The 121,896-nt window shown below is 47.2% G+C and overlaps 6 protein-coding genes and 1 long non-coding RNA gene across 14 annotated transcripts; 2 read left to right on the top strand and 5 right to left on the bottom strand.

Annotated features, from left to right (window-relative positions):
- Nucleotides 1–6,391: 6,391 nt before the first annotated feature.
- On the bottom strand, nt 6,392–12,726 carry tmem154 (transmembrane protein 154). Its single transcript, XM_056281108.1, has 9 exons — nt 12,621–12,726; nt 11,384–11,473; nt 11,180–11,233; nt 10,826–10,882; nt 10,394–10,558; nt 10,156–10,210; nt 7,029–7,105; nt 6,671–6,713; nt 6,392–6,561 (listed from the first exon to the last, which is right to left on the bottom strand). The coding sequence occupies exons 1-8, from the start codon at nt 12,712–12,714 to the stop codon at nt 6,682–6,684; spliced, it is 624 nt and encodes a 207-aa protein (XP_056137083.1). The 5' UTR covers nt 12,715–12,726; the 3' UTR covers nt 6,392–6,561; nt 6,671–6,681.
- Nucleotides 12,727–15,331: 2,605 nt separating this feature from the next.
- Nucleotides 15,332–22,613, top strand: tma16 (translation machinery associated 16 homolog). The gene is made up of 7 exons (XM_056280334.1): nt 15,332–15,401; nt 15,502–15,605; nt 16,399–16,436; nt 16,559–16,643; nt 17,761–17,909; nt 17,989–18,031; nt 21,877–22,613. Exons 1-7 carry the CDS (start codon nt 15,399–15,401, stop codon nt 22,034–22,036), a joined length of 582 nt encoding a protein of 193 aa, XP_056136309.1. The 5' UTR covers nt 15,332–15,398; the 3' UTR covers nt 22,037–22,613.
- A 598-nt stretch (nt 22,614–23,211) lies between these two features.
- Nucleotides 23,212–43,106, bottom strand: marchf1 (membrane-associated ring finger (C3HC4) 1). Its single transcript, XM_056279762.1, has 6 exons — nt 43,020–43,106; nt 29,115–29,165; nt 28,239–28,291; nt 24,992–25,172; nt 24,696–24,840; nt 23,212–23,725 (listed from the first exon to the last, which is right to left on the bottom strand). Exons 1-6 carry the CDS (start codon nt 43,104–43,106, stop codon nt 23,400–23,402), a joined length of 843 nt encoding a protein of 280 aa, XP_056135737.1. The 3' UTR covers nt 23,212–23,399.
- A 7,151-nt stretch (nt 43,107–50,257) lies between these two features.
- Nucleotides 50,258–58,991, top strand: LOC130113407 (uncharacterized). The gene is made up of 4 exons (XR_008810282.1): nt 50,258–50,276; nt 53,113–53,233; nt 54,786–54,877; nt 58,452–58,991. It is a non-coding gene; the product is annotated as an uncharacterized LOC130113407 (long non-coding RNA).
- A 6,656-nt stretch (nt 58,992–65,647) lies between these two features.
- Nucleotides 65,648–75,311, bottom strand: tmem192 (transmembrane protein 192). Its single transcript, XM_056280901.1, has 6 exons — nt 75,192–75,311; nt 74,644–74,796; nt 74,252–74,513; nt 73,942–74,064; nt 66,808–66,913; nt 65,648–66,699 (listed from the first exon to the last, which is right to left on the bottom strand). Exons 1-6 carry the CDS (start codon nt 75,213–75,215, stop codon nt 66,585–66,587), a joined length of 783 nt encoding a protein of 260 aa, XP_056136876.1. The 5' UTR covers nt 75,216–75,311; the 3' UTR covers nt 65,648–66,584.
- Nucleotides 75,312–77,301: 1,990 nt separating this feature from the next.
- On the bottom strand, nt 77,302–108,828 carry limch1a (LIM and calponin homology domains 1a). 8 transcript variants are annotated; one of them, XM_056279550.1, is made up of 27 exons: nt 108,327–108,828; nt 98,836–98,906; nt 98,645–98,714; nt 98,429–98,535; nt 97,956–97,986; nt 97,689–97,799; nt 97,103–97,230; nt 96,081–96,148; nt 95,314–95,515; nt 87,776–88,141; nt 87,309–87,635; nt 86,411–86,833; nt 86,047–86,085; nt 85,437–85,566; nt 85,093–85,250; nt 83,757–84,390; nt 83,355–83,654; nt 81,406–81,511; nt 81,282–81,307; nt 80,944–81,057; nt 80,609–80,701; nt 80,243–80,444; nt 79,983–80,082; nt 79,760–79,834; nt 79,456–79,564; nt 78,093–78,195; nt 77,302–77,991 (listed from the first exon to the last, which is right to left on the bottom strand). In XM_056279550.1, the coding sequence occupies exons 1-27, from the start codon at nt 108,438–108,440 to the stop codon at nt 77,966–77,968; spliced, it is 4,233 nt and encodes a 1,410-aa protein (XP_056135525.1). In that variant the 5' UTR covers nt 108,441–108,828; the 3' UTR covers nt 77,302–77,965. The 8 variants fall into 8 exon arrangements, with proteins under 8 accessions (XP_056135525.1, XP_056135526.1, XP_056135528.1 ...); XM_056279551.1 differs by having other exon boundaries at nt 86,411–86,830; XM_056279553.1 differs by lacking the exon at nt 80,944–81,057.
- A 3,054-nt stretch (nt 108,829–111,882) lies between these two features.
- Nucleotides 111,883–118,392, bottom strand: LOC130112861 (ubiquitin carboxyl-terminal hydrolase isozyme L1-like). The gene is made up of 7 exons (XM_056280376.1): nt 118,221–118,392; nt 117,715–117,856; nt 117,037–117,122; nt 115,076–115,123; nt 114,863–114,932; nt 114,717–114,775; nt 111,883–113,903 (listed from the first exon to the last, which is right to left on the bottom strand). Exons 1-7 carry the CDS (start codon nt 118,347–118,349, stop codon nt 113,820–113,822), a joined length of 618 nt encoding a protein of 205 aa, XP_056136351.1. The 5' UTR covers nt 118,350–118,392; the 3' UTR covers nt 111,883–113,819.
- Nucleotides 118,393–121,896: the final 3,504 nt, after the last annotated feature.

The following is a 121,896-nucleotide window of genomic DNA, read 5'->3' as shown; positions in this document are numbered from 1 at the left end:
TTCCACACTCCCCGTTAATTTGAACAGTTGACTCTAAGTATTTAAACTCATCCACCTTCGTCACCTTTACTCCTTGTATCCTCAATGTTCCGCTGTCCTCCCTCTCACTCACACATATGTATTCTGTCTTCCTCCTACTGACTTTCATTCCTCTTCTCTCCAGTGTATACTTCCACCTCTCCAGGCTCTCCTCAACCTGCCCCCCTACTCTCACTACAGATCACAATGTCATCCGCGAACATCATAGTCCATGGAGACTCCTGCCTGATCTCAGCTGTCAACCTGACCATCACCATTGCAAACAAGAAAGGGCTCAGAGCCGGTCCTTGATATAATGCCACCTCCACCTTGAACCCATCTGTCATTCCTACCACACACCTCACCACTGTCACACTTCCCTCATACACATCCTGCACCACTCCTACATACTTCTCTGCCACTCCCAACTTCCTCATACAATACCACACCTTCTCTCCCGGCATCCTGTCATATGCTTTCTCTAAATCCACAAAGACAATGCAACTCCGTCTGGCCTTCTCTATGCTTCTCCATCAACATTCTCAAAGCAAACATCCCATCTGTGGAGCTCTTTCTTGGAATGAAACCATACTGCTGCTCGCTGATCGTCACCTCTCCTCTTAACCTAGCTTCTGCTACTCTTTCCCATAACTGCATGCTGTGGCTGATCAACTTTATACCTCTATAGTTACCACAGCTCTGCACATCACCCTTATTACAGCACGGTGGCCCAGCAGTTAGCACTGTTGTCAAACAGCAAGAAGGTTCTGGGTTCGAATTCCAGACCATCCCAAAATAAAGTGGCTTTCTTTTCTTCTTCTATTCTTGAAAATCGGTACAAGTATACTTCTTCGCCACTCCTCAGGCATCGAAACTTTTCAGTGTGTTACTTAAATGCTAATCACATTGTTTATCCATGCTGGTAAAACATCATTATGACTGAGTAGGTAGCCTAGTTGACAGAGTGTCACTTTGTGCCTTTGAGATTGCTGAAAAGAAATGGACACCTAGGGCCACAAAGATAAGTGCTGCTAATTTTTACTATTATAAACTACCAAAGAAGGATTTCACAATTGCAATAATCTTCTTTTAAATTATGGTCTCCAGAAATGCAGTTGATAAAATGACAGGACTCTCAAGGGGGCTGAGGTGTGACATGAATATTCTGAGACGAGACAATAGGCCACTAGTAGGTGCTGGTGGATGCACTTTGCTTATAAACCAGGTTGGTTCAAAGCATTAACTACCACTGCAACATAGCTGCCATTTATCCAGGCTTGCTCTGGGTAACCGAGTCATCGGAGAAGTAAACCATATTTACTGAAATAAGCCTGGTGTGTGAGCTAAGTTTGGTTCATGAAATATCCCTTAGGAGTGAAAAACAAAACATTCACAAATCAGAAATCATATTGACTAAACGGCATGTTTCTGAGCATTCGCCAAAAGCCTTTTGGACTTGCACTCATCTGAAGATATACGGCAGCTGTGCACATTCATGCATAACAAGTGCACTGCTCTTGAATTTCGATCTTTCACTATTCACTATTCACTGTCTTGCACGGGACCAAGTGTGTCTATTTGGCTCCAGGGCATCAGAAAATATACAGAGTCACATTAAAGACCTAATGTCTGCAGCATACTCAGGGCCACGTATTCAGAAAAGGCAAGCAAGCATCTGCGGATCAGTCTGGATTGCTTTGCACAAGTAAAAAGCACTGTCAGCCATGATCTAGGTTTGTTTAATGATATTTCCGTGCCCTATATCCTTAGCTTTCAGGTTCGTTTGATATGCTAAATCTTCTAAAACGGGGACATTAGTATCATTGTGTGCAAGTGGATCACATTGTCCATTAGTATGATCTGCTACACTTAGCTGATGAGAAGCAGTACAAGGGCTCTTAGGTCAGGCTTAATAGTATTGTGTATTGTATCCCTCCCGTCCCCACAAACAAATTTATATAGACATGCACACATACATAATATATACACACACACACATGTACAGTTATACTCCTTTTCTCTGTCTCCTGCTGTTTGTGGTGCCCAAAGAATGCTGCAGCATGATATTTAGTAATGATAGCAGCAAATATATGAGACCATTTTGGAGTAAGGGATTGTCCATAACATCTCATCTCTTGGCAGCAAACAACCATGGCTTATTGTGGGGCTGTACAATTGAATAGATGTGGTGTGACAGCAGCAATGCCTGCAAAATAGCCGATGACACAGTCATCCCCTGAGCCACAAATGTAGAGAGGGGAAAACTGAAATAATGTCACGGTGAAAGCCGTGTCCAGAGAGAGGGACAGGGTTTGGGGAACTATTGCACCAGGATCCCTGAGTTCAACCCTGCTTTTAGTCAAAATTAAATTTGCTTTGTCAGTATGCATATAAAAATAAACATATCTGCTTTAAAAAATAAATAAATTGATTGAATTGAATGAACTTCCTTTGTTTGCAAACTGACGAGTCTACACTTTATGCATTGTATATCATTTCATACAGCATATGAATGCCATTACCTTACCTCAAGTGTCAAGCAGCCATACATAATACAGGACTCAAAGAGAAAAGAGGGTTTACACTACCAATGTGCAGACCTTCGGCTCTAGGATTGTGCATGCACAGACACATTTTGTTATTTTATGTACTTTTAAATATTTCAACTATAGTTAAGCCAGAATTAAACCTGTACGCAAATGCTGCTTCATTCACACATTAGGTCATGGCTATAAATAAATGCAACCACATGTCACAAAAATGTTGACAACTAGATGAATTCAACAGAACACGTGAATCAAAGGAGCAATCCAATGAAAAATGTTTCATGCGTTTATTGCAAAACTATATACAACATCAAATTAACAACAAATGCAACATTTCGCACACATTCGGTATGTTTTGCTAGAAATGGCAGCTTCAGCTGATAGAGGCTCATTTTATCAACTGTGCCCAGGTTCAAGACACGTGACCTTAGGTAAATGTCTTTAGTTACGTTTAAATAGAGTTTAGTTTAAAAATATAGAAATGCTTTTCTTAGAAATGGGATTTGGTTTTTTTTTTAAATGTGTTCACACATCTACAGTGCAACATTCTGTAAAATACTGACTGTCATTCTCAGAAGAGCTAAATTAAGTTCACCTCTCTAACAACTCGTTACACTCAAACCCCTTCCTGGTTGTTACCATTACATCCGACCACAGCAAACGATATTTATTAACCAATCACAGGATAGTTTGAGGTATGAAATGATAGATCCAGCCCGTTGCACTGATAAACATTACTTTTAGTGCTGTTTTAGAAACAGTGTGTAACGCATGATCCGAAGACGTACACATTCAAAATGCATGCACTGATTTGGTATCCCGGATAGCATCCGGATGTGGGCCACTTCAGGCAGTGATGCGGCACTGATGGCCTTCTTCTGGCCCTAGCAAAATGGATGTGAGCCTGAAGTGGCCCACATGTGTAATAGCAAATATGGCCCAAATATGCCAAATCAAATGTGGGCCTTTTTTGGCAAAGATGCAGTGCTCTGGGCAACATGTAATCTGGATGTGACCCTGAAGTGGCCCGTGTGGTAAATGGTGAACATGGCCCAAATATTACAAAACAAATATGGGCCACTTTTGGCAGATATGTGGCACATGCGGCATTGCTATGGCTTGGTTCTGGCCCTGATCTGGCAAACAGGAGCGGACCGCCCACGTGCCATCATTCCATGCAGTATGTGGGCCGGATGAAGCGTCGGGTGTGGGACGGGTCCGGGCCACAGCAATTTTGCTATCTGGGATGATCACTCTGACATGTCGATGGCATCTCGGTTAATTGCCAAGTAAAAATAACATTCTCCATGAAATGCTAAACCTATCACGGATCCACTTTTTTTTTTTTTTTGGCTTTTTCCCCCTTTTTCTCCCCAGTTGCACCCGGCCAATTGCCCCACTTTTCTGAGCGGTCCCAGTCGCTGCTCCACCTCCTCTGCCGATCCGGGGAGGGCTGCAGACTACATGTCTCCTCCGATACATGTGGAGTTGCCAGCCACTTCTTTTCACCTGACAGTGAGGAGTTTCACCAGGGGGACGTAGCGCGTGGGAGGATCACGCTATTCCCCCCAGTTCCCCACCCCCCCAAACAGGTGCCCCGACCGACCAGAGGAGGCACTAGTGTAGCGACTAGGACACATACTCGGATCCGGCTTCCCACTCGCAGGCACGGCCAATTGTGTCTGTAGGGATGCCTGACCAAACCAGAGGTAACACGGGGATTCGAACTGCCGATCCCTATATTGGTAGGCAACGGAATAGACCGCTACACTACCCAGACGCCCCTCACGGATCCATATTTACCTGCACAAGAGCACAGTGAGTGCTCCTCCCTGTCTACTGATGTATACCTATTCACATGATGCTGGCCAAATAACAAACTCACGGCCTAGCAGAGGTGTAAGGCTGATGAAAGACAAGAAACCAGCTTAATGAGAGTTGTTATCACAACAATTTGATGTGCAGTCAGATTCATGAAGTTACTGAGTGCTCAAAGGGTATGTGCCACGACTACGAATCTGAGGATTTGAAAATCTAAGGAAAGTCAGTGGCGGCATGTCTGTAAATCTATATATACGCTTGTGTTGTTGTTTTTGCTGTTGACTGCTTTCTGTGTTTGGTTTGGCTTTTCAGGCATTATCCATTTTTTATCTCAAACTAATTCCAAGAGACAAAACACATTCACACAGCATCATTGAATTACTGTATGACAGTTAATACAAACAGGGAATAAAAAAAAAAAAACAGGCAAAGCACAAATGAGATAATTAAGAGAAGGCACAACACTGAGTTGATGGTAATACAAAAGCTATCCATTATCTTTGCTCTTTAGGAGGAAGCAGTGGCACCCATTAAGCAATTCATTCGAGTCTAATTATAACACCACTTTCCAGAAAAGTCTTGAGGGTGAAATGAATGCCTGGGTTTATGATGCTGCAAGTATTTAACACTATCAGGAATTTGCCCTGCCACTGTATTAATCATTGGAAAAAAAAGATAATAACGTCATTTTCTCTCCTAAAGAAGTCTCTTTGTGACGTTGTCTCTCAGCAACCAAATTCGTCCGCCTTGTCCATAGTAGCATTGCTCAAATGTGAACATTTTTAAATTCAGAGTTTGGTACTATGTACCCCAGCGTCTTTGGGTAACAGTGAGTCAGTGCTCATATGGAAAATGCCCTTTGTTACCTGTAGTAAAAAGAATAACGAGAGGAGAAAGGGTAACGGTGTCCATAGTTTTCCATCGCCATGCTGCAGAACTTGCATCAGGGGGCGAGAGGAGGTCAGATACCTTCGGCGGTGCTCTCTGCAAATACAGCGCCAGTGATGATTGTCTCTGGATTATGACAGTCGAGCCGCAGTTTGTGCTGGAATTTACAATCATGCTGTTCGTTAAATCAGGTAGCCTAATATTTCTGTGTGGGGCTAATATATCTCGGCCAAGTAGCATACGGAGGAAATATACAGTGCATGATTTCACATTGTAAAGCTAAAGCAATAGTATCACTTATGCCACTGTTTTTGGTATTCTTTTTTGTCACTGAAATACCTACATATGACCCCCCCCCCCACTACCACCCTCCAACCAGTTCAGAGAGAAGCATCCCACCCTAGCTTTGCCGTGCTGTGCACAGCAATACAAATACAAGCCTGGGAAAAGGCAATGTGTGTATGACGTTATCCCACGGTTTGGGGAATGGACCTTGACCTACCCTCAAGTGAAAGGGGCCAATCTCATACCAAGTTGCGCCACACTTCCACGTCTGTCATAATTGCCAACAGATGTCTGGATGCTTTGTGCTGTAAAATATTTACCGCGGGTACCGACTAGCAGGTCAGAGTTCATCTCTCACGGTTATTCTGAGCCGCACTGCTGCAGCTCGACAGTAAACTTGTTGGGAGAGATTTAAGATTTACCAAAAGTAAATGGTCGACCTGAGGTGTGTTGGCTTCATTGTGTATGAAAGCTGGATGAAATGTGTAATTCATCAATGCCTGGATCCGAGCATGAACTAAATCCGGTGATATTTATGTCACAGGAATTTGATCGTCACGATGGTAACAGCTATTATAGTGAGTTTTTTCACTGGAAAAAAAAGTTGCTTTAAGAACTGCAGGTTCACCATGTCACTGGAACGTCTGTCTTGCTCGCTAAACATTTTCTGATGCTACGCTAGCTAGCGGCCGTGACACTGACGACACCTTGACTCATCTTGCAACGCTGTCACGCAAACTGTAAAAGCCCACAGAAGGAGGAGGGACATTGTTCACCTCTTGACCTGATGGGCCTGAGGAAAAGTGGACATATTGACTCCTCCCACATTCATTTTTCTAATGAAAAGTATGTAATTTAAAGGTATCAAATGGTGGGAGTACATCATAATAATAATAATTTTAAAAAAACTCTCCAAAAAAAAAAAGAAAAAAGAAGTACAGCTTCATCAGCCAGAAACACTGCTACATAGTATGAAGTAAATCTCCAACGGTTCCATTTGGGCCTATGAGAGATGAAATATAGTTGTGAGATCAGTGATGATGAAATGGACATGATCTGTATGTAATCATGCGCTGCACAAAAATGGAAGAGCAAGTAAAAAGAGTGCTCACCATAAATATTTTCATGTATGTTTTAAGTCCATTGAAATTCCACCTACAACAAACGAACCCAGAGAACAGTTGGGAATGATGCACCGTTTCAGAGTACATATGAAGAAGCATCCTTCAGATTGTACGCCATGTGAAATGGGCTTTTGTCACTCAAACAATAAGGTATTAAGAAACATTTTGCCCCCCCAAAGCGATCCTCTGTGTATTTAAGGATTTCCATCACATCCCATGCACGAGGTGAGTCTTTAGTAGCCTTTAACAATTACTCCATTGGTGACATCCGCAGAAACAGACGTGTCAACGTCTCACATCAATGCAATAAATCACCTGTGACGTAGTTAAACTTTTACAAACCCACCATCTCTGTTCATCCATTGATCCAGCTCATCCATCTCTAGCTCCAGGACCGAGGGGACATCTTCCTCAAACATCGGCCTTGAGGAAACAAAGTGACGTTACTATTCGGGTAAGGGAAAGCAGCAGGGCGCAGATACAGAAGGCGGACAAACAAGGGCCAAAATATGACAAATACTGTAAATCCCCTGTACAGGGAGCATGCGACGACTATTTATGTGCACGTGGGCTAACAAAGGAAAGAAAGAAAGAACAAAAAAGGACAGTAGGGTTTTTTTTGCTAACGTTACGTAGGCTGTACAGATTCTGAAAAGCTGACAAGGTCAGAGGAAACGTTATTGTGCTGATTTTGATCCCCGTGGCCTGGTGACGGGTTGTAAAACTTCAGCTGTATTATTGTGAACAGGCTGCAGATGGTACTGTGGTGCCTTTTGTCTGCTTCACAGGGACCATCTGGCTGTCAGGTAGTCAGTCACAGCCATCATTAACTAACTGCAAGTACTGACTGTCCAAAATAACAACAATAAACAAACAAACAGGCCATGAAGTTAGTCAGTGGGTATAAGCCCTTTCTGTCGTTTGCAGTAGTTTTCTGTTTTCACAGCAGTTTGCAATAAAGCACAGTGTGCGACGTCTCAGAGAAACAGGTCTCTGGGTGGCTTTTTACAGTAGACACACAGATGACTTGGGGAGTTCGGTCTACATGTAAAGCAGCCGACGTCATCACAGAATTTACTTCAGGCTCGCATCCATGTTGTCAGGGCCAGAGGAAGGCCACCAGGGCCGCATCGCTGCCTGAAGTGGCCCACATCCGGATGCTATCTGGGGCCCGTCTGAGACCAACTACATGAACAAACTCTAATTCAGCATTTACGCCAGGCAGTCTACTGCTGCACGACTAATCTAACCGCGATCGCGATGTCAAGTCTGCGCAATCACGTAACCGCAAAAGGCTGCGGTTTAATTAAGTAATGAATTGCGGGCCGCTCTGATGGCCGAGCGGAATAAACCGCCGTTCTTGCAACCCGCTCGTCACGTGGCTGGGGGGGGGGGTCGTATCCCAGACTCGCCGTAACCGGTCGCGGCCAGAGCGTCCACGGGGTAAGGCATTCATTAGGCCACCCTTACCCGAGGGATAGTGGGTGTAGATCGGTGTAGTGTTCGGGAATTCGTCGTTCTCCAGCGACCCCTCTGGCCCACCCGGGCGCCTGCAGCCAAGCAACGGAAAGCATACTCCCTACGCCTCCTTCGCGGCCTGAGAGTAACGCAACCCATGCGAGGCTTCGGCGTGTAAAATGGCGAGAGCAGCCGACATGAGTCTGAAGGAAGCTGGTGTTACGGCTATCTCCTTCCTGTGGAAACGCGAGCCAGGGGAGTTATTCGACAAAAGTTCCGGCCGTATGCCATTGGGTTAATTGGGTGGGATAAGGGGGAAAACTAGTGTAAACTACTAATAAGACACGTTAGCCTATAGTTAACGGGTCTGACCCTTTAGCCGAGCGGTTAGTGACGTCGCCTTGTGGTGCAGTACACCTCGTATCGAATCCCGCACCGGGCAAGAAAATAACCGGTTTCATTGGTGGCAGCGGTGGGATCCGGAAGTGTGCAGATCCTCAAAAGTCTCTTCGGAGCGCGGAAAGACAAAGTCTGCATATCTACGCCCATAATTAAGAACTGACCAATCAGTCTCTGCTTCGGCAGTGACGTAGGTGCGGTCTACGGTCACATGACTGTCCGGCCTGCCGTGTGCAGGGCGGAGCGAAGGAAAAAATGGATACCGATGACGACGAGAGGTAAACGCCGACGAACTGGTGGCAAAAAAAAAACAAAAACGCGACTTCTGTTACATGGCGATATTTTAGATTCAAGCTCAGCGTAAAACATAATCGCGATATTGTCCACAATAATCGCAATGGGCCCTTTTCACCAACTCGCGCAGCACTACCAGGTGCTATATTGTAACGTGCATGGATAAGAAGACACGCTGGCCGCTAGCCGGCGGGTCTGAGCCATTAGTCTAGCGGTTAACGATGTCTCCTGCGGCGCGGGCGATACGGGTTCGCGCCGCGGCAGTTACCGTGGTTGCGTTGTCCCCCGAATTTCCTACAACATTTTGTTATTCGGTTGTAGTTATCTTACGCCACTGTTGTGTGGCCAGTCAGCAGACAGATATGTGTGCGATTGTGATATTCACTTGGGAAGCAAAGCCGGAGGATGATGTATGGCATGGTTTTTCAGCCTGAAAAACGCCCATTTGGGGCTGGAGGGCGAGATGGGAGGAGGAGGAGGAGGCGCGCCTCTAAAACTGGAAGCGTCGCTCCCTTTAGGGTTTAATTACTCTTAAAGTGTGATTTGGAGCTAAGGTCATCTTTTTTTTTTGACCCCCCCCTTTTTTTCCTCCCCAATTGTATCCGGCCAATTACCCCACTCTTCCGAGCCGCCCCGGTCTCTGCTCTACCCCCTCTTCCGCTGCAGACTACCTACTCCAATACATGAGGAGGTGTCATGTCAGGTCCAATACATGAGGAGGTGTCATGTCACTTCGTGAAAAGAAGCCAGACGCACCTGACTGAGGAGTTTCGCCAGGGGGACGTGGTGCGTGGGAGGCTTACACTGCCCCCCCCCCGAAACAGGCGCCGCGACCGACCAGAGGAGGCGCTAGTGAAGCGACCAGGATACATACGCACATCCGGCTTCCCACCTGCAGACGCCTTGTTTTTTTTCCGAACCGCATTCCGGGAACTCTGCCTCTGATTGGCTAGCACTCGTTGCCTCCGTTGATTAGGCTGGTTAAGGATAGGGTTAGGGTGGGGTTAGGGTGGGGTTAGGGATAGGGTTAGCCAATCAGAGATAGAGTAGGGGGCGGGTCTTCCCGGGATCCAGGTGGGAAAAATAATAACGCCCCGCAGAGACGACCCATTGGGTTTGTAGGGACGCCGACCAAGCCGGAGGTAACTCGGGGATTTGAACCGCCGATCTCCGTGTTGGTAGGCAAAGCAATAGACCGCTACGCTACCCGGACGTCCACTCCACCCCCCCCCCACAAGTCATTATTCAATTAGCTGATTCAGCATCAGCCAGCATGCCCTTAAATCAGCAACAGAGTCCAAGTTAACTGATCTAGTGCTTACATTGGTACCCTTTCAGTGCTGCCGTCATCCAAATATGGGTCTTTTTGTCTTGCATCTACAAAGGGGGGGAAAATGGTATACGTTCATTCATTCTTTCCAACACCTTACATAATCACACATATCAGTTATCAAACATTTGCCCAAGCCATAAAAAAACCATATCGTAGGGATTTTAAAGTCAGGCTTTCATCAGTTTTGCCCATTGTGATGAGAGGCCTTCCCGTCATGACGGACGTACCAGCATCGCTCAGCTTTCGGTTCCACCTACGGCTGATTATGATACCGCCTACGACCATTGCGATGATCACAACCACCAGCACAACAGGGACCAGAACGATGATGGGGTTCAAACTCTCCTCCTCTGGTGTGGAGTCTGGGTCTTCGGGAAATGTCATTGTTGGATCTGCAAGATAACCAACCAGAGCGAAGCAGCCAGTTACTCTCGGTCCAGTCGTTGACAAGGCAGAAGTCCTTTTCGTTGTGCCCCTGTCTTCGGGGTGTCTGTACTATATCGTGCAAATATGGATTCAAAAATGATTTGCAGCAAAAACAATCTGCTTTTATCTTTTCGGCTAGCCAGATTATTACTACTGCGTTAAAGTAGAAAACAATAGCGTTATTCAAACATAAGATGAACACCGTGGAGTTACATTAGGCCACCGTGACATACCCGGCCCTTCGACGACAAGTGGAGTCTCCTCTGCGGAGCCATGATCTTCAGTATTATCTTCAAATGAAATTAATAGATTAGACTCATTAGATGCTTTAAGGAAAAACTAATTAACTTGATTTAAAAAAAAACTTATTTTGTGGCAAGGTTATAAAAAGTGAACAAGGCCACGGGTACTTTCACGCTACACGTCGTGTGGCCTGTACCTCAGTGCCCCCACCACAAAAGCTGAGTAATGTGACAAAATGTGGAGATATTAAACATGCATCCTCTCAACGTGGAATTGGCTGACTCCAAAAACAGCATTGTGCAGTATATCTGCCAGTGTGAGCTCAGCAGGACATACAGCGGTACCTTGTGTGGTGAAAGCGTAAGGTGTCGAAGTGGCATCACTAGTAGTAGGACGTGCTACGGGTACAGAAAGAAATATTGTTAGGCCAGATCGTGAGCACAAGACTCATCACTGGGTCCCACAGTAACAAATCATGCACCAGTCGCTTCTCATCATACTGGCTGGGGGTGGGAAAAAAAGAGGTTTACTAAGATAGTAAATCTTACCTGAGAAAAACGGTTCACCATCAGTTAGCGATTCCCAATCGGTTGGCTCCTCATCCACCGCTTCAGCGTAATCCTCAGACTGGCACAACACTGCAATTCAACAATCTTTTCAATTTAATGTCAAGCAACAGGTCTCTCTCTCTCTCTCTCTCTCTCTCTCTCTCTCTCTCTCTCTCTCTCTCTCTCTCTCTCTCTCTCTCTCTCTCTCTCTCTCTCTCTCTCTCTCTCTCTCTCTCTCTCTCTCTCTCTCTGTCTGTCTGTCTGTCTGTCTCTTGCTCTCTCTCTCTCTTTCTCCAAGAAGTGACTTATAAACTCGTTAAATGTTATACAAATGAAGGAAAAGTGCCGCTCGTCCGGGCCTATAGGATGCCAGCTTCTCAACGAAGCGTCCAAGTGGGGAAAAAGCAAACACGAATACTGTCTCAACGACGAAGAGCAAACGGCTCAGTGTCAGGCCAAACACGAGGTTTGATTTGCGTACATATCATTTTAATTATCCTTGCTAAAACCAAGTTTTGTCAAATCAAATAAATAAATGAATAAATAGCCTTTTTATATTGGCTAGTACATTGTGCATTGAGATTCTTAGCAAATCGTCCAATGTTTTCACTGCTACTGCTGTGTCATATGAGAATAAAATGAATTGCAAATGAAAGTAAATGCATCCAATTCATTATTTTGCTAACTAATAAGGGACTATCAAGTTCAGGTAACCTATGAGTTGTTGCTACTTTTATAACTGGGCAACTATTTCCACCACTCAGTCTCAACAGCATTGTAAAATGGCCAGAAGCAGTTGTAGTACAAGTGTAACCTTAACAAAACTCTATTCAAAAAGAAAGATTCGTTTACATGTGTCAAAGGAAATTTAGTTTCAAAACTTAACTCAGCTTCGGCAAACCCTCAGCTGAAGAGAGCCATAAGCATACAGGAAAACGTTTCTCAAGAGTGTTTAGGTTTTGTAAGCTACACAAAGCCCCGCTACAAACACAACATCAGCAGCAATGTAGGTTGTCGTAAAGTCACCGGTCATCGCTCGCGACTTATTAGCCATCGTTACTCCAAATACTCAAACAAAAGCTCAGATTTCAAGTCATCAAGTCAAAGGAACAGAGTGAAACCCATGAGGTACACGTCAAGAAGAGACACGAGGAAGTTCAGAGTCAGCTCAGATTTTTTTTTTTTGAATCGGTGGGTAGAAAAAAAACACAAAAAAAACCAGTCCCTCCATCCTTACCTGTCCTGGAAACACTGGCCAATAGCACCACAAACAGCAGAGGGGTCATTTCCCAGAGATATCCCTTCATATTACAGGGCATGAAGGCAGACATACTGCCATTGTGTGCCTGCTTCCTTTTTTACTGTCACGGCATCATACTTCCTGATTTGCCTTTGACTCACCTACACACACACACACACTCAAGAAAAAAGAAGAAAAAAAAGAAGAAAAAAAAAAACACCACACGACGCATGCACACACACACACACACACACACACACCCAAAGATTCCACTAAATGACTCTCTCAGATGTGATGCAATCAATGTGTGCTTGTAGCCACAAGCCTGACAGCCTCCCAGCCTCTTCAGAATCACATTCCTCCTGGTCAGGTATGCAGTCCAACAGAGTGTGAGAAAACCTGAGCAAACTTAGCGAATGGGAAAGCATTTGCCAGAGCTCAGTCCCAGCGAGAACACTATCTGTTTAGAAATCTTTTTTTTTCTTTTTTTTTTTTTTAATGAGAATCTGGTGACCTTACCATAGCTGTAACTAACAGTACTCCGAGACTGTGTGGTGCCCTGACATGGATTTATTCCACATATAACAAGTTAGCCTTTCTGCTAATATAATGAAGGAAGGAAGCATCTTTAGTTATATTCTCACTATTGCCGCCTTCTGTAGTCTGTGGCTGCAGGCCCTCTGCAAAAAGGTTCTGCAACACCCAACAGTCATAATTCCTGCCAAGTACAGCCATTGCGGCAGGTTTCAACATGTTGTCAGTCATGAATCATGTTTCCCTGACCTGTAGTTCCATGTAAAATCATCTCACAGCCTTTAAACGTATCCAAGTGTGATATGGTGAGGGCTAGGCCAAATTAGTGTGGTTTACCTACAGGTGAAAAGTTACACCCCCAATGTACCAGTTAATTTGAATGACAAATACCAGAAAAGTCTTCAGAAAGGAAGTTGGTGATCACAACTTTTAAGCAAGGTTCTGAAAGTAAGAGCGACCAAAAACACTGTAGTTTTTCAACTTTTTGCCTAGTTTTTTCCTCATCTCCGCTCAGCAAATCAATGCTGCCATGCTATCCTTATATCTCATCGTCACTGTCGTTTTAACATCCAGATTACAAGAGCCTACATAGGACCTTAACAACAAAGTCACTTTCTATCCAAATAATTCTTAGATTATAGAGCTAAATCTGTGAGCTGTCTGCCCTTTTCTGTTCCAGCTGGAGTATTGAACAATATTTCTGGAAAAAACATGTCTTTAACTAAACAACCTAACTCAGTAGGCTAGATAGACTGTAGCCTCCCCAATAGCCAAAAGCCATATTTCACAAAAATCAGTTTGAATGTTAATGCGACCATTGTTTTGTTTTTTTTTTACTTATGTTTAACTCAGTTATCAATAGAATATATGATTCTATGTATAGTGGAGAAAATCTTATTTTGGAATTAAACTCCTTCGTTCATATTGGTTCAAGATATATTATAATTGCACTAATGATGTAGATTAAATAATTAGATAAGATCAGTCTATTTCTGTCTAAAGTTAAACAGGATCTGTAGTGTTTTGTACACTTCTTCACTTCTTATATGATTGATTTTATATATATATTTTTTTTTTTTAAACAATAGTTCTGGCACAGCTGTGTGCCAGAATTATTGTGGGAGGAAACCCACGCAGAGAACATGCAAACCACACAGAGGACGACCCGGGATGACCCCCAAAGTTGGACTACCCCGGGGCTCGAACCCAGGACCTTCTTGCTGTGAGGCGACCGCGCTAACCACTGCATCACCCAATACTATAGATAGATAGATAGATAGATAGATAGATAGATAGATAGATAGATAGATAGATAGATAGATAGATAGATAGATAGATAGATAGATAGATAGATAGATAGATAGATAGATAGATAGATAGATAGATAGATAGATAGATAGATAGATAGATAGAATTACAGGCCTATGCATGCAAAAGTTGGTTTTCCTGACTGAACTTTCACTAAAGCTCCATTCCCTGCAGGACTGCCTCGGAGTCCCGCCTCTTTCCTTTCAATGTGCACCATAAAAACAACCAGGATAGACTGTACAAACACAATTGTTTCGTTTGCCGGATCGGTTTTCACACAGGAATTTGAACTAACATCTTATTTACAGTGAAACAACAAACACAAAATCTAAGAAACGTTTGGGCGCTACAGTGGTTAGCGCTGTCGCCTCACAGCAAGAAGGTCATGGTTTCGAACCCTGGGGTTGTCCAACCCTCGGGGTCATCCCAGGTCGTCCTCTGTGTGGAGTTTGCATGTTCTCCCCATGTCTGCGTGGGTTTTCCCCGGCTGCTCCGGTTTCCCCCACCATCAAAAAGACATGCATGTCAGGGTTAATACTGCTGTCTGTGCCCCTGACCGAGGCATGGCAAGACGAGCTGGAGTTGGTCCCCGGGCGCTGCACGGCGGCTGCCCGCTGCTCCTAGCTGCACGGCTAGCACGGGCTAAATGCAGAGCCTAATTTCCCCACAGGGATCACTCAAGTATCTCAGAGATGCGCTTGCCAGCACGCAAACTTTTCACCTTAGTCCCACACAAGTACAGAGAATCACACATATCAGTTATCATACAGCGATAAAGCAAGGACACTGCAGAACCTAGGCGCACGGCGGAAGCCGGAACTACTCACAACACCCTCAACGGTGTCGGACGTAGTTGGACGACGGACCGGCGTAGTTCCGCTGAAATTAACAACAACGGAGTACACGTGCGTTCAGAGCGCTATCAGTGTTGAAATGGTAAAGTAAAAAATATGACAGCTTATTATTGTTATTATTATTAGTAGTATTCGTTGCAAAAGTGCAGTAGACGAACATAACACATCTTCATATATTTCAGCCAAAGGCACAGAAAAGAAAGGCTCCGGAGAAGGTCGTCCATCCGTACAGTCGGAAAGCGGCCTACCTCGCCCGAGAGGAGATCCGACTGGGGAAAAAAGCCAGGTGAGGGGCCATCTCCAGCTAATCTGCTCATATAGGCCCGATGGTCGTCGCAACATGCTCAGTTATTATCAGTGTTGCGTCAAATAAATTTACTGCACATTGCGAAACGTAACTATTCTGTAATAAAGCGAACTTAAGTACCGAAAGGCAGCAGGAGTTGGTAGGGGGACAAATCTGATGGTAAACCATGTAACTAGTACACAAGTTACGTTCAGTCGCATTAAACGTGTAGAGAGATACACATATTTGAAACTGATTCTAAGAGCTGGCTTCTCGGGAAATTTGAATTGTTTATTTTATAACTCAAATGAAACCCATCCCCTGACACGTCTGTCCCGAAATGAGCAAATGTAGTCGCTATCTCAACTTCCCGTCGACACTTGTACACTCAACCAGATAACGTATCGATCATTATTGTTAGGCGACTGACACGGACTGAATTCACAACACGGTTAATGCACAAATCCAAAAACCGAATCTGCTTCACACCATTACACAGAGGATTTACTGTCATACATGTTTCGTGTGTAGAAGAGCAATGGTCAGAAAAGTAATAGAAAAAAGAAATGCAGTGCTGACCATGTTTTATGGGGACGACATTGCATTGTATTACCCATACAAGATGGCTTAAAGGAATTCTCTACTAAAAACATACCTTTTTTTTAATTTACCACAATGCACTGCCAACTATCCACCAAGCTATCTTCTGATGCTTACCGTTTCAGTCCACAGTGGTAGCACTACAGGCTCAGGCCGGTTGTTATGCAAACCAATAATTTGTCTGATGTTGCAGGCAAAAGAATGAGAAAGCTTCACGTCTTAACATCATTGGTGAGTTGGTTTTATCTCTTGTTTCCCAAATTTGCCTTACATCTTTGACATTAACTGGCTTGTTGATATGAGGGTACTTCCCATTAAAGTCTCTCTTGCCCTTTGTGTATGTTTGCGTGTAGGTGAGAAGCTGTTATGGTTCCAGGGGCAGTTGGATCCAACAAAGACAGCATACACTCAAAAAGATGCATGTGACATCATTGAAAGGTGATGAACAAATTCTTAGTTTTGTGATGCTCTTTTTTTTTCTTTTTTTTTACATTATCATTACTTGTGTAGTTTTACTTCATTTTAAGACATACAATTTCAAGTTTCAATTTTCTTAACAGTTTCTTTTCACGTTAAATTTGTGGCCAATGCAAATAAATCTTATTTTGACAGCATTCTAAATGTCTGGTCCATTTATCTAAAGTTTTGGCTCATGTTCGGAGTAGGAAAGAATGGCAGCCAACAGATAGCCACATGTTTGCATTTTCACCTCATAAAGTGATACAGGGAATGTTAATTGAACATTGGTTTAAAAGAAGACAACTGTCTTCATCTGCCCAGGTAGGAAAATCACAGAAAGTTGAGTCGGTTCATTTGGACACATCATTTATTGAGAGAAACATTTCATCACTCATCTGGTGTGATGAGTGATGAAATGTCTTGATCGTTTTCCCACATTAGTGAATAATCATGCTTAAGAATTAAAATGCTAATTGAAGCTCAAAAATATATCCGTGTTCCTTACTTTCCATTGCTTGCCTGTTTAAGACAATAGCTAAATTACAATTATCCCAGTTACGAATGATTTTGCAATTACCCACACTAGTTGGTATTATTTGACAGAACTTCCCCAGTAGAAGAATGTTACACAAGATTTTACATCTTCAGCATAACAGCCAAATGCAAAAAAAGCAGAGTAGTTCAAAGAGAAAGTAGGAAGTTGTAGTCACTGTAGCAAATTGATTATGCCAACTATCATGTAAAAGACCTTTTCGAACAGATACTACATTATTAGTAATTTAACTCCAGGTTTGTGGTTTATAATATGGTAGTGAAGAATTTACTGACATAATAGCACTTGAATCTGTTTCATTTTGAATGGATTTCTGGGACTTGCTTAAACACTGTTGCAAACACCGTTCCACATATCAAGAAAAATGGATTTCATGCCCTTTCTGAAATGTTCCCGATTGATTTTATTCTGCTGACAATTTTCAGTGTTTTGGATTTCCTAAATAGCAAACATTGAAAATTTCCCCTAAATTTAAGAATCACATTGTGTAACACATTGAAATATTGTAAAATGTTTAGAACTTTCATGTGTGTGTGTGTCCAGGTACCTTAAAAGATTTGATTGTGAGCTGGAGCAAATTGAGTTGGTGAATGGAATCAAGGGTCGGCAAGGTCGTCTCCATGCTGCGAGAGAGACTGTCATACAACAGACCATAGAGCGAGAGCGGGCACAGTATGAAGGCAGTGGGATTGGTGAGTTTCTCGCTCACTCAACATACCAGTGTAAAATTAAGCCATGATACTCTGTTTGATTTTTATTTCCTCTTTACAGAGATCCCAGATATCATCAATTCAAAGAATCTCAAGACGTTCAGGTTAGTTGACAGGATCTATATGTCCCAGGTTCAGCCAGAATCTTGATATCACAATGCGTCAATGCACAATGTAGTGAACATTCAGTGATTATCTAGCTTGAAAGTATTGAGCTAGAATGTGACTGTTTAAAGAAGGAAACAAAGAATAAGAAGCTGATATGGTTTTTGACAGTATTTTCCTCTGATTTCTGGTGTCCTCATGATAGTTCCTCCAAAAATTAATTTAGAAAGATCGAAAAGTATAATTTTTAAATAAAAAATGTAAGACGGAGTGACAAGAAGAGAGAGAGAAAAAGTTTCCTTTAAAATGCCTGGACATATTGGAACTTAATCACAGAAAGTTGAATCAGTTCATCTGGACACAGTGTTTATTGAGAGAAACATTTCATCACTCATCTTAGTGACCTCTTCAGTCTTAACTGACTGCAGGTATGCCCACCCTTATAAACAATACAGTGGCATAACGACTGAAAACGACGATCGGTTTCATATGCAATTACCGTGACCATTAACTAGAGTTTCAATGGCAATGTGTACTATTCACAGTGGATTGGGGAATGGTTGCAATCACAGCATTGTAAGATGGCGACTGATGTACCCTTAGTCCCCCCTCGGTTCAGAGATGGTCATTCCCTCTTCACATAGATGGCCTCTTTGAATCGCCATTCAAACCAAGGATGTGCACATCCTCATCCTTGAAAGAGTGGCCACTGGCCTGTAGATAGGTGTAGACTGTGGTGTCCTGGCCTGATGCGTTAGCTCCTCTGTGTTGTGCCATCCTCTTGGCCAGTCTCTGTTTAGTTTCCCTGATGTACAAGTCATGGCAGTCCTCCTGGCCCTTACCAGCGTACACTTTATTCGGGGGTACACGTAACTTTTTTGGTCTGGTTCTCAAGGGAGCACCTGCAGATGTTGCTTGTTGCTCGGTCTATGGTTATCCTACAAGCTGTCATCATCACTACCCTCCTGACTGCTCTCATCACTGTCTTCCTCTCTTTCAAACATGGCAGATGAAGATATAGGCCTACTTCTTTCTCCCTAGTTGAGTCTGCGATTAGCTGTCTGCATCCATAAGTCAACAGCTGGCTTCGGATCACAAGTCTCTGTTGTCATCTTAGACAAGTGGATGTGCATCAGGGATGAGAGGCGAGAGTCTGATAGGCGGGGTCCGTACTTGTTTTTTATTATGTTGAGACATGAAAATCCCCTCTCACATGCAGCACTGCTCAAGGGCAGTGTAAGGGACAACAGAAGGACTTTATGAATGTTGGAGTAACTATCTGGATTACTTATCTTCACTGTGTTGACCAAGTCATACACAGAGGAGGCTGCCAAACGTTTTCCTGCTTGCTTTAAACGCATCCATTCTCTTACAGTGGAGTCTCTGTCAACAGACAAGCTGGCCTCATATTTCTGGAGGAAGTTAGTAAGTGTTATGTTGCCAAAACTGTGGCGGTCTTGCATTTCTTGAGGCCAAGTTGAATGATCAAAAATTAAAAATGGATCACATGATTAAGGGATTCATATCTGCTTTCAAACTCTTGAATTAGATCTCGCAATACATCAGCCTTGTCCCTGTCAGCATCAGCATTAAAACAGTCTCTTTCCTGTACTTTCCTTCACTGCCAACCAATAGTGTCAGCTGTCCAGCAGCTACCATGAGCTCATCTTTGCATTCACCAATAGCCAATTTACCTTGCTGGAACCTGAGGGAGGTGAACTATAAAACGTTTCCAGTGTCAAGCATGTTGGCCAGGAAACACTGAAAACGCTCTGTGCAGATATGTTTTAGGTCACTCGCATCACTTGTAGCCACTTGAATTTGAATGGCAGGTAATAGCCTCCATATTTTCAACAGTCTCTTGCCTCCATGCAGACCATCTGATGTTGTGAAACTTTCCTAGTTTCACAAAGGCAATGCCATTCTCAGCACATACATTCTTTAGTTGTTCTGTTCTTTTGCGCCCCCTCTCTAAATAAAAGCTCAGCAACTTAAATTAAATGTCTCACAGTATGGTACCACGCGATCAGCTGACTTTGTGCAGTTCTCGAGGGTGTGGGCAGTACACAGACTATGCACAAGGGAATCCCTGATCGCCACTATCTGACACAATTTGGGAACGACCCCATTGTAAACTCCCAACGTTGACTGCTGCTCCGTCTTTACACACCGAGACCAACTTCGTCTTCTACTGATCCCCTAAACCACAAGTATGGAAGAGCTGCTGTGGTCCGTTCACTGTGTCCTGTGCCGCTCGGTTCACACCCAAACTAATTAATCCAAGGAAATCTGAGGTAAACTGTCCGTAGCTAGACACTGCTCCACTTGTGTTGTGTCATTGATCCATCAAAGAGCACGCCCCAAAATTCAGCTGCCTTCAGTTTTCCACTCAGTTCTAAACTGACTTCTCGTGAATGATGTGCACTCCCGAGTCCCGACATGAACTCCAAGCCTCTTGAAAAGCGCAACATCCTCCTCATAGGAACGTATCGGGCGTGCATGTTTCGCTTTGTGAAAGGCCAGCAGAAAAGTATTACACATGGTTGACACTGTTCTTCATTCAGTTTGTCCTGCAACGTGGCAAGAGGGAGGGCGAGTGGATTTCGGATCCTGGATCTGATCCTGGCTGCACCCGTTATCAATAGTTTGCACTATGTTCATGTGCTCTTTGCTCTTCTCGTGCTTTTCAAAAGCTGGACTTGAATTTTTTGTCCCAGTGTAAAAGGCGCTGCTTTTATCCGCGAGATTGGGATTTTCATGGCATATTTTGCACCACATCTCTGTGCGGTCCTCATCTGTTTGGAGCCAGGCTACTCCCTGCAGCCACTTTTCAGCGAATACACGTTTTTTTATGTACAAGTTCAGTCTGGCATTTCTTTGGAGGTGGTGCAACACCAAAGTAATTACTTAATGTAGCTTGCTTCTGGGACATTTTGATGAATGGACGAAAATCCTAAAACCAGAGAAAAATGTAACGTTAAGCTAGTTGTAATGTACGCTAACTATTTGCTGGAGCTCAAGGTTTAACAGTTAACCTTGCCAACTTGGAAAAAACTACACCCACTTAATCAAGAACGAAGGCTAAAAGTTGCTTGATTAACAACTGATTATTCAATTTGACACATTTGTCATAATAACTTTCTTACCAGTGATATATGGAGAAAATCCTGTTGTTTCAGTAAGTAACTGTGTCCCAAAAATGTTGGTACGCGAAAGCGCCTCTTTTCGTATCATCTGCTGCGCATCATTCATTTTGACCGCGCATGTGCACCAGTGTTGTGCACCTCTGACTAGATCACTCTGTTTATGCCAGGGGACCCGATCCTTGGGGTGGACCGCTTTCTGGCACAGCGTGTTTCGGGATTTGAAAGCAACTGAGACACGGTGTTTGGAAAATAAAGCGTTTCAGCTGTTCCGAAACTCCCGCCACATACGGAGTCACCACTGGTTCACGCTTAGGCGGCTGTCGTCCTTCTCCTGTCTTCGATTGGCTGGTGCAGCGTTCGGGCGTCTTCCTGGCTTTGACAAACGCCCCGTTAGGATAACCACACTTAACCAGGGCCTGTTTAATGTGATCGGTCGTTGTGCCACTGTGTTAAGGGTGGGGATGCCTGCAGTCAGCTGAGACGGAAGAGGTCACTTAGATGATGATGAAACGTTTCTCTCAATAAACGTTGTGTCCAGATTCACCTTTCTGTGATTTCCTTACCTGGATTATTGAGCACGCATAAAGACACTGGAACTTAGTCATTGTTAATGGTTGACCCGGTGGATATAAATTGTATTGCCTTGCTTCATGACGACATATGTGTCTAACATGGACACCATTTGATTTGTTCGACAGAGAATGGACCGGCGATCTGAAGAAGCTTCCCAATATTAAAATGCGAAAGGTGTCACACAAAAAGGGATTGGACACAAAGACAGAAGTTGAAGATAAAAATGAGTCAGCAGAGGACGACGACCAAGAGGCAGACGCGGCACTGACATCAGACTCCAGTTGAAACCAATGGCCTGATGCTAAAGCATGGGGTCAGCCATCCCACTTGGGGACAAAGTAAAACCAGCAGCCTGTAGAACTGTTTCATATGTGGAACTGAACGACAATGGACCGCTCCAAGAGCTGTTTTTATCGACCCCCCCCCCCCAAAAAACCACAGCGTGTCCATGGCATGCTTCCCAGCAGGTGTAGCGATTCGTTGGAAAGATGAATTCTCTTCGGGGCTTTGGTCGGCACATGGTTTGCTTTTGTGAGCCGACTGCTGCTCGTCCAACACCGTCCCGATGTTGGCAACACGACACAAACTTCAGGGACAACTGTAAATAAAACAGTCTGGTTCCCCGATTGTCTCATGCCTTATCGCACAATAACTTGACACAAGTATACGGAGGGGGTCTACATCCAGCATTTATTACATTGTGTCATGTGACGTACTAGTTTCAGTCACAAAAAGGAATAGAAAAATGATAATGAATAACATTGAAACCTCAATAAAACAACATTTTTTGAAGTGATAAATTGGTAAAATGCAACCAAATTAAAGACATAGAAAAGAGGACAAGTGTAAACAACTGTCTCCACCAGCACACCTCGTGATAATCACTGACACAGTGCCAATTCAAATCAAGATCAATGCTTAAAGCACTGAGGACAAGAATGTCCTAAATAAATAAATAAATAGCTGAGAGAACCGGGCCGTGTGATGCTGCATACGCTAATGTTACGTGTAACAGGGCCTCTTGCATTTCTGTTAATATGATTGTCCCCAAGATGATAAATTAGTTCTTCGACTTTTTTTTTTTTAACACATTTTATAAATGTGTGAGACTGGGCTACCAAGATGTCTGTAATAACCACTGCTCTAATCAGTTTATGACTTTTACATCTCGCTGCGTCTTACTCTGGTGTGTAAAACGCTGACTGTCTAGGAAGAGAGCAAGTATTAACATCTATTGGGTGTAAAACACCTCGGACCCGCAGCAGTGCAGCCCCCCGCCCCCCTCCAAAAGCACACAGGAATACATTATTCCGTTACCGCAAAACAAGTCCATCGCCGACTATGCAGTCCCTCTCTCGTCGCTTACTTCTCTCATCCCCTCTTTAACCTCTTCTTGACCGCTGCCCTGCCTCGTTTATTAGCGGCCCTCTCATCACTGCAGGGCCGGGTTATTTAAAACCCATCTCGTGTCTCACATGATCAAGTAAACGCATGTGGAGATGAGAAGATGGACACACAATATACAAACACTATCAAAACACTTGGTTCGAGTCATAATCGACACCCTATTCCCACCGGCTTCTGACCAGAAGGTTTGCATTATTCGAGGACGGCGTTGAACAGGGCGCGGTTTAGGGCTGCGGCGCTCTCACACGGGGTTTTGCAGGGGCGCTACAGCAGCCTCCACCGATAGGTCAGAATCCGTCTCCATCTCTGGAGCGGGGACGGAGGTCGACCGAATCGGTACTTCCACACTTTCGTGTTTTCCGTTGGCCAACGTGGCGGCCGGGGCCGGGCAGAGAGACGACGGGCCTTTTTCGGGGCAGTTCTGCACGGTGATGATGCGGTTGAAGGCTTTGAGGCGGCGCCAAAGCTGCAGGTAGACTTTACACTGGATGTACATAAAGATGAGGCCGCCCGTGAAGCCTATAGCCACCACTATCAGCTTGGTCCAGAATGGCCACTCCAAAATTCCTATGGACACACACACACGGGATGCAAACGTGCACGTGCACACAGGTTACATGTCATCTTTCAAGAAATGACAAAGATCGTGATGTCTGGTGTGTACACTGGTACCTGGGCTGTGCTTACCCTCTGACGTATAGTACTTCAGAAGAGAAACTCGCCACAATTCGTCTGAAATCAAAAGCGTTGTTCCTCTTTATTTCTATGGTCTGAACAGTTGTTGTCTATGCTATTAGGTACATTACAAAATTCTGTTGTCACCTTCCTAACACACTGCTTATAGGTCTTTGGCACTAGACTAGGTCCTACGCCAGAAGGTACTGTACACTACATGGAGGAACAAAACAACACAATTTGAACGTAACAAGGCAAAACACTCGACATTACAGCACAATACGCCAAGCCACAGAAGCAATTCAAAATCAGAGCAATATGTCAGTGAAAGCAGCTTCTACCTGGACAGTAAATTCTGAGTGGTGAGGGTCTAGTCAGGCTAAAATAAATCTTACAAATGACAAATTGCAGGAAACGAACAAATCAAGCATGTAAGCCATGTGTGTATGCAGACACATGTACCATGCTCCTGATGCGCCCCTTGTGCACTTTTTGCACTGGATAAACTTCCATACGTTTTACCAAAGGAGAATTTCTTTTTAATATGCTTTCACGTTAAGTCTGTTTAAACCGGAAATGCTGCAGATTATCTTGAAATTCACAAAACCGGAGCAGGACGGAAATGTGGTTAATTCGGCGAGAAAGGATGTAGTATAGTATCTGCAACTCTTCTGTCCAAAGTTTCCCGGGAGGCTAAATTACGAAACGAGCCGATTTCCTCGTCAAATACGAAGTCAAAAATCGGGCACTGCTTTTTGGCGGCATCGTTGAGCAAAGGGGTAAGATCCACTACCTCCAAGTGTTTCGCTATTGATTAAAATCAGCAAAGAAAACGTGACGGGGAAAGTGGGAGGATACTGACCGTTTCTACCGAGTCTGATCTCCTCGGCAGTCCTCTTGATGAGAACGTAGACCGACCACATCACACATCCTATCGCTATCAGGTGAAACAACACTGAGCAGAGGATCTTCCTCCTCTCACTCTTTGACATCTGTAGCTTTTCCCACTGGAAGAGAGAGACGGAGGTATGGGGGGGGGGGGTGACAAGAGAAACACCAGTTGAGGGGACAGACTTATGAGCATTGCCATTTTACCTGCTCATCTTGTTAGCGAGGGTGGGTGTCTGCGGCGCTTTGTGCATATGGGCGGTTGTGTACCTTGCTTAAAGGTTTCAGCTGTGTCTCCATTATGAAGTCGAATTTGCAGAGCTCACAACACCGGGTGTCGGACGACTTGATCCACTGGTTGAGACAGGCCTCGTGGACGAATCGTAGGCTCCCTGTACACCGACACGGGGTGATCAGCGGGCACTCCTCGTCCCCTTCACAGTGGCAGATCCTAATCACACACACACACACACACACACACACACACACACACACATGATGTAAACATCCAGCATGAAATGTTAAATATATGGAAGGATGATGTCAATGTTCTCTCTCTCTCTCTCTCTCTCACACACACACACACACTGACCTGCAGACCTCCAGCTCAGAGTCGTCAGAGCAGGGCTGAGCTATGCCACCATTAACACCGCAGTGCTTTCGTGGCGTGGGCACGGCCATGTCCCCACCCCCCGACCCTTTTTCCTGGTAGCGCTTGGTGATAAGCTCCTCCCCCTCCTCGTCCAACAAGGAACTGCCCCCCGGGCTGTGTGACTTGTAGCCGCCAAATCTCGTCTCGGCCTTTTCTCTGCCACGCGCCTCTCTCTTCACCGCGACCCCGCCGCTGTGCCGCTTCTTCAGGCCCTCTCCGTTCTCCAGCAGCGCCTGGCCCTCCTTCCCTTCATCCGAGCCCACTGACTGGAGCTCCATGGCTTCTCCTTTGTCTCCCGCCGCCCTGACCCCACTGACCCTGTCCCTTTCCCGGCTGCTCCCGCTGCGGCGGCGCCCTCTGCGGGCCTTCTCCTTGCTCCAGCTGCGGGCCTCACGCCACCCCTCATCCTCGGAGGTGGACTCTGACTCGGGGGCAGCGGAGCCACGGAGACGTGGCGGGAGCTCCCTCCTGCTCCTGGGTGCCCGCTCCCTCTTCTCCCCCCTCTCACTGCGGTCGGTGCTCGGGCTGCGGTCCGTCTGGTGCTGCCTGGCACTGGCGTCTACGCAGTCGAAGGCGACGCAGGTGTCTCTCTTGCGGCGGTGCCGGCGCTTCACCTGTTTCTTCTGGGTCTGGGCTGACGAGCCCGGTACTGTGCTGCTCACCGTCATCACAGCTGCACGTGTCTGTTTGCGCGCATCAGGAGCGTCCTTCGCCAAGTGCGTTTGCGGGCTAGAACTAAGTTCACCGACACGTGTGGGGTAGCACACACAACACACACACAACACACACACACACACAAACACACAGGGAGATGGAGACATGAGATGAAAGGAGGTGAAAAAGACATGAAAGAGATGAGACAGACTGAGACTATAGTGACTGCATATTCCGACCCATTATTCCCATTATTCCCATTACATGGAAGGGGATTCACAGAGTCACTGAAAAAGGAGTCAGTGGCCTTAATCCATCGACTGCTGTCCCGTAATGTTCTGTTATTTGCAGCGGTCGCAGTGATGTACACTTACTGGCTGTGTAAGGACCACTGAAGAAATGTTGTGACAGTTTTCTCTTATATTGCGTTTGTTTGTTTGTTTGTTTGTTTGTTTGTTTGTTTGTTTGTAGGGTCCAAAGTAAACGGCGGCACAGGTACACACACAACAGTCCTACTGCTCAACCACACCTTTCAAAGGGCGAAAATCTATAAACCATATGAAAAGAACATTTAGTCTACATCTTTATCTGTCACTCTCTCACTCTCTCTATGTATTCATGTATATATATATATATATATATATATATATATATTCAAAATATATTTGAATTGATGTACAAATGCTATTAGCAACTCGGATGGATTGAAACCCACTAAGAAACAAAGTTCCTTTCTTTCTCATCAGTTCTTAAAACATTTACCCCCCCTTTTTCTCCCCAATTGTACAATTACCCCACTCTTCCGAGCCGTCCCGGTCGCTGCTCCGCCCCCTCTGCCGATCGGGGGAGGGCTGCAGACTACCACACGCCTCCTCCCATACATGTGGAGTCGCCAGCCGCTTCTTTTCACCGGACAGTGAGGAGTTTCGCCAGGGGGACGTAGCGCGTGGGAGGATCACGCTACCCCCCGCCCAGTCCCCCCCCCCGAACAGGCGCCCCGACCGACCAGAGGATCCCAGGTGGAAAACATATCATATTTACATTATACTTTTTTAAAGAATGTACTAAGTACACTTTCATGTTCTTTGTACTTTTTTTGTCGCCTTCAAGTACACCAAAGTGTACTCAACTACTCCTTGAGTACAACTTCAGTTGTTAATGACATCTATTTCGAAGTACACTTTTTATTAGTACATTTTAAGACCACTTTAAATTAAGCACAAAAAGTAAAAAAATACTTGAACTAACTTTAGTATACATAGATTATATTTCTAATACACTAAAGTATTAGAGTATTAGAAATAAAAGTAAAGTAAAGTAAAAAAAAAGTATTACTACTTTTTGATACCCACATCCGGCTTCCCACCCGCAGACGCGGCCAGTTGTGTCTGTGGGGGCGCCCCGACCAAGCCGGAGGTAACACGGGGAGTCGAACCGGCGAGCCCGGTGTTGGTAGACGGAATAGCCCGCTACACTACGTGGACGCCCCCTTAAAGGGTACATTTGAGGCATTAATGCATGAGAGGGGGCCTTTGAGCGGGTGAGAAAAATGGCAAATGATGGACAACAAAACAACGACGGCACATTACAAGTGTACGGCGACGACTCGGTAAGAGCCAGGCTGCAAACACAAGTCCCCTTTACAGCAGTCCCTCAAGTCAGTGTCAAAACGGAAACGCATGCAAGCACATAAACCCAAGCCGCAGATGTTTCATTCATCCTTCCCGCGCCCTTGTGCGGCGAGGCGCTCCGGCACGGTCTGGCGAGCGGCTGCCAGCGCGAACAACCCAGGGATCCGGTCGGCGTACGGCCAACGCAGATCGTTCATAGGCGGGACTCCTCAATTTAACAGAGGGGCAACTTTTCTGCAAGACAAGTCGAGTTTGTCAAGTCCTCTCCCTCCGCTACCCTGGCGTGCACACTCCCACACACACACACACACACACACACACACACACACACACACAGATTCAACATTCATATTTATTTATGTGTTGATGTAATTTCTGCTGTGCATTCGGGCAACTCAGTTTGACTCTTGTCAAACCAAACACAATTGTCCTCGTACCCCCCGACAGCAGCGTAGCAGATTAGACAACTGATGCTGTACATTACATTAACACACACCGGAGGAGCGAGATGAATTCTTAGTGTGGTGGTTTTCCCAGAGTTACGGTACCCCAAGCTCGGTGCAACAGCGTCACGTCATACCTGCAGATGTCCTGAGGAGACGGTGTGACCGACGTCTTGGCAGAACCGCTGGCCTGCAAAAAACCAACGGACCCGGGTTAGCCCTCGTAAGCACCACTGCTCGCTGCAAACGTTGACAAATAAAAATCAACAGCGTTTAATTTGCAGGTGAGTTGATCAGTGTTTTCACCTGAATAAATAAATACTTATTTGGTTTATTTATTTATTTGTTTTTTGGACCCCCCCCCCCTTTTCCCTCTCCAATTGTACCCGGCCGATTACCCCACTCTTCCGAGCCGCCCCAGTCGCCGCTCCACCCCCTCTGCCGATCCGGGGAGGTGCTGCAGACTACCACATGCTTCCTCCGAGTTGGTATAGGAGTTTCGCCAGGGGGTCGTGGCGCGTGGGAGGATCACGCTATTCCCCCCCAGACCCCCACCCCGAACAGGCGCCCCAACCGACCAGAGGAGGCGCTAGTGCAGCGACCAGGACGCATACCCACGTCCGGCTTCCCACCCGCAGACACGGCCAATTGTGTCTGTAGGGACGCCCGACCAAGCCGGAGGTAACAAGGGGATTCGAACCGGCGATCCCCGTGTTGGTAGGCAACGGAATAGACCGCCACGCCACCCGGACGCCTGTTTGGTTTATTCTAATCAGAATGCGGTGCCATATGAGTCGCAAGAGTGTTAGCATCAGGGCTAAACTGTAGTCTGCAGGGAGACCGTCAATCAAAAGTCACGTGGGGGAGTGAGGGGTAAAGAACAACAATGCATTGGGGCAAGTGCAACACAGGACCGAGTCCCAGCATATCCTGTTTTGTCAAGCAGCATTATAACACTCAAGAGGCGTGGCCTCGCCACTGGACCTTTCAGGTGTCTGAGATTCAGTGGTTACCTTGGAGATGTTACCGGATCGACTTCCTGACCGCCCGGCGGCTTTCCCCACCTGCAGGGAGAAAGAGCAAGGGATGAGGAGGGGAAGATTAGCTTCAGAGTATTCCCAAAACAACAAACGTTACTTTTCCACAATATGTACGACAGTAAACACGGAAATCAACTTTTTAAAAGGGTGGTAAACCCCCCCCCCCTTTTTTTCTCCCCCAGTTGTACCTGGCCAATTACCCCACTCTTCCGAGCCGTGCCGGTCGCTGCTCCACCCCCTCTGCCGATCCGGGGAGGGCTGCAGACTACCACATGCCTCCTCCCGTACATGTGGAGTCGCCAGCCGCTTCTTGTCACCTGACAGTGAGGAGTTTCACCAGGGGGACGTAGCGCGTGGGAGGATCACGCTAGTCCCCCCAGTTCCTCTTCCCCCCCGAACCGGCGCCCCGACCGACCAGAGGAGGCGCTAGTGCAGCGAGCAGGACACACACCCACACCCGGCTTCCCACCTGGAGACACGGCCAATTGTGTCGGTAGGGACGCCCGACCAAACCGGAGGTAACACGGGGATTGGAACCCGCGATCCCCGTGTTGGTAGGAAACGGAATAGACCGCCACGCTACCTGGACGCCCCCTACCTTTTTCTTTTCTTTTTTTTGAGCTGATAACATGTGGGTATGAGCCTCGGGTGACAGAACTGATCACCCTTGAGATAAATTCGACGACAGAAAAAGTAGATGCACAGCTTGAGGAGAAAATCTATTCTTTTTGCTGCTGAAAAACGCACAACACGAGATGCACGACACAGTAGAGCCTCCCTGACTCGCCTCGTGCACGAAAGACACCGAGGCCCACACGGCGTAGCACACTAGACCAGCAAGACATGAGGCGAGCAGAAAGGCCACACACACACACACACACACACACACACACACACACACACACACATAGACAGGAGTTAGCCAACTAAGCTGTTCCCTTGCAACACTGCCACCCCCCACCACCAATACCACACACACACACACACACACACACACACACACACACACACACACACACACACACACACACACACACACACCATCAGTTTTCTTCATCCGCATCCCTTTCTCATCCTTTATGTAATGCGAGCAGGTGGGGACAGGCTAAAGAACAAGCGCTTACTGACACGGTAAGGAGGATTTGAGCCACAGACGGACTTCCCCTTGACATATTTCCTGAAAGTACATTATGTAGGCAGAGCTGTGACACGCCGTCTGCAGTCACTGGTAAAGATGAACATGTGCTAACACCTTAAAATGGGGAATAAACGTCATCACAGCGATGTGTATTGTTTGAATATCTTTTTAAATGTTGGCTAGCAAGCGCCATCTTTGACATGTACGTGCCCGCGTGCGATTAGCTTCAACGGCAGGTTACACAATTTTTCACGTTGCCTTCCAATAGTTGTTTGGCGTTTGACTGGTGGCGATCCAGATTCAGGAGTCACTCCCAGCCACGTGTTCCCTATTACCTCAATCCAGCCCCAGGTAAAGCCAGCCAATCCTCTTACCCGGTCCCCCTGCTGGGCTCTGGAGACGCTGTGCTGCGGTGTGTCTCTATTTGCAGAAACGTTAAAGCAGCTTTTGCCAGAGCCCTCCACGACATTGACGCCTTAACGTCCTGTCCTCAGCCGTCAGCCTCTGACATCAGTGCGCTCGATCCCCCGTTTGCCGGATTTACCGGTTTCGGATCGCTCTGCAGTCGACGAACACCGTCGGCTCAACGTAATACGGCGGATCGGATTTTGCCAGTAAGCCGCCAGTAAAAAAACAACAACAACAAATATGCTGCTAGGCACGTCATCAGTTAACGGCCCTGAAAACGGTGAGACTAGTGGAGGCCCAAGTCATGGTGGAGGCCTGAGTCATGGTGGAGGCCTGAGTCATGGTGGAGGCCTGAGTCATGGTGGAGGCCTGAGTCATGGCCCATGCATCACATCATCTCTCTCATTATCCAGCCAGATGCCTCCTGCAGATCACTCATCAGACATGAATGGACACAGCACACGTCTACTCAGCCGCGTCCCTCGTCTCCTCGACCTCTGCAGAACACTGACATGCTTTCTGTGGGGGAGAAGAGAGACTCCCCCCCCCACACACACACACACACACATGGGGGGGGGGGCTGAAGAAATGTCCCTTCTGCATTTTCCCCATCCTGTCTCGCGGGTCAGCCAGGAGTGGAGGAAGCAAAGTAAATGGAGCAAGACAGAACCTGAAGTTTAAAGGTGCGCTCCTATGTTCAGATACACACCAAAGGGTTCGCCTCGCCACCAAAAAAACAACAAACTGGAACCTGCCATTACTCCCAAATTGATTGAAAAGCCTCTTAAAGCAAGGAATAAACACTAAATAACAAATAAAATCGAAGTTTTTCCATTTTTTTCCCCCTGATGCCGTAAATGGATTGTTTACAACGGACCCGGGCTACCCCTCGTAAGCGTGATGGCTAGTTACATACGCATGATGGCTAGTTACATAAGTGTGATGGCTAGTTACATACGCATGATGGCTAGTTACATAAGCACGATGGCTAGTTACATATGCATGATGGCTAGTTACATAAGCACGATGGCTAGTTACATACGCATGATGGCTAGTTACATAAGCACGATGGCTAGTTACATATGCATGATGGCTAGTTACATAAGCACGATGGCTAGTTACATATGCATGATGGCTAGTTACATAAGCACGATGGCTAGTTACATAAGCGTGATGGCTAGTTACATAAGCATGATGGCTAGTTACACATTAGGAAATGTTTGCACACATCAGAGTTAAACAAGCCCATATTTCAGCTATGACTGGCTGAGAAAGACAACCCCCCCCCCAACACTTTTTTCAACCCAGTTGGATCCAGCCAATTACTCCACTCTTCCAGCCGCTGCTCCACCCCCTCTGCCGATCCGGGGAGGGCTGCAGACTACCACATGCCTCCTCCCATACATGTGGAGTCGCCAGCCGCTTCTTTTCACCTGACAGTGAGGAGTTTCACCAGGGGGACATAGCATGTGGGAGGATCATGCTATTCCCCACAGTCCTCCCCCCCCCGAAAAGGTGCCCCGACCGACCAGAGGAGGCGCTAGTGCAGCGACCAGGACACACACCCACATCCAGCTTCCCACCCGCAGACACAGCCAATTGTGTCTGTAGGGACGCCCGACCAAGCCGGCGGTAACACGGGGATTCGAACCGGCGATCCCCAGACAATTTTTACAAAAATTCAATTATTAACTCAAACTCTTTAACTATGCGTGTAAATATACCTCAAATTTACACAGCCGCAAACAGCGTCACACAGCATCTAATGGTCTGTGTTTGGTTTCCTCTACAGAAATTAACCTGTCGTGGTAGTTTCACCATGGCAAGTCAAAATATAACGCCTGTTTAAAGTATGAATACAGTAGGACATGGCGAGGGGATGCTGGTGTGTGAAATTCAACACACAACATTGCCAAACCGCTTCCACGTCCCCTGGATCTCCAGCCTTGAAGGTGATCTCACCAGCAGCAAGATACTGAGTGTGTGTGTGTGTGTGTGTGTTTTTCTTGTCTCCTCTGCTCTGTATGTGAATGGTGTGGTGTGAGTCTCCCCTGTGAGCATGTGTAGTCTGTCCTCCTGCCAGGTCTACATGGTGATGGCGGTCGCATGGTTCAGGTCCTGGGTTGTTCCGGTGGCATCTGGACACTGCTTGGCATCCTCCTAGCATTCTTCACATATCTTATAATTCTGTTATCCTCGTTCAATGTTGTATTCTGCAAACTGTGTTGTGCACACAACATCCATTGCACCGTCTTGGGAGAGAGACCCCTCCTCTGTTGCTCTCCCTGAGGTTTTTTCTCCCTGTTAAAGGGTTGTTGTTGTTTTTTTGGGGGGGGGGTTGTTCCTTCTCCGATGCGAGGGTCTAAGGACAGGATGTTGTGTTGCTGTAAAGCCCCTTGAGACAAATCATGGAATTTGTGATAATGAGCTATACAAATAAAATTGACTTGACTTGGTATCAAATACCTCTGGCTGCAGACAAACGACAAACACCTCTAGCTTTATCTGATTCACAACAATGTCCTAACCACCAGCGCACACACACACACACACACACACTATCTTATACCATTACACTGGCCTGAAGCCTGGCAAATCCCTGCAGATAGCAGAATAAGACTTCATGCCAACAGTTTGTCTGTGAAGTGGGCGGTGAGTGGGCAGGCAGTCTGTCTAGACCCGGCGTTCTCAAACTTACTACTCAAAGGTCCACATCTGATTTTAATTCCAGGTCAGAGGTCCGCAACAAGTGGCGGTAACAAAGTGACATTTAATCAACTCACTTACAACTTATTACTTTTATCATGTTCTGCGAAGACCCGCCCTACTCTGCCTCTCATTGGCTCTAACCCTCATTAACCGGTAGGCTACTCGTTACCGTCATTAATGGTCGTGCTAGTTGCTCTCTCCCCCCCCACACACACACACGGAGCAGAGCAGAGGAGAGACAGTAAACCAGGTGAGGTGAAGCTAGCGTTACTCGAGCTGACGACAACTACACACGTTACGCCACTGTAAATGCAATAAAAGTGTCGCTCCACCCCCAAACCAAATTCTCCGGTGCGATGTTTAATGCGTGAACTCTGCAGCAACAACACACAAAACAGAAAACGTTACTCTTCATCACATATTGTAGTCATAACACGAGGTGTGGGCCGGGTCCGGATTGACTCGCCTTTCGGTCCGGACCGTGAGAAGGCCTAATCCAGACTGTATGGGCTCTGCACAAATGGACGGCGTAAAAGAGAGTGGAGGCATGCGACAGCGACACATTCTCGGTAAATGAGACTGCCCGGCAACTGGTAAACATCCTTTTAATCTACTCCCAATCGCGGTTGCCCTTCTTCATTGAATTCAGTAGTGTGCTTTTGTAGTGTTACACACCCGCTATGAGTGTCCGCCATTGCTAAACACTGCTACAACTGATACCATTCTGAAGGACTTCGCCCTCCGCAAAGGAAGTAAGGAATCGGTTTGGTTCATACATGCAACACCTGCCATAGACAAGAGCAGACTCTAAACACATTTCTCTTGTCAGGTTACAGCCCAAGTATTCGACAAAACCAGAAAATACACCTCAACCAGTACAAGGATGAGAGTTTGGGAGAAAAAAACTGAGCTCACAGTACAATATGTATATAGGACTACAGGGCTCGAACCCCTGTGATGAACTGCTGTAGTCTAACGTATGTCGTGTGTCTAAGGGTTCGTTTTTCTTTATCTTCTCCAGCAGTACAATGAATCTTCTCTGTCATCCCCCGGACAGTGGATAAAAATACACGGTTTACTACACCAACGCACTTGCAGTCCAAGACAGACTCCGACTGGCATGGCACGGCGGCCACTCTGGTATCCAGACAACGGAAGATGTGCAACAAGTCTTACTTTGCACGATCCATAGACTTTTGTGCAGAACCATTACTGGTTCCTTTATGGCGAGATGGCCCACTGAAAGAAGGCGGTTTGTGTTAAATACACAAATCCTTACCACGGAAACAGGATAAGCTTCAACACGATAAGCTGTGCTGGATTTTCCATACCATGGCTCTGAAGGCCCAAAGTGAAGCAGTACACAAAAACTATGCCAAGTTAGCATTGCAATGGCACCTACCTGTTTCCGTGTCCCTGCCCCGATGCTGCGAGGAAATGATGGAGACCCACAGCCGAGCGTTCAACCGTCTCTCTGTGTGGCCATGCGCATGTTTCTGCACATGGGATTAGGTGATGTCCATGGACCTTCGGTTGTGTACTCTGGCTTGGGATCAGACTCCTTCTGGCACATTTAGACCAACCGATGTTAAAGGTGAAGCTACCGAGCTAATACTGCATGCATACTTGCATCAGAGCATTTTTAAAGGCGGCGATTTATACGTAGGTTCCTTCACAGTGGGACTTGTACGGAGACGACAGGACCTCCACTTTTTTAAGGACTTTCCGTCAATAATAACTCATATGTGTTTGTTTTGTGCAAAATTTTACAAATTGCAAGTGCATGCCTGGAAAAAACTGGTCACACATTTGAAATATTCGGTAGGATTGGCTGTTAAGGTCAGTAATTGTTCTGTTAGAGAGTGAAAATGTAAAAAACAAAACAAAACAATTCTGCAAAATCTTGAGCTTAGGCAATCTGTGAAATGAGGACTTATTGGTTTACCTCTTGATGGACAGAATAATTGGACAAAAAAAAACCAAAACTTCTTTTGGCCAGATTTTAGTATTATTACATGAAGACCCTGAGAGCAGGATAAGCAGTTTGGATAATGGATAGATGTTTTTGTTTGTTTTTGTTATCGTTCTTATTTATTATTTCTGCTGATTACATCAATTAGAGATTGACTCAGAGCTACCTTTTTTTAGCAGACCTAATAACTGACTCCAAATCTCAGATCAGGGTGACATTAGCATGGCGGAGGCATCCGACAGACACACAGGCGGTATCAGCCATTCAATACTGCAGTTTCACCTGGTGAATAAAGCAGTGCTTTGTGTTACAGCATGTATTCTGAAGCTGTACCGTGGTTTTTGTTTTTGGAGACAGCTTGTCACATATTAATACCGCTCTATTCGAATGTATGATTGTGTATGATTGTTTACCGCCGTAATGTAACCGAATGGCCCGCTTGCATAAGACACTTTCCTCACTCTGTCATTCTGAATGTGTGAACCACTTGGTTTGCCGTGTGCTAATCCACTATTTCGACCCGAGTCCAGCCGGACCCCATATCTGCTTTGGTTGATGATCAGAACCGTCCGGGTGCAGACTGGCACTACCTCATTTCACAGGGGTGGTTAAAAGAGGATATCAAGACCCACAAGTCCTGTCATGATGATCTGGTTTCATGTAGACTTGTTAATGTCGGCTTTGCCTTTGTGTAAATGGACAACGAGACGGCCGGGATGTAAAACGTGTGGCTGCTCTCCTGGCGGCGATCGACCTTGTGAGTAAATGAAGCGTTTGGTTCAAACTATTCATCTATATAGCAGGAAACGCTTCATCTCTGGCGAAGGGAGACAATTGGGCCCGCTAGATACCCCTTTCACAGCAAAGTACAGCCCTGGGATTTACCCGGGTGTTAAATGGTCCCTGGTTTATTCTCGGACACCGGTCCCGCGTACATTTCCCTGAATTTGTGCCGGTGTGGAAGGATGTAAAGGAAAGCCTGTATTCTCAGATCCGGTGTGTTGTGTTTAACGCTGTGGCGAGCGGGATGTGCTCGCTCCTATCTGGAGCCGGCCTAATTGGCTCCAGAACGTGTTAACGGGCAGCTGCACCGCCATCGCAGACACACGCCAGAGCCCGGGAGACAGCTGCAGACCTCCCCAAACAGCCTCTGCTGTCCTTAAATCCTCGTCTCTGTGTTCTCTAATAAACGGGATGTTGCGCCCTCATTTACTATATCTTTGTCCGTGTCTCTGTGCCGGAGGTTTCCCACAGACGTGTCTCATTAAACCCACAGCCGATGAAAACGCACATCCGCCGTCCAGATAGATGACGGGTAGGAGTGTGTGGCGAGCTGTTCCGTTCTTTAAATGGACTCCCTTCTTTTCACCTGACAGTGAGGAGTTTCACCAGGGGGGACGTAGCGCATGGGAGGATCACACGCTACCCCCCCCCAGTTTCCCCTCCCCCCTGAACCGGGGCCCCGACCGAACAGGACACATACCCACGTCCGGCTTCCCACCCGCAGACACGGCCAATTTCGTCCATAGGGATGCCCGACCAAGCCGGAGGTAACACGGGGATTCGAACCGGCGAGCCCCGTGTTGGTAGGCAACGGAAGTTCTTACTTCAAATTTCTGGGTATTCATATGTCAGACCCCCTCTTCTGTTCTTTCAAAACAGCTAATCTATTTTCGTAAGATGCCTTAAAAAAAATATCGACTCTCCAAAACTGTCCTTGCCAGATTTTACAGAGCCACAATAGGAAGTATCATTACTTGGAGGCAATCTGGTATGGCTTTTCAGCCTTACAGAACAACAAATCACAACTGGAGAACAAAAAAGGAGAATAAAAACAGCATCAAGCTCACCACTGCCACAGCTTCAGGGCATGTATACTCCCCATGACAAAAAGAAAGCCCTAAACACCATCAAGAACCAGTCACACATCAAATACCGCTGAATACTTTTCACTCCTCCTATCTGGTACATGCTACCGCAGTATCAGAACCTGGACACGCATATACATACATGTGCATATACACGTCTTGATGCAGGCTCAATAATCCCGGTAAGGAAATACCAGAAAGTTGAACCACTTCATGTGGACACAACGTTCACAGGGAAAGCCTTCCATCGCTCATCTGAGAGACGTCTTCAGTCTCGACTGACTGCAGGTGTCCCCACCCTCATAAACAATACAGCGGCATCACGACCGAAACCAACGATCAGTTTCATATGCAAATTACCGTGACCATTAACTAGAGCTTCAATGGCCATGTGTAACAGTCACACAGGATTGGGGAATGTTTGCAATCACAGTATTGTAACATGGTGACAGATGTACTCTTACCCCCCACCCCCACCCCCCACCCCACCCCGGTTCAGGGATGGTCGTTCCCTCTTCACATAGATGGCTCCTTTGTCTCCCTGTTCAAACCAGCGTTCCTCCCTATCAAGGATGGTCACATCCTCATCCTTGGAAGAGTGGCCGATGGCCTGTGGATGGGTGTAGACTGTGGAGACCTGGCCTGACGGGTTATCTCTCCTGTGTTGTGCCATCCTCTTTGCCAGCATCTGTTTGGTTTCCCCGATGTACAGCAAGTCAAGGCAATCCTCCCGGCACTTAACAGCGTACAAGATATTGCTCTGTTTGTGCCGAGGGACCCGATCCTTGGCGGACCAATAACAAGGTGCATGGTGCATACATATGTGCCTTATTATAGTATGTCACTTGTTGTATGTAAGTCTTGATGTCTGGTTTTTTTTGGGGGGGGGGTTTGTTCTTTTTTTATAATTGTCTTACCATCTATTGTTGTTTTTAAGGCTGAGAGAGCCAGGGCACATACTATGTTTCTTTGCATCTGAATGAATGTGGTACTTTTTTGCATGCATATGACAGTAAATTTTAAACAATCAAAAACATGCTTGTTCAGTGTCGGTATCAGCACCTTTACACACCAGTGACAGGAAGATTAAACAGCACACAAACGCAAAACACATGGAGGCAAATTTGATGCATCAAAACTAAACTACTGCAAAACTAAAACAAACTATTGATTGACACTGAAATTAGATTTCGCAATATCTCAGAGATATTATCCAAAACGTTTTTGCATGAGCTGGGTTTTCAGTAAGAGAACGATGGGAGTCAGCATCATCCAACAATGATGGCCTCGTCTTCCTCTTCCTCACCCAAAGAAGACCGACTACTAGCAACCGGGTGACCTAAAGCAGCATCTTTCAGTGTGTGTCAAACTTATTGTAATATAGACAACTAATACCTATTTCTGAATATATATAGTCATATAGTAATTCCACTATATCATATGCATTATATGTCTTTCACAAGTCAGGGCCAGAGCAGGGCAAGACTCACAGTGAGCCTACAGCTGGACTTGGAGCGTATTATTGCATCTTTTATTAATCTTCTCATTACTGCCACCAGAAAGCTGGTGGCAGGTGAGTTCGTAGAAATCGACCGGGATTTGAATAAAATGATGCTGCCTTTTTGCACGAGCAACATTTTGCATTCTGTGTGCAAGAATCGATAAGAAAGACAAGCGTTTGAATGAACACATTGACGTGCGTATTAACTGCACAACAATATTCGGTGTCGCAACACTCGGCAATTCTAACAAAATATTGCACCGTTTATAATATCGTGTGGCGTTATTTACACCATAACAATTATGCAAACTAACAAAGCCTTAGCATTGGCAGAACTGGACAATTTATTTTTAAAAAATCAAAAAGGTTTTGTTTTTAGCTGTTTTTTGTTCAATAAATATTTCTCCCCGTATTGCATCAATCAGAAAAAGGACATTAAAAATCTTTTTGTAGGTCAAACCATTAAGGTCTATGTGACAACTGAATTTGAAAGGTCAGTAGGATGTACACCATTCACTGAAAATATAGCATATTTATATATGAATAAGATGGCCAGCGTGGCTGCTTGATGCACTGAGTTTGGTTAGCGCCCTTTTCCACATGACAGCTATCTGACGTTCTGCTCAGTACGTCTGTCTGGTGGTCTCTGATACACTCACTGTTTTGTGTTATTTCCTCAGTCTGTACCGTTCGGTAAATGCGGTCTGATAAATTCAGGCTTTCAAACTTTTTAGTATGCAGCGCTACAACGAGTTGAGTCAGTGTACCACTTGACACTTCATATCCAACTGACAGAGGTGGAAAAACCCGGTCCAGAAAGTAAAAACCCTAACCATGTCTTTACTCCATCCATGTATTAAACCAGCTAATTTGGGAAACTAGTCAGTGCAATCTGATGGTTTAGTACATGGGTGGAGTAAAGACACAGTTAGAGTTTTTACTTTCTGGACCGGGTTTTTTCACCTCTGCCAACTGAGCAATGCTGAGTTCAGACATGATTAATTTGTTCATTCGGACCACCCCTACTCCACATTCCACAGGTCAGATATACTTCCCCACACAGCAAAATTAAATCCGTATCACAACAAAACGGATCCGCCCCAGTGTCTTTTTGCACAACGGGCCAATACTTCAGGAGGCCACGCTCTAGCAAGAGGCGCGGGGCGGTCTAGGAGCGGATGTGATTGATCTGTTGGTATCGGCGCAGAGGCGGGGGGGGGGGGTCTATGGGCGGATGTGATTCCTATGCGGATCTGCCGTACTGTGGGCGGATCCGGCCCAGTGTCAGGTGCTATGAGGGTCCTTGATCCTCCGCATTGTAGCTGCAGTGTGTGTGGAGCTGATGTAATAACGGCAAAAAAGTTTGTGAAAATACTGTGCCAATGTATGAAAAATAGCAACACACTGGCATAATCTAGACACCCCCCCACCCCCACTCCACCACCACCATTTTTCAAGAGCAATGTACTAAAGGATTCCTCTCACAGTCCAAAGACATGTAGGTCAGGTGAATCGGCCGTACTAAATTGTCCCTAGGTATGAATGTGTGTGTGTGTGTGTGTGTGTGTGTGTGTGTGTGTGTGTGTGTGTGTGTGTGTGTGTGTGTGTGTGTGATGGTCTGGCGGCCTGTCCAGGGTGTCTCCCCGCCTGCCGCCCGGTGACGGCTGGGATAGGCTCCAGCATCCCCGCGACCCTGAGAGCAGGATAAGCGCTTCGGATCATGGATGGATGGGTGGGACGTTCTAAAGGAGCTGACGACATGAAGGTGGTTATAGAGGATAGGAGTGCATAGGGTGACATTACTAAAATACAGGGATTTACTGTCACCCAAGGCAGAAACATCTTTCTTGAGCCGGAGCTTCGCCGGAGAGTAAAAGCGGAGACTGAAACAGCTTTGTGACACCGTTCCAGACAGCGCAGGTGCTGCCAAACACGGCGACACTGAACATGGAGACTTGAACTCTGGGGCGGTGGCAGCAGCTCTCCGCACTCTTGTTTGGAGAGGATTACAGCACCAGTGATGTTTGCTTGCAGCACAGCCAAATCGAGCGCTACCTTGGTGAGCCATGTATCACCCTAAGCCAGGATCTGCTACTGCGGTGGCAGGAAAATGAGAAAAGGGTACAGGAAGCCGAGCGACTCCTTGCTCAGTGGGACTACTTGTCCGTCTCTGAGACCTCTGTGCCAGCGGAGGTCTAGCTGTGACTAGACTGTGCACTCAGCTCTCACCCGAGCATGTAGACAGGTGTCCTGTCGATATATGCTACCTATCGAGATGTGCTAATTAGTGGTTCTGCACATGGTGGAGAGGTTAGGAGTGAACTCTGGCGGATGGAGTGCAAAAACCTGCGATGTCACAGCACGAGGAGGGCATGAGATTGGCGCCGCTTGCGATTTCTCCCTCTTCAAATGAGTAAGTGCCTTAGTCATTTATTCATAATTAATGTAATTTTCTAAAGTTTTAATAATTTCCTCAGTCATTTAACTTCCTTAAATGACTTTAATTAATTGATGGCCGGCGTTACTGCTGACTGGAGGGGAAGCGGAACCGTTAACGACGTCAGCATGGATTTTGACCAATGACAACAGGTTGGAGGTGGCGAGCGCGTGAAACCTGAGAAGCCCCTGACTGCAGTCTGCAGATCGGGCAGTGCTCAATGTGGATGGAGGCAGGGGGGGGGGGGGGGTCAAACGTTTGACTGCACCCACATTGAGCACCACCCAAACCTGCAGACTGCAGTCGGAGGTACCTGCGAAACTTTGCAAGAATCGTCAGGGCGAGCGATCGCTGATGCAGGGAGCAGGTTAGGACATCTTCATTGGGAAAAACTGAAACGATCTGATGTTCGCTCACTTCCATCGCGACCAATTAGGAACCGGACTGTGCTGTTGATTCATGCTACAGTAGCATTTTAAAAAAAAAATTTTTTTTTGACAAGGCAGAATAACATGTGGGCTAGCTGCAGAGCCTGAATGAGTCCTCTGAACGTGAAATGAATACCGCCGATGTGTCGGCGGCCCGTCCAGGGTGTCTCCCACCTGCCACCCAGTGACTGCTGGGATAGGCTCCAGCATCCCCGCGACCCTGAGAGCAGGATAAGCGGTTTGGATAATGGATGGATGTGTTAACAGTGGAAGTTGAACTTTGTTGAAGTTTTATTTTTTTCCAATATGTGAGGTTCAGTAGCCTTAATGTTCACATTCAAGAAAAAAAATCCAATTATCCAAAGTATTTCTTTATTTTTAGTCCAAATTATAATGTGTTTACCGGTGATCGACCCCCCCCCCCTGGAGTACAAGTACTGGATTATTCGCTCATTCTCTCCATCGAGTACTCGAGCCACATCCCTAACTCTAACGCGGAAAAAGATTTTAACTCAATCAAGGCGTGGTAAAAACCTTAGCAATGCAGACAGTCGGCATCGTTCACCCGACGGTTAGATTTGTAGACACACCTTAAACTCTGCCGGCTTAGGATCTGCCCCCCTCGCAGCCATTTTGTCCAACGTTTCTCTCCCCCTCTCTTTTTCCCTTGCCATCTCAGTAGAAAGACAACTTCCAAACCCCCCCCCCCCGACCCTCCTCGGCGTGCTGTTATGATGTACAGCACACGAAGCGGGGACAAGCAAAGCTTTTAGCGTGGAAGAGTGATGAAAAGCTTTTGTGTTCACGTACATGTGCGAGACAGTGACTGAGTGGGTGAGAGAGAGTTACTCGAAGATGGATATAATAACTGAAAGAGATTTAGGAATACACGTAGATGGACTACGAGGCAGAAATGACCGAGAGCGTGAATAGAGAGTGGTACTGCTGACAATGCTCTTCTCAAAGCGCACAGCCACTCAGAGAGAGAGAAAAGGCGTGGGGAGTGTCGGGCCTTCGTTCCACAACAAAACTTAAATGGGTACTTTGAAAAGGCTCCCGGCAATGGTGAACGACACCGCAAAGTGTTGGGTTATAGGCCAGCGTGCACTTATGCAAACACCCAACATGCACGCACACACATACAGACACACACACACACACACGCGTGCATAGACCTGCACATCTAAGCAAGTCACAGAACTCGAACACGTGCATCCCTCACCCCAGCTATCATCACTGCGAATATAGAGCCCGCTTAAGGGAATTCTGCTTTTCGACAACATTGAAGTTCTGCAGAATCTACAACTGAACATCTCGCTAACCTCAAAAGTTTGTCGATTAAAAAAAGGAAAATCAGAAAAACGCTACCTTCTCAAGGCCGAGTGCGGGGGCGAGAGCTGACCGGTCGGGGACTCACCTCGTTCTTGTCTTTGGAGCGAGGGGCACTCTTGTTGCCGCTGGCCGTCTCCCGGACCGGAACCACAGATATCTGCTGTACCGGCATGCTGCCGTTAACAAGCGACCCTCTGGGAGATACTCCTCACAGCATTCCTCGCACACTGTGCCTGGCAGTCGTCACGACTGCTGCCCGGCGCGGGATCTGCCGACCCATCTGCGAGCTCCCCTCGGAGAAAATAAGCCCGCAGAGCGCTACTCCTCCACCGCTCCGGTCCAGAGCACGAAGACGAAGAAGCGGAATGGGATCAGGTCACCGTGGTAACTGGCAGACCGCTCTGGAGATGGTGGGGTGTGAGGTTGTCATGACGACTGGGAAGCTACTCAACAACAACAACAACAGCAGCAACTTCCTACCCTCCCTTTCCTGCAGCGAGAGAGAGGGGGGGGGGAGAGAGAGAGAGAGAGAGAGAGGGAGTATTAAGTCGAGCTAAGTAGTTAACAAGTGTGCAGGGGCAGCCAGGTGACATTTTCTTTTACTGTAGCAACACGAGTGTTGAACTTGGATGGGGGGGAGCCTGAATTGCCGTGCTTGCTGGGTAATAAGCATACGGTTCGTGAGGATTAGAGCTAAAACTAACCTCAATCCCTTCACTCATTGGTGGTATTGCTAATAAGCTTAAACATGTGCACTGCTCACTGTGTGCAACAACACACATGCATCCACGGTAAAACACACACACACACAGACACACACACAAGGATGGCCCTGAGCAAGAACTCCCTGATGAGCCTCAATGTGTTGATGGAGGCCACGATAAACCATCTCTTGTCCGCCTTCAGCTTGAATAAACCGAGGCACATTCCTGTCTGACCATGAAGTCATCAGCAGACTTCATTGTGCATTAAAAAAAACGAAAAATCCCATCAGCGCGGCAGCCTGGTTAACAGTAACATGAGTATATATGAGGTCACGGGGGATTATGGCTGACATAACCCCGAAAAAGCAACCTCAGCTGGATGCTGAATACCGACGGCCGACTGGGGTGAGTAAGAAAAGTCAGACGATCAAATGAAAACCCCGGTGAAAGGCACAGAAGAGGGATGGCGTGACGAGGCCTTTCCTTTTACGGTGCAAAACTAACTGCGGTTTTAATCAAATGCGAGGATATGCAAAATGCGTGCGGTCGTCTGCGAGGGTTTCGAGTGCTGTCACTTGAATTGTAAAATTTGCACAATCATCTAAAAATCTTAAATGTGAGTTTAATACCACCGGGCACCATTAAGACTTAAAAATAAAAATGGCATCAATAAGAGTCGATGTCTTCATTTGTAGAAATGTCATCTTTTGCACCCGATGGGTATGACGCCACCGGCATCAATTCTTACATTTAATTATCGGTGCCGAGCTAAATTCTTGCACACAGAGCACAACGGCAACTTGAAAATGACTCATCGAGCTGAGCTGAACTGCAAAAATATGAGAAGTATGTCAATAGCAAAATCGTTGGTAAAATATGTCACAAGCAGCGCCTCACACACATCTCACAAACAGCAGTGTCGTCACACCCGAAAAGGGAAGTCTGCACACAGCTGAACTGTTGAAAAGGCTGTGCTGTTATTTTCTTTAATGTGTCTCTTTTCAGGGGCGCCCGGGTGGCGTTGCAGTCTACTCCGTTGCCTACCAACACGGGGATCGCCGGTTCAAATCCCTGTGTTAACGCCGGCTTGGTCGGGGCGTCCCTACAGACACAATCGGCTGTGTCTGCAGCTGGGAAGCCAGATGTGGGTATGTGTCCTGGTCGCTGCACTAGCACCTCCTCTGGTTGGCCCGGGCGCCTGTTCGCGGGGGGGGGGACTGGGGGGATAGCGTGATCCTCCCACACGCTACGTCCCCCTGGTGAAACTCCTCACCGTCAGGTGAAAAGAAGCGGCTGGCGACTCCACATGTATGGGAGGAGGCATGTGGTAGTCTGCAGCCCTCCCCGGATCGGCAGAGGGGGTGGAGCAGTGACCGGGACGGCTCGGAAGAGAGGGGTAATTGGCCGGACACAACTGGGAAGAAAAGGGGGGGATCCCAAAAAAAAGGTCAATTTTCCAGAAATTTCTCATAAAATACAGAGAATAGCTTTGCATGTGTGCATGTGTGCATGTGTGCGTGTGCAAGCACGTTTCCTCAAATTGCTCATTTGCACAGCACAGTGTACCGAGTGGGGGGGGGGGACTCCTGTTTGGGCTTCAGTGCAGGAAACTGGTTTTGTTTTAAACTCAGATGAGACTGGTTCAGCTTTGACCGCCTGCTGCGGTACGGTGCTTCGTATTGCCCGCCTGGCCAGAACACCAGCTTCATCACATCCACTACGTAGTCTCAACCACCTCAGACATGAAGGTGTACTAAAACAAATAATCATTAATATAATATATCGTGCAGGGCTTTCACTAACCCACATACACACACACAGAAATCTATGTGCACACACACACACACACACACACACACACACACACACACACACACACACACGCGAGTCATAAATCACTCGGGTTAACACGAGCTCACCTAAACTTGAGAGGCCGTGTGTGCATTGATTATTCACAGATGTGATAAGTGATAGGCCGAGAGAGGGGGAGAGAAATAAGAGAGGGGGGGGAGAGAGAGAGATATAGCGCACTCTGTCTAATCTGTCTGTATGATAAGATGACACAAGGCTGGGTTTTCCACCGTTAACACAGAAACCTTTGGACGGGTAAGTGCACATTTTCAATTATGCCGAGTACGCGTTAAGCTCCTTAAGTTACCGAGCCGTAAGGAGCTCAGCAGAGGGCGCGGGCCTTTTTCCGCACGAGCGGCGTTTTGAACTCACGGCACCGGGTGCGCTGTGCTGGAACTAGCCGGCCCCCAAACTCCTACGGCCTACCAGGAGTTAACCTCGTACCGATTTGTCGCCTTCTCTTCCGGCACATAAATGGGAGCCAAATGCTTAAAATCTTCGGCGTCCGACAACCGATGCTGCGAGATTGTTATCCGAGTTTCATTTAGGGGCTCACCAAAAACACACACATTTTCTTTGGCCTCGCGGAACCGAGCCGGGCTCACATTCGCAAGGTTACGAGGGGGACAGGCTCGGTAGAGCCAGCGCGTATAAATTGGGGGGGGGGGGGCGACCTCGAAGCGGGGCTCTGGTCAGGGAGCAGATGGAGAGCGGAGGCAGGCGGGCAACCCGCGGTTAAATCAGAGTCAAGCTGGGTATTCCGTCGTTGACTCCGGTTGCGGCATTACACGGGGGGGGGGGTAAAATGGCGCGATGGGGACGAGGTCAGCGGAACGTGTGGCGCGGGGGTAAAATGGCGCGATGGGGACGAGGTCAGCGGAACGTGTGGCGCGGGGGTAAAATGGCGCGATGGGGACGAGGTCAGCGGAACGCGTGGCGCGTATGGTCGTTTAAGACGAGACAGCATGTGAGTAGCGCATGACACCAGATGATAAAACCGTCGCACGGACGAGCTTGTGAGCGTAAACTGTGCACGACTGGGATAAAGGAGGTCCGCTGTTGGTGCGCTGAAATGCCACTGATAGTAAAAGGAGAACATCGGCATTAAGGGTTTGGTCAATAGGCCCTTTGATTCACACCGAGGCGACAACAGTTCTTTAACCAGCCCACTCACTGCCTGGTGACACCCGGACCAGAGCCGGAGCAACGAGGCCGAGGGCGAGTACCATGGCTGAGAACACCACGTGGGCTACCCGGACGGTGATCACAGCGGTGCAGTCACTTCCCCGGCTGGGCATCAAAGCTTGCCTGCGGCGACTGGTTCAAAGAAGCGGTGCTCAATCAGGTCCTCGCGTACCATCGCTGGTTTGTTAGCAGTACACACCCGCCTGTTCTTCCAAACTGCTCCAGCCTCCCATCAGGGAGCTCTTAGACCTGGAACAGCAGGTGAATGTGTTGAACTACCTGGCAGACCAAGTAAACCAACAGAACCAGTGGCACCCGAGGACCCAGCTGGTGACTACTGGTTTACAGGACCGGCAAGTTCAGAACAGAAAGCAATAGCCTTCTGCCATACAAGTAGGGTAAAAAAATGCACAACAGATCTGTTGGCAGTCTATGCACAGCCGATCAACAAATCAAACAAAATTAGTCAGCCACTCAGCACTCACTGACCCATCAACACTCTCCTTATAAGGTCTTACAATACAATACAATACAATACAAGCAATTTTATTAACCCCACTAGGGGCAATTTGTTAGGAGCATTTTGTTGTACACAAAAACACAGTAACATGCAAACAAACAAACAATAATAATAATAATAATAATAGCCCTGTGATGGACTGTTGGCTTGTCCCGGGTGATGACCCAACATGACCCAATAATGACCCAACATGCTGACAAAACGCAGATATCATCTAGACATGGCCCACTTAAACAGAGGCGCCGGCCACGTCGAGCTCTCCGGATGAACTCATGTCATGATCGCAACAATAAATAATATACTGCAGGTTCTTGCAAATATTCAATCAGAGACCTACCGATCAGAAAAGCATGAGGAAAGAAGAGGGTTTGTGGAGAGCTGGAGGACCGATGGAGCGGCCATCTACGGACCAGTTCACTATGTAGCACTAAGCCTTGGACTTCGGGTGTACGATTTGTTGTGTTTAAACTTGAAAATGCCACTACATACATATGCTGGGCTAGTAAATTATGCCACATTGCCCATAGGTGTGAATGGTGTGTGAGTGACTGTGTGTGCACGGGCCCTGATCTCCACCTGACACCTGTTGGGATAGGCTCCATCCCCCCGGTGACCCTGAATTAAATTAAGTTGGAATAGATGATGGAAAGATAATGAAATATTAAAGAGTAGCTCCATATTAATCTTTTTTTATATTTCTTGGCAGTGCTATGTACTTATGAAGTACAAAAACACAGTTCATGTTGTCAGCAGCTAAACACATGTGCCCGTACCGGCATCTCCGCCACAAACTCTGGCTCAATACGCCATCTAAAGGTGGAGCAGAAGATGTTCAAGTGGAGATGCTGTTTGCAACAACTGGACTTATATTAATCATCAGGTTCCCACCCACATAACCGTGGGTGGGAACCTGATTCTGATCCTGCTCATTTCGAGCAGAACGAGACTCTGGTAGGGAAACTGACGCCACCCTGTTTCTCTTCTGACTAACCAGGCCCCAACCCAAACCTCCATCCCCACGCCCGCTTTCAAGTGACTTTGAAAAAAAAATCACACAAAGGTAGAGATAAGCTCAAAACAAGTGTGACGTATCACTTTAATTACTCAAATTACAGCACCAACACTGCCCTCAAACCGTGGTGCAGACCTGTTCTGTATTCAGGCCACAACAGCCAGACCCCCACTCCCATGACTCGGCTGTGCACTGCAGAGTGGCTGACATGAAGGTGTCTGCTGCCCTGCCGGTCCATAGATTAGTTGCAGACATAACATGACCTTCTCCTGAGTTACTGGGTTACAGGGTCCGGAATTGTGACCTAGATTTCGGAGATCAGCGTGTAGATGAAATAAAGGGCAAAACTCCGAACAGGAACTCTGACACAGTTTCAAAATAAAAAGGTCTTGAATACTTTCTCCCTATTAATTTCAGGAAGTTAATGGTAACCATTGGAGTTTTAATCAAATTAGCACTAGGTGGAGTCTTAGGCTTTTTCAACCCCCCCCCCGCCCCCGCCCCTTTCTGGTTAAACCTCCGCTCTATGTGAGCATTTACATAGAAAATGAAAAATATGTTAAAGTTGGCGACAAACCGTTTAGCGTCCTCAAAGATTTGGTACTAAAGTATCTTAAATCTGGCATCCCTCGGGGGCGTCCGGATGGCGTGGCGGTCTATTCCGTTGCCTACCAACATGGGGATCGCCGGTTCGAATCCCCGTGTTACCTCCGGCTTTGCCGGGCGTCCCTACAGACACAATTGGCCGTGTCTGCGGGTGGGAAGCCGGGTGTGGGTATGTGTCCTGGTCGCTGCACTAGCGCCGCCTCTGGTCGGTCGGGGTGCCTGTTCAGGGGGGTGGGGGCGCGAGGGAATAGCGTGAGCCTCCCACGTGCCACCTCCCCCTGGTGAAACTCCTCACTGTCAGGTGAAAAGAAGCGGCTGGTGACTCCACATGTATCGGAGGAGGCAGGTGATAGTCTGCAGCCCTCCCCACATCGGATCAGCAGAGGGGGCGGAGCAGCGACCGGGATGGCTCGGAAGAGCGAGGGGATTGGCCAAGTACAATTGGAGAGAAAAGGGGGGGGGGATTGGCATCCCTCAATGTATAATGTATCCTCAAAATAATTTGCAAAACTCTGTGTGTGTGTGTGTGTGTGTGTGTGTGTGTGTGTGTACATACAGATGGCCTTTCCATTTACTGAGTTGGAGGTATTCAACATGTTGGCCGTGCTGGTCTTCACCCTGTTCACTTTTACCGGAAAACTTAATGAGGGATGTACACACTCACAAGGTGAAACACACACACACACACACACACACACACACACGCACACACTCACACATGTTGTCAGATTGGGTTTTTGGTGTATTCATAAACATTTACTCTGTACCCCGATGGAATAAGGTGCCAAGCTGCAGCAATATCAGTGTCCCTCCAATAACCTGCCAGTAAGATTACCATGAGAAATCAGCAACCACTACAATACCTACCGGCACATCTTCTCTCACTCCAGCGAGCATTACTGCACATGGAGGCAGAAAAGCAAGAGGACGCGCCAGCTTCTCTCTCCATTCCTCATCGACACCAGCACAAACACACAGCCCAGGGAGCCGGTTGTCGTCTGAGTCCAGGCCAAACGCTGTCTCGGGCCGACGTCATGAGGGGAAACGTCCCGAAATCATGACAGAAGACTTCTGTCTTCCTGCTTGGTGCCTTGGGAGGACTCACCCACGAGATTTATACTACATGACTTATGCCTGTTATCGCCTAGCCGTGCAAAGTCTGAATAATGACCTCTGATCACTTCCCTGTGTTGCAATGTTAACCACTATTACACTGCGTGCATGTGTGTGTGTGTGTGTGTGTGTGCCTTGTTCTAGGATCAAGCAATATTTGCTTCCAGGATGACGTGGAGAGGAGTGGCCACAATGTGGGATTCAATAAACAAATTCCTTCTCCAACAAAAGACCGTGGACACACCGGCTCTCCTCCGTCTCGGGTCCTCAGCGAGGATGACTGTTTGTGAAACTATATTGCTGCCACTTTCATCTTTAAATCTGGACAAGGCTTCCTTGATTCTACAACCGGTAAGTTCTTGTCTTTTCAAGTTGAGCCTCCCGAGACAGTAAAGGTTATTTAGGGCTATACAATAGATAGAAGTACAACACAACAGATGAAGCAGGTGAAACACGGGTAGACAGTAAATGACAACGGACGCCGCCGTGTTAAACCATAGATGCTCAACTGGGATGCGGGAAAGCTCTACGGAAACTAAAGGCTCAGGGGGAAAAAAATGGGAGAAACTTGAGGAGGAGCATGACAGGAGGGACCCCTCTACCAAGACAGATTGCTGATGGGCAACAATAGGGTGACAGATTCAGAAATAAAACACTAAACGGAAGCAAAACAAAAAGTCTTAAGTACCTGTGAATATAAAACATTAGGAATTATATATTGTGTAAGACTAACAGGCCCAGTTTTTTTTCTAGAGAAATTGGGGGAGGGGGGGCACCACTGTATGACTGTGTTATTCTGCCGCAGCTTTATGCTATGTTTATAATGTCTATAATACAGCTAAGTTTACATGGCATGTTGTAGGGCTGAATACAATTCTACTGCTGACAAAGACGACACAGCCAAATTCCCTTGAAGCCTACAAAAAGGAACATTTTGTTGTTTATCCCCCCCCACCACCACCACCACTACTACTACTACTACTGCTACTGCTACTTCTGGCTGCTCCTGTCAGGGATCGCCACAGTGGATCATCCCTTTCCATCTCTTCCTGTCCTCTGCATCTTCCTCTGTCACACCAGCCACCTGCATGTCCTCCCTCACCACATCCATAAACCTCCTCTTTGGCCTTCCTCTTTCCCTCTTCCCTGGCCGCTCCATATTCAGCATCCTTCTCCCAATATACCCAGCATCTCTCCTCCACACATATCCAAGCCCATCTCAGTCTTGCCTCTCTTGCTTTGTCTCCAAACCGTCCAACCTGAGCTGTCCCTCTAATCCCCCCCCCAAAACAAACAAAAATGTTTCAGATCATAAATTAATTCAGTGTTATTTTTTTCACTGACATGAAGTCAAATTTTTATAATTAAAATTTAAATAAGAATGCAGAAATCCTAATAACTTACTTTAAAATGCCACACAAGATGCAACACTGCTTGGAAAACCACCCGCGGTAAACCAGTTAAATGGTAACTGGTTTTGTGTTGCTTTCTTATGGGGAGAATTGGACGACTGCAATATGACTGACAACGTCGGCCTCAGCGTTTCGAAGAATTGTGGCATTGGCTTGATCTGTCTCCTGACTAGTGACAAATTCCTTGTGCTGGATGCAAAAAAATGCAGAAGATAGGCATTCGAGAGGCGTAGCAGTCTATTCTATTGCATATCAACACAGGAATCGCCGGTTTGAATCCCCGTGTTACCTCCGGCTTGGTCGGGCATCCCTACAGACACAACTGGCCGTGTGGGTGAGAAGCTGGATGTGGGTATGTGTCCTGGTCGCTGCACTAGCGCCTCCTCTGGTCGGTCAGGGTGCCTGTTCAGGGGGGAGGGGGAACTGGGGGGAATAGTGATCCTCCCATGTGCTATGTCCCCCTGGCGATGGAGAAACTCCTCACTGTCAGGTGAAAAGAAGTGGCTGGCGACTCCACATGTATCGGAGGAGACACGTGGTAGTCTGCAGCCCTCCCCAGCAGTGGCGCCGTAAGTGGGTATAATGTTATGAAGATTCTGAGGGCGCCAGACTAGAGGGGGTGCCACAACAGTGCCCAAAATTTTTTTTTATAAATTTATTTCTAGTTTTTCCCCTTATCCCACCCGATTACCCAATTACCCAGCGGCATGTGGCAGATCTTGTCAAAGACCTCTCTTATTCGCGGTCCATGATAAGGAGAGATCCACAGGAAAGAGCCCACAGGTTCAGTCTGGGCTATGGTGGTATCACATTCCTTTTTGTTAAGAGCATTTTATATGTAAATTTGTCAAACTAAGAAGATGGGTCCCTCATTGGAGAAGCTGTTAATGAGGGGATTGTTTGGCAAGCTGGTAGCATGGGATGAAGATAGAGGAAGGGGTTTAATGTTTAGAGAAGTCAGGAAAATAATTATTTGATTAATTAAATAAATAAAGGGCGCTCATTCATATTCTTTATAGGGGCGCAAAATCCCTGGCAGCACCCCTGCTCCCCAGATCGGCAGAGGGGATGGAGCAGCAACTGGGACACCTCGGAATAGTGGGGTAATTGGCCGGATAAAATTGGGGAGAAAAAAAGGGGGGGGAATAAAAAAAAAATGCAGAAGATCAAGTAATTTGATGTTGTTGAGTTATACACACAAAATCACTTTTGACTCAAGGACCCTGTTTACACTTGGTTTTAAAATGGCAATCAGATCGGACAAGTGGACAGCGAGACACATCGCCGTTTACACCTGTGTCTATCATGCGTCTCCAAATGCGTCCTGCTGACCACTTGTGATCAGATTTCGTTACTCCGAATAAGAAGATTTCCTGTTACGTCCTTGTCAGGGAGGCATCAGGACGCGTTAGCGTTTACACGACAAAAGATATGTGGTCAAATGCGTTTCAGACCACCTCGGCAAGTGGTTTGAGTAACTGGTCACAAAACGTTTTGGTGGTTGTTTACACTTGTATTTAGCGCTGTCCACTTGTGATCCAATCGCAAAAAACACATTTTAAAACCAAGTGTAAACGGGGTCAAGATGAATTCTTTCTCATGCCTATCTTATGTTGAATACAACACAACAGATACACAGCAGTAAATGGTCAGAGAGGAGACGAGGCAAAGAGGCTGAGATTGTCTGACTGGCTCGTTTTGTAAATAATGCTCCGTCATTTCAGTATGTATTGTCTTTCTGGGCGGCATGCTTGTGATTATAATTTTTCATGTAGTCTCTTTAGATGGAACTGCCATTCACTGGTTTTGAGTTGACCTTCATCATCATCGCCTTCACCATCTTCTCGCTCTTCGGCTTAGTTTCAATCTGCATCCAGCCAGACCCAACCCAGGCAGGTATGAATCCTCCCCTACAATCCGTCATGCAGTGTAGTATCGTCTCATTTGTTCATTCAAGTTTTAATATGTGGAAACTACTAATACACAGTGTGAATAGTTTTGGTCTTGTAACACATAAGACCAGATATCAGTGTAAGTAATGTGGTCCTCTGAGTCTTTTCGTCACTACTGCAGTTGCATTAGTCCTGAAAAAGGACACAAATGTTTGGTGGCAGTTGTTTGTAATGATGACAGCAGAGCTTAGTGAGGTAGTCACAAGTCAACTTGTTTATTTGCGTGATGAGGGAATGTCCCAGTACCACAATGACAGTTTCTAATAGGGCATTACGAGGCACACATCAGAGATTATTTCACCCAGAGTAAAATCAGGCAGTTCTAAAGCAACCACATCATCTGAAGCCAAGTATATCAAACTAACATATCTAGGAGACGGAACAGCATCCACATCCAAGATTCAAATCCAGTTGAACCAGGAGTGTCTTATATTGGTTAGTAAGACAACAGTCAAGAGACAACTGCCAAAATCTGGCCTTAGTAGAAGACTTGCAGGGTCTGGACCACTTCTTCGACATCAAAACATGTCGAAACGGTTGGCATGGGCCAAAAGATGCTGAAATTTCATTGGTGAGTACTGGAAGAAAGTCTTGTTTACTGGTGAATAAAAATGTGTTCCTGGTTGAGATCTTAGGGCTTGTTTGAGGAGACAGCTCCATGAATGTCTGACACAACATTGCATATAACATACAGTCAAACACAGTGGTGGCGTGTCCGGGTAGCGTAACGGTCTATTCAGTTGCCTACCAACATGGAGATCAGCGGTTTGAATCCCTGTGTTACCTCCAGCTTCACTGGGCGTCCCTACAGACACAATTGGCCATGTCTGCCGGTGGGGAGCCAGATGTGGGTATGTGTCCTGGTCACTGCACTAGCGCCTCCTCTGGTTGGTCGGGGCAGAATAACGTGATCCTCCCACGTGCTAGCTACTCCTGGTAAAACTCCTCACTGTCAGGTGAAAAGAAGCGGCTGGTGACTCCACATGTATCAGAGGAAGCATGTGGTAGTCTGCAGCCCTCCCCGGATCGGCAGAGGGGGTGGAGCAGCGACCAGGATGGCTCGTTAGAGTGGTGAAATTGGCCGGGTACAATTGGTGGGAAAGGGGGGGAACACCCCCCCCAAAAAAGAGAAAAGGCGAAATATACTGTACCATATCAGGAAAACCACTGTAATTTCTCCAATAATGTGGGAATAATATGGATTCTCAAATTCTGTGCAAACTTATAGAATTAATGCCAGACGTAATACAAGCTGTAATTGAGACAAATGGTGGACGTACCAAACGTTGAGAAATTTTTACTTTCCGTAAATAGCAACAAAATGTTTTGAGCCGTGTTAGCAAAACAATTATGAAAAAATAATAATAATCTTGCTTCAGAATATGTCAACCGAGTAAAGATTTTGCGTTAGTTTCTGACTTTCGCGGCCCACTGTGCACATCCTAAATGTCTGTAATTTTTCTTAAAACATCCCTGATGTGTCTGTTATCTTCCAGAACATTCCGAGTGTGAAGCAGATAGGTCCCAACGACCACTTAAGAGGAAACAGAGAGTGATCATCAAGCAAGCCATACAGAAGCCTTAAAGAGTAAGTAAGCCCTTTCAGCCCGTCTCCACCTTCCCGCATCTTTAAAAAGGTGGAAAAAGCGGGTGTAGATGCAGAGGACAGCGACGGTGGTGGAGGGGTCGGGTGGGGAGGGGCTGAATGTGGCAGTGTTGTTGAATAACACCACACCCCAGCTTCTCACAGAGCTGGCCAGCGCCGGCATTTTGCCTTTCTACTCGCCTTACGTCTTCTTTTTGGTCCAACGCGCTGGACCCCACACGCGTCGCCTACATCACACGGGTCTGGGTGTCTCTGATACCCCCATAATGACTAGTTAATCTGGAGGGAGTTGATCACAATGTGCATTTCCTCCCAGATGTAAGAAAAAGCCTCGACTTTCTAGTTTTTTGTTGACTTTATCATGGGAGTGAGCCGTTCTGCCATCCTCGGTCCACACCAACATGTTTTCAGCTCAAAAACTGGGTAACACCTTGTAATAACTACACACTATGAAGCATTAAGTATTACTAACTACTGAATTCATCATTTGTAAAGCGAGACATGCACGAATGGTTAGTGAGTGTGTTAATAGATGTTTATAAATGCTTATTAAAATTCATGATTAATTCATGCATAAATGTACATGTAAATAGTTTGTTAATCAGGTACTTACACTTTCTAAAGGATCTTATGATCCTTTAGACTTTTGTGAGTGTCAAGGTACTGCTGGCCTTTCAGTCTCATGTGTAAATGCTTTCCAATGCATAAATAGTCCTCACTTTCGACGAGGTCATACAAAATACTTAACAGCTAGGAATTACCTGAATTAATCATGAGTTGCAGTACTGACAAGTATTTACGAAACATCTATTAACACACTCACTAACCATCGGTGCATGCCTTGCTTTACAAATGCTATACAAATGATGAATTCAGTAGTTACTAATACTTAACTAGTGTTACCAAAAATTGTTTGAAAAAAACAAAAGGGTTACCACCCCTTGATTTAATTTTTTATTTCACGTTTCAGTCTTCCATCTACGTCTATATGTTAATCTACTGTATTATTGCTGGTTTTTGTGTGTATAGTTCAGCAGGGCGTTCACAAATAAAGCAACTCAAAATGGACACGGAACCGGGCTCGAACCTTTGTTTGATGACTTAGAACATTTCACTTTTACATTAAAACAGCGTCCCCCGCACTGGGTTCAACTCCATTTAACGTATCGTGGATAAAGAGGTATGAGCAATCAAGCCACGTGTCTACCAACGGACAAACACGTGTAACTTGGAAAGAACCGTCACACAAGTGGTGCATAGATAACACATTTACAAATCTCAGACACATGATTGAGATATGTAAAAATAATAATAATTATTATAATTATAATACGGGATGAAACAACTAACACATTATCTATTTCACAATAATTTCCCTTGGAAGGCGTGCAGAATGATTGTCGGGATGCAGAAGTTTGCCAAGGTGGCGTGGTGGCGTATGTACAAGGCACACCATGTGTATTGTTTTGAAAGAGGAGCCATGGTGTCTGCGCTGGGATATGTAACAAACCAAGTGACTTTTGGCCCTAAATCCCTCATAGAGAGACTTCCTGGGGTTTTGGGTTGCTCCCTATTGAGTTTGGCCCCTAACCCCTTGGCCCTCTGTCACCCCACCACAATCAGACGTCTAGTGGTCAACACGGGGGGGGGGGGGCACAACAGGCCCCGCTACACTGCAAATGTTAAGAGAAAGAATGAAGGCAACGTTTCAAGATCTGATCTTGTTCTGCCAGAGACAAACCACTAGCTGACTGGTGTCGTGAGTCGTTTAATGCGATGGGTACTGACGGGCTGTGTGTGTATTGGGGGTGCAGCGCTGGCCATTTGTATAGGCATTCACCGGCGCCTGTATTGAGCAATTGTAGATATGGGTTCTTAAAGGTAATTAAGCCCCAAGTCTGCAACAGGCCTCATTAACACTGACGTCCTTGTAGTATCACAACAGAAAGACTCTTACTCTGACGACGCACATTAAACTACACATCAGACCACACTACACTTATATGCATACACACACACACATACACACACCAGCTCCTCTCCTCATTCTCACAGTCAGCAACTCCTCATCTCCCACTTGTTTACATGAGTATTTCAGAGTGTGTGCGGGTATATGTATTTGATGTATGTGTACTGCTGCATGTTCATGCACGGATCCACATGCACAAGACTTCTGCAGAACATGCATGAGGACTTCAGCTCTCGTGCAAAAGCTGCCAGTATGCACGGATCTGTTGGTAAAAAGTGCACACAAACTATCCTACAGTCAGCGTTTGCAAACGATGCAGACCTGTCAAATGGGAACATGCGTTACCATGACGCTGGTCGACCGACCTCATCTTTCAAAGATGGAGAAGGCAATACCGTGTGATCGCCTTGCCAGCACATCTGCTTTTCCACCACAAGCAAATGTGGCGTTTCGTTTCTTGCTCAAAACTTCAAAATTTGCTTGAAAACAGCCTGAAACTGCAGATGCAGTTACCTGCCAGGAGTTATGCAAGTGTAAAACCAGACTGTCGGTAGGTTTGTCTCTCTCTCTCTCTCTCTCGCACCTGTAACTTGAGCACTTATTGTTTGTTTGAGGAGTTATTTGGGCTTGTGTTTTCTTTACAGTCCAAGTGATTGCACAACATAACTTTATATCTAGTTGGTAAATGGACTGCATTTTCTACTCTACCTACTCTACTCAAAGCACTTTACAGTGGACGCCTCACATTCACCCATTCACACACACACTCACACACTGATGGTGGAGGCTGCCATGCAAGGCGCCAACCTGCTCAGCAGCAGCAGTTAGGGGGTTCCGTGTCTTGCTCATGGACACTGCGACACTCTCGCTGGAGGAGCTGGGGATCGAACCAGCGACCTTCCGATTACTAGACGGCCCGCTCTACCTCCGGAGCCATGCCCCTCCTACAATGTCTGCCATTTCGTAAAGAGGACTGGAAGATAGTTTGAATTTACAATAACTCATTTAGAAGATGCTTTTATCCAAATGTATCAACTGATGATTTATACTTGATGATGTTACAATTAAAGATTTGATTCCCGCTGTTGCTGTCGTCAGCTGCTTTGTTACTGGTATTCTATCCACTGCAAGGAGATGCTGTAAAATTTGTGCGCAGAATACATTTTGTTTGCCTTATTTAATGGTAGCTATTGTATTAAAAATATACTGGAGGAGGATTCAATTCCTGCCCGTTGTCTTTTAAGATTGGCTGTCGCTCGGCCTCAACTGCAATCCTGCACAAATCCAGAAAACAGCTAACATTTCATCCTCCATTCAGGAGCAAAATTAGCCCATTAAACTTGACTTATAGCACTTATGTGGGTCTCCTGATGAAAATTTTCACGTGAACATTTCAATCGCAATAACATCAGCCATATCACCTATGTTTAGGGACACACCCTTCTCATCCTCATTCTCCACCCCACCCAGTGCAATCTACTAAAGAGACCAGCTGAACCTGTGTAACCCATCATCCTGTAGGAGGAAGTACACAGAACGTGCTTGTATGATAAACACTGCATGTGTGTTTCTGCTGTGTGTTATCAGGGAGGACGTTCGTATCCGTGAATCCAGCCAACCCGGTCAAGGAGACGATGGGAGGAGGAAGAGAGTGAAGAGTAAAGACGGGAGGAGAGGTTGAAGCTTCCTGCTCGGTCGTAAAGATCACAGCTACGGCGGAGACAATAACCACCCACGACCGCCCGGCAGTGCATACAACACCACCATGACACACTTCTGCGCCACTCCGTTTCTGGGTAGCGCGCTGCTCCTGAATGGATTCAGATCTGTAGAACTGGTGTGAACAAGTCAGCTTAAAGTCCGCAGGGTAAACGCACATCACACCATCATGAGGCGGACGCTTGTACTTCGGCACGAGATATTGAACCAGCCACAAAAACCACAGTATGTGCGCTGATAATCCCTCCGGCCGTTTGTGACTCATTATTTCTTTGCAAACAGTTGACTACCTGTGAAACAACAAATCATGTTTACAAAAGGACCCTTCAATCTAATTAGTGTTTTTTTTTGTATTAAACCAGTATGGGTGGTAAGAAAAACCGTAGCCTGCATCCACATTTCAGTGATTCACAGACAAGCCTTATAGACAGCGCTATAGACTGTCGCACTGCCCAGGGCATCTCAGCAGGGCACTGGGTGTGGGTGTGGGTGTGTGTGTGTCCCCCACTCATTGGGACTGTTTGAGCAGGCCGGGTAATCCTTGTAAAGACGCATAATCCCCAGGAAGGGCAAATATTACAACATGCTTTACTCGCTCACATCCATAAAAAAAACCCAGGGAATTCTCCATTATTCCACATTTGGTTTAAAGAGAGACAGAAACGGAGAGGTGGAGTTGGGAGAAGCAGAGAGAGATTTTGACACCAGTTGGCAGGCACTGGCTACCAGGTGGCACTGAATGTCAATTGGGCAGAAATTAGCATATGCAAATTGAGAAAATAAGTTTTAAAAGACAATGGCGGCCGATATGCAAAAACGGCAGCTTGCCACGGAGTGGGACCACATACCTCGGCCGAGTGTCTGCAAGGGTCCCAAATGTGCGCGGGGTCCATGTGTGTTGCTGTATGTTGGACAAATCCATGAGGAATCGGTGTTATTTCAAGCAGCATTTTTGCAAACATCATAAAGCAATAAACATCTCCAAGGCCGTAATGACACGGACACGTGCACGCACACACCGCTAAAAGCCACAATAGCACGATTCCCCCTCTCTCTCCCTCTCTCTCTCTCTCCGGGTTAAAAAGAGTTGATGGTCCAGATGCTTGTTCAAAGTCTCTGCGACCATTTTGAGCCCTACAGTCCATTAGTGTCCTGCTGTTTCTCTAATCCTTATTCACATGTAATGGCTGACATTTCATCTTAATGTGTTAATTCATTAGTCGGGTGCTGAATGGAGGGTCACAGTCCACAGAGACGGCAGTAAGCAGACACGCTAATGAGACCCACACATTGCAAATCCACCGGCTACCAGAGAACTAACGCCGGGCGGCATCTGGTGAACTGGCCTAACAGCAGTGAGCTTTGTCTTCAAATAGAGGGCACGCATACAACTGCCGGAAGGCGACAAATCTTCTGAGAGGGAACATTTGAAGAAACGTAATTGTGTGCCGTTTCTGCGTGACGTACGCACTCCCCTCCTACACGCCGGCTCATTGTGAGGCCGACATCGGCGTGATGCATGGGCTCCACATTGTCAAGTGTCAACAGAAGAAGAAGAAAAACTGTCCTTCAAAATATTACAGACGAGAAGTTCTTGGATTTCTTTTCTGCGAGCACGGTGTCTCAAGGTTTTAGCTCAGCAAGCCCAAAACCACAGACAAACACAGAAACACTTTTTTTTCCCTGTAAAGCAGACCACATGCGGCACCCCCAGACGATCAGAAATCTCAAGATAGCCAGGCTTTTGTTAAGATAGTTCACTTCATACCTGAACTGAGGACAATCAGAGCTGCAACCCACCGCTCCCCAACCCCCAACCCATACATGTGTGCCCCCGTGGTGTGGGGGCAGGGGGCGAGTGGAGGAGAGGACTTAGCGCTCCTGTATGTTGAAGGGAGTGCTAGATTCAACTCAGCTACTCTGCTCTTCGCTTCAATTGATGAATGTGGTTGCTGTCATTCTCCGTCTCGCCCTCTCTCTCTCTCTCTCTCTCCTTCAGGGGTTTCAATAACAAAAACAAACGTGCATACACACAGACACAAACATACATGTACAATACCCCCCCCCCCAACACACACACAATCAGATCCAATAAAGCAGTTGAGCTGTGTTAAAGGGGGCAGTTGAAGGGTAGGGTGGCACGGAGGGGCTTCCTGTTATTTGAATTACTCTCTACATGTGGGGTCAATATGTGCAATACAGAATGTGTGTGTGTGCGCGTGTGTGTGTGTGCGGAGGGTTGAAGTGGGGGGCTGTGTAGGAGCTTTTCTCCCCCTCTCTCTAAAAAGCTGTATAAAGGGGGAGGGGGGACAGGCATCTTTGTCACTTTGCTCTCAGTCGCAGAGACAATCACACGGGACACACTCTCACTGAACACACACACACAGAACTTCAGGGATGAACTGATCATTCCCACAGAGGAGAAAAGAAGACCTAGTGTCCATTTGACTCTCCTGGCGGTGTCTAGATTCAAAGCGGGGCGGTGGGAGATTTTGAGAGCACCGAAATACGCAGGGGAAGAAACTGCACACAAGTCAGAAAGCCAGCCTACTCTGTCCAGGAGATAAGAGACGAGACAAGACCGAGGAAGGCACCTTTCCTACCTTCCGGGAAGTCTGCGAGTTAAAAGTTGACCTCCTTAAAGGCTGACTGCCGATTGATTTGCTGCCGGCTGCTGCCCAGTCATGAGGATCTTCAACCTGCTCTACCTGCTCCTGCTGCTTGCAGCTGCTCTCGCTCCAGCCTCCTCTGTCAGACCAGGTAAAAGAAAAAAACACTTACCATACACCTTTATTGATTACTCTGCAAAAGAAAAATAGCACCACCTAGAAGTAGATTAGATCCTAAAAGTAACAGTAATTGTGTAAACTAGTAATAAGACACGTTAGTCCCTAGCTAATGGGTCTGACCCTTCAGCCGAGCGGTTAGTGATGTCGCCTTGTGGTGCAGTACACCTCGTATCGAATCCCGCACCGGGCAAGAAAATAACCGGTTACAATTGTTTAATCTTCTGTAGAATTGGGGGCACTGCCACGTCTCTGCATGGGGGTTTGGGAGGCAGTTAGCAACGGTCACAGCCTGATGACATTCATTAGTGCAATACCGCCCGAATTATTAATTGCAGGCCCAGCTGTGACGGGCGCTGGGCGTCGTTGCAATCCGCAGGATTCAGACTGATCTGCCGGCTAACATGGCGGCTTCTCTGCGCTCACCCTGTACACACGCACGCTAGAAGACTTCACAGCGGTTCGCGAACGCGCGAGTTCGTTTCTCTATGCTTGCGGGGACCTCGATGGCTATACTGCAGCAAATTCGGGGGACAACGCAACCACGGGAACTGCCGCGGCCGGGAAGCGAACCCGTATCGCCCGCACCGCAGGAGACATCGCTAACCGCTCGGCTGAAGGGTCATACCCGCGAGCCAGCGGCCAGCGTGTCTTCTTATCCATGCACGTTACACTACGTTCATTCTCTGGCCGACCCCCTAACCTTAACCGTCAGAACGACGTGCCTAACCCGTCACCCTAATCCCAGTTTTAACACTGAACCCCGAGTCACGTAACCCCGAATTTGTGATTAAGTGAGGACCGGCCAAAATGTCCGCACCTCGCACGAATATCCTCACCGCTGTAGTTTAACGTCTCGATGGGGTCCCCACTAATATAGCTGAACAAGAACACACACACACACACACACGCGTAATCCCGTTACCCACATGCCTGAACACAGCGAGCCTTTATCGGGTTGTATTCTTCTCATCGGGTCACAAACTTCTTCTTTGTCAGAAATGACGCTAAACGTGTGGTGCTAAAGGTCAACTTGCAAGCATTTTTTTTTGTGCCTCCGGTCGAAATGACATCAGTTACAGGTGCGCGAGATAGGGGTCATTAGGGCCCAGCGGTGGTGGTGGTGGTGGTGGGGTTTACAGGTGCGCTTCTGTACAAGCCCGCGAGCCCGCTTAACAACGGGGCGTTTTCACGTGCCGCCTTGACGACTACAGAAACAGCTGCTGCGAGCCGTGCCTCTTCACCCCGCTCGGCTGCGGCTGAAGCGAGAGAGAGAGAGGGGAGAGAGGGGAGGACACCGCCGCTGGGGGCCGATACAGCGGCGGGTCCTGCGGGTCTTTTGTCCGGAAGACAAAGCCCCTCCCGCGCCGCTCTATTGTTAATTGCGGGGGGTCAAAACGCAATGCAAATGCCCCCCCCCCCGGTCATTTACATGACTTGAGGCAGGGGTGCGCGCGACCTAGTGTAAAAAAAAAAAAGGGGGGGAAGAAGAAGAAGAAGAGAAGTCTACCTTTAGGCATGGCCAACACTTCTTTTAGAGATGGAGGAGGAGGAAGACAAGTTGAGGAGTCGTAAAGTCATCCGGCGGTTTATCCCTTCCTGTGCTTTTGGCTTTTCACGCGAGAGGGGTTTTTTGGGGGGGGGGTGTACATTGCGGATTCAGTGGGGACGTGTGTCATTTTAAACACATATGCGGGAGGGGGGGCGGGCTCCGCAGCGGGCGGTGGGGTGTAGAGCCCGGGCCCGCGCCGCCAAGTGATAGGGATATGACGTGAGGATGAAACCAAGCCGAAGAAGAAGAAGGAGAAGGAGAAGAAGAAGGAGAAGAAGAAGAAGAAAAAGAAGAAGAAGAAGATGAAGAATCGAGCAAAGGGGGGAATGGCTCTCTTATTTTCGGAGCGTTAATGTCATGTTAAAAAGGTTGCGTGGAAGAAGGAAGTATTGTAGCGGCGACAAACTGGAAAATGAATAAATAAATACAGCTGAATGTGACTCTCCGAGGAAATGTAGCAGAAATGCTTAACGTGCTCCAGCTATTTCCAGATTAGCCAAAGCCCTGGCTGGGTAATTGAATAGCTAGCTAGGACTTCTCCCATCCTCTCGGTTAACAATAGGATGGACGACAGGGTGTCCTCTGCCTGTGTGTGCTGACCTGCTTTTTGTTTTTGTACTTAAGGATCTGTGTGATTCGAATAAATATTATTTTATTTAGTTTTAATTTTGTCATTTCGTCCTCTAAAACTTGTCTAAATGCGACCCCCCGCCCCCCCGTAAATCTGAAAAAAAAAACAGGTGGGAGATAGTGTTTTGAAACACTGATCCCTACCCAGGACTATGTGTGTGTGTGTGTGGGGGGGGGGTTGTTGGGGGCCAACTCGTGTTTCAGCATATTGTTTTACTTTACTTGATATAAACTTTTTTTTTGTTCACTAATGGCCTAACCTTGTGGCCTTTTACAGTGCCCGTCATTAAATTATGTGTATTTACACTACGCAAATGAAGTGTTGAAAATGTTCTACGTGCTGAAATGATTGGCTAAATTGGATGACATGGTTATTTAAAATCAAATTTCACTTGTCGTTCTGCAGATTTTCTGAACATCAGGAGGAAATATCACAGGCACCACTGCCCTCACAGGCGCTGTATGCCACTTCACTCCAGAGTGCCTTTCCCCTGAGGTACACACACACACACACACACACACACACACACACACACCACTGTGAAGTGGCATTGATTTCTCTAGAGGGGGTAAAGCAAAGTGAAACTTGATCACCTACACCTGTGTATTCATCCATGCACATGTGTTCCTGTGTGTGTGAGTGTGTAAGAGAAGTTATGAGCTGTCAAAGACTGTATGATACATGGGACATGAAAACAGGTTAAAGAGCTGGCAGGTGGCAGTTAACAAAGTGTGTGTGATTAGTGCCAGAGGTATGTTTTCGCACACAACGGGAGTCTGAGGGAAAATGGACTCGAACATAAATTTCACTAACGACCAGCCAGTCTTTAGTTCAATGGATGTGTGTGCGAAGGGCTGTCGATTTTTAGAGAGAGGCGATTGCTGATGAAGTGTGCTTGAGAAGGAGAAAGGCTTCAAGGCTATTAATCAACTCAGTCAGTTACTCCCCTTGAAGTATTAACCCTACACATGCACACATACAGGTAAATTAACAAGCACAATAACTTAGAAATGGCTTTTTGACTTATTCCAAACGCTCGTTTTCATTATAGGTGGAGGCACAAAAAAAGGATGACTTGAGAAGAGAACATAAAAATAGGGCAACTGCAGCGCATTGCCCCAACACCATGGACGGATTTAAGAAAGACTTGATGAAGACTTGAAGATGGGACAGACGTTCTTCATGAAAATGTATGTCAAAGACTGTTTATCAAATTGTCCCTTTGTGCATCTTCCGGAAGAACCGAAAACGGCCACTTCAAAAATCTTAACACAACTTCAATGGACCCTTGTATATTTTGCATGATACGCTTCACACATCTGACAAGTTAGATGAGTTGTGAATGATACAGACTCCACCTACTACCAGCATTTACAACCTAATACCACTATTAACTTATCCTCAATGTGATAAAGTAAAACAAAGAGTTTAAATCCTCTTTGTGAATGTTAACATCTTACCTCCAAGTTTAGACACAGTTGACTTGAAAAGAAAATACCTTTCAGTGTCTGCAGCTATGATGAACAACCACATAGTATTTTACCAAGTGTTTATAATGTATGTATGCACTTCAAATGTTTTAATGAAACCTTTTTTTTTAATAATAAAAAAATTATGAATGTTTTTTTGTTTTGATTTTTTTACTTCACAAAGTGGTCAGTTTGGATGTGTAAAAGTAGTCAGGAGGTGATTAATGGCTTTGTAATACAAGGCTTTGGGGTGCTGCCTCTCAAAAAGCACATGAGAATACTTAGCTGGGGCAGTTTAAATGCAACACATCAAACACAAATCCAGATATCTAACATCTCCAGAAGCGCCCTACAAAACCGTGGCATTCCCGGCAGGAGCCACATGGGCAAAGGGTCGTAAACACAACACTCCCTGTAGAGTTATGGGGGGGCCACACAAAATGAGTCACAATGGGCAACCACCACTGAGGACTCAAACGACGAGCCCTTAGTGGTGGTTGCAAGAGAATACGTTTACGTTGGCTCACGTGGCCGCTGCATTGTTTCATTTGTAAGCCCCCTTCTCCAACTTCAGCAGCATCCACCTGACACTAGTGCGCCGTACAATCGTTTGAAAGCATCTTTGTATTGTGAAAGTGATCACACTGACAAAACTCAAGATTGCATTCACTTCCTTGTGGTTATCTTATCATATATCTTTACATTGCATGTCACTGAATCATGCTGGATGCTATATAACAGGACTCCTAAAGCAAATATCTCAGCAAAAGATTTATTGGAACCCAGAAACATACAAATAATAACTTCACTGACAGAAAACCCCACGAAAACATTTCAATACAATGAGAAAGTGTGGGCACACCATGCTAATGCACATAATTATACAGTCTCAAATAAAATCACATTGACAGGTTACAGCAATGTCTATTTTTTCGCTCACGTCGGCCAAGCCTGGTCGGTGGTAGCCTCTTTTGTTGCGCTTTCCTCCTCCTCCCATTCACTTTCGAAGCATTTGGCCTTAGCTTTGTCATCCTCCCCGCTTAGTGCAAATAATCTCTAAAACAATTCCACGGCTGCTCTCCGGCTCCCTCTCACAGTCACACAAGCACAATCATACATGGGTCACCAGGGGTCATAACACAGTAATAAAAAAAAAACCCTTCTGATCTGTGACCCTTGCCTCATCTCCTCCTACTTCTCTTTTACCACTCTCCCCTCTCTTATGTTGGCTCATCTCCTCCTTGGTCCTTTACTATCCGTTCGTCTCAGGTGATCCTGGTTTTAAGAGGACGTCAAACATAATGCCCCGCTGTGTGTGCACAGGTGGGGGGGGGTGCATGCGTGCGCGTGTGTGAGAGGCTTTCCTTAAAGCAAACACCTGATATCTTTAGTCTCTTATCCGGTGTTTCTTCTCTCCCCAATCCTCTCCCTCGAACCCTGGATCCCCTCCCCTCTCTTCTGGGTGTTAAAAGTGATCGGTTTCCGGCTCCACAAAGTTGTCTGGCTTCAGAGAGGGTATTAGAGGTCGCTGCGGCCGGGGCTGAATTGGAGGCCGGGCCGGGGTCAGTGCTGAGCAGTGAGGTTGAGCAGCCTCTTGCTCAGTAAGGTATTGTGCTGCTTCAGATACTCTATGAGGTCCGCCTGCTTCTCCACCACTTCCTCTAGGCTGGAGCCCTCTCTGTGGTATGCAGACAGACAGAGCACACGTTTGCAAGAGAGTTTGCACATCTCAGGATGCGGACTGGTGAATGACAGCCAGAGAGGTATTGTGAATGAACATGTGTACCTGAAGCCGGTCTCCGTCGGTAGGCTCGTGTTACTGTAAGTATGTGAATGCTCCTCTCGGCTGACATCTGGGACAGCTCGCTCTCTGTTGAACTTCGTTACCTTGACTGGAGTGGTAGACAAAACGACCAGAGCTCTTGTTTATAAAGTATCATCACATCAACACAGTAATTTGACAATATCGCTCGCATGCACATCGATAACCAAGCAAGGGAGATCCCCCTTGACCAGTGTTTTTATCCTCTACCCTGGCACTCTCCTAAATACACACACATGCTGGTATACAGTGCACTTAGTCCTCAAGGGTTGTTGTGTCCTGCACTCAAAACTTTAATTCTCACACTCCTTTACACAAGGGGTGGAGACAACAGCAATGGTGTATGTGAGAGTGTGTGATCCACAGTAGCTGTTAGAGAAGCTGGGAATGCATGGGAGATGGCAATACTGATTTATTCAAGATAAGCCTGCGGGCTCTTTGTATTTGTGGAGTGTGTGTGTGTGTGTGTGTATAAGGACACAAGGAGGAGCTGACTGAGTATTGATAAGATTGAGTATCATTAGCCAGAGGAAATTGTCAGGAAGGTTCTAAAGAGTGGCATCTTTACTTTGCTACAGTGTGGCAACCCATCTCAACATTCACACACATCCACACACAAACCCCAAAAATACCACAAATTCCTGCATTAATGATCACCTAAATCGGTGGGTGCGCACACGTGTGTATATGTTCTGTTCGTGCAGATAACAGAGAATAAACATGAGATGATTCAGCAAATGTAAAGATGAAAAAGGGCTGGAAAGAAAAAAAGATGTTAAGGGTGCTTTTACTGAGTTATTTTAGAAAAGTACAGTGTAGGGCCGCACTTAACTGTAAAATGTTTACATCAGCTGTAATGAACCTGTCACAAACTTTAACACCAACCTGTTACTAAGTTCCCTTTGACAAGAAAAGGAAACATTACATTTAAGTATTTGGGTTGCATATAGGAGTTTAGTGTCGTATGTTGGCAATATCCCTAGACTTTGAATATTTAGTTAATTAGCCTCCATAGTGAGGACGCACAAGTTGGTGAAGAGAGTGTAGCTTATGAGCCTGGACAAAGTACTGTGTATGACAAGAGAGAGAGAGAGAGAGAGAGAGTGAGAGAGAGAGAGAGAGAGAAAGAAGAGAGAGAAAGAGAGAGAGAGAGAGAGAGAGTCCAGGATGGAGATAGCCTAATGCTGCAGTGGGACAAAGGTGACACATTTCACACCTTCCTGTTAGGGGCACACAGTCCTGCTCGGTGGGATGGAGAACGCCTAAATCCTGTTTAATGTTACAGTCTTAGTTCTGAGAAACTTCAATCAGTCTTAACTAAGGACACATTTCCAGGTGCTAACGGTGGGGCCATTTAGGTGCTCACAGCTAATGCAAACGCATACACCGATGAACCAAAACATTATGACTACTAACATGTGAACAGAATAACATTGGTCATCTCCAAACAAGGGCACGTGTCAAGGTCTGGGTAGGTTTGATGGTAAGTGAACAATCAGTTCTCATAGTCAACGTGTTGGATGCAGGAGAAATGAGCAGGGGTAAAGACATGAGTGACTTTGACATGGACCAAACTGTTGTGGCCAGATGACTGGGTCAGAGCATCTCAGACACAGCAAGGCTTGTGGATGCTCCCAGTCAGCAGTGGTGAGTACCTACCGACAGTGGTCTGAGGAGGGACAAATCACAAACCAGCAGCAGGGTGCTGGGCGCCCAAGGCTCATTGATGTGTGAGGGCAACGAAGGCTATCCCATCTGGTTCCAACCAACAGGTCTACTGTGGCACCAGTCAGAAACTTTTAACGATGGTTACAGGAGGAATGTCACAACACACAGTGCATCGCACCCTGCTACATATGGGGCTGCGTAGCCGCAGACCATCAGAGGGCCCGTAATGACCCCTGTCCACCATTGAAAGCAACTACAATAGGCACGCAAGCGTTGGAACTGGACCTTAGACCAGTAGAAGAAGGTTGCCTGGGCCGATGAGTCCCGTTTTCTTTTAGATCACGTGGATGGCCGTGTACATGTGCATCATTTACCTGGGGAAGTAATGGCACCAGGATGCACTATGGGAAGACAATAAGCCAGTGGAGGGGGTGTGATGCTTTGGGCAATATTCTGCTGGGAACCCCTGGTTCTGGCCTTCATGTGGACATCAATTTGACACGTGCCACCTACCTAAACATCATTGCAGACCAGGTACACCCTTTCATGCCATTAGTATTCCCTGATATTCCCTGGCAGTGGCCTCTTTCAGCAGGATAATGTGCCCTGCCACACTGCACACATTCTTCAGAAACAGTTTGAGAAACATGATGAAGTGCTCAAGGTGTTGCCTTGGCCTCCAAATTCTCCAGATCTCAATCCGATTCAGCATCTGTGGGATGTGCTGGACCGACGAGTCCGATTCACAGTGGCTCCACCTCGCAACTTACAGGACTTGTAGGATCTGCTGCTAATGTTTTGGTGCCAGATACCACAGGACACCTTCAGGGGTCTTGTAGAGCCCCATGCCTCGGTGGGTCTGCACTTTTTGGCGTCACACTGAGGACCAAGAGTATATTAGGCAAGTGGCCAATGCTTTGGTTCATCAGTGCATCGTTCACAGGTAAACCACTTTCAGTTTATTTGTATTGAAAATAGAGAACTGAAGGAAATGGACCCAAGTATCTTGTGTTCAATCTTTCTTAGCCAGTCACAATGGATATCTAGAGGTGCAAGACCCATGGCATTTTGGAATTTACCGAAATGATAGACCACACAAAGTACTGTAAACGTTTACTGGCAAATCAAATTGCCAATCAAAAGTTATGCATACTTGTTTGGACGAGATATGTGCAGGGGTTGTAAACATTTTAGAAAAAGAGCCAAAGAAAGCCCTACAGGGAAACACCTTTCAAGAAGATGCTTTCGTGGTGCCACTGAGGCTTATAACTTAAAGAGAGACTGACATGCCCTTTCTGAACACATTTTTTAACACTGGGAGTTTGAATCACAACTGAAAATAGGTGTGGTTTTAAGAATTCAAAGCTATTGGCTACTGTCTCCCTGGGTGGTTGGGGCTCGGTACCGCTCGTCACTTGTTATTTACAAAAAATGTCGGCTAGCGAGAGCGAGAGGGAGATCCTCTGCAAGGATTACAGTTTCAAGGAGGAGGATTCGGTGATACAAATAACTGTTGGATAAATAAATGATAGATATTTAGATAGATCGATAGCAATATATCGTAGCAAGACCAATAAAGTCTCAGCAAAATAGCACAAACATCTCGCTGTGGACACACCCTATATGCAAATTGACTGGTGTCAACATATCCACCGGCACAATTTGACATTGGACCCCATCTACAGTCAATCACAGATCTCTCTCGAGTGGCCGAAGACACGCTGTTTTGGCCACTGAATTTCCCTGTGGTTACATTCCAACTCGGAGCTTAGCCTGTCAATAGGAATTTTTAGATTTTGATGTCAGTATCACTTTAAAGACGAATGAAATCTTGGAAGTTTGCTCAATGGAAGAAGTCGGTGTTCTTGCAAACCATGCAAAAGAACAGTCTTTTCCCGAATTCTAAAAGAATGCCATTTATACACCATTTTCCTCAATTAAGTTAGACTAGATATTCATAAAAGGAATTAAAGATGCCGGGTGAGATCAGATTTTGACAACTGCTGCTTTAAATTTCTTGACCCAGGCACATAACGGCACTATAATTAGGGCTTTCCCTACTCTAAAAAGGGCCAATCGCTGCATCAGCTGTAATACACTGGGATGGTATTAAGGGGGCAGGGGAATGTGTGTGTGCGTGTGCGTGTGTGGTGGGAGACAGTGTGTGCGTGTGTGGTGGGAGGGAGATAGTGTGTAACATCTCTGACCTGCAGTGCTTACACCAAGTTCTGAGCAGGCAGGACAGAGATGTAGCCAAGTTGAGCCTTTGAAGGCCAAGGCACAGCTTTGATGTGTAAGGAGCATGCAGGCCTTTAGAGGACAGTGCATTCATGTTATAATGAGAACGGCAGATACATACAGCTGTCGTTAAAGACACACACAGGCTTGTGTGCCTGCCTGCATGCTCACACACACACACACACACACACACACACACACACACACACACACACACACACCCTCCATTCAGCACACATCAAAGAGGATGAACAAGACCTTCCTCAATGGACCTTCATAGCTGCAGGCATTGCATCTTCCTCTTCATCAACCTCACATTCGAAAACAAACAAGGAAGCCTACTGGCCGCGCTCATAAACTAACAAAGCCGCCTTACCTCTGCAAATGTGCCATGTGTCTAATATGTGTGAGCCTGTATATGTGTGAGCCTGTCTGTGTTCATGCTCAGGTAACAGGCTCTGATCTGCGAGGCGTCACTCGGTTAAGGTTGTGCTTGGCTGCACTAATCTGACCTGGAATGCAACTGGCACACAAATACCCCCCCCCCCCACACACACACACACACACGCCGACTGACCCAGATTGTAAACAAGAACACAATGTGTGAGACACACACTTGCACACTCTACGCTTGGGTGGAGTAGGTCGAGTTATCCCCTTTGGCTAGGCCAAAGCCTAATGCCTGTTATCTTCTCGCCTCATCTTTGTTATCCTTACTCAAATCTGTGCCCTTGAGCCGCCCAAACACACCTTTTATATGGATTTCCTTTCAATATAACCCGTTTAATATCAATATCCTCCGAGCCACTATCTTTAATGGGAGCTTTCCTTTTACAAGATGAAGGAGAATAATTATACGCACATCATGTAGGTGCGAGGATATCAGGGCAACAGCAACGAAAAAAGGGGGTAACAGCTGCAAACTTACTCTAAGCCACAAAAGTTTAATAATGACAACGTTTCGATCCCACTTGGGGTGTTACCCACTTTTTTCATTGAAGCTTTCCTTTTACAAACGGCAAGTGCTGAACAAGTATAGTCATATAATCATATTTACATACCTACATGCTCCATTGACCATACTTAAGGCAAGGGTTTGCTTCGGTCAGTGTGATAGTCTTTAAATAATTATCAAATAATTTGATAACAAATAACTAAGTTGTATCCTTTCTACATTCCATTAGAGTATAATTCTACAGTTTGTGATGAGCCTTACATTTTCTGACATTTGACAAGCATGTGTGTGGAACATCACACACATCCACCATATCAATACCTTCACTTCCATGTATTTACTTTGAGGCGAGGGTTGGGAGTAGACTGTAGCAAGAGAAAGAAATGCAGAAAAAGAGGGGAGAAGACAATAGGCTGAATGGTTGATTGTCATTCTGCTGACTCTAAATTAAAGGATAGGGCTGGGGGAATTGTGATGCGACCATTTCAGGATGGCAGTAGTGTGTATTTCTTTGTATAAGGAAATATATGGGGTGTGCCTACTTAAAGGGAGACAATCATGATTTTCAACATTATGCCCATGCACATGTTGTAGGGACGACACTCTCAACATTAGCAGCCATAAAACTGAACAATCCTCTGTCTCCCTGGACCATTGTGGGAAATGTGATGAAAAGTGTCCACAAATGACGTCACTGGCTGACATAATACGAATGTGAAAACCACAACCCTTACTTCCTAGTCTGCCATCACCTTTGGTGTGAAAACATTGAAATAGGGTGCATTGTGTAAGAAAATCCAAATAACAAAGCTACATACAGCTTTTACAGAGAATGCCACCAAATGTCATATAAAGATAGCAATTTATAAATTGTCCGCCAGTGACATCAGTGGTGGACACTTTTTTTTTTTTGTGGATTTTTTCCCCCCTTTTTCTCCCCAGTTCTACTTGGCCAATTACCCCACTCTTCTGAGCTGTCCCAGTAACTGCTCCCCCCCCTCTGCCGATCCAGAGAGGGCTGCAGACTACCACGTGCCTCCTCTGATACACGTGGCGTTGCCAGCCACTTCTTTTCACCTGACAGTGAGGAGTTTTGCCAGGGGGACGTAGCGCATGGGAGGATCACGCTATTCCCCCCAGTTCCCCCTCCCCCCCAAACATGCGCCGCGACTGACCAGCACAGGCGCTACTGCAGCCGGCTTCCCACCTGCAGACTCGGTCAATAGCTTGTTTGCGGTCACGTGATTCTGATGACGCACGAGATTCAGATGGAGGGCAGGAAGTGAAAAGCAGAATGGACGAGATGGAGCTAGTTTAGCCCGAACTGTGCTAGTTTAATGATATTATGAGAGAAAGGTATAAACAGCAAGTAAGATATGTTGGACATGATCCTTATGTTATGAAGTGTTTTTTTTGACGAAGTGGTCACTGCACACACGCGCGTTATCCGACTCTGCTCCTCCCGATCCGCAGACGACGGTTCAGTCAATTTCTTGCCTTTTTTCCCCCCTCATGAACAACTACTTTTGGTGCTCAATAAAAACTCCATGTGGTTTCTCAGTTAATGACGCCAAACATAGGCATTTCGAAAGTTTGTGATAGTGCTTCCTATGTAGAAAATGACTTACTGCCCTCCGTCTGTAGTTCATGACGTCATATGCAAACAACCTATTGTGTCTGTAGGACGCCCAACCAAGCCGGAGGTAACACGGGGATTCGATCCGGCGATCCCCATGTTGGTAGGCAATGGAATAGACCGCTATGCTACCCGCATGCGGTGGACACTTTTTCACACATTTTCAAAGGCAGAGTCACACAGAACACTGCTCAGTATTATGGCTGCTAAAGCAGTGCTATCGTTATAACACTTATATAGACATAATTGTGAAAACTGTAATTTTCATTAGCCTCTTTCATATGGCTAATGAATCAATTTATTCTTCAAATGAACACCTCAATGACTAGAAATAAAACCAGTGTCCAGTTGGCACGAAAAACAACTGATAGGCAGGTATTTTACCATTATGTTAGTGAGAAGTAGTAAGAAGTGAACAAACTGTTTAAATCTGTGAGGCTAGCCATATTTTAGTGTTACATCGCCATATAACAATTAAACCAAATTAATATGAATGGATCTTCTTTTTCTGACTGTAGTTTATCAACAAGGAATATTATTTACTACTTCCTGTACCAACATGGAAAATCCAGGAATTACTTTGGTGGCATTTAAAGGTTACCTGTGTAAATGAGCAGGCATGGCAACGTCACCAAGAGCTCCAATCCCAGGACGGTGAGCAGCATGTAGATTCGCACGGGCCCTGATAGTCCGGCAGCCAGGACAACTAAAATTAACACATTTCCTACTCAAAGACACACACACACAAGACAGACACGCAAACACATATTTTGGCATTACTATGACAATACTGCCATCTTGTGGGGGAAAATGGAGCTCAGCATTTGGCAAAGGACGCATTCACTATTTGATATAGCGAGTTTTGAATTTAAATGGCGTGACTGCCCACCACGGTTAAGTGAAAACCATACCTGTAGAGTGTATAATGAGAGGTAGCTCCTTTAGTCCTTGTGTCTGTCTGTAGAAACGGAGGTATCCTCTGCCTCTGGCCCGATTGTGATGGTGGTGCACGCACCTACCAAACAGCAGCACCAGCAGCCATAGACACACTTTCCCAAACACAATGACACTCTGTCCTTGTATATCCCCCAACAATCTCGCACACTCTTCCTCTGGGCCAAGTTTCAGCACACACAGCACTGCTACACATGCTGACAAAACCATATATATAACCTAAAGGGGGTGGGGGTGGATACGGGCAAGTGAGACAGAGTTATTCAATTCAGTAAGAAGTAGTACAGATCAGCACAAGTATATAAAATGTGTAGCAGTATGAAACGATAAATTTGGACACAAGGCCTACATGTGCGAATGCCAGTAGGACAGCAGAACAGGCTGTCGGTATCGACTGGAACTCTCTCCTGATTGCAGAGTGGAGGGCGTCGGGAGAGATCAGGGGTCCATCAATGAGAGGGTCTTCATCTGCACTCGGGGTCATGTCTATTGAGTTGTTCACCTGGCGACACACAGAAGAGACCGTGACAGCGGTCCTGAGATAACCTGCCCGTCTGCCAGTACGTTTCGGCTTGTGGGATGTCGGGTTGGGAGTTCATTTTCAGACCGATTATGAGATCCACTTTCAACTAGAGCCTTCCAGAAACGTCAACATCTCCATTAAAATGACACTAGAATGACACATGGACCCAAATGGCACGCTAGTGGTGTATGGTAGCCGGAAATAAGCAGATATACTCTGACGGTTAGCAGGCGGCTGGAAGCACGTTAGCGCTACAGCTCGATTGTTTACAGTTCATCAACAGGCTAACTTAGCTTAGCACAAGCTACAACCCCTTTGCTGAGCCAGCCGCAGGTGCAGGCCGAATATTATTTGGCAAAAAATAAGATACATACTGCAGAGGACGACGCTCCCTCCATGTTGAGAGACGGTAGCTTCTTTTCAAATCTGAAGCGAAAAGATAACAAGCGAACACCAACCGAGCCGCATGTTTAGCAACAGGAAGTGGTGCGACGCACAAACTGGGCTTTTGTGTCACATGACAGCCGCGAGCCGAGAGTATGGAATCCCATTTGAGTCAAAATTAAGAATGGCCAATAACTTTTTATGCAGATTGTACGTTTAAATACGCACACAAATAAACGGAGAGACAACCCCAAAGGCGTCAATAAAGTGGGGGGTAATCCAATTATTGAATGGTAATCACATCAGTTTCCCAGCAACATGGTTACACAACATGGTGTCAACGTTTGTTTTTCATCGTGACAGCTTTTTGTTTTTTTTTTGCTTTTTGTTTTTTAAAAGTGGCTTTTGTCGAATACCACCTTATTTAAACTGTCGTTTTCTGTACATCGCACCTTGCAAGTAAACCTCTTCTTAAATGTTGTTCATCTTGTGGCGACAGTTTTCATTTGATAATGACACTTGTGTTTCACGCTGGGCGGTCATCCGCGAGCGAACTCCACACCGCGTGCTCGCCCACTGGGCGAATACAACACTGATCTATTGAAGCCACCTGTGGTATAGCTCAAGGGCCACAAGGTGGCGGTACAAGAAAAGAAGGGATAAAACAAGGGGATGAAAGGCAGGACTTCTTAAGGTCATACAGACGATTCATTTTCATTTATTACTTTGCTAAATTACAAGGTTAGCAAATTCCCATGCACGATGCATCCCCATGCACTCCGCCTTTGTCAAGCGTTATTTTAGCTGTAGGGTTAATTTAAGATATAGCCACACGATGCCAAATGCACAGATTCTGAGAACCATACACCCTTGTCCTTATCAAATTACCTGATGACTGCAGGCCATATTGTTGCATTATACATTTCAATCTGCCACAGTGAAAACTGCTACCACGTGATGGATTGTTATTATATTTTAATTAATTGTATTCACAGCAAGAAGGTCCCTGGGTTGGTGGGTTGGTTGGAAAGTCCCCAGGTTGGACTACCCTCGGGCTCGAACCCAGGACCTTCTTGCTGTGAGGCAACCGCGCTAACCACTGCGCCACCGTGACAGGTTCCCCTTTATCATCACAAAATTATTCTTTATTCAAACGCCATACCTGTAGGTGAACATCCAAATTACATATGAACCAGAGCTCGCTCGTCATGGAAACACAGAAACGCTCATCCATTTAAGCCATTTTATTGATAAACATACACTTGTTATAAAAGCCGTTGGACTGAATGCTCCGTTCCTCTACGTGATGAAGAAGCTGCCAGCACTAAAGAACATAGCTATGGTCACATTGCTGATAACTTCTGCCCCAGAAGAAGGGAATGACACGCAGGGTGAGAGGAGAGACGGTCGCCTCACACTCCGGGGTGGCAGCACTTGTGATGGAGGCAGGTGAGGAGACAATGTTGAGATTGCAGGACATCACGCAACTGTCATATTACGGGGGCTTGAGATTAACTGGGGGGGCTATGAACTTTGTGTCGTTGGTTTATTTTGGTGGTAAGGGGTAGGGGGATAAACAATTGGACAATTATGCTGGGGCTGGGGGGTGGGGGGGCTGGTATGGAATTGTGCTTCAAGTCAAATCAGCACCCATTACTTATATACACCATGCATGTACACATGTGCATGAATGTACACGTACACACACACACACACACACACACACACACACACACACACACACACACACACACACAATGTGCCTAGACCCCGAGGTCCATGTGGGTGTGAAATACTGCACACATACTAGCCCTTGCATTCATGTCTTAAGGCACTGAGTCAGCTGTCATCAAGCTACCAGAACAAACAATATCTGAAACATCTTGAAAGGAAAACATTTAGAAAAAACAAACAAACCGAGAAACGTGTACTACCACAAACATGCACTCTCATTTCTGCTCAACGAGTTACGTAGAAATTGCTTCTTCATATCTACCAGCCACATTGTTAAGAGTGCTTTGGTTTTGCCTAAAGTTAAAAAGAGGATGATGTTAAACATGTCAGAGGAAATACAGAAGTCAACGTTCCACAGAGGAAAAAAAAAAACAACCTCTAAGTCCATTTCACACCACATTGCCATCTGAGCAATACTTACAATAATTTATGTATGTAAGATCTTAATTCATGCAAAACTGTAAACGCAAACCCCAAAAGCAAACCAGAAGGTATGAGTAAGGCATTATAATAGTCAAGCTACATAAGGTGATCCACTCAGGAGCAGCTACACACTCACACGATGGAGTCCACGGACAGGCGGGGGGTTCAGGGGTCTCCGTCAAGTCACGGACTAAGGAACCGCTGCGTTAGAGACAGCGGCGTTTAGCTTTCCTAAGGTGGCGAGAGCAGGATGCTTTTGACTCCCGTGGGTGCGGTTAAGCGTGAGCGGAGAGAGACCTAAACGCGGCGATTTTATTCTTGCATTATTAATTCTGTGCAGCAAAAGAAGCGTGTGTGTCCACGTTGAAACTGCATGCGCATGTGGGTTTCACGTCGACCTGGCCAGGTCCACTTTCCATCACATCCGCAGAGCTGTTTCCGGAATCCCGGAAAGGATTCCAAAGTTGTTTTGTTTTTTTTGTCCCCGGCATTTAAGATTCCAAGAATCTTCCATAAAATTCCACAATGCTTGGGGGGGGGGGCAGGATTCAAGATATCCACATTGTTCTTTTCCCGTGACGGCGATGATGAGTCCATCTATAGCTTATCATAGCGTAGTGGGCTGGCCGCCACCTGATGATAGAAAACATGACGGGATCGTAAAATCGTTACACTCGAGCTGTTGTAACAAGTAACAACAGGTTTGTGTCTGCACATACGTATGTGTGTCTTACCACGAGATGCGATGTAACACTCATGACAGCTAAGCAGTCCGTTACGAATCCTCACATCCGTCCCTGTGCTTGTGTCGCCGAGCTGACCATCACACACGCCACACTGGGAGAGAGATCAGCTTAATCAGTAAAGCAGACAATGGAGAGTTTCATATCAGTGACCTCAATAGTCAAACATGAAGAGATTTGAGATACTTTATTGATCCATCCATCCATTCATCCATCCATCCATCCATTACCCGACCCGCTTATCCTGCCCTCAGGGTCGCGGGGATGCTGGAGCCTATCCCAGCGGTCATTGGGCGGCAGGCGGGGAGACACCCTGGACAGGCCGCCAGGCCATCACACAGGCCCCCCCCACACACCCACACCCACACCTACACCTAGGGGCTTTTTAGTATGGCCGATTCATGTCTTTGGACTGTAGGAGGAAACCGTAGCACCCGAAGGAAACACCCATGCAGACACGTGGAGGACATGCAGACTACACACAGAGGACGACCCGGGATGACCCCCAATGTTGGACTACCCCGGGGCTCGAACCCAGAACCTTGTTGCTGCGAGGCAACCGCGCTAACCACTGTGCCACCGTGCCGCCCCTACTTTATTGATCCCCGGGGAGAAATTGTGCTCTGCAGTTTAACCCATCCTAGCCGTGTGGCTAGGAGCAGTGGGCGGCCGCCGTGCAGCACCCGGGGACCAACTCCAGTCCGTCCTGCCATGCCTCGGTCAGGGGCGCAGAGCTGAGCCGTTTTACATCCAAACTGAGAGTACTTGAAGCTTATTTCACAACATGTACTTGTTTTTTATAATCTGCTTGTAATTTACTTTTTTTTTTTCTAAATTTTTTTGTCTTTTGTTTGTGTTTTCAAATGTGTAATTTTGCAACTGTGTGATTTTGTAACTGTGCTTTCTAATTGCTGCTGCCTATCTGGGCCAGGTCGCCCTTGAAAAAGAGGTTTGTAATCTCAACAGGATCTTCCGGGTTAAATAAAGGTTAAATATAAAAAAAATAACCCTAACATGCATGTCTTTTTTGACGGTGGGGGAAACCGGAGCAGCCGCAGAAAACCCACGCAGACAACATGCAAAGTCCACACAGAGGACGACCCAGGACGACCCCCAAGGTTGGACCACCCCGGGGCTGGAACCCAGGACCTTCTTGCTGTGAGGCGACAGCGCTAACCACTGCGCCACTGCACGACTGGCTTGCCCAGTAGTTACCACGAGTTAAACACCTTTAAGGATGTACTTCACTAGGGTTACGTGTACTGATGCTGATGCCAGCTGTACTTAGTGCGTCTGTGTGTGTGTGTGTGTGTGTGTGTGTGTGTATGTGTGTGTGTGTATTAGTGTACAATACCTTAAAACATTGTATGTGGAAAAACAGCCCCAATGTGTCGATATTCATTGCAGCTCCTTTCCCAAGTGGCTGAGAACAACCAGAACATAGTCTCTTCCCACTAACACACCTATAAGCGCACAAATACACACACGCAGACACACATACACACACTTTATGACTGTTTATATTTTGCCACCGTTCCACATCACAACCATGTCTCAGAATAACAAACTTAATTCGCCGCGTTTGTGAAGACTCAATGTGTGTGTGTGTGTGTGTGTGTGTGTGTGTGTGTGCGTGTGTGTGTGTAAGGATGCAACACCTGCTAGGTGAGGGAGGCTGAGGCACTGATGATGGTGACTGATGTGTGCCAATCACATTGTCGTGGGATCCAGACCTGTGAGGAAAAGATTACACGTTTGTCAACCCTGCTGCTCATTCTTCATATATGTGTCTGTGTGTGTGTGTGTGTGTGTTATATATACATATAAAACACACACACACACAATGCTTATTTGTAATGTACAGTTACACATATTGCGTACCTCTTAACAGCATTAGTCTGGGATATCTGAGCGTTGCGGTCCAGAGAAGATGTCTTCCACATTTCCGTCTTTTTTGAGGACTCACTATTACACGATGAATCTGTGCCAACACATCATAACAGTAACCATCTGTACCGGAGCACAGCGCCACGTTACACAGGGTTGAAACCAGCAAAACTCTAGACTGCTCAGCTGTGTGTTAGTGTTTAAACCTAGACATGTGCACATCTCCTGTGTGTGTGTGTGTGAATGCATCTCACCCTGGAAAAAATGGAGCTTGGATGCGTGCTGGTCCTCGTTCCCCGCCAAGACTCTCTGGCCGTTGTGCTCCGTGGAAGCGGCCCGTCCTCCTGTTCGATGGCCTATCTGAGGCGGTGGGCCTGCCCCGGTCTGACTCGCCGGCTGAATGGACGAGGCAGAGTGCTGGAGGGGTGCCGCCGTCTCCTCCAGAATCCGTCTCTCCTGGGCACGCAACCGTGGACACGGATACACAAGGCCGCAACACAAGACATACAACGTTGTGTTTAGTAGCACAGCAACGAAGGCAATGTGATTTTTTTTAAGACGGCGTATGTGTATTTTTCCAAATTTGGGGTGGGGGTGGGGGTGGGTTCTCCTAGAAGCACCTCCTCATTGTGTTTCCTCTCTTCCTCCTCCACCTCTCTCTGTGCTCTCTCCCACTCCTCCTTCAGCTTCTCTTGTTCTCTCTGGTACTGCGCCTACATAGAGGTACATATGCACACAGACACGAAAAACAAAGACACACACACACACACACACTCACACACACACACACACACACAACACGTCATGATATAAAATCTATGGGTTTATAGTTTGGTTATTTAATCTCAACCCCTCTCGTGACCTTTGAAGAACTATGAAGCACTGCCGTTTTGCCTCTATAGGACAAACAGCCATGCATGTGTATATATATATACACACCAAACCAACAGTGTACCTGTAGGAGGCGCTCTTGCTCTTGCTGCCACCTCTCCTGGCGTTTACGTTCCTCATTGGGGTCCCAGACCCAGTGATTAACACGCTTAGCCAAGTTCAACATGGGGGTCTCAATCTACGCAGACCCAACGAGCGACCGCAACACACACACACACACACACACACAAACACGTGTACAGTACACAGCAAAACAGACAGGAAGAGAGGAAAGGTGAGAGGACAGGTGACTACAGCTACCGGAGAGGACGGATCAGGTCAGGGCACATTTCAGAACGGAGGAGAACGTGTGGGAAGAGGAGGGAGAAAAAAAAAGAGTTGCGTTCGACAAAATCTACTCACGGTCACGCTGCTCTCCTCGAGTCCTTCTGCGAAACGGGGAAACACAACCGGCTTAGATGGAAAACAGAACGATCGGGAACAGAAATGCTTGAGGAGAGAAGCATTCTGGGTAAGGTCGTTCTACCTGTGACGGTGGGCGAATATGCCTGCGCGCTGCAGGGGGACACTGCTGACACAGTCTCACTCTCCTCCGCTGCTGGATTCTCCAACAACCCAAAGGTGTCCCGGACCTGAAAGGGAAATCGGTGAGGTGAAGGGATCGGGAACATATCGACACCAGCTGTTCACGCTGCGTTTTACTCAACAACCTCAAGCTGCAATCCAGGACGTGTCTCTATTAATAGAGTTATTCTATCCATCTGGAAGGAAAAGGCAGAAGAAAAAGGTTCAGGCGCAGGATCCATCCAGCCATGATCCAAGCCGCTTATCCTAATTAGGGTCGTGGGATGCTGGAGCCTATCCCAGCAGCCATTGGGCGGAAGGTGAGGAGACACCCTGGACAGGTCGCCAGTCCGTCACAGGGCCGACACACACACACACACACACACACACACACACACACACACCTAGGGACAATTTAGCATGGCCGATTCACCTGACCTACATGTCTTTGGACTGTGGGAGGAAACCGGAGCCCCCCGAGGAAACCCACGCAGACACGGGGAGAACATGCAAACTCCACACAGAGGACGACCCGGGACGACCCCCGGGGTTGTCCAACCCAGGACCTTCTTGCTGTGAGGCAACAGCGCTAACCACCGGGCCACCGTGCCGCCCCAGACGCAGGATGAAAAACTCAATAGGAAGACCGAAAGAGGATACCCATGCACAGATATCCTCTTGTGTTCCTCCATCTTATGCATCGGGACCACGGAGTCAGGTTTGATAATACCCACTGGCATCTTTACCATGGTTGGAGTCTTTCTCCACATACGCTGAAAGTTTTGATCAGGTAGGGCAAACACGTTCCTACTCAAGCTGGAAAAAGGATCGAAAACGGATGACGATGTGGCGATTCTTCTCTCGGACAGGTAAACTACCAATTCTACAATCAATATTACAGCAGAAAGGTGCTCCCATATAGGTTCATGTAGTTTGTAGTCCATTAGCTTGCCCGTCTTAGCGTTGGTCTGAGGACGCCATTGTTTACTGCCGAGATGACGGGACACATGCTACGATGGCTGCTAAACCTTTTTCCTAGGTCTCACTGTCAGAGGGAGGGACAGATCGGGGAAATCACAGATTTCTTTTTTTGGGGGCGGGGGGGTTCACCTGAGCAGCATGGTGGCTAGCATGGCTGCATCACAGAAAGAAGGTCCTGGGTTCGAGCCCCGGGGTAGTCCAACCTTGGGGGTCGTCCTCTGTGTGGAGTTTGCATGTTCTCCCCGTGTCTGTGTGGGTTTCCTCCGGGGGCTCCGGTTTCCTCCCACAGTCCAAAGACATGTAGGTCAGGTGAATCGGCCATCCTAGATTGCCCCTAGGTATGAATGTGTGTGTGTGTGTGTGTGTGTGTGAGATGGCATGGCGGCCTGTCCAGGGTGTCTCCCCGCCTGCCACCCAATGACTGCTGGGATAGGCTCCAGCATCCCCGCGACCCTGACAGCAGGATAAGCGGTTCAGATAACGGATGGATTTTCCCCCACCTTTTTTTCTCCCCAATTATACTTGGCCAATTACCCCACTTTTCCGAGCCGTCCGGTCGCTGCTCCACCCCCTCTGCTGATCCGGGGAGGGCAGCAGACTACCACATGCCTCCTCTGATACATGTGGAGTCGCCAGCCGCTTCTTTTCACCTGACAGTGAGGAGTTATGCCAGGGGGATGTAGCGCCTGGGAAGATCACCCCCCGAACAGACGCCCCAACTGACCAGAGGAGGCGCTAGTGAAGCGACCAGGAAACACCCACATCTGGCTTTCCACCCGCAGACACGGCCAATTGTGTCTGTAGGGACGCCTACGGGGATTCAAACCAGCGACCCCCATGTTAGTAAGCAACGGAATAGACCACCACACCACCCGGATGCACGAAATCACAGATTTCAGCAATAACTTATGTCAACGGTAGTCTCGTTACCTTCCCGTTGCTGGTGATATCTGGGGTGGGCGGCTCCACGCGGGTGAGCTCTGTCACGATGGTAGTTTTGACGATACGGCTTCTACCGCCAATCAGTGAGCTGATGACCGAGCCCGAAGACGTCGACGCTTTCTCCTCCCGCTGGGGCGACCGCTGTTCCACTGTGCTCTGATCACCGCAAGGCTGCTCCGAAGGAGCATCCTCATCCTCCAACGGGGGGCGCAGAGGAGACGAAGCTGGAGAGGTGGCAGAGATCACCTCCTCTGTCACCTCGCCATTCACACGCACCAAGCCGTCCGCCTAACACACACACACACACACACACACACATGATCAGTATTGAGTATGTGGTCGGGCACATGTGGACGAGTGCAGTGATCTGTGTCCAACAGTCGTCCTCACCTTGACAGACTTTTGTCCGGAGTATGTGCTTCTGGGCTGGCAGTAGGGCTTGGCGCTGAGCAGCGGGACGGGTCTACAAGGTGGAGCCAGAGGGGACGAGTGTGTGTGCAGAGGTTGCATGGGCTGGGGCTGCCCTTGTGCCATTGCGGGTGGTGCTTGTTTGGCTTGGGGCTGTGCATCTTGTGCACCCGGTTGTGCATATAGAGTTGGAGACTGTGTGCTGTGGGGTTGAGACGCCCTCAGTTCTTGGAGTTGAGGCGGTGTTTGTCGCGAGTGTGTGACCGAGGCAGAGGGAATGTTTTGTGCTTCGGGTCTTGGCGAGAGGGCGACTGGTTCTTCTTGTGCGTCTGTGTTTATATCGTCATGTGTCGGGCAAGGATCTACTCTGTCAGTTTGTTCTGGCTTGTGCGGTGCGTCCGAGGCCTCGGAGTCAGTGATGGAGTCAGTGGGGTTTTGCTCCTGATCTTGCAGAATTAGGTTGAACTCGGATGAGGTGGATCGGGGCAGTTTCAGGCTGTCCAAGGTGGCATCGCTGATAGCGAAACGAAGAGCATAGCGCTGCAAAACCATCGCCGCTTCCTCTGGAGTTTTTGCCTTCCTATAAGCTTCACATAAATCCACCTCCCTACGCTCCCTAGAAAACAAAGGTTGGTGGAGAGGAAGGGAAAAAAGATCGTGTGTGTGTGTGTGTGTGGTGGGGGGAGGGGGGAGGGAGAAAAGAGGTGAAGGTTAGTGAAGAAGGCACTGCGAGATAGAAATCATTTCCTTCCCCAGACTGACTCATCAATTTTCTTTTTTTTTTCTACTCCCTTCTGTGTCTCTCTAGCTATCTAGCACATTTGTCATTGGACATTTTTCAGACCACGGCTATCTTCGGTGGGCCGAGGCCATTTCACCCCCCTCTATAATCAAGGCTCAGCGTTTTCGGGTTTTTATTTTTCAAAGCCATCCAGCGTGCCGTGTTTCACCACATGAGGACACTGTTACATAACCTCACATGAACAGGAACAACTTTTGGATCTGCGGAAACATAAAATCGGGGTGAAAATCTGGGTATTTTTCGGTGAAAATCGGTAAACCGATAACGCTGAGCCTTGTCTATAATGCCCCAATAGTCGTTTTAGCTCAATTGCAAAAAATTGTGCATATTCTAAGAGAGCCTTTTTTCAGGAGAAGATCTAGTTGGTCCTGGCCCAAACTGAGATTAGCTGACGTTAGCATAAATTAGCACGGCACATTACTTAACCAAGAACTAAGGTCCCATTTAGACTTATGTTAAACACGGTAAGGATTTAGCGCCATGCTAAAAGGGTTTTTCCTGTCACGGCGTCCTTACTTCTCCTCCACAATCTCTCTGTAGGTCTTGATGCTCTTCCTCTTGTTACTGTCACTCCCCTCCTCCTTCAGCCTTTTCTCCATCCTCTTCCTCTCCTCCTCTTTCTTGATCAGCTCCTGGGAGGCGCTGCGGCGGCGGTTCTTCCAGCGGGCCAGATCCTGTCGCAGGGTCATACTGTCACTCATCACGTTTCTAATTCAAGTTTGCTTGGTGTTGTTTTATTCGCGCTGGCGCACTTTTACATTTACATAATATTTTACTTCTCTCATTTAGGTTGTGGACTCTGTGCTCTCTCTCTCTCTCTCTCTCACTGTCTTTCATGGCCCTCTCTGTTTGTCTCTTACGTCTTGCCACTGGTCCTCCTCGTCTTCATAGTTGCTGTACTGCTCGTGCATGCGCTCGAAGCGGGATCGGCTCAGCGGCTGGATATGTCCCACCTCCTCCTCGCTAAGCATGTCACCCATACTCATACTCCTAGAAACAAAAGTGACAAAAAGGGGACAACGTCAACCTCCGGCTCTAAAACTGCAGCTCGATCGACGACCCTTCACAGAGCAGCACTGTCTTTGAGTGTTCGACAAGCAAACAGGCTTGCTAGTTTCATTTCCAAGTTCATTTCTTTTGGTAAAATGAACACATTCATCAAACTGTATTGTGGTTAGTGGGCGAGTAACACAGTTCAGATCGGTATTATGACAACCAAACACTTGGGGGGGGGGGGGGGACACTTTTCACAAGAGGTAAAATTGTAAAGTAAAAGATAAGAAATGTCAGAGATGGTGTTAGCCATGAGCAGTGACCTAAATACACAAAGAAATGAGCACTTCAGACAGTCAGTGTACATGCATAGTACATGTTTTTGTGGTAGCCTTGTATTCAAACATGCACGTGTCTTAGTATGTCTGTGTTTGTGTCATGCAACAACTCATCTATGTCCGGTCCTGAGAGACTTACTCAGTGTCCTCAGACATAAAAGCAACTCGTCGACTCATCCTAAAACAATAACAGAATAAAATGAATGACTGAGAAGAGTGGGTGGGGGAGACATATACATGTGCTGAGTGTTGTGCAGTGGTGCTCAAACACCAAATTTCATGAGTCAAAGGAATGCATTAGTGTACCATTTGCATTATTTCAACACAAAGCTAGCATGTATCTGCTTATCGTTCACTTCTATTTCCAGATATTACACGAACAGACAGAGATGGGGGAGCAATGTAGGCTAGATAATCGGTAGCAGCTCACATCGTATCCATCTGTCAGTCAGGTCTGAATAGGGGAGTGATAGTGGCATGCATGCATTACGAGTTCATCTCACATCATGGGGGGTAGATCATCTTCCTCCAGCCATTGGGGTCTTCTCATTGGGCGCCCACCACTAATCCTCCTCCACTCCTTAGCCTTCTCCTCAGTCCTCTCTGCAACCTTGTCCTCAACCTCATCCTCAACCTTCTCCTCTACCTGATATTCAGCTCGCTCCTCAGCCTTCTCCTCGAAGATCTTTTTCCCCACATGTGTTTCCACGCTGCAATTCTGGGCAGCAGGAGGAATGGGCAGAGGAGGGCTGACAGATGGAGAGGAGGCGGGTTCAGATATAGTTGCGACAGAGGTGTTAGGGATCGTTTCGTCTCCCCCTTGCTTTTTCCCCTCCTCCTCCTCTTTCTCCCTGATTCCTATATTCTTCCTGGTCGGGGCTTTGGAGGGCAGGGTCCGGGGTTCGGCGGCCCCAGTAGCAAAGCTGCTGAGAGAGTGAGCCAGGGACAGTTCAGGGAGCAGGTTACCAGGAAATGCATTTGAATTGCTCAGACGATGGCAGACCAGAGAACACAAAACTGAAACCCAGTAAACAAGAATCCAACAAACCAGCCGAGATAAGATTTGATTTAGAAAGATCAGATAAGACCTAATAATGAAGCATTACAAAACTGCTTCGAGCACCGTTGGCCACAGGGCTACAAATGTGCTAACATGGCAGCTCATTAAAGAAGACCAGATCTGGACGTGAAGAGAAACACGCTTGACAACCATTTATTGCCTTCCAAAAAGGTCTAAATGGTTTAAATGACAGGGTTAAATGATATTATCAAGTCAAAATCAACTCTAAATCACGTTAGTAATGGAGGATTAGTTGGCCTCGGATGATGGATAAAACTCAAGTAAAGTGGAGAGGCATGCTTATGATAATACAAAACAGAGTACATGCCCTCAGTAAATACCTGTCACTGGGCATCTTGTCTGCCAGCTTAGGTCTGTTGTTCACCTGGTTTGCTCTCGGCAAAGGGCTGTTTTTAAGCTTAACTGACCCAGGAGTTGGCAAGAATTGGTTGAATGAGTGAATCGCTCCCCCTGACGTGGATTTTTGGGAAGTTCCGGTCCTCCGGGTCATCATATCATCCTTCTCCGGGTCAGGCAAGGGCCCATTTTCGTCATACTCATCAGCCTCTTCCTCATCATTGTCATTATGAGAGGTTGCCCGGATCACCATCATGTCAGAGCGTGGTGGAGGCGTTTCCACGGGACCTAGAGGCTGCTGTTGCGCCGCTCTAAGAGGAAAACCCCATTTAATTGAGAGTACTGTGAATAGCGAGGTACAGTCGCCGATCTCTCTGAGTCACGCACCACACCAAGCATGTTAGTGCCCAGCAGACCATGTTAAGACACAGCACAACAACATCTTGCCCACCTTGTATTCAATTTCTTATTCCTTTCCGCCTGCACTTCCCTCTTGTTTCGAGGCGCGGCGTCAACAGTGACCTCCTCTTGTGTGCAGCGTTTGGAGGCCGGCAGTGGCAGAAAGCGGTTGTAAGTCGTCACAGCAGAACCTGACTTTTTGAACGCCCTGGTCCTCCTAGCCATCATGTCATCTTTCTGGAGATCTGGCACCCTCTCCTCTTCTTCCTCCTCCTCTTCCTCCTCTTCCTTTGCCCTTTTCTCATACTGCGCCAGACGTGCATCCAGATCAGTAGGCCTGGGAAGCACTTCAGGCATCCAAGATGGTAGGTCAGTAGAGGACGTTGGATTTTGTGTGTGGTCAACTCCATCTACCTGGCTGTGAGGTTGTCAAAATGAGAGCTGTAACCACGACATCCGGGGCACGAGAAACCCTGCCCGTACATACACCCAAAGCTCCTAAATTGTGACTCATAGCCAGGCAGAAAATGCGGAGGAGCAAGCCAAGGATGACCGTCTACTCCCCGCTCATTTAGCACATACGTAAGTCTCATTTTCACCGTCATCCATCCTTCTCTTCATACTGAACATGCAGCTCCAGCTTGCCGTCTACAGTTCAACACAGTTAACGGGGACAAATCCATAATCCTCATTCAGTGTAAAAAAAAAAGAAAAAAGAAAGCCCTCCAAGGTTCAGCCAATGCTAACATGGTGCTTCGGCAGTCTTTCATAGCAAATACAAGAGGTTATTTTAAAAATGTACCGTTTGCGACTACTTCCTGCAAGTCACATCCCACTGCAGCACAACTAGCAAACACAAAAAGGGAACTTAGCAGAGGTGGAAAAACCCGGTCCAGAAAGTAAAAACTCTAACCGTATCTTTACTCCATCCATGTATTGAACCAGCTGATTTGGGAAACTAGTCAGTGCAATCTGATGGTTTAGTACATGGGTGGAGTAAAGACACGGGGTTTTTACTTTCTGGACCGTTTTTTCCACCTCTGGAATTTAGCAACATAAAACACTACAACCCCCCCCCTTTTCTCCCAATTGTATCTGGCCGATTACCCTACTTTCTGAGCCGTCCCGGTCGCTGCTCCAGCCCCTCTGCTGATCCGGGGAGGGCTGCAGACTACCACATGCCTCCTCCAATACATGCGGAGTCGCCAGCCGCTTCTTTTCACCCAACAGTGAGGAGTTTCACCAGGGGGGGACGTAGCGCGCGGGAGGATCACGCTATTCCCCCCCCGAACAGGTGCCCCAACTGACCAGAGGAGGAGCTAGTGCAGCGACCAGGACACATACCCACATCTGGCTTCCCACCTGCAGACACGGCCAATGGTGCCTGTGGGGACGCCCGACCAAGGCGGAGGTAACACGAGGATTTGAACCAGCAGCCCCGTGTTGGTAGGCAACGGAATAGACCGCTGCGCTACTCGAACACCCAAACACTATAAATTCTTAAAATGACCACTTGACTTAGCTTGTTTGTGGATTTGTGCCCCCCAATAATTGCATTGAACTCTACTCGGCATGCTGGAGCTGTGTGTCCAGTATGAAGAGAAGGATGGATGAGTGTGAAAATGAAACCTACCTATGTACCACATGAGCAGCGAGTATAAAACTAGAACTATTCCTTTGACCGTTAACGGAGGGTGTAAATATGACGAGGGAAAACAGCGTTAAAAGGATTTTTTAGTGCTTTTCACGGCAACGTATGTATGCATGCATATGCGGGCATGTGTGTTTGTGTTTGTGCAACCAAGTTTTCTTATAGACTACAAGCAGATCGGCATGATAGAGTCGTGCAGCAATGCTACCCGGATAGCTCAAAAAATATCGAACTGTTTAAGTGCATATGTCTTGACAAATCTCCTTAAAATGCATTGTGTAAGAATCATTAACGCAGCAATGCAGCACAGACAAAGAGACAGAACCTACATAAACCTCAGTGTGGTCGGTAACACTTTCTACGAAGCTTGCATCTATAATGCTCTATAAGCATCTATAAAGCTCTATAACGCCCTATAAGCATTTATAACGCCCTATAAGCATCTATTGCACCTATAACGCCCATACTTTCCTAAAATGTGTATTACAATGACTAACGGCTATGGCTGAAGACTGTGAAGTAGCACTGAAGTGTCATTATGCATTGCTACAAAACTTCAGCAAAACAAGTTGGCTATGATGCATTATGACATTTGACAGATAAACAGGTAAATGGTGACATATTTATAATGCATAAATCCGTTTTAAATTGACATAATGTATCATAAAGGTGGTTATGAGGTGTTGTGAGGGCGTATACATGGTTATAATGAATCTTACAATGACTTATAGCTACACTTATAGGGCGTTATAGATGCTTATAGGGTGTTATAGATGCAAGCTTCATAGAAAGTGTTACCGTGTAGTCCATTGTGCTTTATATATGGACCGCTTTGGATTCTAGCCAGGGTCTAGGATACCCCGGCTCTGGCCTCTTCCATACCTGCGTTCCCGCTCAGTAAGCCGGGAGCCCAGGCCAATAGCGGGCATGGCAACAGTTGCCTTGGCAAGGAAGTGCTCAGGCAAGCCTGGCTCGTCCCCTTCCCTTGATGTAACCGCGCTTTGGGGCTGCTCGATCTCAGTCACGCCCCCAAAGGTCACAACTTTGCTATGACCCCGTCCAGCCTTTGTAGAGCCGACGAGGGGACTTCCATAATTTTTCTCCAGACAAGCCTGACACACGGGGGGTTGGCTAGTCTCACTGTAGATATACGGCCGCATAAAATTCAGACACACACACACGCACACACGCACGCACACACACACACACACACACACACGCACACACACAACCATCGACGTAGGGGAAAGTGTAGAGGAGACAACACATAAGGAAAGGAAACAGGGGTGGAAAAGAAACCATGAGCAGCTGGAGAGGGAGTAGGAATGAGCAACATGGGAATCAACATGATGTGATAGGAAAGATGAGTTGGAAATGGTGAGTCGGGGGGGGGGGGAGGGTGGATGGAGGAGGGGGGGACAAAGTGTGGGTCTGTGTACTGGAATCACCCCGACACATGGACGCATGCACATACGCAGGAGCTTTTTTCTCTTTTTTTTGTCTCTTGGAAGACGTATTGTAGGTAATCACATTGCCCTGGTAACTGCAGCTGCTATGGGAACACACACACACACACACACACACACACACACACACACACACACACACAGTCACTTGCCAGCTCCCTGTTCTATGAGCATGGCTGTCGGTGCCTGAGGAGACCAGTGATGAGGAGCATTAACAACCAGAGGAGAGCACAGGGAGGGAAAGAGGAGCAGAGAGAGGGAGAGCAAAGTACGGGGACACCTCACGCTCTTTACGAGACAGGACGGGGTAAGGGGGGGGGCAGGATGGGGTAAGGGGGGGGCAGGACGGGGTAAGGGGGGGGGCAGGACTGGGTAAGGGGGGGGGGGTAACTGGTAACTCAGTGATGAAATACGTCTGCTTGGCATGTAAGAGGTCTCAGTCCAGGAGGTAACGTGAGCAGAACAAACAGACTGGACCTGATCTGTTTGTGAGGACTTGGTCAAGACTGAAATAGGAAGTGCCCAGACGCACCTGCACCCGCACACACACACACACGCACACACACACACACACCACATACATACATCAACACACACACACACCACATACATACATCAACACACACACACACACACACACACACATCAACACACAAACACACACACACACACACACACACACACACACACACACACACACTACATACATACACAGTCACCCAGACACACACACACAACATACATACTAAACACACCCACACACACACACACACACACACCACATACATACATCAACACACACACACACACACACACACACCACATACATACATCAACACACACACACACACACACATCAACACACAAACACACACACACACACACACACACACACACACACACACACACACACACACACACACACACACACACACACACACACACACTACATACATACACAGTCACCCAGACACACACACACAACATACATACTAAACACACACACACACACACACACACACCACATGCATACATAAACACACACACACACCACTTACATACATAAACACACACACCACATAGTACATACATAAACACACACACACCACATAATACATAAACACACACACACACACACCACATACACACACACACACACAGCCACAGTCACACATACACACAAAGTATTGTGTCGTCACTCAGTAGGGGCTGATACGAACAGCAGTTCCCACACAGTGAACGATATTTGCCCCAGCTGATGTGGTATGTACTTGCTGCCCCGCCTGATGTTGTATGTACTTGGTGCCCCGCCTGATGTTGTATGTACTTGGTGCCCCAGCTGATGTTGTATGTACTTGGTGCCCCAGCTGATGTGGTATGTACTTGGTGCCCCAGCTGATGTGGTATGTACTTGGTGCCCCGCCTGATGTTGTATGTACTTGCTGCCCCGCCTGATGTTGTATGTACTTGCTGCCCCGCCTGATGTTGTATGTACTTGCTGCCCCGCCTGATGTTGTATGTACTTACTGCCCCAGCTGATGTGGTATGTACTTGGTGCCCCGCCTGATGTGGTATGTACTTGGTGCCCCGCCTGATGTTGTATGTACTTGCTGCCCCGCCTGATGTTGTATGTACTTGCTGCCCCGCCTGATGTTGTATGTACTTGGTGCCCCGCCTGATGTTGTATGTACTTGGTGCCCCAGCTGATGTTGTATGTACTTGGTGCCCCAGCTGATGTGGTATGTACTTGGTGCCCCAGCTGATGTGGTATGTACTTGGTGCCCCGCCTGATGTTGTATGTACTTGCTGCCCCGCCTGATGTTGTATGTACTTGCTGCCCCAGCTGATGTGGTATGTACTTGGTGCCCCAGCTGATGTGGTATGTACTTGGTGCCCCAGCTGATGTGGTATGTACTTGCTGCCCCCAGCTGATGTGGTATGTACTTGGTGCCCCGCCTGATGTTGTATGTACTTGCTGCCCCGCCTGATGTGGTATGTACTTGGTGCCCCAGCTGATGTTGTATGTACTTGGTGCCCCAGCTGATGTGGTATGTACTTGGTGCCCCGCCTGATGTTGTATGTACTTGGTGCCCCGCCTGATGTTGTATGTACTTGGTGCCCCAGCTGATGTTGTATGTACTTGGTGCCCCAGCTGATGTGGTATGTACTTGGTGCCCCAGCTGATGTGGTATGTACTTGGTGCCCCGCCTGATGTTGTATGTACTTGCTGCCCCGCCTGATGTTGTATGTACTTGCTGCCCCAGCTGATGTGGTATGTACTTGGTGCCCCAGCTGATGTGGTATGTACTTGGTGCCCCAGCTGATGTGGTATGTACTTGCTGCCCCCAGCTGATGTGGTATGTACTTGGTGCCCCGCCTGATGTGGTATGTACTTGCTGCCCCAGCTGATGTTGTATGTACTTGGTGCCCCGCCTGATGTTGTATGTACTTGCTGCCCCGCCTGATGTTGTATGTACTTGCTGCCCCGCCTGATGTTGTATGTACTTGCTGCCCCGCCTGATGTTGTATGTACTTGCTGCCCCAGCTGATGTTGTATGTACTTGCTGCCCCGCCTGATGTTGTATGTACTTGCTGCCCCAGCTGATGTTGTATGTACTTGCTGCGGGCAGCATGTGTGCGTGTGTGTGAGGAAGTGTGTATGTGTGTGTGTGTGTGTGTGTGTGTGTGCCGGGCACCTGGGTTCTGCCATTCTGAGCCTCTCCCACTTCTGCTTATCCGCCTGGCTCATGGAGGCAGACACATAGTTGACCGGACCTTCCCTGTGAGGGAGAGGCCTGCTCTTAGCCCGCCTCACAGCCAGGTCGTCCGTCTGCTTATTGGGCACCGCGTTAACCCTCTCCCCTCGTCCCTCTCCCTCCTCGTCCTCCTCTTCCTCGCGGTGAGGGGAGGAGCTTAGGAAACGGTTGCCTCTGCGTGTGATGATGTCAGGGACCGCCTCCCTGCCGCTGGTCGGTTAACACGGCCAGTGTGGTGCCGCCACGCAGCGCACGACAAAATGAAACACGCACAAGTCACGTTAAACCCAGAGACACGCACCAACACCACCATAACACCCAAAGATAGAGAGAGACACACACACACACGACAGAAGAAGGAAAAAGAACAGGAGGGGATGTTAAGCGGCAGGTTAAACGGAAAAGGGAGAACAGAGCACACATACCCAGGAAAACAAGCGCACACATCCGGTGTGAACACACAGCTAACCTGCTCTCCTTCTCCTGCAGGGCTTGCTGGGAGGCCCGCCTAATGCCCTCCCAGCGCTCTCGGTCTTTGCCGCTGCACAACGGTACCGGGACAAACTGGTGCACCCTGGGAGCCGCGGGGCCGCGGGGAGCTCGCCTGGATGCGAGGTCATCTCTGCGGACGTCCGGGACTCTCCTCACCCCGTCCTCCCCCTCCCCGTCTGAAGAGGAATCCCAGGCGGCTTTCTGATTGGTCAAAAACTCGTTTTCCTGGCGGAGGATGATGTCCGGGGTCGGCGACCTCACGTCCTGTTCCTGCGCCGTGCCGGCTCTGGGGCTGAAGGTGGGACGGGGGGGCAGCGTCAGTTCGGGCCTCTTGACACCCGTCGTGTCGTAGTCCGATCAGAGGCGGTGAGATCGTAACGTCAGCCATGCTCACAAGCAGGATTAGGGAAGCAAACCGTCGGGATTAGTCACGATTAATTCACGACCAAAAGGCGTCACCGCTGGTCTCGGAGAGACTCGCGGTGACGCCAGCCGCAGAAAGCAACACCCCACGCCACACCTCTGGCCTACAAAACGAGATCCCCTACAAAGCCACTGTCGAGCAAGCAGTACATTGTTTCCCTTGCCAGAGCCCTTTTATGTGCCAGTTAAGGAAAAACAGCAACACCATCACATCACCACTCAAAGTCCAGTCTTGGCACCGGGTGCGAAGGGAAAACAGCAGAACAAGCCACACGCAAGAACCACAACTGCCAGTGGCCAGCACCGAGCAAGGACGATGCCGGCAGCGGCCATGCGCCTCCTTCCTGACCTGCTGTAGCGAACGGCAGCGGGCAGGACCTTAATCCCCGCCTTTTCTAGTTTCTGCAGCCTCCTTTGTTCCTTCACTTCCTGGGTCAACTCCTCCTCTTCCTGTTTCGGCTCGTCCTCGTGGTTAGCGCTGTCCTCCGGAGCCCAGGTGACAGTCTTGGGGACTTTGGAGCGTGGCCTGTGTATTCGGCCCTCACCCTGCTGTGGTATGGCTGGAGGGGGACTGAGGAATGGTGTGCAATTGATGGAGGGGAGGTTAGGTGTGTGTGTGTGCGTGTGTGTGTGTGTGTGTGCGTGTGCATGCACGCATGTGTTTTTTTTGTGCGCTGGTGAATCACTGAAAGTGTGTCTTTCTATTTTATAATGAATGGTACCTTTGCAAATAAAAAATATTATGATGATGATGATGATGATGATGATGATCCTCAGGATCATTGTGTGGGCTTCTCATTACCTCCTCTGCTCCCCCTCCTCTGCGCGGGGTTTGCGGCGCGGCGCGGGGATGTAGGAGCTGGCATTGGCCCGGTTGGGCAGAAATTGGTTAAAAGGAACGAAGGTTCTCGACTCGCTGCTGGCAGTCCGCCGGGCCAACATGTCGTCCCTCCGCACATCTGGCTTCCTGTTAGGGCCATCAGCCTCTGAGTCACTGCCTCGCCCTGAGCAAGGACGAGAGAGGGAGCGGTAGCAGATAACAGCAGGGATTAAAAAAAGGACGTAAGAAAGAGGGAGAGGATTAAAAGGAAAGGTTGGGAACGAAGGATGTATTCTCCGTGCGTTTCTGTTCAAAACGAGCGCTGCCCTACAGAAGATGCAGCGCCCTCTCCCCTGTGACCTGTGTGGAATTTAGGGAATGTCGCCATTCCCGATCCTGGAATTGTGTCGCACAGCTGCATCCTTACTTAACTGTCAACATAAAGCGCACAAACAGGATGGCGATGACATCGCAACCCCACTCCACACGCAGATTTACACTTCGACACACACACACACACACACACACACACTCACAGACACACACTGAGACGTTCAGCTGTTCCTCAAGGTCGACTGACCAGCCGCGACGCCAAGGTCAACGTGCTGACATGTTGGACGACCGAAGTCAAAGTGTCCACGGTGGAAGCCAGAGGGGACACCGGCGGCTTTTGTGTGACTGCGTTAAATCAATAGCCGTCCCGATTCGGAGACACTATACCCTGCGGCTGAAAGCTTAGCACGACCTACCGTCACTGACCCGGTTGACAACGTCAGGAGAGGGGCTGTGCTGCGATCGGGAGCCAAAGGAGTCAAGGCTATCAAAACAAACACACAAACACACAAACAAACAAACAAACAAACCCAGAATTAAAAATGATGGCATATGAAGATTCAGTGTTGATTTTGTGTACTGAAGTGTATTTCACAGCAAACCTAATAACCCCCCCCCCCCAATTGTATCAGGCCAATTACCCCACTCTTCCGAGCTGTTGTTGCGCAACACCCCCTCTGCCGATCCGGGGGAAGGCTGCAGACCACCACACGCTTCCTCCGATACACGCGGAGTCGCCAGCCGCTTCTTTCCACCCGACAGTGAGGAGTTTTGCCAGGGGGATGTAGCGCGGGGGAGGATCACGGTATCCCCCCCCCAGTTCCCCATCCCCCTGAACAGGCGCTCCGACCAACCAGAGGAGGCGCTAACGCAGCGACCAGGACACACACCCACATCCGGCTTCCCACCCGCAGACATGGCCCATTATGTCTGTAGGGACGCCCGACCAGGCCGGAGGTAACACGGGGGTTCGATCCGGCGATCCCCCGTGTTGGTAGGCAACGGAATAGACCGCTACGCTACCAGGGCGCCCAAACCTAATTACTTCTGAAAATATCCTTTGCCGCTCTTTTCTACAATATGTGCCCATTTCGCTCGCTTTAGGGTTTTCAATTCGTGGATGAGAGAATTTTGGCTACGTATGACCATTCATTTTTGATTTTGTAACCGGTTATTTTCTTGCCCGGTGCGGGATTCGAGACGGGGTGTACTGCACCGCAAGGCGACATCGCTAACCGCTCGGCTAAAGGGTCAGACCCGTTAGCTAGGGGCTAACGTGTCTTATTAGTGGTTTACAATTTCATAAAATTCCCAAAATGCAAAACGACAGCTCTGGGTTGATCTGAAACCCCCCTTATTACGTGTGTGTGTGTGTGTGTGTGTGTGTGTGTGTGTGAATGGGGTGGGGGTTATGCCAGCGCTCGGCGGTCTCGCTCACCTGTCCAGGGAGTTGTCGCGAGTGTGCCGTGGCGGCGAGAGCGACTCGCTCCTCTCCGAGTCCCAGCAGTCGTAGCCGCTGTCTCTCACGCCGCGCTTCTGCGCGCCCTCCCCTCCCTCCTCGCTCTCCTACGAGCGCACGGGCGAACGCATTCCAGAGACACAAAAGACAGAGAGACACAATCGGGCCGGAAGACCCCACCCCCCCACACGCCACGCCACACACATCGACGGGAGAGAGAGACGGGGGGGGGGGACAGAAGGACAGAAATGGCGGGAGTGAAAAACGGATAGCGAGAGATGCTTCATGTTTGCTTATTTTTTTTTTTTTAGCAATTCTCTTTTAATTTACATGCAGCCCCCCCCCACCTCCTCCTTACCCCCCCCTTCAGGGGAAGCCTTTTCTGTTAGAAAAACAGAAATGTTTTTTCCCCTTAAGTATCTTTCCTGCACCCCAACAAAGACAGGAAACTTTAAAAAAAAAAAAAAAACAACCCAATTACCCCCCCCCCTCCCCATCTCTCTTTGTTTTTCTAGTCAGTGTGTCAATCTCTCTCCCCCTCTCGCTTCTCGTTGTGTCGTCTCACCATCCGCATTTGAGCGAGCAGTCCTTCAAACTCCTTGAGGTTGAGAGTAGGGCCGCTGTAGGAGGCGCAGCCGTTGGCGGCCTTCCCCAGCCAGAACACCGTGTTCAGCACCTGGAAGAAACGGAGACGGGGCCCTCGTTACGCGTCAGGCGCCTGCGATCCACGTGGCGTATGACTGGCTACACAATAATACAACAGGCGACGCGCTAAACCCTGGCAAGGAGGCGAGGGAGGAGAAAAGAGAAGGGGAGGCAGGTGACCACTTACATTCTTGAGTTTCCTGTTGCAGTCTGAATCTCTGTGGAGAGAGAGAGAGAGAGAGAGAGAGAAAACTGTCATCCGTCCATCCATCCTTTATCTGAACCGCGTATCCTGCTCTCAGGGTCACGGGGATGCTGGAGCCTATCCCAGCAGTCATTGGGCGGCAGGCAGGGAGACACCCTGGACAGACTGCCAGGCCATCACAGGACCCCCCCCCACACACACACACACAGTATGGCCGATTCACCTGACCTACATGTCTTTGGACTGTGGGAGGAAACCGGAGCTCCCGGAGGAAACCGACGCAGACACGGGGAGAACATGCAAACTCCACACAGAGGACGACCCGGGATGACCCACCAAGGTTGGACTACCCCGGGGCTCGAACCCAGGGTCTTCTTGCTGTGAGGCGACCGTGCTAACCACTGTGCCAACTGTCAGAGACTCACATATAGCATCCAACACACATGCCCATTTACCTGAGGTTGGCTCGTATGGAGGTGTCTTGCAGGTCCCCTGGATCAAACAGCTGGGAGCCCTTCAGGCCCAACTCCTCACAGCCCCTCAAGAACACTGTCAGGTTGTCCTAAACACAGAGGGCCCATAATCAGATCATCATCAGCGAGACATTTGTTAACCTGATGTACAAGACTCTTTGTTGTGCCTTTCGTTGAGCTAGAAAAGGGTCTTCTTACCAGCCCAGCAATGGGGGTAGGTAGTCTGTTGATCTTCTTGACCACCCCTGGTTTGATAGCACTCAGGAGCCTGAATTGGAAAGCCAAAAAAGTGGAGTCAACCTTAAAACCGATCGTTGAATCTCGGGGAAATCTATTGTGAGAAGATAGCCCACTTCCAGAGTTGAAAGGAAGTGATGTCACAGACATACTCGCACAACAGGATGCCATTCTCCAGTCCGCTGCGGAAGTCCCTGTCCCCAAAACTCCTCCCGGTCACCGCCTGTGGAGGGAGGACAGCGGTAAGAGGCAGCGGGGATCAGCTACAGCGGCTGCATCAAATCTAGACTCTCTCCAAAGGTGATTCTGCCTCTCGCGGCCTTAGGCCTTAGATAGGCAGGCACAAATAACCCCCTCGTAATTATAATCCCTCGCCTCCGTTCAACGCCGCAGACTTGGGCTTGATATGCAAATCCACACCTCCGATAGTAAACTCACGGAAAGCATAAATGATACTGATGATTAGCAAGACTGAGCGAAAGAGAGAAATGAGGGTGGGAAGGGAGGGAAGGGAAGTGGGGCTGTTCACGCTTGGTTTAAAGGGTCATTCTGCCCCCCCTCACAACCTGGGTCTTATTTTCATAGTTTTGGCCATCGTGCATATCGGTTATGATATCATTATACTAACCGGCTTCCCATTCCCATTCCCATGGGGTGCCATTCCCATGGGACCCCCCCCCCCCCCAGCTTTAATTAAGGAGCCGCGGAATGGCATCCTTAAACCTGTCCTTTCAACAACAAATTAACCACGAGGGCCTCGGGTAGACTGTGCACGTGAGTCCTCATTATCTGTGATTTCTCTTTTGCCCTACTGCCTATGGTAAGTAAGACGAACCACAGAGGAGCACCAGCAATGTGACGGGCCATTTTTGGTAATCTCGGACATCTCAGGTAACAATTCTTACCTCGCAATTTGGTTTTCCCATCTAAATACTGGGCTGAACCGGACTTGCTGAAACGTGGCTGACACTTGTATTCTGTGGCGCCACGAGATGCCGTCGTAGTAAAACTGTGTCTACTATGTTCAAAATCTCGACAACGGAGGCAGCGAATAAAATGCCGCCATACTTGACATGCACGATGGCACAAAGTACAAAAATAAGACCTGCTTTGTAAAAAAAAAAAAAAAAATTGGAATGATCCTCTCGGATTGAATTGGATCCCCTCTAAATCATGTGAGGCTACGTCAGGACCTGGGTTACATGAGACTGTATTGACGATGGAGACAGTGACATAATGCCCACATTGTGTCTTCAGTCTGCATGGCCGAACAACACAAGGTAGCCAGTCTGCTCATGAGAAAGATAACACCACACAGAAATAGTCTAGTAACTTTCCTCATTTGAACCCGGCCGGTCTCTTTAGCAGTGTGGAAAACCTGGCCGATGAACGACCCTCGTGAAGTTATCACAGTAGATATAAATCCTTCCACAAAAGCTATTTGTTGTGGTACCAAAGGAACTTTTGGACAGGGCTTGCCGATTGTGTATTCACCATGTTCCTGGCAGAGGACCGTCTTGCTGGCCGGTTTACCCTTCCCAGTACAATGTGTTCCAGCAGGAGCCAATTTAGAGCGAGGCGGTGGTAATGACACAGTGGCCTGTGTCCTAATTCCACTTTCCCAAAATGTGCGCTCACGCACGACCCTGATTTAGATGTGTGCATGGTGTCTCCCAGCAGTAACAACATCCTCTAACCTGGTTTACGTCAGTGTACCAGTAACTGCGGAGGGGAGGGGGGGGGGGAGTCAGAATATAGCAGAAGGCGACAACAAACACCAACATATCAACACACCGACCCACTCCCAGTTCGGTTTCTGGAGCAGTTGTGTAACCAGCAGGGAGATGAATGAAAACGAGGAGAGGTTTGACTGACGCCTGTTTAGGCGACTAATCCAGATTACCACAGATTATGCTCTAACTGTTGACTGTGCACACACACCCCCCCCGCTCTCTCTCTTGCTCACTCACTCTCTCTCTCTCTCTCTCTCACACAAAAGTCACTTTTTAAAAATCAAAAATCTCTCTCTTACTCTCTCTCTGTCTTTGTCTGTCTCTCTCCGTCTCTCTCTCCCTCTCTCTCAGTCTGTCTCTCTCTGTCTGTCTCTCTCACTCTCTCTCTGTCTCTCTCTCCCTCTCTCTCTCTGTCTGTCTCTCTCTGTCTCTCTCTCTCCCTCTCTCTCTCTGTCTGTCTCTCTCTCTGTCTATCTCTCTCACTCTCTCTCTCTGTCTGTCTCTCTCTCTGTCTGTCTGTCTGTCTGTCTCTGTCTTGCTCTGTCTTTGTCTGTCTCTCTCCGTCTCTCTCTGTCTCTCTCTCCCTCTCTCTGTCTGTCTCTCTCCCTCTCTCTCTCTGTCTGTCTCTCTCACTCTCTCTCTGTCTCTCTCTCCCTCTCTCTCCCTGTCTGTCTCTCTCTCTGTCTATCTCTCTCACTCTCTCTCTCTGTCTCCCTCTCTCTCTCTGTCTATCTCTCTCACTCTCTCTCTCTGTCTCTCTCTCCCTCTCTCTCTGTCTGTCTGTCTGTCTCTGTCTCTGTCTCTCTCTGTCTCAATTCAATTCATTCAATATTTGCTTTATTGGCATGACATACGTTTGTGTACACGCTGCCAAAGCACGTACAACAACAGCACAACACAACAATGATTGACATAACAGCAACAACAACAATGATTATGATATATATGGAAAACCAAGATGGCGGCGCGCTGGACGCAGCGGCTACTGCGGCTCCCTGTTCAGTGCTATGCTTTCTTCGCTATTCCCTCGTTTCATTTTTAACATGTGCCTGCACATTGTTTTTAACGACAGTAAATTGAATTGAATTGACATCAAACAACAAGAGTAGCAATAACAGCGGCACCAACCACGCCGAGGCCGTGGGCTCGACCCCGGGGGGGGCCACACTCACCGAGAATGCGCGCACCCACAGCCCCGCACACGTCGCCCCGGGCCAAACGCGTCTGCCAAGAGGCGTTCGCTAAATAATGACGACAGCGAATAGCAACCAGGAACGGGTCCCGCCCCCCCCCCCTGTCTCCCAGGCTGTGGCAGGAAAGAATCTGAATCTTGCAGCAATGCTCGCCGCTGGCCCCCCTCCCAGGACCCCCCGCGGCTAACCTGCGTCGTCCATTTCCTGCTACTCTGGAATCACATGGTCCAGCTCCGGGACAAAAGCCCGGTTTTTCAAAATCTTACACATTTAAGGAGGAAGTGCGCCTCTGTCGCCACCTCATCTGTCATGCAGTGACCACATATCCGATGCTCTTTTGGCAACCACGTCTTTTTGTCTCTCCCCTTTTCAGAGCGGCTAGACTGCGGTCGCCGAGCCTGTGTTTGCTGAGGCTCTGTCGCTGCCTCCTGTCTCTGACAGTAAAGAGCTGTTCTTCCAAATCACAGTTTGTTTTTAGACCTCCTGTTTGTTTCCCGAGTTTTGATTTCAGCGTTGCGGTGTTTCAAATAACTGTTCTTGCTTTGTTTTATAGCCTGATTTATCCTCATGTTTTGTTTGTTTTATAGCCTGATTTATCCTCATGTTGGTTTGGGACGCAGGGCTGGCCTGAGGTTGGCTGGTCTTGGTGTTTGTTAAAGGGTTAGCGAGTCTCGGGACCAGCTGCTTCAGGGGGCTCTTTTCGGGCCTCAGTTCTTGGGTTTTCAGAGCTTTAAAGTGCAATGTATTTGTTGGGCTTGCGTTTAAGTGCATCCAGAAATTTAGAGATCTTTTTTGTACATTTATCAATAATGGAAACCAGCCTACTCTCTCTCTCTCTCTCTCTCTCTCTCTCTCTCTCTCTCTCTCTCTCTGTCTCGCTCACTCTCTGTCTCTCTCTCTCTGTCTGTCTCTGTCGGTCTCCGTCTCTCTCTCTCTCTCTCTGTCTGTCTGTCTCTCTCTTGCTCTCTCTCTCTCACTCCCTATCTCTCTCTCTGTCTGTCTGTCTGTCTGTCTGTCTGTCTCTCTCTTGCTCTCTCTCTCTGTCTCTCTATCTGTCTGTCTTTCTCTCTCTTGCTCTCTCTCTCTCACTCCCTCTCTCTCTCTCTGTCTCTCTCTCTCTCTGTCTGTCTGTCTGTCTCTCTCTTGCTCTCTCTCTCTCACTCCCTCTCTCTCTCTCTGTCTGTCTGTCTGTCTGTCTCTCTCTTGCTCTCTCTCTCTGTCTCTCTATCTGTCTGTCTTTCTCTCTCTTGCTCTCTCTCTCTCACTCCCTCTCTCTCTCTCTGTCTCTCTATCTGTCTGTCTGTCTCTCTCTTGCTCTCTCTCTCTCACTCCCTCTCTATCTGTCTGTCTGTCTGTCTGTCTGTCTCTGTCTCTCTCTCTCTGTGCTTTGCTCATATAAGTGCATTCAAGCAGCAAGACACAGATTTTGTCCAAGACAGCTGCAGATAGTCTGAGGGATAATGGCCGAATTGCATCATGATGTGCAAATCCCAAACCCTCCTCACCGTTTCTTACTCCTCTTCTGTTTCTCTCCTCCTGAAACATTGTCCTTTCCCTTCCCCCTGTTTGCTGTCCCTGATGATATTTTAATTGTTCTCCTTCCCTCACTCTGCCCTGCAGACATAGCCATGTGCACACACACTTGCTCATTTATACATGAACACACACACACACACACACACACACACACACACCCAGACCCCCCACATACACACACATAAATACAACGCAATGACAAGCTGAAAGCAACCTATTGTTTTGTTACGTAAGTGTTGACCAGATGTTTCCCATCAGCATCTGTTTCCTCTTCTGGTCTTTTATCATTCCTCCCTCTCTCTCCCTCTCTCTCCCTCTCTCTCTCCCTCTCAGACACACACAAAAGCCTCCCGGCACAAGGTGTGTTGGTCGGGGTTTGAGTGTGCGTCCCTGAAACATTTACAGCTTGGTCATGTATAATTCACTGACGGAGGACACCACTGCAGAGCGGGTAGCAGCACCACTGTGTTGGGTGAAGTCTGTGTGTGTGTGTGTGTGTGTGTGCAAGAGGACAGAGAGAGACAGACAGACAGAACAAGACAGAAGGGTTGAAGCATGTGTCTGACACCCTGAAACTGAAATAAGACAGTGGGACGGACAGCGGACTGGTGCGAGTGCGTTATTTTGCCGACAGTCCAGCACACAACTCACTCGGTACGGCGCTTAAAGCAGTCCGCATGTGAACCGTGGCCGTGTCATGTCTTTTTGGTACTGGGTCCGTGTCAGAAAGAGGGTGAGCACGTCAACCAGTTGTCTCAAACCATGTGCCGTTGACCATCGACAACTGTATTTATACACACACACCCCCCCCACAACCAAACTTTAAGGCAGGCTAATTAGACGAACAAATTAGCCATTGTACCTTATGGCTGAAATGAAAACCTGCATACTAGGGATGTGTGGTTCCTCGTGTAGCAAAAGCTCACAGGAGCCGAGTGTGCCAGAAACACAATGTTAAGTGAGCATTCGTGTGTTATATAAAAAAAAAAACCCCCGATCCAGAAGCCTTAAGGGTATTTCCGTGCCAGTCACTGGTAATTTGACCCCCACCCCCCCATCCCCCACCCCCCTCCCCAAGTGAACAGCTCTGCTCAGCTTGGGTGAATGGCAGCAGCAGATACATTTAAACCCCGAGGTGCATGCGGGGGGTAAGGCAGGGGAGGCAGAAGTAGGCCAAAGCACCCTTGCTTTCATCTGCATAACCTCTGAAAGATAAGAAAGCATGCAAGAAAAAGAGACGGGCCAAAAGGAACAAGACAGGGGGAAACACGGGGTTTTTTAGATCGCCCCGTTTAGACGGGCGGCTCCAACGTGTGCCGTCGACCTCTCTCCCATGCATATCGTGTGACCAAACACCTCACCTACCCCTCATTAGAAATGACGTTGATCTCGTCTCAAACCGGTGACGAGGGCCTCTACGACGGTTCTGGCTTCTAGGATCGGGCTGGCCCCCCTCTCAGAGCATGTAGCTGACAACATTTGGGGTTTTTCATCGACTGGCACATCAGCCTACTGACGCAGGGCCTGAGCTGTCTCCGTGTCATCCTGAGTTTCTCTAGAACGGGACGGCTTATACAAACGGCATCGTAGCCGAATGACTGGGGGGGGGGGTTGCTAAATTAAAGATGCTGCAATTTGTTTGCCTTTTTATAGTCCTCAAATGTATTGCAGGCAAATGTGGGATTAGTCTGGCAGACAGCACATAGGGGAAAAAGAAGAAAAAGGGGAAAAGACAGAGAGAGAGCGAGAGAGAGAGAGAGAGAGAGAGAGAGAGAGAGAGAGAGAGAGAGAGAGAGAGAGAGAGAGAGAGAGAGAGAGAGGGAGAGAGAGAGAGAGAGAGAGAGAGAGAGAGAGAGAGAGAGAGAGAGAGAGAGAGAGAGAGAGAGAGAGAGAGAGAGAGAGAGAGAGAGAGAGAGAGAGAGAGAGAGAGAGAGAGTCGTAATCCTGATGCTCTCTGGATTGAGGAAGAGATTAATCTGGATGAGAGTAATTAACCAGAGCAATTAGAAAATTAGACGGCAACTTTTCCACTGCTTCAGCTGCTGAAGAGAGATCGCATCGGTAGTTAAGAAACGCAACACGTCTCCATCAGCAGGCCACAGTGTCGTTTTTTTAACTCCTGCAAGTGAAGCCGGTGTAGCACAAGGTGATTCTGATTGATGGTGCTGAACTATCTGCACAACACTAATGAGTGAGCAATGAAGCACAATAGCCCGTTTACCGCGGACCCGCTGCTTGTGTGTTTGCACGGCGTAGTAACGCTACACAGAACATGTGCAGCGACGACCTTCCCCGAGCAACATCTTGACAGACCACTGGCTTGTCTTGCGTGTCTTTGCAGTCGGAAAGCCTATGTCGTCATCGTTCCACGTTGGTTCTAATCCATGGGAACCCATCTTTCTCTCTCTCTCCCTCTCTCTCTCTCTCCCCCTCTCCATCTCCCTTTCTCTCTCTCCCTCTCCCTCTCTCGCTCTCTCTCTCTCATACATGCACAGCTGGTTGTCTGGGACCATGCAAGTTAATCTCCCAAAGACAGCTGTGACATCTGGCACACTAACGCACACACACACACACACACACACACTCGCTCTGTCACACACACGCAATCCCTTATTCGCTGTCTGTTGGTCCGTCAGTTAAAATGGTGACAGTGCGCTTGAGAAGCTCCATACAGAGATCTACAGGGAGTCCTATTAAAGAGGTTTAATAGGACTTCCTGTAGATAAATAATGGTAACTAATAGATATTTAAAAGGTAAATAATCAGTCGACTCTGAGAGGCTAACGCTGTCTTGGCCATTCTGTAAAAAAATATAGATAGGCCCTTCCTTTGCCAAGCTATTTTCTGATCAGGTTGTGTGTAGATATATAGGTTATTGCTCCACCGCCCCTGCCCCCCCCCCCGGAAACAGTGACACCTGATAGGCTGCCCATGTTATGTTCCTATGGAGACCGATGTCACCCAACCTGGGCGTGGCGCAGGAGCCAGCATGCAATATCATAAACAGCTGACAAGAATGGGTGCACAAATTTACACTCTGCATATTCTGACATAGAAATGGCATGCAAACACACACACACACACATTCTGACTGAAAATGTTACATATAGGATGACATGGTTAAAACCTTAATCATCCCCACCTGTGACAGTGTATATATACCCCCCCTAGAAATAGAAAATAGAGTCAGCTTGACTGGTCTGGAAATAACTAGAGAATAGCTGTGAGGAGGACGGACAAGGAAGCAGGAGGAACACCAAGAAAAGAAACAGGAGACTAAGTCTCTTGACAGGCTCTAATCCAGAGGTGTGTGTGTGTGTGTGTGTGTGTGTGTGCGCTGCCCCCAGTGATAGCTCATCATACAACAATATCAGTAAGTGACAAAGAAGGACTAAAATAAACCCTTTTTTGAGACGCTCGCTTGGCTTGGCTTGACAGGTGAAAGTGCAGAAGTTGTGTGAGTCAGGGCTTTGGGGTTAGTAGGACATTATTTGTCATGAGCCAAAAACGATTTGTCAAAACTAATATTACAGTTATGGACGCCTGCATTCTCTGTTGAAATACCCAAGTTTAGTGTAGTCACAGCTCAAAATTAACTAGGGACCATTACGTAGAAAGTAACGGTTTGTGTAACTTGGTACTTTAATCACAACAACAATTCATTATTTGGATCTTGTTTCTTATTCCAAACACAAACTCTCCCAAATGTGGCACATATGAGTCTGTGTGAATCAAGACGGCTGTCATATCAGGGAGGCATACGGCAGTATGTAGGACATCATGGCCAAAATATAAGGGAATATATATATATATATATATAGACAGACAGACAGACAGAATGACTGACTGACTGACTGACTGACTGACTGACTGACTGACTGACAGGCAGGCTGGCTGGTAGGCAGACAGACAGATAGACAGATAGACAGATAGACAGATAGATAGATAGATAGATAGATAGATAGATAGATAGATAGATAGATAGATAGATAGATAGATAGATAGATAGATAGATGGATGGATGGATAGATAGATGGATAGATAGATAGACAGACTGACTGACTGTCTGGCAGTCAGATAGACAGACAGACAGACAGACAGACAGACAGACAGACAGACAGACAGACAGACAGACAGACAGACAGACAGATAGATAGATAGATAGATAGATAGATAGATAGATAGATAGATAGATAGATAGATAGATAGATAGATAGATCGATAGACAGACAGACAGGTAGGTCAGTAGGTCGATATACAAAAAGAAAGAGAGAAAGGAAGAAAGGTAGAAATGGGACGACCTGTTAAATAAAGGTGCATTTTAGGTGCACTACAGTTTAAAAAGGCTCCACGCAGCTAAGACATGTGGACTGCACAGCACTTGGCTTACAATAACCTTGTCTTAAAGTTTGGCTGAGTCAGCCAAGGTTTGGACCAGCGTGTCGACAGCGGTAACCATTTTGACACGTTGTTACGTAATATATCCAGCGAGTTAATGGTTAAAGAATTAGGCCCCAGTCCACTATACTAGTCAATACAAATATAACACCCACACATCACCACACAGGTATATCTCCTCTCATCGTCATTACCGCGGATTCCTACTGTAGGTGACCTGTCTATTTCATTAAATGGGCTGATCGCAGCACCACCCCCCCCACCCCGTTTCATCACCATGGCAACCGGAGGAGGAGCGTTTCTTCCCGGCCTTTACAACAAAACCGACTTTCTCCCATTGCTCCGTTGTTCGGTGACATTCTCCCAGTTGCGTCACACACACACCGCCGTAACGAAGCAATGTTGGGGGCGAGGGTCTACCTCGGCTTCCTTTATTTATCATCGTCGTTATTTTTCGCCCCCCCCCCTCCCTCCATTGAAACGCTTTCTATTTACCGCCCCCGTCCTACGACGACTTAAGCGACGTGCGTCAAAACTTTAGCCCAACACGCGCGCCCATGTAGCCCGGCGCATGCCGCCTATGGAGGCGCAGTAACTCGACACCGGCGACACCGCAGCGTCCTCCCGAGACAGGTGACGGCGCAATGATGCTGTATTTATATCCCGGGTCGTACAGGGGGGGCGCCTCGCATCTCGACGAATCAATATCCGACACCGCTGCAGTCCCGACAGCGAAAGACACCCCATAACCTTTCACACACGTCGGCTACATTGTAGCGGTACCTCTATCCATTTCTGCGCCTCTTGGCAGGCCGGTTCGGGATGGCTCGGCTCAGCTGGCTCCGGCCGGTCCTGCTGGGTACTCGGTACGTCTGGGTCAGCCGCGGGGCTGGCCATCTCCGGTTGTTGACCACCGACCGACCGACCGACGGGCCGGGCCAGGCCGTTTCTGTTAACGTATCCAAACGCCGGCGAGGGATCCGCCAGACGCTGACGGGGGAAAGGAAGCTCCCCGTGCGGATGCGCTGCGTCTCTCCCCCCCCCCCCCCCGGGTTGACAAGCGGAGGCTCGGCCGCGCTATACTATCTGTCCCCGCGTTTACCGTAAAGCCTAAAAAGAAGGGCTCTCTGCGCACCAGCGCTTTGGGTAAAGTAGGTCTCTTGGCTGAGCGGCGCGTCCTCCTCGAGCTGGGAGCAGGCTCCTGCGACTCCCACGCTGCAACACCGAGCAGCCACTAAATATAACGAATCCACACCGGACGGTCCCAGGCTTAACACCGCGCTCAACCGAGACACTGGAGCGCGCATTGTGGGGGGGGGGTGTGTGACGGGGACGCGCAGGAAAGAATCTGTCAGGCGGGGGTGGGCGGTGGGTGGGGGTTTGGTTTATTACCCAGAGGTGTCCCGTTATTTCTCTGCAGTTCTGGTTAGCTATAACTCGAAACATGCAGAAGAGTTTCTTTTCTTCTTCTTCTCTTTTTTCATGCGGGGTGCGTCTGTACTCCCCACAAATCCAGATTAAAGGCCCTTTTTCAACTTTTCTGCTGTCTGCTTTCTACTGCCCCTCTTTCTTGGACTAAATAACCGCATGCACACTCCGGCCTGCAGCCTATTAAGGTCAGCACTCACCCGGGGACGGTATGGCAAGTTTAGGGTGTGAGAACACGTACTATGTGTGTGAGAATACTGCAGTAAAGTTTAGTTTTCTTTTGGATACTCCTTTGATATTCAGCCATTCATTCTATTAAACACTCTAACCATTTCACTTTATGATGTCAAATATGTTGTAAAAGATGCTGATTTAGACTCTTCACGAACACCAAAGCTTGGTTTGATATATATATATATACTTAGCACAAAAAAGTAAGGAAATGTGTGTTTGGTAGATTATCTGTTTGTTGTAACAACGCTTCTTGGCAATAAATCTTATACCGTTGGAAAGCCTGTTTATTTTCCTTTTAAATGGGGCCACATTTGTAAGGAACATGCATTTGTGGGATGAGCAGCAGAGCGGAGTATGTGGGTTGAGCCCATGAAAAATTTGCCAAATCTTCTCTGCCAATGCCAAACAGCTTATTTTGCTGTTGCTATTGACTCTTGTTTTGAGCTTCTGGTAGCCCAGGTGCCGACAATCAGCTGCCTGATATAAGATTTATTGCCAAGTAGCATTGTTACAACAAAGAAATAATCTACCGAGCACACATTTCCTTACTTTTTCTGCTAAGTTTATATATATATATATAATCAATTTAATATGTATTTTCCAGACTTGCAAAAATGTGTAAATACCTATGTAACTACCTGATCATCCCCCTCAATGCTGTCAAACATGGTCTGGAAAACACAATTTTACATACTTATCACAAAACATATACACTCACCGGCCACTTTATTAGGCACACCTGTCCAACTGCTCGTTAACGCAAATTTCTAATCAGCCAATCACATGGCAGCAACTCAATGCATTTAGGCATGTAGACATGGTCAAGACGATCTGCTGCAGTTCAAACCGAGCATCAGAATGGGGAAGAAAGGTGATTTCAGTGACTTTGAACGTGGCATGGTTGTTGGTGCCAGACGGGCTGGTCTGAGTATTTCAGAAACTGCTGATCTACTGGGATTTTCACGCGCAACCATCTCTAGGGTTTACAGAGAATGGTCCGAAAAAGAGAAAATATCCAGTGAGCGGCAGTTCTGTGGGCGAAAATGCCTTGTTGATGCCAGAGGTCAGAGGAGAATGGCCAGACTGGTTCAAGCTGACAGAAAGGCAACAGTAACTCAAATAACCACTCATTACAACCGAGGTATGCAGAAGAGCATCTCTGAACGCACAACACGTCGAACCTTGAGGCAGATGGGCTACAGCAGCAGAAGACCACACCGGGTGCCACTCCTGTCAGCTAAGAACAGGAAACTGAGGCTACAATTCGCACAGGCTCACCAAAATGGGACAATAGAAGATTGGAAAAACGTTGCCTGGTCTGATGAGTCTCGATTTCTGCTGCGACATTCGGATGGTAGGGTCAGAATTTGGCGTCAACAACATGAAAGCATTGAACCATCCTGCCTTGTATCAACGGTTCAGGCTGGTGGTGGTGGTGTAATGGTGTGGGGGATATTTTCTTGGCACACTTTGGGCCCCTTAGTACCAATTGAGCATCGTGTCAACGCCACAGCCTACCTGAGTATTGTTGCTGACCATGTCCATCCCTTTATGACCACAGTGTTCCCATCTTCTGATGGCTACTTCCAGCAGGATAACGCGCCATGTCATAAAGCTCGAATCATCTCAGACTGGTTTCTTGAACATGACAATGAGTTCACTGTACTCAAACGGCCTCCACAGTCACCAGATCTCAAGCCAATAGAGCACCTCTGGGATGTGGTGGACCGGGAGATTCGCATCATGGATGTGCAGCCGACAAATCTGCAGCAACTGCGTGATGCTATCATGTCAATATGGACCAAACTGTCTGAGGAATGTTTCCAGTACCTTGTTGAATCTATGCCACGAAGGATTAAGGCAGTTCTGTAGGCAAAAGGGGGTCCAACCCGGTACTAGCAAGGTGTACCTAATAAAGTGGCCAGTGAGTGTATATATATATATATATATATATATATATATATATATATATATATATATATGCCATACCAGACCTTAATATGTGTGCACAAACACATATAGTGCACAAAGATGAATATGCTGCACATACCAGATTAATACTACTCTACCTGTGGACTGAAAGATATGTAAAGAGCAGGTACAGAATCAATTGACTTGGTACTATAGTCGTGCTCTACCAAGATCCCACTGACACCAAGGTCTCCTCTGCAGGTACTGAGGTGAGAACAGGAAGGAAGTGGCACGTGCAGGAGTCAGTTGAGTGGACCGAGGCAAGGTTGCAGCACAGTATCCTGATGGGCGCTGTGGCAACTGGTCAGGTCGAGCTCAGGAGCAACTCAAGACCTTACTACGGTAAAGCCCAAGGAAAGGGGAGGCGAAAGCTGATCCAGGAGGTACGCACAGAGGTGGAGGAAGCTTGCTACAGTAGAATGGTGGGTATGTGCAAGCAGGGGGCCTGGACCAAGTGGGAGCATACAACCGGCTGAAGAATCACCTGGGCAGGACTCTGGAAGGCGGAATCACACATATTCTTTCTTCTTCTTTTTGTCCAGTCATAGTATGATGTCCTCCCAAGCCCTACCAACCCGTTTAGACGGGGCCTAGCGGACTCACCTGCTTGCCAACTCTGCCAGAATAGGGGATCTTAGCATCACATCCTGAACTGCTGTCCAATAGGCCTTGGGAGAGGGGCAGTATCGTCAGTGCCATGAACAAGTTCTGTTGGCAGTAGCGGACACCATCTGCACTGGGATCAGCTACAGCAAGCAGCAACACCCAACAAAATGCACCATCGCCTTTGTTCGAACAGGGGAGAAGCCCCAGCCAAAGGCCGACAGTGCTCTGCTTGCAACAGCAAAGGACTGGCAGTTCCTGGTGAACCTGAGACAACTGAGGTTCCTGGACATGATTGCAGCTACTGTACTCGGGCCAGAAATGGTCCTGATGTCCATGGCAACCAAGCAAGTGGTTTTGCTAGAGCCAACTGTCTCCTGCCAAGATCGGATAGAGGAGGCACAAGAAAGGAGGAGAACCAGGTATGCAGATCTGGTAGCTGAGAGTCGGAGGAATGGGTGTAAGGCCCACTATGAGCCAGTTGAAGTGGACTGCAGAGGCTTTGCAAGCTAGTCTCTACAGCAGGTCCTAGGACTCTTGGGGATTTGCGGGCTGCAAAGAAGAGCCATTGGGAACATCTGGGAACCGCCGAGAAGGCTTCCCATCGACTCTGGATGAAGAGGGGTGACGTATGGCATAATGCACTACCTGGACACAAGTCAGGGCTTGCCCACCCCCGGCTGGGTCGCTCAAGCAAGGGTGTCTGATGTTAAGACCCAAAACACCTGATGACCCCAGGTTCATTACTGACAATGTGTGCAGGTTGCACCACATGGTGTATCAAAGAACTTTGTAAGGTTGGGGCATACCTGCAGTCAGTTAAGACTGATGAGCGATGAAACGTGTGTCCAGATGAACTGACGCCACTTTCTGTGACTGAAAATATTAACATGTTTGGAAGCAATGTTCCAACACTATTTGTACACCTTTTCACAACACACAGACACAAACATGTGCACAGACACAAACAGAGATACTCAATGAGGCACATCAGGTCAAAAGTTGCTTTATTCAGAACCAACAGCTGCATTACAAACTGCAACAAAGCTTTGGGAAGCGGCACAAAGGGAAAGGATTCATACACATCCTTCATGTCATCTTGACGTAATCATCTCCCAATGCCTAGTGCAAAAACATCCCAAACCCACTTTAGAGGGATTCCATCTTTTTTTGGTATTTTCACATGTCTAATGTAAATTTAAATGTACAACTAAGCAACTGTCAATAAAACAATGGCAGTGACATTTAATGTGAACGTGTGCTTTGTTCAGCAAAAAGCCTGCCAGGTCAAGTTAAGTAGAACAAGTGTCACTGGATTGGTTTCCAAAGACAGCTGAACTGAAAAAAAAGGATTGTAAAACCGCTACCATCATGTTATCAGCTTTCAACCTGTAAAATGACAGCCAATGTCTTTAACTGAGACAAGCCAGCATGTCATCCAACATCACTCTTTAATAAGTTACTTACAAATTTAGTGAGAACAATGGTCAAATTATTCCTACAGATGCATTCCTCAAACCAAATGTCAAACTCTCCACAACACAACTGAAAACTAGGATTTGAAGAAATTGAGTTTGTCCTAACAATGAACGCTTGTTTATCCCTTCGAACAAGGAAATGTCTTCTCTGTTGCCTCTGAAGGCACTTATGAGACAGTCTATCTTGACTGAGACAGTTAACCACAGAGGCACAGACAACTTTATACATTCAAAGACACAAACTCAAACAAATGCACACAGGCAGTAATAGGATTTGACCTCACTGAAGTTTAGGGAACAGTCATAAAATCAAAAATCATTGCTAAGTAACAGCACAAAAGGTGAACAAGTTGACCAGAAGCTAGAAGTTTTCAGTATTTGTGTGCACATGTGAACGCTTTGTTAGTAAATTCTGTGTGCCTTGTGAAACGATGTGTGTTTAACAGCACATAGTGTCTGCAAATGTTATGTGTATACAGCTAATTTTGGTGTGCCTGTGGATTTTTGTGTTTCTTAGGAGTGCCCCAGGGGTATTTTGGTTTGGATCATGCTTCTGAGAAATCTAAGTGCGACAAAGAGCCACCGCAGAGAAACGGACTTCACCTTTCTCCCTTTCCATAAATCCACGACACACATTTGCGGCATCCTGCAGAAAAACAAAAACAGTGTGAACCCAATGTAATGGTGAGATAATGTACAAGTCTCAATGAAACCATCCATGGTTATACAGCTGTTTTTTCCTCTCCCTAATATAGAGGGCCCTCTAGTGGTAGAGTGCCTCTTTCAGTCCATGAGGTCTGCTGGCTTCATCTGCTGGCATTCAGAACCCCAAAATTAGCAATTAAAATAATCTGTTGCTCCCTCCTCCTGCCGAGCTCCAAATCTCTGTTAGAGATTTAACATGCCAATGGTGTAATTGGCCATTTACAAAATCAGAACTGTGAAATGTCAGGCAGAACACATACATGGACAGGAAATTGCATTAAGTGCACCATCAAAAGCCCTCTTGAGCCTGAGGAGCACATGCAGCAGAATGAGTGATTCTAATTATAGTAAAATTATCAACACCAGGGCCAGCTTCCATAACTTGATATAGGCTATCTGAACATTAAATTGATTTTTACTGCAGTTATGCTATCTGAATAGCCCTAAAAAAAAAACTTAGTTAAATTCTGCGCATCCCTATTTATGTCAAACCATAAATATTAGAATACATACTCCAACATCAGGCTTGCTTTTAAAATGTCCTAGTGTTATCTGTAGGTCTCACATAAGAAAAAGCCACACTAAAAAACTAATGTACGCATTAAATCACATTAATTGTACGACGCTACTCAGGCACAACCCCATCCATGCTGGTTTAAGACCATTACTCTCTGAGCTACATGCAGAAATGGGCAATGTTCAGAACTGGACCTGTACGAACTTTTAAAGACATATGACTACTTTCAAATAATACCTTTATCAAAGAGTCATCCTTGGTAGCTCCATGCTTCACTGGGCCACCCATTCTTCCATCTTAGGGAAAAAAAAAAAAAAAATTCATAAGACATTAAAACCTCAGTACACAAATGAAGAACAATTTGAATGAGATGACGTGCTCACCAAGTTCATAAAGTTGTCCGTCGACATTCACAAAGGCAATAAAATGGAAGTTGACTTTATCTGCTTCTGGCTAAGAGAGACAGGGGAAATAAATAGATGTGAATGACTTAAGTTAAGGCTTCTCTGTAAATGAAAAACTATGCATCAGTCAGGAAAATATATTAAGTCTCAAGGATGTAAGCCCTGAGTTGATCATGCAATTGGGACTCTTACCCTACACTGGCCCTGTGCTGCCACGTCATCATGCGCCTCTCTGATTACCTGATGAAGACAAAAATATTAGAGGGGGGTTGGAGCCAGACAGCTGTAGGAACATGAAACTTAAAATGACACAAATCCATGACCGTTCAAAAGGTTATCCTGGCTGCTTGATATTTTATCTCTTCTAAAACTGGAGAAAATTACATTTACACAGAGGTTCCTCCGATAGATTTTACTCTCACTGGAGACCATTGATCGATTATGCTGACCAGCTTCCCCCTGGTAGGGTGTCACAGTAATGGTATACCTTGTGTCTGCCGGCATCGGGTGCGGTTTCGCTGCCTGTCTACCACATGGCCTCCATATAAGATCCCTGTATACAACGGGGTATACGAAGGCTGTGTGTACAGTAGTACGCATGATGTGTCTTCCTGTGCTTTGGATCTTCAATAGTCCAGCAAAGCGGCCTGAATGTCAGCAACTACCAACTCTTCTTTTCTAGTGTTTGTTTATATATGTCTGTTTTATTATGATTTGATTTTTTTGTTTGCTCATGTCACTATATGCGAGTGCTCGGTTTGATTTCATGCTTCACGTGCTGTTTCAATCCCATCAAGGAGGACTGTGGGGTGGGAATCATCTAGTTGGCTCATAGGGGCCCTGGTTTTGAGGGAAAGTGGGTTTGAAATTGTAAAATACCTTCTTTTTTTTTTGGTTGTGCTTTTGTGTTACATCCTTGTCCTAATAAAATATTGTAAAAAAAAAAAAGGGGCTATGCACTTCAGCCAGGTACAAATTATTCTGATGGACCAACTAAACAAATGGGAATTCAGTTAAGAGAAAAGAAATTCCTAATGGTATTACTTCTAGGTTGTTTTATCACTGGACAGCTGGCAAGCTACGCTACACTCCCAAACATTTGTTTTGCAGTGTCTGGCGTCCCCTAGTGGCTATCAGAACGCATTATGTTGTGTTGTCTGTTAAACAAATCGGGCAACCCACTCCTGGGATATTTTGAAACTGATTTGCAAGTATCTGGGCTGTTTTTTTTAAACAAAAGTGAAACTGGAGATTGAAACTGGGTTAATTCTAGAGCAGGGACCATCCCATTGATTATGACCGCTGGCTTGGAAATTATCCTTTTGGTACAATCAATCAATAAAATCTGCGCCAAGGAGTTCCTTAACCTAAACGATAAGTTTAACACATTATTATTTTACCAACAAATGGTTACAAGCTGAACTTGGCCAGTTTAAATCTAATCGTCCATTTTGTTGATCATATCTCAAGTAATGCTGCAAATCGCGTCACACGGGCATTTCTTAGAATTGACTTGAGATAGTTGAACCTGAACTATGTTAGCATTTAGGCTCCTTTAATTTAAGTAAAAAAAATGTTGAGTAATTGTTTCAAGCACATTAACAATTGGGGGCTGGTAATATGCTTAAATACAGTTTATTGATATAAATATTTGACTGGCATGCAATGATTTACAGGTAATATTTACAATGATGCAATAATTGTTTGATTCCTTGCACTTAAAAGGTGTGAATAATTTTAAATGTAAGATCTCATTTATGTTGCATTAGTAATTAGGAACAGATGACTTTAATTGTTATCCTCTTTAAATGTTTTCTGTAAATTGTGTAAACACAACATCCATTGCACGTTGTGCATCTTGGGAGAGATCCCTCTGTTGATCTCCCTGAGGTTTCTTCCTATTTTTTCTACGTTAAAGGTTTTTTTTTTTTAGGGCGTTGTTCCTTATCCGATGAGAGGGTCTAAGGACAGGATGTTGTGTTGCTGTAAAGCCCATTGAGGCAAATTTGTGATATTGGGCTATATGAATAAAATTGACTTGACAACTGAAATGCCCTTTTGAGTGGATATTGACTACATCTTTACGATACCCATTTTCCAAAATCAATTAAAATGCGCAGATGTACGCCAAACAGCTTAAGTGCTTGTTTTACCTTGCTCCTTTCCAGGTGCTTGGCACGATCATCACAACCCATATCAGCAGTCTCCTCCAGAAACTTCTTCAGGGCTGAATCACTGTCTATAAGATGGCAGCAATCTCAGCAATGCAGTCAACCGGGAGCATACTCTTTAAAAATAACATTAGCCTGATATTAAACTAATTTACACCCATGTCTCAATCTCTGAAATAGGGCTGAATAAATCGCTTCAGACTCAACATCCCAGTAAACATGGTCAACAGCCGCATTGCAAAGCAAATTGGGCCCCTATCAGTTATTTTAGGCTTTACTTGATAAAATCTACCAAGGTCTGCTTTTTTATTACTACTGTTGAAGAAACAGTCTAGCGTGTCTGACCAATAATATAATTTAGTTTGATTTGAAGGATTTCTTGGGCAACCTTTTTCTCTCCCTCTCTGAAGCCCCCCTTCAAAACGACCCTAATCAATGCTAGTGATAAATTCTTTGCAAATGGAGCTCTGAAAGTTATCAAAGTAAGCAACGCCATTACTGTGATACATACCAAAAAACTGAAATGTCGCAATGCCCCCCCCCCCAATCATTCAGCCCTGCTCTGATGCCATCCTGCAACATCCGATGCACACTGTACTTTCCACTCTAATGCGTAGCTACTGAATATTTAAAACTGTCAAATAATTTCATATCACTCACCAAAATCCATTTTGCTTTTATTGTTTGCCACTGCATGCAACAGGGCAATGGTGCCGCAGGAATTGCCCACCGTCTGTTTCAGGAAATAAATCTCTGACCCCCCAACCACCTTGCCAGACTGCTGCTTCCTGAAAGATTCATGCTGACAGACGCACGCGCGCACGCACACACACACACATACGTCATTGTCTCTTTAGCACTGTCTCTTTACCACCGCGTCACCAATTCTGCCCCCGAAATGTGCTGTGCACATGGATTTAAGTTTACAATTGGTTTAACAGCCTTCCAGGTTTTAACAGGTTTAAGTGCCTTTGTGTTTTCAGTCGGTTCCACAATATGCATAATCTGTCAGTGCTCCCGGTTCCAGTTCTGCCACCTCCCTTGTTTATCCTGCCTTCCTGCCTCACCCCACCCTAACCCGGCGTTCACATGCTCACCAACATCACATGCGCCCCCCCCCCCCCGCCGCCGTTCCCCCCAGTGACATCTTCCACCCCATTCATTACCTGTTGTGTCAGAGGAAACAGCAGCATCAGGGCACAACATGGGCGAGGGACGGAGGATAGAGACTCTCCCTCCAGCCCCAGGACGTCAACAAAGTGCCAGCTTCCGCCAACACCCAACTTGCTCAACATCTGAAAAGCAAACAAACAAACAAACAACGGAATCCTCGATGGCCAAAGCGATGTACCGTCTTAAAATCCCCGCGCTTGACTAAAACGAGGCTTCACAAGGATGCTGCGTCGGTGTGGAGGCCCTCTGTGGTCCATCGGTAAAGACCACGCCCGACAAACGGGACACCACCGAGATGCGGCTGCTGCCCCCCCCCCAATGGACCCGATTCCGTTAAGTCATCGTCTGTTCTCCATCTTTCTTTTATGTCCCAACTTCGTCGTTATTTCTACTCCGTCCTCAAAACAAAACAAAAAATCACAAGTCGTATCTGCGACTTCCGATATTACTTACGTCGTGGGTGTGACGCGACGATTTAAAGGGGTTTTTTTTTCAGGTTATGCCGCAAATTGTGTTAGCCGCCTCGTCTGAGGGCGAAGTGCACCGACCGGCCGCATTTAAGACAAAGGGCTCACCTTGTGGCAGCCGCTCAAATAATAAACGGACCGCCGCCATGACTCAGCGTCTACCCACCTTGTTGAGCATCTGAAACGACACAAACACACACACACATGCGGAGGTTAACGGTCCCGTCGTTGACGTATTAAAACGGTACAGAGCGAAAAGAAGGGAATTCTGCCCACCTCGGGGTTGATTTCCATCGGGTTCCACTCCATGTTCGCGTCGGGGGCGGTTGCGTTTCGTTGCGTTGCGTTGCGTTTCGTTTCGTTTCGTTTCTGCCGAGGGGAGCCGGTCCTCTGCACAGCCTCGCTTCCCGAAGGTACCAGTTCGCTTGACGCGCGCGCGCGCACGTGCTTTTATGCCGCCGGTCACGTCCCACTGCTCGGCGGCGAGAGGGGGGGGGCGGACACCGGCCCCCTCCCCCTCCAAAAAAAAGACGCTCTTTTGCGCGCAACGGACTGCTTCTCTCGCCAGCGTTGAAATGACGAAACGCACGCGTTATGGATACCTTACTAAATAAAATCGCCAAAGTGCCAAATTCGCCCCATATAGAGAAAGGCCTACGCCGAGCGCGCCGCTGAGTGGAAGCTACCAAAACACGCTATCTAGAATAGTTGCGGCGGAAGGTGACGTTTCGTATCGAGAGGCGCCAGGTTGGAGGGGGAGGGAGGGGGGGTACAAGATATTATCGTAAAGATTTGATGGAGTCTACATTATTCCACATTTTGCAACTTTGAATGCGCCATTTGGGTTGAGCATATACCCCCCACATTCCCCGAGAAAAAGGGCATGTAGGCCTGCGTAGCCCAGACCATTGGCATAGGCCTATTTGTCACACAAAAGACATTCGTCACAAAACCTTATGCCCCTTTTCTGACCGTGAACTGTGAACCCGGAAGTGGGCCAATATTCCAAAACAATGAAAATTCTTTATGAACATCAAGATCATGGACCTGGAATGTTTTTTTTTCCCATAATCACTGACTTTAAGGACGACCTCAAAAGACATGAGGGGCAGTTCGTTGTTTTTCGGTGGCAAAGTAAGCAGCGGTCACTTATTTGGTACAGAAGTGGCGCAAATTATTATGCGTGAGAGGCGTAAAGCTGAACAGGTTGAATATCAAAGAGCGTGGGTCAACTGTACAACATTATCCACGTCAACCCAAAAATAAAACAAACAATTTTATTGGATAGAATGAAAGACTGGTATCATGTGAATATTCAATCATTCAACCAAAATGTGATGCTGCACCTGCTTTTTTCAACACGCCCCACCCATACCCCCCCCCATCAGTTCCCAACTGATGGTTTGTTTGTCTGTTGCTCTGCTTTTAACCCCCCCTCCCGTTTTCCTCCCCAATTGTACTTGGCCAATTACCCTACTCTTCACATCCGGCTTCCCACCCACAGACACGGCCAATTGTGTCTGTAGAGACGCCCGACCAAGCCGGAGGTAACACAGGGGCTCGAACCGCCGACCCCCGTGTCGGTAGGCAATGGAATAGTTGTCTATGCTTTGGAGCCCACAGATGCCCTGAGTACAGAGACTCTAGAGCAGCTCAAGGGTGAAACAAAGAAAGACGAAAACACTGCAAGTCATACACAGAGATGGTTGGCCCTGACACAGGCAGCAGGCAGATTCAAGACTGACACTATACTGGCCTATCAGACCCACAGTGGCTGGGAGAGAAGGAATAATGTTGCTGGAAGACTTCACTCGCTGACTTTATTCCAAATGGTAGGCGTTTGGAACGATATCTCCCCACAGTAGTGATGACTCCTTGTCTAGCTTTACTTGCCAGTAGCCATCCTTTTCGTCAAGCACTGTGAATATTTTCTCGCCAGCAAGTTTGCTCAAAACTTCATCAGTTGTTGGAATTGCTTTGTTCAAATTACTGGGCTCCAAGCAAACCTGTAACTTCTTTTTGTCCTTCTTTTCAGTGACTACAAGGCTGTTCACCCATTGTGTTGGTTCAGTTACCTGTGCAATCACATCAGCTTGTAACAGATCGTCCAGAGTGGCTTTGAGTCTGTCCATTACTGCCAGCGGTATTTTTCTGCAGCCATGTATGACTGGTGTAGCCTTGGGGTCCGTGTGGATGTGGTACTCTCCAGAGAACTCCCCCGGACCTTCAAAGACAGTTGTGTGCTGAGCTATCAGTTGCTCTTTTGTTGTTGGATGTTTCACGTCCAGCGTGTCAATGTCCACCCTTTTTGCTAGATGCAAATCTTCACATGTATGGAGGAGTGCTTGGATACATAAAATGGTAGACTTGCTTGAGCCTTGGGTGTGGAGCACTTGAGAGTGAGTTTTCCTTCCGGCCTCAGTCTCATCCCTCCATATGCCACCAACACTGTTCTTGTGGGCTGTAGTAGTAGGTGTGCTCTCCATTCACACCTAGCCTTCCTTTTCATGGACTTAAGCTTCCTCAGTGGCAGGACATTGGCCTCTGCTCCCGTGTCCAACTTAAACTTGACAGACATATTGCCTACATTTACCTCAGAGTACCATAATTGGTCAACTTTAGGGTCTAGCTGATGAATGTTCACTGTTCCAATAAACAGGGCATCTATTTCTGGATTCACCTCAAGTACCGTCTTTCCCTGCTGTGCTTTGCCTCACATGCACATCTTTACATAGCGGATCTGCTTTCCATACTTACGGCAGGACGCGCCATATGCTGGACACTGCCTTGGCTTGTGTGATTTTCCACATTTCCTGCATGTGCGCCCTTGTCCCTTGTTCTGTGCGTACTGAAGTGGATGTTTTGCCCTTTATTCCCTGGTTGACTGTCCTTTTGTTTCCTGTTTTCATGCACCGCATATACAGCTCTCTCCTGGGACGCTGCACCCATTGCTTGTATTTGTGCTTTAGCAGCCTCAACAGCACGATACGTATCTATGGCCTTTTCTAATGGAAGATTTGGTTCCCTTAAAAGTCTCTCTTTCAGGCGCTGGTCATTCATACTGAACACAGTCTTGTCTCTGATCTTGTCATTTTCCGAGACGCCAGATTCACAGTCGTTACTCTTTTGCCTGAGCTCTGCCACATATAGTATTTCTCTATCGTGATATATTCTGGCATAGGGTGCACTCAGAACTGATGTC

This window comes from Lampris incognitus, chromosome 5 (genome assembly GCF_029633865.1).
Source record: "Lampris incognitus isolate fLamInc1 chromosome 5, fLamInc1.hap2, whole genome shotgun sequence".
NCBI lineage: Eukaryota > Metazoa > Chordata > Actinopteri > Lampriformes > Lampridae > Lampris > Lampris incognitus.
Note: the sequence above shows the minus strand (reverse complement) of the source record. Positions and strands in the feature narration are given on the sequence as shown.

Excerpts from the sequence above, each read along its gene's own strand:
- tmem154 (XM_056281108.1), bottom strand. The coding sequence starts at position 12,714 with ATGTCTGCCTTCATGCCCTGTAATATGAAGGGATATCTCTGGGAAATG. Across the intron at positions 11,474-12,620 it reads GGCCAGTGTTTCCAGGACAG|TGTTGTGCCAGTCTGAGGAT; the intron begins GTAAGGATGGAG and ends GTTGAATTGCAG. Across the intron at positions 11,234-11,383 it reads TGGTGAACCGTTTTTCTCAG|CACGTCCTACTACTAGTGAT; the intron begins GTAAGATTTACT and ends CTGTACCCGTAG.
- tma16 (XM_056280334.1), top strand. Across the intron at positions 16,437-16,558 it reads TTCACGTCTTAACATCATTG|GTGAGAAGCTGTTATGGTTC; the intron begins GTGAGTTGGTTT and ends GTTTGCGTGTAG. Across the intron at positions 16,644-17,760 it reads GCATGTGACATCATTGAAAG|GTACCTTAAAAGATTTGATT; the intron begins GTGATGAACAAA and ends GTGTGTGTCCAG.
- marchf1 (XM_056279762.1), bottom strand. The coding sequence starts at position 43,106 with ATGCCGGTACAGCAGATATCTGTGGTTCCGGTCCGGGAGACGGCCAGC. Across the intron at positions 24,841-24,991 it reads AGCTGAAACCTTTAAGCAAG|TGGGAAAAGCTACAGATGTC; the intron begins GTACACAACCGC and ends TCTCTCTTCCAG. Across the intron at positions 23,726-24,695 it reads GATCAGACTCGGTAGAAACG|GAATTTTGGAGTGGCCATTC; the intron begins GTCAGTATCCTC and ends GTGTGTCCATAG.
- tmem192 (XM_056280901.1), bottom strand. The coding sequence starts at position 75,215 with ATGGAGGGAGCGTCGTCCTCTGCA. Across the intron at positions 74,797-75,191 it reads AGGGAGCGTCGTCCTCTGCA|GTGAACAACTCAATAGACAT; the intron begins GTATGTATCTTA and ends GTGTGTCGCCAG. Across the intron at positions 74,514-74,643 it reads TCCTACTGGCATTCGCACAT|GTTATATATATGGTTTTGTC; the intron begins GTAGGCCTTGTG and ends CACCCCCTTTAG.
- limch1a (XM_056279550.1), bottom strand. The coding sequence starts at position 108,440 with ATGGCCAGCCCCGCGGCTGACCCAGACGTACCGAGTACCCAGCAGGAC. Across the intron at positions 96,149-97,102 it reads CGCGACAACTCCCTGGACAG|CCTTGACTCCTTTGGCTCCC; the intron begins GTGAGCGAGACC and ends TTGTTTTGATAG. Across the intron at positions 83,655-83,756 it reads CCGGACAAAAGTCTGTCAAG|GCGGACGGCTTGGTGCGTGT; the intron begins GTGAGGACGACT and ends TGTGTGTGTTAG.
- LOC130112861 (XM_056280376.1), bottom strand. The coding sequence starts at position 118,349 with ATGTTGAGCAAGTTGGGTGTTGGCGGAAGCTGGCACTTTGTTGACGTC. Across the intron at positions 114,933-115,075 it reads CAGCACAGGGCCAGTGTAGG|CCAGAAGCAGATAAAGTCAA; the intron begins GTAAGAGTCCCA and ends TGTCTCTCTTAG. Across the intron at positions 114,776-114,862 it reads CGGACAACTTTATGAACTTG|ATGGAAGAATGGGTGGCCCA; the intron begins GTGAGCACGTCA and ends TTTTTCCCTAAG.